This window comes from Anolis sagrei, chromosome 7, assembly GCF_037176765.1.
Source record: "Anolis sagrei isolate rAnoSag1 chromosome 7, rAnoSag1.mat, whole genome shotgun sequence".
In the NCBI taxonomy this organism is placed as follows: Eukaryota; Metazoa; Chordata; class Lepidosauria; order Squamata; family Dactyloidae; genus Anolis; species Anolis sagrei.
This window is the reverse complement of record NC_090027.1, coordinates 43,349,483-43,471,378: the sequence shown is the minus strand read 5'-3', so window position 1 is coordinate 43,471,378 and position 121,896 is coordinate 43,349,483. Positions and strand designations below refer to the sequence as shown.

Below are 121,896 nucleotides of genomic sequence, written 5' to 3'. Positions count from 1 at the left end.
GAGACATCAGACTGGCAACCAAGATCCATTGCCTAGTCAAAGCCATGGTATTCCCTGTAGTCACCTACGGAGGTGAGAGCTGGACCTTCGGGAAGGCTGAGCGAAGGAAGATCGATGCTTTTGAGCTGTGATGTTGGAGGAAAGTGCTGAGAGTGCCTTGGACTGCGAGAAGATCCAACCAGTCCATCCTCCAGGAAATAAAGCCCGGCTGCTCATTGGAGGGAAGGAGACGAGAGGGAAAGCTGAAGTACTTTGGCCACATCATGAGGAGATAGGAAAGCCTAGAGAAAGGGATGATGCTGGGGAAAGTGGAAGGCAAAAGGAAGAGGGGCCGACCAAGGGCAAGGTGGATGGATGGCATCCTTGAAGTAACTGGACTGACCTTGAAGGAGCTGGGGGTGGTGACGGCCGACAGGGAGCTCTGGCGTGGGCTGGTCCATGAGGTCACGAAGAGTCGAGACGACTGAACGAATGAACAACAACAACAACATTCAGGTTGCGGGGGCACCCAGGCACTCGCATATGCCGAGAAACTTCAATAGGAGGCAGGCATAACCAGGAAAGATATTCAGTGCTCGGGGCCATAGCCGCGGAGGCGCCCTGGAACATGCATGTACTAAGCTGTGCCGACTAGAGGCAAATATATCCAGGGAGTGTATTCAGGTTCCGGAGGCACCGGCACTCACATACGCCGAGAAACTTCAATAGGAGGCAGGCATAACTGGGGAACGTATTCAGAGCCCGGGGCCAGCACCGCGGAGGTGCCCCTGCACCAGTATATCCGGAGCAGCGCCAGCAGGAGCCAGGCATAACCAGGGAGCGGATTCAGAGTCCGGGGCCATCCCTTTAGTGTTTTTCAATGAGCATCTCATCCAGTGTCACCCAATTCAAATTCGTTTTGTGGCAGCCACAATAACATAATTTCCAAAGGGAAACAACTATTTTCAAAGTGAGGACTGAACAATTAAAGAGGAAATAACACTTTTGAACCAGGAACATGACATATTTTTTTGTTTACATACTATTAGGTCAAGCCTGGGCAAATTTTGGGCTTCCAGGTGTTTTGGACTCCAACTCCCATCATTCCTAACGGCCTCGGGCCCTTTCCTTTTGCCCCTCAGCCGCTTAAGCGGCTGAGGGGCAAAAGGAAGGGGCCCGAGGCCGTTAGGAATGATGGGAGTTGGAGTCCAAAACACCTGGAAGCCCAAAATTTGCTCATACCTGCATTAGGTGGATGATTCAATAACAAACTCTAAGTCGAAGGTGGCCTATGAAAAGCACAACGGAGACCAACCACATTTCCATCTCAATATAGTATTTAATATTATTAGGACTCCAACGACAAAAGAAACATCCCTTTCAGACATCGTATCCAACCAGTCCGCGCTTGCCGATGATTTCGCCAATGTAGAACCACATCAGGACTTCCGTCGCCACCAAGCCGTTCCTGAGGGCTTCCTAAAAGGAATGGAGGAAAAAGAAAAGAGAAATAATGACTGTCTTCGCTACTACGGGAAGCCCCAAACTGAAAGGCCGTCGTCCCAAAGGGACTGTGGTGGGAAGCCAGGCAAGTGTTGTTATGAGAAATTCGTTTTGCCAGGCAACACTGATCGTATAATACTAATATTATGAATGTATTATATTATTGTCAGGTTTTACAATGTATTGTAATGTAATATAGCTGAGTCATGCACTGCTAATGGGATTCTATTGGGAATGAATAGCTATATTAACTGCCCTAAACAGTTCCGGCCCAAGTTACCTATCTGACCGCATCTCTGCCTATGAACCCACCAGGACTTTGAGATCTTCCGGGGAGACCCTGCTCTCGATCCCGCCTGCTTCTCAAGCTCGGCTGGCGGGGACGAGAGATAGGGCCTTCTCGGTGGTGGCTCCTCGGCTGTGGAACGCCCTTCCTACGGACATTAGACTAGCACCATCTCTAATGGTATTCCGCAAAAAGGTGAAGACCTGGATGTTTGTGCAGGCGTTTGAGTAATTTAGTGCAATCTGGTAATGGAACATAGGAAGGGAACAATGGACGACAAACCTGGACTAGGCTTGGATGATGAGAAGATTGGGTACGGTTGTTTTTTGTAATAATTGTGCATTGTAATTGCTTATTGGTAATTTATGGATAATGTGTTAAGTCAATTGTTATATGTTGTATGGAACCACTGCTGTTTCTACTGTTTTTACTGTTTGTGAACCGCTGTGAGTCGCCTTCGGGCTTGAGATACAGCGGTATATAAGCAAAGTAAATAAATAAATAATAAATAAATAAATGCATTAACTGTATATAGAACTTCATTTGGGGAATGTGTTCTGGCCTAGTCCAGGTGATTATGAATAATGTAATCCTGGGTCTGAGTTAAGTTAATGAGTTGGGAACCAATCAGAGATTGCTATGTGTAAATGAATTGTATATAAGGAAGTCATGTACAGTGTATTCTCTCTCCTTGTGCTGTGATGTTTTCTCTTGGTAATGGGAGTTCTGTGTGCCAAGTTTGGTTCAATTCAATCATTGCTGGAGTTCAGATTGTTGGTGAACTATAAATCCCAACAACTCGAACTCCCAAATAACAAAATCAATCAATTCCCCCTTCTCCCAATCCCACCACTATTCAAATTTGGGCATATCAGGTATTTGTGCCAAATGTGATCCAGTGAAAATATATCCTGCTTATCAGATAATTGCAGTACCATTCATAACAGGAGGAAAATTACAGTTATGAAGTAGCAAAATAATGTGATCGTTGGGGGTCACCACAACATGAGGTCGCAGCATTAGGAAGGTTGAGATACACTATTTATATTATATTATATTATTATATATATTAGTACAATGCTAATAAAATAGTATGTTTTATGTACATATGACTTGTAAGCCTCTCTGAGTCCCCTTCGGGGTGAGAAGGGGCGGCATATAAATGTCATAAATAAACAAATAAAATAGAATCATAGAATTCTAGAGTTGGAAGGTACTTCGTGGGCCATCCAGTCCAACCCCATTCTGCCAAGAAGCAGGAATATTGCATTCAAAGCACCCCTGACAGATGGCCATCCAGCCTTTGCTTAAAAGCCTCCAAAGAAGGAGCCTCTACCACACTCCGGGGCAGAGAGTTCCACTGCTGAACGGCTCTCACAGTCAGGAAGTTCTTCCTAATGTTCAGGTGGAATCTCCTTTCTTGTAGTTTGAAGAAAGCTAAGCTCTATTCCATACAGCCTGAGGATAGGACCCCAGGGCACTGCCTCTGAGAATGTCATAGAATCCTAGAGTTGGAAGAGACCTCGTGGGCCATCCAGTCCAACCCCATTCTGCCAAAAAGCAGGAAAACCACATTCAAAGCACCCCCGGCAGATGGCCATCCAGCCTCTGCTTAAAAGCCTACAAAGAAGGAGCCTTCACCACACTCCGGGGCAGAGAGTTCCACTGCTGAACGGCTCTCACAGTCAGGAAGTTCTTCCTAATATTCAGGTGGAATCTCCTTTCTTGTAGTTTGAAGCCATTGCTCCATTGCGTCCTAATCTCCAGGGAAGCAGTAAACAAGCTTGCTCCCTCCTCCCTAGGACTTCCCCTTACATATTTATACATGGCTGTCATCATGCCTCCTCTCAGCCTCCTCTTCTTCAGGCTAAACATGCCCAGCTCCTTAAGCTGCTCCTCATAGGGTTTGTTCTCCAGACCCTGGATCATTTGAGTCGTCCTCCTCTGGACACATTCCAGCTGAGTCAACATCTCCCTTCAATTGTGGTGCACAGAATTGGACACAATATTCCAGGTGTAGTCTACTCAAGGCAGAATAGAGGGGGCAACATTACTTCCCTAGATCTAGGCACTATTTATTTATTTAAAACTTCTATCTCCCGATCTTCTCTACCTCCGCAGAGGGACTCAGACCAGCTGTCAGCAAAGATTCAATGCTAACACTCAAAATCTAAAACATAATACATTAACATTAAATAACCAAATACTTATAGGATAAATTACATGAAAGCCGTTCGCCAAGACATACTATGGGAGTATAGATATACTATACTCCTATTGATGCAGGTCAAAATCCCATCATGGTTTGAGTCCACAGTGTTCTCTGGATGTATGTGAACAACAACTCCCAAACTCAAGGTCAATGCCCACCCAACCCTTCCAGTATTTTCTGTTGGTCATGGGAGTTCTGTGTGCCAAGTTTGATTCAATTCCATCATTGGTGGAGTTCAGAATGCTCTTTTATTATAGGTGAACTATAAATCCCAGCAATTATAACTCTCACAGGGCAAAATCAATACCCTCCCCCAATCCCACCAGTATTCAAATTTGGGTGTATTGGGTTTTTGTGCCAAATTTGGTCCAGTGTATGAAAATACATTCTGCATATCAGATATTTACATTACTATTCATAAACAGCAGCAAAATGACAGTTATGAAGTAGCAATGAAACTAATGTTATGGTTGGGGGGTCACCATAACATGAGGAAGCGCATGAAGGGGTCACAGCAGGTTGAGAACCACTGATCTAGCAGCTTGTGATCCCTTTATTTTATTAGTTTTAGATAAACTATTTTATGCAATGCTTTGGACATAAAATAAATAAATAAAAAATTCATTTCCCCTTTCCAATATTTTGCTATTATTATTATTATTAATAATAATAATAATAATAATAATAAATAAATACCCCGCCAACATCTCCTCAACGGGGACTCGGGGTGGCTTACATGAGGCCAAGCCCAGACAACAGCGAAATAAAACCAAAAACATAAGCAATAAGCATCAGCATCAAAATTACATTAAAAAAATATGAATACAGTAACACAATAACATTACAATAAACACAATAGTCTAGCTGCTGTTAATTACATACCTATTAATTTTTATCCCTTTTGTCTTTCCCATAATCTCTTTTAATTAATAGCAATATTTCTTATGGATTACTTCTAATTTTTATATTTATAATATTTTCTAGTTAACTTATAACCATTTTCCAAAAACCTTGTACGTGTTTACAATCCCACCACATATGCATAGAGGTTCCGGTTTCCTGGCACCCTCTCCAACATTATTCATTATTGTTCCTATTCATAATGCTTACCCTTCTTGGTGTTAGATACGACTTCCAAATTAATTTAGTATAAATTAATATAATAATTAATTTAGAATTAATTTAGAATATATTAATGTAATATTAATTTAGAATAAATTAATATAATATAATTATATATAATCTATATAAATAAAAATGTAATGTTCGTTTGTGGGATTAACAGAACTCAAAAATCACTGGACGAATTGACATCAAATTTGGGGACAAAACACCTAATAACCCAATGTATGTCCTTCCCTCAAAAAATTGATTTTGTCATTTGGGAGTTGTAGTTGCTGGGATTTATAGTTCACCTACAATCAAAGAGCATTCTGAACCCCACCAACGATGGAATTGAACCAAACTTGGCACACAGGACTCTCTTGACCAACAGAAAACACTGGAAGGGTTTGGTGGGCAGTGTCCTTTGGTTTTGGAGTTGTAGTTCACCTACATCCAAAGATCCCTGTGGACTCAAACAATGATGGATCTGGACCAAACTCTACACGAATACTCAATATGCCCAAATATGAACACTGGTAGAGTTTGGGGGAAATAGAATCTTGACATTTGGGAGTTGTAGTTGCTGGGATTTATAGTTCACTACAATCACAGAGCACTCTGAACCGCATCAATGATAGAATTGGGCCAAACCTCCCACACAGAACCCCCATGTAGGCCACAGCAATGCGTGGTAGGGGATGGCTAGTTTTATATGGGGGGGGGGGGGGGAAGAGAATGATGCTGGGGAAAAAGGAAGGAAAAAGGAAGAGGGGCCGACCAAGGGCAAGATGGATGGATGGCATCCTTGAAGTGACTGGATTGATCTTGAAGGAGCTGGGGGTGGTGATGGCGAATAGGGAGTTCTGATGTGGGCTGGTCCATGAGGTCATGAAGAGTCGGAAACGACTGAATGAATGAACAACAACAATATATAACAATAATAACAATAATACTTTATTTATACCCTACCACCATCTCCCCAAGGGACTCGGAGCGGCTTACATGAGGCCAAGCCCAACAACACATCAATAAAACAAGAAAGCAGCAAACAAAACCCATACCAATAATATAAATCACACATAAACATTAACACATAAGATTTAAAAACCTATGGCCGGGCCAAATGTAATAATTTAAAATTAAAAATAAATGCTGCCAATGTTGGGGCATGCCTGATATCTCTGGGAAGTGAGTTCCAGAGTCGTGGGGGCCACCACCGAGAAGGCCCTCTCCCTCGTCCCCACCAATCGCGCCTGCGAGAGAGGCGGGAGTGAGAGCAGGGCCTCTCCAGATGAACTAAGAGAAGGCACACTGGAATAGCCACGTTTTCAGGCTCCTCTTAAAGACTGCCAATGTTGGGGCATGCCTGATATCTCTGGGAAGTGAATTCCAGAGTTGTGGGGGCCACCACCGAGAAGGCCCTCTCCCTTGTCCCCACCAATCGTGCCTGCGAAGGAGGTGGGAGCGAGAGCAGGGCCTCTCCGGATGAACAAAGAGAAGGCACACTGGAATAGCCACGTTTTCAGGCTCCTCCTAAAGACTGCCAATGTTGGGGCATGCCTGATATCTCTGGGAAGGGAGTTCCAGAGCCAGGGGGTCCACCACCGAGAAGGCCCTCGGTCCCTGCGAGGGAGGTGGGAACGAGAGCAGGGTTTCTCCAGATGAACAAAGAGAAGGCACACTGGAATAGCCACGTTTTCAGGCTCCTCCTAAAGACTGCCAATGTTGGGGCATGCCTGATATCTCTGGGAAGGGAGTTCCAGAGCCAGGGGGTCCACCACCGAGAAGGCCCTCGGTCCCTGCGAGGGAGGTGGGAACGAGAGCAGGGTTTCTCCAGATGAACAAAGAGAAGGCACACTGGAATAGCCACGTTTTCAGGCACCTCCTAAAGACTGCCAATGTTGGGGCATGCCTGATATCTCTGGGAAGGGAGTTCCAGAGCCAGGGGGTCCACCACCGAGAAGGCCCTCGGTCCCTGCGAGGGAGGTGGGAACGAGAGCAGGGTTTCTCCAGATGAACAAAGAGAAGGCACACTGGAATAGCCACGTTTTCAGGCTCCTCCTAAAGACTGCCAATGTTGGGGCATGCCTGATATCTCTGGGAAGGGAGTTCCAGAGCCAGGGGGTCCACCACCGAGAAGGCCCTCGGTCCCTGCGAGGGAGGTGGGAACGAGAGCAGGGTTTCTCCAGATGAACAAAGAGAAGGCACACTGGAATAGCCACGTTTTCAGGCTCCTCCTAAAGACTGCCAATGTTGGGGCATGCCTGATATCTCTGGGAAGGGAGTTCCAGAGCCAGGGGGTCCACCACCGAGAAGGCCCTCGGTCCCTGCGAGGGAGGTGGGAACGAGAGCAGGGTTTCTCCAGATGAACAAAGAGAAGGCACACTGGAATAGCCACGTTTTCAGGTACCTCCTAAAGACTGCCAATGTTGGGGCATGCCTGATATCTCTGGGAAGTGAATTCCAGAGTTGTGGGGGCCACCACCGAGAAGGCCCTCTCCCTTGTCCCCACCAATCGTGCCTGCGAAGGAGGTGGGAGCGAGAGCAGGGCCTCTCCGGATGAACGAAGAGAAGGCACACTGGAATAGCCACATTTTCAGGCTCCTCCTAAAGACTGCCAATGTTGGGGCATGCCTGATATCTCTGGGAAGTGAGTTCCAGAGCCAGGTGGTCCACCACCGAGAAGGCCCTCGGTCCCTGCGAGGGAGGTGGGAACGAGAACAGGGCTTCTCCAGATGAACAAAGAGAAGGCACACTGGAATAGCCACGTTTTCAGGCTCCTCCTAAAGACTGCCAATGTTGGGGCATGCCTGATATCTCTGGGAAGGGAGTTCCAGAGCCAGGGGGTCCACCACCGAGAAGGCCCTCGGTCCCTGCGAGGGAGGTGGGAACGAGAGCAGGGTTTCTCCAGATGAACAAAGAGAAGGCACACTGGAATAGCCACGTTTTCAGGTACCTCCTAAAGACTGCCAATGTTGGGGCATGCCTGATATCTCTGGGAAGTGAATTCCAGAGTTGTGGGGGCCACCACCGAGAAGGCCCTCTCCCTTGTCCCCACCAATCGTGCCTGCGAAGGAGGTGGGAGCGAGAGCAGGGCCTCTCCGGATGAACGAAGAGAAGGCACACTGGAATAGCCACATTTTCAGGCTCCTCCTAAAGACTGCCAATGTTGGGGCATGCCTGATATCTCTGGGAAGTGAGTTCCAGAGCCAGGTGGTCCACCACCGAGAAGGCCCTCGGTCCCTGCGAGGGAGGTGGGAACGAGAACAGGGCTTCTCCAGATGAACAAAGAGAAGGCACACTGGAATAGCCACGTTTTCAGGCTCCTCCTAAAGACTGCCAATGTTGGGGCATGCCTGATATCTCTGGGAAGGGAGTTCCAGAGCCAGGTGGTCCACCACCGAGAAGGCCCTCGGTCCCTGCGAGGGAGGTGGGAACGAGAGCAGGGTTTCTCCAGATGAACAAAGAGAAGGCACACTGGAATAGCCACGTTTTCAGGTACCTCCTAAAGACTGCCAATGTTGGGGCATGCCTGATATCTCTGGGAAGGGAGTTCCAGAGTTGGGGGGGGGGGGGCACCACCAAGAAGGCCCTCTCCTTCATCCCCACCAATCGCGCCTGCGAGGGAGGTGGATATATATGGATATATTTTACAAATATTTAAAAAATGCAGCCATCAAACTGTAGGACATTCACAAAAGAAAGATTATTCCACGAATGATGGCTGCAAGCATAATTTCTGGTCCAGAACAGAGGGGCAAGAAGCCTGGATGAAGGCATGTCTCTGGGAGGGAAGAACCTAAAGAAGTGAAATGTTTGGCTGGGGAAGCTGTTTGTTCTCCTTCTGGAACGGATCTCTCCCGGGGAGCGGCTTCCACCCGGGATGGGGCTTACCTTGACGGTGAGCTGTGCCAGGCGGCCGGACTGGAAGCTCTTCACGAGCCCCTTCATGCTCTCGATGGCCTGCGGGATCTCGGCCGGAGTCGGGGGAACCAGCTCGACCTTGGCGTAGTACCAGAAGGTGGCCAGGCGGGGCCTCGAATAAGCGACAGCGGCTGCAACAACAACAGAAGGGACAGGGTCAAGCTCCGAGCAGGAAGACCAAATAAAATGTTATTTATTTATTTATTTATTTATTTATTTACAGTATTTGTATACCGTTTTTCTCACCCCGAGGGAGACTCAAAGCGGTTTACACACAAGTAATGGCAAAAATTCAATGCCAGCACAAACAATTACAATTATACACTACAATTAGACATAAGTCAAGTTAAAAACAGTACATCCACAAGCAATAAAACAATCATTAAAACTATAAAACAGTCTCGTCTGTTGAGTCGCCGTTCCAGTCATTGTCTTTCTGAAATGCTGCATACATTTACTTCTACTGCCTGAATGCCTGGTCCCAAAACCATGATTTTAATGTTTTTCTAAAAGCCATGTTTTCAAACTGTTAGGTTGGCAGAAGATGGGGCTAACAGCAGGAGCTCACCCCACTCCCAAAGTAATACCTATTAATCTACTCACATTTGCATGTTTTCGAACTGCTAGGTTGGCAGAAGCTGGGGCTAACAGTAGGAGCTCACCCCACTCCCAAAGTAATACCTATTAATCTACTCACATTTGCATGTTTTCGAACTGCTAGGTTGGCAGAAGCTGGGGCTAACAGTAGGAGCTCACCCCACTCCCAAAGTAATACCTATTAATCTACTCACATTTGCATGTTTTCGAACTGCTAGGTTGGCAGAAGCTGGGGCTAACAGTAGGAGCTCATCCCACTCCCAAAGTGATATTTATTATTCTACTCACATTTGCCTGTTTTTGAACTGCTAGGTTGCCAGAAGCTGGGACTAATGGCAGGAGCTCACCCCACTCCCAAAGTGATACCTAATATTCTACTCACATTTGCATGTTTTCGAACTGTTAGGTTGGCAGAAGCTGGGGCTAACAGCAGGAGCTCACCCCACTCCCAAAATGATACCTATTATTCTACTCACATTCACATATTTTCCGACCTTGGGAGCTCTACGGACAACGCCGACTGCTAGGTTGGCAGAAGCTAGGGCTAACACCTGAAACTCACCCCACTCCCAAGGTGGTACCTATTGATCTACTCACATTTGCATGTTTTCAAACTGTTAGGTTGGCAGAAGCTGGGGCCAAGAGCCGGAACTCACCCCACTCCCAAGGTGGTACCTATTGAACTACTCACATTTGCATGTTTTCCGACTGCTAGGTTGGCAAAAGCTGGGGCTAAGAGCCAGAACTCATCTCACTCCCAAAGTGATACCTATTCTACTCACATTTGCATGTTTTCAAACTGTTAGGTTGGCAGAAGCTGGGGCTAACAGTGGGACCTCACCCTGCTCCCTGGATTCAAACCTGCAACCTTTTGGTCAGCAAGTTCAGCAGCTCAGCAGTTTAACCCACTGCGCCGCTGGGGGCTCCTTCAAGTAATGGATTGGGTGTCCTTTAAATAATATATTCTACGAGAGCAAAGGAAAATGATAATATAGAACAATAATATAGGCACCGCAGATTATTTGAGGATGCAGAAATGCTGGCCCACTCTCACAACCACCATGTCAGACTACACAGAAGACACTGAAATACACAAGCAGGTGGACAATCTCAACAGAAAGGAGGAAACCATGAAAATGAACACAACTTGGATACCAGTGTTAAAAAAACTCTAGGATCAGGACTGTTAACGAAGAACAACACGCAAAAACAGGGGAATTCCAGACAGGAAACAATCAGGGCCAACTAACACCTCCCAACCAAGTATTCCCCCAGACAGGAAGCTGCCAAGCTTTGCAGCTGCAAGGCTACTCAATACTAATCAAGGTGGCCAAATGCAGCATTCACACTTGCCTCCAACTGATAAGGCTTCTTTCTCCCACTCTGGACACCATTCCACAGGTATATAAACCCCATTTAATAATAATAATAATAATAATAATAATAATAATAATAATAATAATAATAATAAAAACTTTATTTATACCCCGCCACCATCTCCCCAAGGGGACTCGGGGTGGCTAACATGAGGCCAAGCCCAACAATACATCAATAAAACAACAAAGCAGTAAACAAATAAAACAATACAGGCAATAACACAAAAAAATTAAAAACCTATGGCCAGGCCAGATGTAATAAATTAACATTTTAAAATAAACATTGGGCATGAACAGAGGTCGGCTGTATCTAAGCAAGGTTTCACTAGTTTTCAACAGACCTCTCAAGCTCTGAGGATGCCTGCCAGAGATGGGGGTGAAATGTCAGGAGAGAATGCTTCTGGATCATGGCCAGGTAGCTCAGAAAGCTTACAGGAATCCAAAACAGAAAAATGCCATTATTATTATTATTTGAAACATAAGATGAGTCCACAGCAGACACTCTGCAGGCTGATGTATTGGACCACACGTCAGACACTTACCAATAATAATAATAATAATAATAATAATAATAATAATAAATATTATTATAATTTATTGTATATAATAAATCTATATAAATAAAAATGTAATGTTCGTTTGTGGGATTAACAGAACTCAAAAACCACTGGACGAATTGACACCAAAATTGGACACAAAATACCTAACAACCCAATGTATGTCCTTCACTCAAAAAAAATTTAATTTTGTCATTTGGAAGTTGTAATTGCTGGGATTAATAGTTCAGCTACAATCAAAGAGCCTTCTGAACCCCACCAACAATGGAATTGACCCAAACTTGGCACACAGTTCTCCCATGACCAAAAGAAAATACTGGAAGGGTTTGGTGGGCAGTGTCCTTTGGTTTTGGAGTTGTAGTTCACCTACATCCAGAGATCACTGTGGACTCAAACAATGATGGATCTGGACCAAACTTGGCACCAATACTCAATATGCCCAAATGTGAACACTGGTGGAGTTTGGGGAAAATTGAATCTTGATATTTGGGAGTTGTAGTTGCTGGGATTTGTAGTCCACCTACAATCACAGAGCATTCTGAACCCCACCAACGATAGAACTGGGCCAAACCTCCCACACAGAACTCCCATGTGGGTCACAGCAACGCATGGGAGGGGACGGCTAGTAATAATAATAATAATTATTATTATTATTTAGTATATATAATAAATTCCTAAATAATGTAGAAAACACTAAAATAATTAAAAATCATCCTGTTGGGAAATATATTTAAATATTCGACAATACAAATATTATAAATAAATAAATATTTATGTATGACACACATATATATTATATTACTTTACATTTTATATCTTGTGTGTATATATATTCATTCTTTCACAAAATATTATATTATATTGTGTATACAAAATATATTATAGTACTATATATTTTATGCCTTGTAATATATATATTTGTATTGTCGAATATTTAAATATTTGACAATACAAATATATAAATGACAAGGCATAAAATATATAGTACTATAATATATTTTGTATGCTTTGTAATATATATAATATTTGTATTGTCGAATATTTAAATATTTGACAATACAAATATTATAAATAAATATTTATGTATGACACACACACACACATATATATAACATATTACTTTATATTTTATATCTTGTGTGCATATATATTCATTCATTCACAAAATATTATATTATTACATTGTTTATATAAAATATATTATAGTACTATATATTTTATACCTTGTCATATATATATTTGTATTGTCGAATATTTAAATATTCGAGAATACAAATATTATAAATAAATAAATATTTATGTATAACATATATATATATAACTTATATATATATAATATTCGACAATACATATATTATAAATAACTAAATATTATATTGCCAAACAAGGCATAAAATATATAGTAATATAATGCACACACACACACACATATATATATATAACTTATATATATATAATATTCGACAATACATATATTATAAATAACTAAATATTATATATATATATGTTTGTGTGTGTGTGTGTGCATTATATTACTATATATTTTATTAAAATATAAAATATAATATATTTTATATTTTAATATTCGACAATACATATATTATAAATAACTAAATATTATATATATATATGTGTGTGTGTGTGTGTGCATTATATTACTATATATTTTATGCCTTGTTTGGCAAGGCTCCCCAAGGGTGATCTAGTCCGACCCCTTTCTGCCACAGACCCCATTCGACCCCTCCCGGCAGAGGCCCACCCTGCCTCTGCTGAAGCCTTTGGGGGCGGAAGCGAGCCATTCACCGGAGAGGAGCTGCGGGCCGCGGGTGGTGACGGTCTTGACCAGCTTCTGCGCGGCCTGCGCCATTCTCCGGCCGAAGAAAGAGCGAGGGAGCCGCGAGAACACGGGGAGAAGGCCCTGGCTGAGCGCCGCCGGAAGGAAGTCTCTCCCGCGAGGAGGAAGGGCCCTGAAGGTCACAATGGCTGCGAGGACCCCTCCTCCAGGGCTGCCCGCTGCAGCGCCTGATTCCGCTCTGCACAGGCACTTGTCGGGGCAGCCCCGGCCCCCTTCCTTCCTTCCTTCCTTCCTTCCTTCCTTCCTTCCTTCCTTCCTTCCTTCCTTCCTTCCTTCCTTCCTTCCTTCCTTCCTTCCTTCCTTCAAATATACAATGATAATAAAGCAGTATTTCTATTATATATGATCAGTAGTATTATATTTCATATATTAGTATGATTATATTACAATATTATTATATTATATTGCATTTAATTATTAGGATTATATTGTATTACATTATATATATATATATATATATATATATATATATATATATATGTAATTATATCACAATATTATAAGATATTGCATTTAATTATTAGGATTATATATTATCGGCATTATATTTCATATATTAGTATGATTATATTACAATATTATTATATTATATTGCATTTAATTATTAGGATTATATTGTATTACATTATATATATATATATATATATATATATATATGTAATTATATCACAATATTATAAGATATTGCATTTAATTATTAGGATTATATATTATCGGCATTATATTTCATATATTAGTATGATTATATTACAATATTATTATATTATATTGCATTTAATTATTAGGATTATATTGTATTACATTATATATATATATATGTAATTATATCACAATATTATAAAATATTGCATTTTATTATTAGGATTATATATTATCGGTATTATATTTCATATATTAGTATGATTATATTACAATATTATTATATTATATCGCATTTAATTATTAGGATTATATTGTATTACATTATATATATATATATATATATATATGTAATTATATCACAATATTATAAAATATTGCATTTTATTATTAGGATTATATATTATCGGTATTATATTTCATATATTAGTATGATTATATTACAATATTATTATATTATATTGCATTTAATTATTAGGATTATATTGTATTACATTATATATATATATATATATATATATATATATATGTAATTATATCACAATATTATAAGATATTGCATTTAATTATTAGGATTATATATTATCGGCATTATATTTCATATATTAGTATGATTATATTACAATATTATTATATTATATTGCATTTAATTATTAGGATTATATTGTATTACATTATATATATATATATGTAATTATATCACAATATTATAAAATATTGCATTTTATTATTAGGATTATATATTATCGGTATTATATTTCATATATTAGTATGATTATATTACAATATTATTATATTATATCGCATTTAATTATTAGGATTATATTGTATTACATTATATATATATATATATATATATATGTAATTATATCACAATATTATAAAATATTGCATTTTATTATTAGGATTATATATTATCGGTATTATATTTCATATATTAGTATGATTATATTACAATATTATTATATTATATTGCATTTAATTATTAGGATTATATTGTATTACATTATATATATATATATATATATATATATATGTAATTATATCACAATATTATTAAATATTGCATTTTATTATTAGGATTATATATTATCGGTATTATATTTCATATATTAGTATGATTATATTACAATATTATTATATTATATTGCATTTAATTATTAGGATTATATTGTATTACATTATATATATATATATATATATATATATATGTAATTATATCACAATATTATTAAATATTGCATTTTATTATTAGGATTATATATTATCGGTATTATATTTCATATATTAGTATGATTATATTACAATATTATTATTATATATTGCATTATATTATCAGGATTATATTGTTCTACATTATAATAAATGTATATATATTATTAGAATAGCACAATATTAGGAATATATATTATGAATATTATATTTCATATATTAGTCTGATTATATTACAATATTATTATAATATGTTTTATTATTAGAATTATATTGTATTACATTATAATAAATGTATATATATTATTAGAATAGCACAATATTAGGATTATAAATAAGAGCCTAGTGCAGGGGTCCTCAAACTTTTTCAACCGAGGGCCAGGCCACAGTCTTTCAAAATGTTGGAAGGCTGGATTATAATTTGAAAAAAACATGAATGAATTCCTATGCACTCTGCACATCTCTTATTTGTAGTGCAAAAACCCCATTTTAAAACCATACAATAATTAAAATGAAGAACAATGTTAACAAATATAAATTTATTGGTATTTCAATGGGTATCTCCTGCCATGAACCATCACAAAGTTTAAGATCTTCAGGAGAGGCCCTGCTCTCAATCCCACCACTATCGCAAACACGGTTGATGGGGATGAAAGACAGGGCCTCCTCAGCAGTGGCCCCCCCGCCTATGGAACGCCCTCCCTAGAGATATCAGATTGGCCACCTCCCTCTTGTCTTTTAGAAGGAAAATCAAGACCTGGTTATGGGACCAAGCATTTGATCAGTGAGCAAGTGGAAGAAGATCACACATTTTATGGCAATGATTTGACCTGGACTGGTTTTTGGATTTCGATGGATGTGTCTTAATTAATTGTTTTAATTTTTAATATTTTGATTGCACTGTGGTTGTTTTTATGATGCTAGCATCATATGATGCTTTTGTTAGGCTGCCCTGAGTCCCCCTTCGGGGGGAGAAGGGCGGGGTATAAATACAGTAAATAAATAAATAAAATTTTGGTTGGTGAGATAGGATTGCTATTGTGTACTTTCAAGTCATTTGAGACTTAGGTTTACCTTGAGCGAGGGCTGGGTAAATGACCTTGGAGGGCCGTATCCGGCCCCCGGGTCTTAGTTTGAGGACCCCTGGCCTAGAGCCTTGATCTAGGTAAGTTATGCTCCCCATGCTCTATTCTGTTCTGGCCAGACCACACCTGGAATCCCACTGTGTCCATTTCTGGGACTGCAATTGAAGGGATCTGTTGACTCTAAGCTGGAAGGTGTCCAGAAGAGGGCAACTACAATGATCAAGGGTCTGGAGAACAAGCCCTATGAGGAGCGGCTTAAGGAGCTGGGCATGTTTAGCCTGAAGAAGAGAAAGCGGAGAGGAGACATGATGAGGGCCATGTATAAATATGTGAGACCGGTGTAGTCATAGGGAGGAGGGAGCAAGCTTCCTTTCCGCTGCCCTGGAGACTAGGATGCAATGGAACAATGACCTCAAACTACAGGAAAGGAAGGAGAACTTCCTAACTATGAGAGCTGTTCAGCAGTGGAACTCTCTGCCCTGGAGTGTGGTGGAGGCTCCTTCTTTGGAAGCTTTGAAACAGAGGCTGGATGGCCATCTGCCAGGGGTGCTTTGAATGCAATTTTCCTACTTCTTGGCAGAATGGGGTTGGACTGGAGGATGGCCCACCAGGTCCCTCCCAATTCTAGAGGTGGAAGTAAAGCTTCTCCTCGGCAAAGGAAGACCCAAAGAGAGACGCCGACAGACGAGAGGCCCAAAGAGCCGCTTCCAAAGGAACAGGGCACCTGCCGCTTTTATTGGTCTAAGTGGACGTCGCACTCTGTACACACACGGCACACGGACGGACATGCAACAGGCACGGCGCAAGGGCAGGAGGCAGGCCTGGAAGGCTCCCGTGGCGGCGGCAGTGGCACCCAGGCACAGGCCGGGGCTCTTCCTTGCAACAGCACGTGTCCCCGCGCATGGTATTATGGGACACTTGGCCAAATTCAAGCTCAGGCTTTGGAGCAAAGGGCAAAAGGGGGGAGGGATGTGGTGCCACCCCTCTTTCAGCTGCAGGTGGGGAAGAGGAAGGGGGTGGCAACCCCCTCGCTGCTCCTTCCTTCCTTCTTTCTTTCCTTCCTCTCAGGGATCCATCCATCCATCCATCCGCCACCCAGGGATGGGTTTGCATAGAGACAGGCCGGCCCACAGTTTCTGCGCAGAAGCGGCTGCCTCAAAAAAGGGAAACCAACTGGGGGGGGAAAGTCCCCTGCCACGGAAACAGGGCAGGAGGCGAACCAAGGGGAAACGGTGGCCAAGTCCTCGGGGCAAGGAACCAAAGAGATGGAGGTGCCCAAGCACGAGCCCCCATCCGCCCCCGCCATCCCACCGATCGCACTGACATTCCAGCACAGTCCCCGGAGGGGGGGTCACAAGACCACCCCTCCCGCCTGCTCCTTCTCCTTCTTCCGCTGGGCCAGCCACGTCTGGATGCGCTCCTTCAGCTCCGTGTTGGGCCTGATCTGGTCCATGGTGAGCGGGCTGCGGTTGAAAGGGTCCGTCTGGTCACTGCAAAGAGGGAGGCCAGGAGTGAGGCCGAGGGGCAGATCAAAGGCACACATGCCGCCCCCCACCTCCGGGAGCCAGAGGTCAGGCATACTATTACATACACTTAGTATTTAACAACCTTTGAAACATTTCTGTTCCTGGTTCCAAAGTGTTATTTCCTGTTTAATTCTGCAGTCCTTACTTTGCAAGAAGTTGCTCTACTCCAGGTGGTCAGTTGAAACATTCACACCTAGCTCCAGCAGACAAGAGTCCTTTGTCCCGCCCTGGTCATTCCACAGATAGATAAACCCCTTTTCCCCAGTTCCAACAGACCTCACTACCTCTGAGGATGCAGGTGAAACATCAAGAGAAATGCCTCTAGAACATGGCCATATAGCCCGAAAAAACCTACAACAACTCAATAATAATAATAATAGTAATAATAATAATAATAATAATAATAATAATAATAATGTCTGCTGTGGACTCATCTTGTTGTGTTTCAAATAATAATAATAATAATAATAATAATAATAATAGTGTCTGCTGTGGACTCATCTTGTTGTGTTTCAAATAACAACAATAATAATGATAATAATAATAGTGTCTGCTGTGGACTCATCTTGTTGTGTATATAATAATAATAATAATAATAATAATAATAATAATAATAATAATTTTATTTATATTCTGCCCTATCTCTCTCCCTGGAGGGACTCAGGGCAGATTGCAAACATAAAAGGCCTGAGCATAATAACAATACACCCATAATAACAAAAATCGACAACCCCACATATAAAGCAAATTATAACTTAACAACTAAAATCAAATGAAAAATGCAACCTCTTATATCAAAAGAAAAAACATGAAAAAACAAAATGGAAATGACATTGATAACCTAGGAACAAAAATTATGTTACATATTGTTGTTGTTGTTATTTGGAAGATGTTTACCCATCTCTTCATCCCCAAAGGCCCCTCCCTTACCTAAGGAGGTGCCGGGCAATGGTGGACCTGTCCACGGTCACCCGAGAGGAAGGCAGGAGCACCGGGTCCGTCATGAGGGTGCTCATAATGGGGTCCAGGAACTCGTCACAGGCATCCGCGTAGGTCTCCTCTTCCTGCAGCTGGCGGTCAGCGAGTGACTAGGGAGACAAGCGCCAGCGCCGGTGAGCGCAAGGTGCAAAGAGGAGCCGCAGGGAGGTGGAAAGCGGGCACAATCCTCCCCGCGGCCTCACCTTGATCTGCTCGGCCAGGTTGCTGAAGGCCACAATCATGTTCCCGGGCTTGTTGATCTTCTTGAGGACCCGAACCGTCTGGGCGAAGAGAGTAGGGGAGTAAGAGCGCCCGTCCTTGGGCACCGTGGCACAGAAGTTCTCCTCGTCCCTGGAAGAGAAGAGGCGCATAGGAACTAGGCCAAAGGTACCTCCAAGTGCCCCATCAACCCCGCTCTTCCCTGCCCTGACATACCCCAGATTTAAGTAAATAGTGCAGATATCGGACACCAGCTGCTGTGGCTTGAAGTCGAACTCGCTGAAATCCTTGACTTTCAAGGCCCCCATTTTGGGTCCCACCAGGTGCTGCAGGAAGTAGTTGAGCATGGAGATGATGCGCTCGGCCAGGAAGGGATGCACAAAGAGGGACTTGATCTCTGCAGCAGGAAGCGGGGCTCGGTGAGACAGATGGTTGGGTGGACAGACAGAGGGGCGTCTTCCCCCCCCTCCCCCCCTGTGCCAGATGGGGCAGCGCCTCACCCGAGGTCAGGAAGGCCAGGGTGCCGATGGTCTCGTTGGACATGATGTTGTGGAAGCGGGCCAACTGGCCAAACATCTGCAGGCTGGCCTCCTTCTCCCGCCGCGCTTCGGGGGACAGCCCGTCCCATTCGCCCCGGTCCTTCTCGATCTGCTGGATCTTGATCTTGCTCAGGTACTGCAGAGAGAGTGAGGGCAAGGCCAAGAGGGTGCTCAAATATTTATTTACTATATTTGTATACCACTTTTCTCAGCCCTCGGGCGACTCAAATACACATGGTTTGAATAGGGGTATGTTTTGTATTTTAACTACGTGTTAAGATGTGCTTTTATCTTACTATGTTGTGCCCCACCTCAAGATGAAAGGAGTAGTGGATAAGCAAGTTAAAATGTAGTAGTAGTAGTAGTAAAGCTCACCAGGCCCTCCCTCCACCTCCAAGAGAGGCTCAGTTCCCTGTTGAAAAGGAGAAACTGCAGCCTTCATAGAATCAAAGAGTTGGAAGAGACCTCCTGGGCCATCCAGTCCAACCCCATTCTGCCAAGAAGCAGGAATATTGCATTCAAATCACCCCTGACAGATGGCCATCCAGCCTCTGCTTAAAAGCTTCCAAGGAAGGAGCCTCCACCACACTGCGGGGCAGAGAGTTCCACTGAGGATTTAACATTGTGAGGCATGAGGGAAATAACAACAACAACAACAACAACAACAACAACAACAACAAGTCATTAGAACCAATGCCATCAAAGCCAGAATTGAAAAGTCAATGACTTTTCAATTCAGATCCCAAGTGTAGACTCTGCAAGGAAGCAGATGAAACAATAGATCCCATCCTCAGCTGCTGCAAGAAGATCGCGCAGACAGACTACAAGCAGAGGCACAGCACCGTTGCTCAGATGGTTCATTGGAACTTGTGCCACAAGGACCACCTGCCTGCGACAAAGAACTGGTGGGATCACAAGCTGGAAAAAGTTACAAAGAATGAACACGTCAAGCTATTCTGGGACTTCCGGATTCAGACAGACAGAATTTTGGAGCATAATACTCCTGACCTCACAATAGTGTTAAATAACAAAGTATGGATTGTCGATGTTGCAGCCTATGTACTGTTATTACAGCTGTGATATATATGCGTGTGTGTGTATTGTCCAGATCTATAGTTTTTATTGCTGTATTATGTTGTCCGGGCTTGGCCCCATGTAAGCCGCTCCGAGTCCCCATTGGGGAGATGGTGGCGGGGTAGAAATAAAGATTATTAGCCAATACTCCAGAGGACAGGAGCAGGATTGAAAACGATCTTGACAGATTAGAGAGATGGGCCAAAACTAACAAAATGAAGTTCAACAGTGACAAATGCAAGATACTCCACTTTGGCAGGAAAAACGAAATGCAAAGATACAGAATGAGGGACAATGCCTGGCTCGAGAGCAGGACGTCTGAAAAAGATCTTGGAGTCCTCGTGGACAACAAGTTAAACATGAGCCAACAATGTGATGTGGTGGGGAAAAAAGCCAATGGGATTTTGGCCTGCATCAAGAGGAGCCTAGTGTCTAGATCTAGGGAAGTCATGCTACCCCTCTATTCTGCTTTGGTTAGACCACATCTGGAATATTGTGTCCAATTCTGGGCACCACAATTCAAGAGAGATATTGACTCTAAGCTGGAATGTGTCCAGAGGAGGGCGACTAAAATGATAAAAGGTCTGGAGAACAAGCCCTATGAGGAGCGGCTTAAGGAGCTGGGCATGTTTAGCCTGAAGAAGAGAAGGCTGAGAGGAGACATGATGAGAGCCATGTATAAATATGTGAGAGGAAGCCACAGGGAGGAGGAGGGAGCAAGCTTCCTTTCTGCTTCCCTGCAGACTAGGATGCAATGGAACAATGGCTTCAAACTACAAGAGAGGAGATTCCATCTGAACATGAGGAAGAACTTCCTGACTGTGAGAGCCGTTCAGCAGTGGAACTCTCTGTCCCGGAGTGTGGTGGAGGCTCCTTCTTTGGAAGCTTTTAAACAGAGGCTGGATGGCCATCTGTCAGGGTTGATTTGAATGCAATATTCCTGCTTCTTGGCAGAATGGGGTTGGACTGGATGGCCCAGGAGGTCTCTTCCAACTCTTTGATTCTATGATTCTATTATTATTATTATTATTGCTTGAGCAGGAGCAGTGGCAATTCAGTCAGATCTCGCTTCTGGAGCGAATAAAGTCCATTGCCACTTGAAGCAAGTCTTAGATCTTAGGGGGTCTGGGCTCCCTTTGCACCCCCCGTCCCCCCCCCTCCAATATTTTTACCTGTATGGCCTCGTCCAGCAAGAAAATGGCATCGTTCATGAGCAAGTTAAGGAAGCGCAGGAAGAGCGGGGGGTTCATGGCCTCCAGGTTCTCAGAGGCATAGCCTGCCAGGGCCTGCAAATCGCAGAGGAAACCAGAGGAGGTGGGCATGACCGTTTCCCCCTCCCCTCGCCCAGGTGTCCCCCATGCCCAGGAGCTCCCCCGCCTCACCTTGATACTCTCCCGGTAAGAGTCGGTGCCCCACATGTACCGGAGGATGGGGTACATGGGCCGGCGGTAGTTGAACTTCTGCTCAAACTGGTGGGGGTCCCCTGAGCAAGGAAAGAAGGCAGCCTGAGTCCGGGGGGGGGGGGGGGAGAAGACAGAGGAAAGGGAGCAGGATGCTGTCGCTCCAGCCTGGCCCTCTTACCGGTGAACTCAATGTCCACAAAGACCTTGATGAGGGCCTCGGCGAGGTAGGCAGCGTGCGGGTAGGAACAGAAGACCCTTTTGCGGTGGAAGACGCTGGAGAGGAGCGGGGTCTGCGCCTGGTCCAGGTGGGGCATGACGGCCTCCAGCACCTCGGCCAGCTTGGCCCGCAAGTGGGGGTTCTTCATCCTGGAAAGGGGGAGCGAAGGCCTCAGGGGGGGCCCTTTGCTACAGCTTTGAACTCCTGAAATCCTGCTATTCTGGATTTGCACTTTTAACTAGGTGTTATTAATTACAAATATCTGAGTCAAGCACTGAAAGGGTTAAATGGATGCAATGACTCAGCAAAAGTTGCAGTTTAATATAAACAGGGGTGTCTGTAGATTAGTAGGCCTCAGTGTGAGGTAGGCCTCAGTGTTAGTAGGCCTCAGTGTGAGGTAGGCCTCAGTGAAAGAAGACCCAGGTTAAAGCTCCAGTGTGACGGCCCCTGTGTGTAAAGCTCCAGTGTAAGTTTAGTGTGAGAAGAGGCTCTGTGAGAGCAAAGCTATTAAGCTGCAGTTCTATATAAGCAGGCATGCCTGTAGCTTAGTAGGCCTCAGTGTGAGTTAGGCCTCAGTGTGAGGTAGGTCTCAGTGTTAGTAGGCCTCAGTGTGAGGTAGATCTCAGTGAGAGAAGTTTCGGTGAGAGACGCCCCAGGTCAAAGTTCCAGTGTGACAGCCCCTGTGTAAGTTTAGTGTGAGAAGAGGCTCTGTGAGAGCTAAGCTATTAATCTGCAGTTCTATATAAGCAGGTGTTCCTGTAGCTTAGTAGCCATCAGTCTGAGGTAAACTTCAGTGGGAGAATGGTCTCAGTCTGTGAGAAAAGGCCTCATGGTGTGAGGTCAGCCTTAGTCTCTGAGAGAAGCCTTTGTGTGAGGTGGGCTTATACAGCGTGAGGTAGGCTTTAGTCTATGAGAAGGCTGAGTGTGAGGGGGCCTAGTGTGAGAAGCTTCAGTGAGAGAAGCTCCAGGTTGTAGGCCTCCTGTGTAAAGCTCTAGTATAAAGGCTGCTGTGTGTAAAAAGCTACTGCATGAGGAAGAAGCCCAGCATGGAAGCAAAGAAGGAAGTATTTAGAATTTTATTTGTGTTGTGGAAACTTAGTTCTTGTAAATAGTGCAACCATATTATTTTACTGCAAAGAAAAGCCTCCTATGGAAGAGAGAACATTGGTTTGTGTGTTTTTGTTCTTTTGGTCACTTTGGACTGCTGGTGCTGGGTCATGCTGCTGCTGATTATGGTTACTCTGCTGTACATTACAAGATTCTCCCTGTAAAAAGGCTGGGAGGGAGACACAGTCTCCTGGGAGGACAAGCCACATGCCCCCAGTTTCTTAAGGAACAAGGACGAGAGAACAGCAGCCGTGACAGGCAAAGGTATCAGGCCAATCAGGGATACCTCAAGACCAGCCCATTTTCCCAGGTTTCTCCTCCTCCTTTCTGCAGCAACTTGTAATCCCTGCTAGGAGCTCCATCTCTCTCCATCTCCAGCCCTTCCACACTCAGCTTCGCTAGACCTGGATGGCGAGAGAGGCCTTTACCTGTCTACATCTCCAGTGAAAATGGTCACAAAATGAAGAACTTGTTCCAGGAGGTCAGCTGAGGTCTCTAGAAGGTCGTCAGCGAAGCGGCGCAGGAAGATGAAGAAGTCGCCCAAGTTGTCGGCAAAGAACTCTGCGGACACCAGACCTCAAATGAGCCCCCATGTCTCATAATAATAATAATAATAACAATACTTTATTTATACCCCGCCACCATCTCCCCAAGGGGACTCGGGGCGGCTTACATGAGGTGATTACACACCGGAACGCAAAACGTGGAGGAGGACCATTTGTAGAAACATTTCTGCATTGCTTTTCAATAAAAGTTCCTGTTTATGAACGCCCACCCCTATTTACCGATAACCCCGCCACAGGAGTAAAGTTTTCAACACTTTACTCCTGGCCCTATTAGTCTGTTTTTCACACAAGCCCATGCACAACCCTCTCTAGTTCAATCGTGCCCTTGTCCTGGTTACTGGTTGTTGAGCTTGGTTTTTAATGATGTTTTTATAGCTTGCGGTGTTTTTAATTGTTTTGATTTTATTGTTATAGGCTATTATGTTTTTAATTTTGTTCCCAAGTGTTTAGGACTGTGTGATGTATTAATAATAATAATATTTTACTGATACAAAAACACAGTATGACACAGAAAACAATATATATCTGCTAGAATCGAACACTTCCCAAGTGTTTAGGACTGTGTGATCTATTATTATTATTATTATTATTATTATTATTATTATTATTTTAAGACTGTGTGATGTATTATTGTTGTTGTTATTATTATTATTTTACTGGCACAAAAACACAGTATGACACAGAAAACTATATATATATATATATATATATATATATATATGCTGGAATTGAACACTTCCCAAGCGTTTAGGACTGTGTGATGTATTATTATTATTATTATTATTATTATTATTATTATTACTTTAGGACTGTGTGATGTATTATTATTATTATTATTATTATTATTATTATTATTATACTGGCACAAAAACACAGCATGACACAGAAAATTATGTATGTGTATATATTTGTGTGTGTGTGTGTGTGTGTGTGTGTATATGCTGGATTTCGTATCACAAAACCACAAGTTGAACACATCCCAAGTGTTTAGGACTGTGTGTATTATTATTATTATTATTATTATTATTTATTACTTTACTGAGACAAAAACACAGTATATCACAGAAAATATATACATGCTGGATTTCCTATCACAAAATCACAAGTCGAACCCTTCCCAAGCGCTTAGGACTGTGTGATGTATTATTATTATTATTATTATTATTATTATTATTATTATTATTATTATGGTTGCTCCAAATCAAGCTGATTTCCTTTTTCTTTCTAAAAAGGAGGCCACCCTCTGCTTCAGAGCCACTTTAGCAAGCCACAGCCTGCCCTTGCGTGTTTACAGACATGCCTTTCAGCCCATCCAGACCAAAGATTGGCTAACACCACAATGAGTCATTCAGCCCCAGTCCAGAGAAAGGAATGCTTGGGCCTTTGCTCTATCACCTAGGTGCCATCCAGCCACATTCAACCTTAGAGAGGATCAGAGCAGAGAGCTTCAGTTCTCCTGTGGAGTGGCTTGCCAGCTGTGCTTGGCTCTTGATCAACTGCTAGGCAGAACAGGCCGTCCATAGGGTCAAAGAGGAATAACCTAGTACTCCTAGAGAGCATGCCCTTCTCCCTGTGGCAGCCCACTGGCTACAGGAATAATAATAATAACAATAATAATAACAACTTTATTTTTTACCCCATCTCCCCGAAGGGACTTGAGGCGGCTTATATATGATACAAGGGGCCTAAAAACAACACATAAAATAAACACACAGTACAATACAAAAAAGTAAAAACAACAACACATTTTTTTCACATCAGGAGTGACTTGAGGAACTGCAAGTCGCTTCTGGTGTGAAAGAATTGGCCATCTCCAAAGACGGTGCCCGGATGTTTTACCATCCTTGTGGGAGGCTTCTCTCATGACCCTGCATGGGGAGCTGGAGCTGACAGAGGGAGCTCGTCTGCACTCTCCCTGGATTCAAACACACAGCACAGTACAAAAAAGTAAAACCAACAAAACTTTTTTTTCACATCAGGAGCGACTTGAGGAACTGCAAGTCGCTTCTGGTGTGAAAGAATTGGCCATCTCCAAAGACGGTGCCCGGATGTTTTACCATCCTTGTGGGAGGCTTCTCTCATGACCCTGCACAAGGAGCTGGAGCTGACAGAGGGAGCTCATCCGCACTCTCCCTGGATTCAAGCCTCCAACCTGTTGGTCTTACAGTCCTGCCAGCGCAAGGGTTTAACCGATTGGACCACCAACAGCACATAAAACAACAACTTAAAACCCAGTGCCACTCACCCGGGACGTAGGCCAGGACGCTGTACTTCACGTCCGGCAGGGGGAAGGTCAGGTCCACGAGCTCCGGCCCCCGGTTCCCGATGGCCAGCTGGACCAGGAGGACCGCCATGGAGACCTGCAGGTGGAGGCAGTTCTGCAGCATCTGGGGCTCCGTCATGGCCGCCTTGGTGGAGAGATAGATGGTCATGAGGCGCTCAAACTGCTCCCGAAGGTTGTCCGCCGAGGGGCTGGAGCTCTGCTGGGCCTCCCTCCAGGCCACCTGCAGCCGGTGGAGGCTCTGGTTGAGCTTGATCATCTGGTCGTGCAACCTGGATGGGCGGGAGAGAGGCAGGAGGAAGCAGGCGGGCACTCAGGCCAAGTCCATCACAAGCTCATGAGCCTCGTCCACCCTTCTACGTCACAGGCTTGGCAGAGCAGTGCTATACAGAGTGAAGAGAGGGGCCAGGAAGACAGCTCCATCTTGTCTCCAGTGTCATCAGTTTGTTTATTTATTTATTTACGGCATTTCTATGCCATCCTTCTCAGCCCGAAGAGGACTCAAAGCGGCTTATCTATATAAATAAAAATGTAATGTTCATTTGTGTTACCATCAGAACTCAAAAACCACTGGGGGAATTGACACCAAATTTGGACACAAGACACCTAACAACCCAATGTATGTCCTCCACTAAAAAAAATATGATTTTGTCATTTGGGAATTGTCGTTGCTGGGATTTATAGTTTACCTACAATCAAAGAGCATTCTGAACTCCACCAATGATGGAATTGGGCCAAACTTGGCACGAATATTCCATATGCCCAAATATGAACACAGATGGAGTTTGGAGGAAATAGACATTTGGGATTTCTAGTAATGTAATCAGAGCCATCCAGTCATAAATATAGATAGATATGATTATCTCTCTCACAAACAGATATAGTATCATAGATTTGAAAGAGACCCCTAAAGAAGGACAATGATATGCTGCATGTTCCAGAGTAGGCAAACCAGACACTCTCCACATCAACACTGGCAAAGAAACTGCAAGAAGTGCTGTTTACCCACAAGCATAAAGACATTACATATATTAGAAACCAACACTTTCCCATTACTTTATTTTCCAGATCAACAGACTGGGCCACAGCAACGCGTGGCAGGGAACCGCTAGTAAGATATATATACATACAATATATTATATTGTTAGCATAGTAAAATATCAGTATTATGTATTACTATATTGTACTATACCATTATATTGTAATATTATTAGTAATATTACATGTAATATCAAATATATAACTATAATATCATATTATTAGTAGTATTATATTGTATGCTCTGTGCATAATGAGTACCTTAAAAACAAAAGAACCAATGAACAAAATCACACCAAATTTGGCAACAAAACGTCCCACAACACAAGGTGTGACCACCACTCAAAAATTTATGATTTTGTCATTTGGTTTTTGTAGTGGCTGGGATTTATAGTTCACCTATAATCAAAGAGCATTCTGAACTCCATCAACGATGGAATTGAACCAAACTTGGCACACAGGACTCCCATGTCCAACAGAAAATATTGGAAGGGTTTGGTGGGCATTGACCTTGAGTTTGGGAGTTGTAGTTGATTGTAGGTAAACTATAAATCCCAGCAACTACAACTTCCAAATGACAAAATCAATTTTTTGAGTGATGGTCACTCGTTGGCCTGATAGGTGTCTTGTGTCCGAATTTGGTGTCAGTTCGTCCAGTGGTTTTTGAGTTAAGTTAATCCCACAAACGAACATTACATTTTTATTTATATAGATGTACATTTTGATATTAAAGCATATATTAATCTTGGAAATAAATAAATAAATAAACAAATAGGCCGCTTTGCCTGTCCCAAAGCCAAGAGAACGACACTCTCAGTTGCTGAAGCTGAAAGGAGCCTGCCACGCTTACCGTTCCCACCTACAAGGGACCCTGTACCTGTGAAATCCCAGGTGGAGCGTATACTGCGTCAGGACCAGGTTCTCTGTCACCAGGTTGTAGCTGGGGGCGAACTCGGGCTCCACTGTGGACGGGATCAGGCAGGTTTCCTTCTCCAAACCTTGAGGAAGAGAAACGGAAAGGCTTCTCCACTGACTCTCAGAAGCGGGACACCTTCTCTTGGCTCAGATGGAGAAGAGGGCCACTCACCCCTGATGTGCACGTTCCTGCTCTTCTGCTCCTCCTCGTTCAGCTCCTTCAGGGCGCAGTAGGTGGGGTCAAAGGTCAGCAGCCGGGGAGAGCGGGGCTTGCAGAAGGGCTGGCAGAGGCGGAGGAGGGCGGCCCCCAGGTTCAGGAAGAAGGCGTCCGAGGCGTACATCTGGAAGAAGATCTCCGGCATCTGGTTGGCCCAGATCTTGGTGCGGCCCGCGTTGGCTTGCAGGCAGTTCCCCAGCCAGGACAGGATCCGGTGCTTGGTCTGCGGCGAGAGCTGGAGCAGGTTCTTCAGCACTTGGTAGATCTTCTCATGGAACTGGGCCATGAACTGCGACCAAGAGAGGACAGCCTTGCTGCGTCCCTGTGGGCCTCTTCCTCATGCTTCCTTAGCCCAAAGCTCCCTCCCGCATTCCAACACATTTCCAGTGCCCTTTGGGTCTTACCTGATACGCACCAAGCCAGGGCAGGGTCTGTGAAGCCTCACCTGGTGGATATTGGACTCCTGGACTTTGATCTCCTGGGGGCTGGACCGGGAGGGGTTCAAGAAGTAGCCGTGGTTCTCCACCACCCCAGGGGTCTTCAGCAAGCAGGAGATGCTCAGGAGGGCTCCCAGGAGGGTCTTCTGGTAGAGCTGCCCGTTGGCTGGGTCCTTGGGCTGGATGTATTCCACAAAAATCTGAAGGAAGGAAAGCAAGTGGCAAGGGCCAGTCATCAGAATAATCGATATAAATAAAAATGTAATGTTCGTTTGTGGGATTAACAGAACTCAAAAACCACTGGACGAATTGACACCAAATTTGGACACAAGACACCTAACAACCCAATGTATGTCCTTCCCTCAAAAAAATTGATTTTGTCATTTGGGAGTTGTAGTTGCTGGGATTCATAGTTCACCTACAATCAAAGAGCATTCTGAACTACACCAATGATGGAATTGAACCAAACTTGGCACACAGTTCTCCCATGACCAACAGAATATACTGGAAGGATTCGGTGGGCAGTGTCCTTTGGTTTTGGAGTTATAGTTCACCTACATCCAGAGATCACTGTGGATTCAAACAATGATGGATCTGGACCAAACTCTACGCAAATACTGAATATGCCCAAATGTGAACACTGGCAGAGTTTGAGGAAACTAGAATCTTGACATTTGGGAGTTGTAGTTGCTGGGATTTATAGTTCACCTACAATCAAAGAGCATTATGAACACCACCAATGATGTAATTGAACCAAACTTGGCACACAGTTCTCCCATGATCAATAGAAAATACTGGAAGGGTTTGGTGGGCAGTGTTCTTTAGTTTTGGAGTTGTAGTTCACCTACATCCAGAGAGCCCTGTGGACTCAAACAAGGATGGATCTGGACAAAACTCTACACAAATACTCAATATGCCCAAATATGAACACTGGTGGAGTTTGAGGAAACTAGAATCTTGATATTTGGGAGTTGTAGTTGCTGGGATTTACAGTTCACCTACAATCACAGAGCATTCTGAACCCCACCAATGATATAATTGGGCCAAACCTCTCACACAGAACCCCCATGTGGGCCACAGCAATGTGTGGCAGGGGACGGCTAATAATAATAATAATAATAATAATAATAATAACTTTATTCATACCCCGCTACCATCTCCCCAAGGGACTCGGTGCGGCGTATATGAGGCCAAGCCCACAGCACATCAATAAACAAAAACAATAAACAAAAGTAATCAATACAATACAATTAATATGAATCACACAAACAAAAAATAAGAAATAAACAATAAACAGTAACACACAGCATTTAAAAAACCCATGGCCGGGCCAAATGTAATAATTTAAAATTTAAAAAATAAAAGACACAAAATGTGCAAAACGGGGCCTGGCACACACTTAAGAGGCACTAAACAACTTCTAAAAGGCGCAAAATGTGCAAACTGGGGCCTGGCACACATTCAAGAGGCACTAAACAAATTACACACAAATTCAACTTCAGAACAAACCTACAGACCCTATCTTGTTTATAACTTGGGGACTGCCTGTACTTCCTTTCCCACAGAAAGGAAATCCAGGAAGTAGATAACCATATCATGGTGATGATATTCATGGCGAAAGTGCCTCCTCTGTGACCAGCATCCTAGTGGGAAGGCTGCAGAGAGCTCAAGGGCTTGACCCTCAGCTCAGGGAACAAGGGAATCACCCTCTGAATGGGACCTGGATGGGAAAGGGCTGCCCAGTGCTCACCGCCGCGATCTCCTTCTGCCTGGTGAAGTACAGGATCAGGTCCAGGTAGGAGTACAGCAGGATCTGGCAAAGGTGCAGCTCCCGGATCCGTCCCAAGAGGATGTCAAAGACGGGCACCATCACTTCCTCAAAGGTCCGCACTTCCTCGTCCGCAACGATAACCTCGATCACTTCCTCCAGGAACTCCGTCACCTCTTCGAAGTCTGCAAGGAGAAAGAGGCAGGAGGAGGTCTGTTTGAGAGACGAACCCTCACAGGACGTTTCCCCAAGAGCCTTGGCTCTGCCTTTGCAACTCACAAGCTCCTCTGAGGGACTCCAGCATCAAGTCCAGTAGCTGTTCGTAGACATTCTGGTTGACGTAAATCTCCGGGGTGAGGAAGACGGTGCGGGTGTTGGACACGGTCAGGTTCCGGCAGCGCACTGCGAAGGGCAGCAGGTTCTCTGGCACTTTGGTTATCTAGAACAAGAGAGGAGGGAGGGAGGCACCTATCCCTGGGCTGCTCTGTTTTGCTCAAGCCGGCAAGAAGCCAGATTGGGGAAGGGAAGCTGGACTGACCTCCTCCTTGGCCCTCTGGAAGCAGGCAAAGAGGTAGCGGAGGATGTGCTTCTCGCCTGCATCTCTCTCAGCCGAGAGGTTCTGGATACCGGCCGAGGTCATGTTGATGAGATGGTTTCCAGGTTCCTGAAGCAGCAGTCGGTTGAAGAGGGCCTGGACAGACAGAACAACCTCAAAAATAAAGCCCTGCCATGACAGCTTCCTCACCACTGCCACGTTTCTGACCACTGGATCTGCCTTTTGGCTGCAGCGAGACTCAAAAGTCCTCTGAGAAACTCTGTGGTCAAGGCCGGAGCCTCTGCCCGCTTAACCCACAGCAACCCCAACAAGCCCCACAGGCACCTGCTCCACATTCTCCATGTCCAGCCAGTCCTGGTCCTCCAGGTCATTGGCCATTTCCTCCAAGTACACGCAGCGGGCGGGGATCCCATTGCCGCTTTTCAGGCTGGGGTCACCTACAAGTTGGGAATCACCAAAACAACAATTGTTCTACGTGCCTCAATAAGCACCCCTCATGGGAACCTGCACTCCCTCCCACACATCACAGCTTGGGGGAGACTTAATTTGCATAGAATTATGGAAAAAATAGACCCATTTTATTTACCCCGCCCTTCTCAACCCCCCAGGGAGGGGGACTCAGAGCAGCTAACATAGGCAGCAATTTGATGTCACAAATTAATAACACAGTATAAAACCATAAATACATACAAAGTTAAAAAAATAGCAATTAATTATAACCAAATTATAATAACAGTCATTAATTGAAAACAATACTCAGTCCACAAACCCACTGATAGAACAATAAAACAGTATCCTCATCTTTATCGCCTTGCCAATCCATTTCCAATCAAAGTGCTGCTTTATGTTTACTGTCCGAAAGCCTGGTCCCAAAACCAAGATTTTAATTTCTTCCTGAACGCCAGGAGGGATGGGGTCGATCGTATTTCATTTGGAAGCCATTCCACAGGCGGGGGGCTACAACCGAGAAGGTCCCATCTCTCGTCCCCGTCAGTTGCGTTTGCGATGTTGGCGGGAGCGAGAGCAGGGCCTCCCCGGATGATCTTAAGTTACGAGGTGGGACGCAGATGCAGATGCGTTCGGACAAGTAAGCTGGGCCAGAACCGTATAGAGCTTTATAGGTTAAAACCAGCACCATGTCTGATTCCACAGCAAGCTGGCTTCAGGAAAGGCAAAAGCTGCACATCGCAAGTGTTGAACCTGACTCAACACATAGAAGACGGCTTTGAAAGGCAGCAGATTACAGGGGTGGTCTTCATAGACCTGTCAGCAGCCTATGACACTGTGAACTGGCCTGTTCCCTATTTGGATATCAGCCAGCATACCAATGCCTTAAATCAGTGGTTCTCAACCTGGGGTCCCCAGATGTTTTTGGCCTACAACTCACGGAAATCCTAACAGCAGGCAAACTAGCTGGGATTTCTGGGAGTTGTAGGCCAAAAACATCTGGGGACCCCAGGTTGAGAACCACTGCCTTAAATCCAGAAATAGTTTTCTAAGATCTACAGAGATACTCCCAGGAACACCTCAGCAAGCAAGAGTCCAAAAGTGGCAGGCTAAAACCTGGAACCTCAATCAGTGGTTGATGCCAGATGAGAAACTCCCTCTTGGGCACACAGAAGACTGGACGACTGGGAAGGCACCATGAGAAGCAGAGCTAACCTTAAAAAATATGGCCACAAAGTGCAGTCCACGACATGGAAGTGTGGAGAAGAGCAAACCAGAGACCACCTACTGCAATGCAGCCTGAGCCCTGCTACATGCACAACAGAGGACCTTCTTATAGCAACACTAGAGGCACTCCAAATGGCCAGCTACCGGTCAAAGGGCATTCACTATAATGCCAAGTTTTTTAACTTTGTGTTTTTGAATTCATTACAACTGTATCCTCTGCTTCTGAGATGATAAATAAATAAAGCATGGGCAATTTCAGGAGATACCTTTATGGCAGAGAAGGGAAGGAAACGAGATCTCTGCAGAGTTGTGTTTACTATATTTTCCAAGAGACGAAACCAAACCAGGAAGGGGTGAGAGCACTTTGGAACTTGGGGGTGGGGTGTCCACCTGACGGCACACATCTTGTCTCACTACCTGCTCCTTTTCTCCAACTTCAAAAGTCACTTGGGGAAAGAAATTCCCCTCTCCTAGAACATGTTTTGCCATAATCTTGGCAGCCAAGCTCTTGACCTTCTCTGTAACAGTACCATGAATCTCAAGGGGAGTCTGATCAGAACCTTGCCGGCTTCAGATGTTTTCCCGATCGGCCTCAATACTTACTGTTGTCCAAGGTGATGAGGAAGATCCTCTGGATCATGTGGTTGATGTTGAGCTGCTCGCAGAGCTCCTGCTGGGAGCGGAAGGAGCGGCTGATCTCAGCCACAGAGTAGTCACAATCGTCCAGGCTCTCGGAGACGCTGTTGTCAGAGTCATCCTGGCTGGCTGAGGCCTCCTCCACTGCAGAGGGAGAGCAGTGGGTCACAGTGAGCCGCCCAGCCAAGCCCCCCAGACCCCTGTCTCAAGGAACTGGGGGTGGCACCTTCACTTTCTCCCCCTCCTCTTTTCGGAAGTAAGACCCCAACCGCCACACGGTTTGGGTCCAGATCTCCACCAGAGTAGCCTTCTCCCCTACAATCCACGGCCTCTTCGGACATCATTAAGGTCCCACTGAATACAACCAACCAGAATCTCAGTGCTGACCATCACCCAAAGGACCCCCTTCCCATAGTCCACAAAAGAAGACGCAAAGAACCTGCCAAAGGCAGAGATTCCATAGCACCTAAAGGAACTGTCGGCATATAAGCCCCAGTTGAAGCAGAAGGCAGAAGGCCTCCCCGGTCAACATTCGATCTTGAGTTTTGATTTAGAATCACAGAATCTTACAGTTTGAAGCAACCACATGGGCCATCTAGTCTAACCTCCTGCCTCGCAGGAAGAGCACAATCAAAGCACACCTGACAAATGGCCACCCAGTCTCTGCTTAATGAATAATAATCAAAATAATTGAATTGTAAGAGACTGAATGGGCCACCTAGTCCAACCCTTGCCATGCAAGAAGAGCACAATCAAAGTACCCCCGACAGATGGCCTTCCAGCCTCTGCTTAATGAATAATAGAATTGGAAGAGACCGCGTGGGCCACCTAGTCCAACCCCTTGTCATGCAAGAAGAACACAAGCAAAGCACCACTGACAGATGGCCATCCAGCCTTTGCTTAACAACAACAACAACAATAATAGAACTATATAATAATAATAATTATAATAATAATAATTTAACTATAGAATCCCAGAGTAGGAAGAGATCTTTAAAGGGCATCCAGTCCTAACTGCTGCCATGCAGAAAGAACACAATCAAAGCACCCCTGACAGATGGCCATGCAGCCTTTGCTTAACAACAACAACCATAATAATAGAACTATAGAATAATAATAATAATATTAATAATAATAATAGAACTATAGAATCCTAGAGTAGGAAGAGATCTTTAAAGGGCATCCAGTCCTAACTGCTGCCATGCAGAAAGAACATAATCAAAGCACCCCTGACAGATGGCCATGCAGCCTTTGCTTATCAAAAACAACAACAATAGAACTATAGAATAATAATAATAATAGAACTATAGAATCCTAGAGTAGGAAGAGATCTTTAAAGGGCATCCAGTCCTAACTGCTGCCGTGCAGAAAGAACACAAGCAAAGCACCCTGGACAGATGGCCATATGGGCCACCTAGCCCAACTCTGGCCCTCCAGGTGTTTTGGACTCCAACTCCCACAATTCCTAACAGCCTACCGGCTGTTAGGAATTGTAGTCCAAAGCAGCTGGAGGGTAGGCCCAAGCCTGGGCTCGAGTGCGGTGTCCCTCCCTCTCTCACCGGGGGCGTGCGAGGCCTGCCTCTGCTGCTGGCTCTGGGCGAAGAGCTCGGCGTCGGCCACGGAGCCGAAGAGGGCGGCGAAGGGGTTCCGCGAGATCCCGCCACTGCTGTTGTTGTTCTCCCGGTCGGTCATGGCCACCCGGCCATTGGCATTGGCTCTGCCGCCGCCGCTTCAGGCTCACTTCCCAGTCAGTCCACCGGGCCACGCGTGATGACGTCTTCCAGCCGCGCGTCATCAAAAAGCGGCGGAAGTGAGCGGATTTGCGGAAGTCATCTTTGGGCGCATGCGTGGAACGAGAGACGGGATGGGGAGGAATGGAAGCCGCCTTTGGGCGCATGCGCAGAAGGGGAGACAGGATGGGGAGGAATCTGGCCCTTCTCTCCTGAGTGTTTCTCCTTCTCAGACAGTTTTGAATTAAGGACTGAACTAAATCCCACATTAGATGCTTCGAACTGGGATATATGGCAGTGTGGGCACAGATTATTTATTTACTTCTTTATATCATCATTATTATTATTACTATTATTATTAGGCCTTCTATTTTTATCAGTTTTACTAGCCTTCCCCTGCCATGCGTTGCTGTGGCCCTCATGGGGGTTTTGTGTGAGAAGTTTGGCCCAATTCTATGATTGGTGGGGTTCAGAATGCTTTGTGATGGTAGGTAAACTACAAATCCCAGCAACCACAACTCCCAAATGTCAAGATTCTATTTTCCCCAAACTCCACCAGTGTTCACATTTGGGCATATTGAGTATTCGTGTAGAGTTTGGTCCAGATCCATCATTGTTTGAGTCCACAGTGATCTCTGGATGTAGGAGAACTACAACTCCAAAACCAAAGGGCACTGCCCACCAAACCCTTCCAGTATGTTCTGTTGGTCGTCATGGGAGTTCTGTGTGCCAAGTTTGGTTCAATTCCATTGTTGGTGGAGTTCTGAATGCACTTTGATTGTAGGTGAACTATAAATCTCATCAACCACAACTCCCAAATATCAAGATTTTATTTTCCCCAAACCCCATCAGTGTTCACATTTGGGAATATTGAGTATTCGTGTAGAGTTTGGTCCAGATCCATCATTGTTTGAGTCCACAGTCGTCTTTGGATGTAGGTGAACTACAACTCCAAAACCAACTGCAAAGGACACTGCCCACCAAACCCTTCCAGTGTTTTCTGTTATTATTATTATTATTATTATTAAACTTTATTTGTACCCCGCTAGCATCTCCCGAAGGACTTGATGCGGCTTACAAAGGCCAAGGCCTCAAAACACAACATAACAATACAACACCTAAAGCAAAATTAAAAACAGTTAAAGCAATATTAAACAACAAGCGATAAACAATACATCAAGACACAATAAAACTGGGCCGGGCCAGAGTAATGGGTACAGGATTAAAAGTGCTGATATGACAAGTGGTATATAAGGATTATGGGGTAAGTGCAGTGTGCAGTGTGCAGCAATCTTAGTTCTAATAAAGTGCTTCTGGGACTTGGTATTGGAGATTTCCTATTATGGGAAGGCACATCAGAACAACCAGGTCTTCAAGTTCTTTCTGAAGACAGCCAATGTAGGGGCCTGTCTAAGATCTTTGGGGAGGGTGTTCCAGAGTCGGGGGGCCACCATAGAAAAGGCCCTGTCTTGCGTCCCCACCAAACGCGCCTGCGATGCAGGTGGAATCACGAGCAGGGCCTCTCCGGATGAACAAAGTTAGCGCATGGGTTCATAAACAGAGATGCGGTCACGCAGGTAGGATGGTCCAAACCGTTCAGGGCTTTGTATGTAAGCACCTGCACCTTAAATTGGGCTCAGAAAATAAACGGTAGCCAGTGGAGCCCCTTGAACAGGAGGGTTGACCTCTCTCTGTAATGAGCCCCAGTTAACATCCTGGCCGCTGCCCGTTGGACCAGTTGGAATTTCCGAGCCATTTTCAAGGGCAGCCCCACGTAGAGCGCATTACAGTAGTCCAATCTAGAGGTGACCAAGGCATGGACCACCCCGGCCAGATCAGCCTTTGCGAGGTACGGTCACAGTTGGCGCACAAGTCTCAATTGTGCAAAAGCCCTCCCAGACACCGCCGACGCCTGAGCCTCAAGCGTAAGCGATGAATCCAAGAGGACTCCCAAACTGTGGACCTGTGGCTTCAGGGGAAGTGTAACCCTCCCCCAACCCCACCAATATTCAAATGTGGGCATATTGGGTATTTGTGTCAAATTTGGTCCAGTGTATGAAAATACATCCGGCATATCAGATATTTACATTACTATTCATAACAGCAGCAAAATGACAGTTATGAAGTAGCAATGAAACTAATGTTATGGTTGGGGGTCACCACAACATGAGGAAGCGTATGAAGGGGTCGTGGCATTAGGAAGGTTGAGAAACACTGATGTAATGCAATATACTATTGCCACATTTCCCACCCTCAGTCAAACCATTTCCCCAGTTTTTTGTGGTAAAATTAGGTGCCTCGGCTTATATTCGGGTCGGCTTATACTCGAGTATATACGGTACATTAAAACATTTAAACCATTCATTAAATCGATAGATTAAACACACTAGTTAAAAATGGTTGAAGAAAGCTTGTCAACTAGCGAATGAATACATTCTCGTTGGCCAACATGGCCAAGCTTTGAGTAATGTGGTCATCCTTTGGTCAATCTGGCTGCCCTTTGGTCTGGTTGGCCACATTCTTTCCACGATCCAGCTGTCCTATGGTCTGTAAGACCTCCAGAGCCTGGCCAAATCCGCTGTCTGTTCTCCTCCTTTTTCCCAGGTTGTTTATCAGGAAGGGGAGCCGTCGAAGGTGCGTTTCTCAGAAAAGAGGCTGCATCTGTTGCCTCTCTGACGTCTTCTCGTTTACCTAAGTCTACGCAATGGGGAGAGGCCTCTGCCCACAGACTTCCTTTGCGGAGAGGAGCGTTCTTGATGCTCTTCTGCATCGCAGGCAGCTTAGGCTACACTCAGACCAATACTCATTTGGATCCTGCAACCCGAGTGTGTTCCCTTTGGCACCGAGGGATACAAGGATGGGGAGGGTCTGCCACCCCTGGTCTGTTGCTACCCTTGGATTGCTCTTTGCAGGTAGGGCTCATTGGCCACCCTTCAATGGGTCAAAGGAAGAGGGACATCAAGATCCTGAGTTGCTTTGAGGGGCTTGCTTCTTGGTGTCTCTCCCGTCTTTGTCTTCCGCTCCTCACCATTGATGTGCTCGGACTGTGTTTTGCAAGGTGTCCTTATTGGAATTCAACCCCACACTACCCAAGTCTCAAGTCCTCAATGAGGAACAGTTTCGTTAGCTTAGTATAGACTAAGGCAGTGTTTCTCAACCTGGGCGTCAGGACCTCTGGGGGGGTTGTGAGGGGGTGTCCGAGGGGTCGCCAAAGACCATCAGAAAACACAGTATTTTCTCCTGGTCATCTGGGTTATGTGTGGAAAATTAGGTCCAATTCTATTGTTGGTGGGGTTCAGAATCCTCTTTGATTGTAGGTGAACTATAAATCCCAGCAACTACAACTCCCAAATATTAAAGTCTATTTTCCCCAAACTCCACCAGTGTCCACATTTGGGGATATTGAGCATCTGTGCCAAGTTTGATCCAGATCCATCCTAGCTTGACTCTCTGGATGTAGGTGAACTAAAACTTCCAAACTCAAGGTCAATGCCCACCAAACTCTTCCAGTATTTTCTGTTGGTCACGGGAGTTCTATGTGCCAAATTTGGTTCAATCCCATCACTGGTGGAGTTCATAATGCTCTTTGATTATAGGTGAACTATAAATCCAAGCAGCTACATCTCCCAAATGACAAAATCCACCCCCCCCCAAAAAAAAACCCTCACCAGTATTCAAATGTGGGTATATCGAGTATTTGTGCCAAATTTGGTCCAGTGAATTAAAATGCATCCTGCATATCAGGTATTTATATTACGATTTATAACAGTAGCAAATTTACAGTTATGAAAGTAGTAACGAAAATATTATTGTTGGGGGTCACCACAACATGAGGAACAGCATTAAGGGGTCATGGCATTAAGAAGGTTGAGAACCACTGGTATAGACTAAGGGTTTCCCTTTCCCCATGCATAGAGGTGGCCTGGCTGTTGTTGCCTGTAGGCACCCTCTGTTTGGGATGTGTTGACTGGCACTTGATTGTTTGTTGTCTGGGGTTCCCCTGTTTCTTTATTTACTGTCTTGATTCTCTTGTTTTTAAATACAGGGAACTAGATTGTGCTCATTTTCATGGTTTCCTCCTCTCTGTTGAAATTGTCCACATGCATTACAGTTGGAATGTTATATATCTAATTTCTTCTTTCCTCTCTGTTTCCACTCTCATTCTGATTGGTTTAACATGGATATTGCAAGCCTTTTTGAATCTGACTTCTGCCTTCTTACATTTTTTGGTATGGAGAGTGTGTGGTGTGTGCTTTGAGATCCCTCTCTGCTTGTGTGTCAGGAGAAATGTCGTGACTGAGTTTTCCCCTTTCTTGAAACCTTAGAAGAGATGGGTGTTGGAGTAGCTCAGACCCAGTTCTTGATTACTAAGAAATGCAGTTGTTTCTTATTATTGTAAACTAGCTGTCCCCTGCCACACGTTGCTGTGGCCCACATGGGGGTTCTGTGTGGGAGGTTTGGCCCAATTCTATCGTTGGTGGGGTTCAGAATACTTTTTTACTGTAGGTGAACTATAAATCCCAGCAACTACAACTCCCAAATGTCAAGATTCTATTTTCCCCAAACTCCACCAGTGTTCACATTTGGGCATATTGACTATTCTTGCAGAGTTTGGTCCAGATCCATCATTGTTTGAGTCCACAGTGATCTCTGGATGGAGGTGAACTACAACTCCCAAACCAAAGGACCCACCAAACACTTCCAGTATTTTCTGTTGGTCATGGAAGTTCTGTGTGCCAAGTTTAGTTCTATTCCATTGTTGGTGGGGTTCAGAATGCTCTGTGATTGCAGGTGAACTATAAATCCCAGCAACTGCAACTCCCGAATGTCAAGATCCTATTTTCCCCAAACTCCACCAGTGTTCACATTTGGGCATATTGAGTATTCGTGTAGTTTGGTCCAGATCCATTCTTGTTTGAGTCCGCAGTGATCTCTGGATATGAACTACAACTCCAAAACCAAAGGACACTGCCCACCAAAACCTTCGAGTATTTTCTGTTGCTCATGGGAGTCCTGTGTGCCAAGTTTGGTTCAATTCCATCATTGGTGGGGTTCAGAATGCTCTTTGATTGTAGGTGAACTATAAATCCCAGCAACTACAACTCCCAAATGAAAAAATCAATTTTTTTTGAGTGAAGGGCATACATTGGGTTGTTATGTGTCTTGTGTCCAAATGTGGTGCCAATTCGTCAAGTGGTTTTTGAGTTCTGTTAATCCCACAAACTAACATTACATTTTTATTTATATAGATAATTGTTATTATATTATTGTTATTATTATTATTATTATCATCAGAATAATAGAATCATAGAATCCTAGAGTTGGAAGAGACCTCATGGGCCATCCAGTCCAACCCCATTCTGCCAAAAAGCAGGAATATTGCATTCAAATCACCCCTGACAGAGGGCCATCCAGCCTCTGTTTAAAAGCTTCCAAAGAAGGAGCCTCCGCCACACTCCAGGGCAGAGAGTTCCACTGCTGAACGGCTCTCACAGTCAGGAAATTATTATTATTATTCTTTTGCATTATTACCTACCTGAGATTGGGGCAAATACAACTCTTGGGTATCCCTCTCACTTCCAGTTTAATAGATCATTTTTATTTATATAGATAAACCTTTTGGGATTTTGAAAGGCTGGACTCCGCAATTTCACCTCCTAAGCTCTGAATTCTTTGCAGCCACGTCACACGGCACCTTCACGCTCTGTGAGCAGTTGCTCCACTTTTGTATCCTGTTTGTTTGTGGATGCTCTGCTTTATATTTTAGAGTAGTTTTCCTCTAACTGTCTTCTCTCCATTTCTTTTCAGGGACGGTTGTCATTTTTGCCAAAGAATCTGCTTCGGAAACAGGTAGGGTTTGTCCCAGTTCCTATGGGGAGGGAAAGCTGGACTCTCTAAGCTCCACCGTCCATTAAACTGGACTGAGCAAGACCTCCGTCAGGATGACCGACATCCACCGAGGCTGTTGTGTGGGTGATGCCAGGGGCCAGAATCGAAAGTCTCTTTCCCTCATCCCCAAAATGCACAGATTGGGTCTGATTCAGGAGGCAGGTCCCTGATGAGGCTTTATTTATTTATCGTGTCATCAGCAACCAAACATTTCTATTATATTTTTAACAAAAACAAACAAACAAACAGACAAAACACAGAATTTGCAAGCCTGGTAGTTGATTAAATGTCCTTTGACCAGTATCTGGCCACTTGGAGTGCTTCTGGTGTTTCCGCAAGAAGGTCCTCCCTTGTGCATGTGGCAGGGCTCAGGGTGCATTGCAGCAGGTGGTCTGTGGTTTGCTCCTCTCCGCACTCGCATGTCGCGGACTCCACATTGTGGCCCCATTTATTGAGGTTGGCTCTGCATCTCGTGGTTCTGGGTTTGAGCCTGCCACTTTTGGACTCTCGCTTGCTGAGGTGTTCCAGCGAGTGTCTCTGTAGATCTTAGAAAACTATTTCTTGATTCAGGTTGTTGATGTGCTGGCTGATACCCAAACAGGGGATGGGCTGGAGATGTCTCTGCCTTGGTCCTTTCACTATTGGCTGCTACTTCCCAGCGGATGTCAGGTGGTGCAATACCGGCTAAACAGTGTAATTTCTCCAGTGGTGTAGGGCGCAGACACCCCGTGATAATGCGGCATGTCTCATTAAGAGCCACATCCACTGTGTTAGCGTGGTGAGATGTGTTCCACACTGGGCATGCATACTCAGCAGCAGAGTAGCATAGCGCAAGGGCAGATGTCTTCACTGTGTCTGGTTGTGATCCCCAGGTTGTGCCAGTCAGCTTTCGTATGATATTGTTTCTAGCGCCCACTTTTTGCTTGATGTTCAGGCAGTGCTTCTTGTAGGTCAGAGCACGGTCCAGAGTGACTCCCAGGGATTTGGGTGTGCTGCAAGGCTCCAATGGGATTCCTTCCCAGGTAATCCTCAGAGCCTGATGAGGCTGATTCTGTGTAAATGGAGACACCTGAGGTGGCTTGGTGTTGTGGCTCAGCCTGAGCATGGGCTTTCTGAGCCTGAGTTTCCTCAGGACGAGAATGATGGGTTACATTTTCTGCATATGTCCCTGTTGTTGAGGCAGACAGTGTTGATTTTGAAGCACCTCAGTTTCCCAGGGAAAAAAAACATTGTTTTAGAAGACAGTCATGATTTCGATTCACAGCTGCAGGTGGAGGAGTTGGCTGTACCTTCTGTGAATTCAGGGCATATTGATTCCCAGGCAGGCAAGTCGCAAGATAATGAGGGATCCGGTCTTGAAAGTAATGAGGATCTGCTTAGGGAGGACCGTTTGCAATTAAAGTTATGCCGTAGCACTCGGCTTGCAAACAAGCAGGAAGGTCGAGGGCAACGTAATGCTTTCATGCTAGCAAAGCAAATTTAATGATCTGTTTGAAGGCAACTCCTTGTCAGAGTAACTTTGCTCACACCCTGTGAACTTCCTGGAAATCTCCTCAGCTTTAAGGGGAAAGCTGTCAGCTCTTTGGGACTTTAGTTTTGTATAATAATAATAATAATAATAATAATAATAATAAACCTTTATTTATACCCTGCTACCATCTCCCGGAGGACTCGGTGCGGCTTACAAGAGGCCGAGTCCAAATACATTAATACAGCACAACACAGCAATACAGACAATAAATCAACTCATAACAAAGCAATAAACAATAACAGTAACACCACAACGCATTAAAAACCTATGGCAGGGCCAAATGTAATAATTAAAATTTTAAAATACTGGGCATGACAAGGAGACATATAACTAGGATGGGTATTTGGAGAGAGATGGAGCGAGCAGACAATCCTAGATCATTAGTAAAGTGCGATTAGGGACATGTTGCTTAGGGTTTCCCTATTCTGAGAAGGCACACTGGAACAACCATGTTTTCAAGCTCCTCTTAAAGACTGGTATATTGTGTCCAATTCTGGGCACCACAATTCAAGAGAGATATTGACAAGCTGGAATGTGTCCAGAGGAGGGCGACTAAAATGATCAAGGGTCTGGAGAACAAGCCCTATGAGGAGCAGCTTAAGGAGCTACTGGGCATGTTTAGCCTGAAGAAGAGAAGGCTGAGAGGAGACATGATAACCATGTATAAATATGTGAGAGGAAGCCACAGGGAGGAGGAGGAGGGAGCAAGCTTGTTTTCTGCTTCCTTGGAGACTAGGACGCAATGGAGGAATGGCTTCAAACTACAAGAGAGGAGATTCCATCTGAACATGAGGAAGAACTTCCTGACTGTGAGAGCCGTTCAGCAGTGGAACTCTCTGCCCCGGAGTGTGGTGGAGGCTCCTTCTTTGGAAGCTTTTAAGCAGAGGCTGGATGGCCATCTGTCAGGGGTGATTTGAATGCAATATTCCTGCTTCTTGGCAGGGGGTTGGACTGGATGGCCCATGAGGTCTCTTCCAACTCTTTGATTCTATGATTCTATGATTCTATGATTCTATGACTGCCAAAGTTGGGGCATGCCTAATGTCCTTGGGGAGCGAGTTCCAGAGTCGAGGGGCCACCACCGAGAAGGCCCTGTCCCTCGTCCCCACCAATCGCGCTTGCGATGGAGGTGGGATCGTGAGTAGGGCCTCTCCAGATGAACGAAGAGATCGTGTCGGTTTGTACACAGAGATGCGGTCACGCAGGTAGGCGGGTCCCAAACTTCGTTCCTGGGACTTTGTCATGATGCCATGGATTCTGGTTTGAGCAATGCTTTTGGATTATATTCATGTTATTTGCTTTTGGACCTTGGGAGCTTTGCCTTGCATTTGAGATCCTGTTTTGACTTTTGAACTTCAGCTACCATATTTCTATGTTTTTGATTTTACCTTTCTTCAATAAACTAAAAAACCTACAGCCCTGGTGTGTGGTGTTGTTCTGAGCAAGGTGAATCTATCTTGAGTTGTGACACTTGGCCTCCAGGGCTGCTCCTTCCCTCTCTCCTCCTCTCTCTCACCCCCCTTTTTAGGGCTGTCCATCAAGGTGAAGCAGAATGGAAGGAACGTCACCCTGCGCTGTGTTGGAGGGAGCGAGCCGTTCAAGTGGAAGAAGGACGGGGTCCCCTTGGAGCGCCACAAGGGAGAGGAGCTGCCCTTGGGCTCTGCCATGGACGACCCCAGAGGCTCCTTCTCCTGCGAGTCTGGAGTCCAGACAGCCTCCCTGCAGGTCTTCTTCCGGAGTGAGTGTGCCTGTTGTCTTCCTCCTCTGTCGTCTCCCAAAGAGGCCACAAGAGTGGCGCCCCGGAATATGGGACCCAAGGCCTGTACTCCTTGGCGAGAGGCACTGTTATAGAGCAGGAATTTAGGGGCCTTTGCCAGGAGGCAGAAACCAATTAGACTCATCAAAGAGTTCTTTTTCCCTGGTGAGACAGAGAAGCACCCAATCCCTGATTTTTCAAATAAAAGGTCTCACCAAGTTGAAGGAAGTGCCACCGAGATATTTTATTTGCGATTAAGCTGAAAAGGATGCAGAGCAGCAATCATTCGCCAAGCAGAGCATGTGGTTACAGAAGTAAAGGCCATTTTTTATAGAAAATACAGAGTTGTGAGTTTCAAAATTCCCCCTCCCCCCTCCCGCCCAGCTCGAAGGGGATTGGCTGACGCGCAAACAGCTGGGAGGAGGCTTGGCCGTCCCCCATGCATCAGGACCAATCACAGGGCTTTCGTGGGGTGTCAGAGCCTATCAGGAGGCTCCTGCTGCCTTGATGCTCCAGCAAATCAGAAAGGAGGGAGGCGGGATGAAGGGAGACAATGCATTCTGGAGTGGATTATGACAAGATTGTCCCTGAGGCTTAGCGAGATCCAGGTAGGGGGTCTGCCAGCCAAGCCATTCTATTGTGTTCATGAGTGAAGGCAATAAACATATGTTAAAGAAATCCGAGTTTTCCTGTCGCCATCAGATATGACACAAAGGGGAAGACTTGGGTGGAAGTTTTTTTGTGGAGAAGTTTGAAAGAAAAATGGCTTGGAGGAAAAGAGCACTTTCCTAAGGTCATATTCCCTCCATTGTTATATGATTAAAAAGTCTGCCAAACAGAAATCCTAATGATGGCCCAACTCCGAAGTCAAAAGGATTCCCTTTACTATTGTCCATGCAAAGAATGTCCAAAGAGAAGGGTCTTTTCCTGATCGCTGATGGCCTTTCCAGAGGCAGGGCAGCTTCCTTGTAGAGTTCCCCCAAGGAGAGGGGAAGGGGGCAAAAGGGTCAGGACAAGGTCAAATACATGAAGGGAAATATCGAAATACAGGAGAAAATATGAAAATATAGAAATCATAACACAGAGAGTAAACCCAACTACCGTCCCCCCCAGTGTCCATAGTTCGTATTATTCATAGGAAGGTCCATAAAGGGAAATATATCCCTGAGGGGGAAAGAGAGTCCCTTGTTTGTGAGGTGGGGGACCCTCAGGAGCCCAGGTGTGCCTCACATGGGAAAATTCAATTACTTTTGTGGCATGATTTTCAGTAATAAATGGGTTACTTTCTGCTGTAAACATATGAAAATAGAGCATAAAGCCTTGGTTAAATGATACCCACCAAACTGACCAAGGCTTAACCCTTATTATCCAGCCTGATGTCCTTGCTCTTAGCAAAACTATAAGTTACTATCTCTCATGGGGGGGGGGGGGTCATGTTCGACTTCAATCCCACATCTCCACTCCAGTCACTGGGACTGCAAACTCCCTCCAAATATACACAATATATATGTTTCTCTTTAATGTTGCTTGCAAGGCAAAGTGTCTTAATAAAAATAATTGATTGTAGCCAAATTGTTGTCTTAATGTTAGCAAACAAGGCACTGACAATGATGAGAGGAAGTCATCATTTCCTTGCTTTCTTCTTCCTTTCTTTTGAGTGTAACCTGGGGCTTCTCTCACCAAAACTTCTCTCACTGAGGCCTACCTCACACTGAGGTCTACTAACACTGAGGCTTTCCTCACACAGAAAAGCTTAAGTGGCTGAGGGGGGAAAGGAAAGGGCCTGAGTCATTCTTTCCTTCCTTTCTTCTTTTCTTTTGAGTGTAACCTGGGGCTTCTCTCACCAAAACTTCTCTCACTGAGACCTACCTCACACTGAGGCTTTCCTCACACTGAAAAGCTTAAGTGGCTGAGGGGGGAAAGGAAAGGGCCTGAGTCATTCTTTCCTTCCTTTCTTCTTCTTTTCTTTTGAGTGTAACCTGGGGCTTCTCTCACCAAAACTTCTCTCACTGAGACCTACCTCACACTGAGGCTTTCCTCACACTGAAAAGCTTAAGTGGCTGAGGGGGGAAAGGAAAGGGCCTGAGTCATTCTTTCCTTGCTTTCTTCTTCCTTTCTTTTGAGTGTAACCTGGGGCTTCTCTCACCAAAACTTCTCTCACTGAGGCCTGCCTCACACTGAGGCCTAATAACACTGAGGCTTTCCTCACACTGAAAAGCTTAAGTGGCTGAGGGGAGAAAGGAAAGGGCCTGAGTCATTCTTTCCTTCCTTTCTTCTTCCTTTCTTTTGAGTGTAACCTGGGGCTTCTCTCACCAAAACTTCTCTCACTGAGGCCTGCCTCACACTGAGGTCTACTAACACTGAGGCTTTCCACACACTGAAAAGCTTAAGTGGCTGAGGGGGGAAAGGAAAGGGCCCGAGTCATTCTTTCCTTCCTTTCTTCTTCCTTTCTTTTGAGTGTAACCTGGGGCTTCTCTCACCAAAACTTCTCTCACTGAGGCCTACCTCACACTGAGGTCTACTAACACTGAGGCTTTCCTCACACAGAAAAGCTTAAGTGGCTGAGGGGGGAAAGGAAAGGGCCTGAGTCATTCTTTCCTTCCTTTCTTCTTTTCTTTTGAGTGTAACCTGGGGCTTCTCTCACCAAAACTTCTCTCACTGAGACCTACCTCACACTGAGGCTTTCCTCACACTGAAAAGCTTAAGTGGCTGAGGGGGGAAAGGAAAGGGCCTGAGTCATTCTTTCCTTCCTTTCTTCTTCTTTTCTTTTGAGTGTAACCTGGGGCTTCTCTCACCAAAACTTCTCTCACTGAGACCTACCTCACACTGAGGCTTTCCTCACACTGAAAAGCTTAAGTGGCTGAGGGGGGAAAGGAAAGGGCCTGAGTCATTCTTTCCTTGCTTTCTTCTTCCTTTCTTTTGAGTGTAACCTGGGGCTTCTCTCACCAAAACTTCTCTCACTGAGGCCTGCCTCACACTGAGGCCTAATAACACTGAGGCTTTCCTCACACTGAAAAGCTTAAGTGGCTGAGGGGAGAAAGGAAAGGGCCTGAGTAATTCTTTCCTTCCTTTCTTCTTCCTTTCTTTTGAGTGTAACCTGGGGCTTCTCTCACCAAAACCTCTCTCACTGAGGCCTGCCTCACACTGAGGTCTACTAACACTGAGGCTTTCCACACACTGAAAAGCTTAAGTGGCTGAGGGGGGAAAGGAAAGGGCCTGAGTCACTCTTTCCTTCCTTTCTTCTTCCTTTCTTTTGAGTGTAACCTGGGGCTTCTCTCACCAAAACCTCTCTCACTGAGGCCTGCCTCACACTGAGGTCTACTAACACTGAGGCTTTCCTCACACTGAGGAAAGCTTAAGTGGCTGCAGGGGGGAAAGGAAAGGGCCTGAGGCTGTTGGGAATGATGGGAGTTGGAGTCCAAAACACCTGGAGGACCAAAGTTGGCCCAGGCCTGTATTAGAGCATTTGAGTGTCCCAAATGTAAGGAGAGGAAGTGCTCGCAGCTGCAGAGGGAGGTCGAACGGTGGCCCCACGGAGGAGCCCTACCATGCTTTGCTCCCCACATCTCCCCTGCTTTCTGTTCGTGGGCCATTGGTGTGTGCTGACCCTTGCTCAGCAATGTCCCCTCTCTGCCCCACAGTGTGCCAGAACTGCATCCTCCTCGATGCCCCCACCATCCTGGGGATTGGGATAGCCAGCCTCGTGGCCACCCTGTTCCTGGCCGTTGCCGTCTTCTGCCTGGCTGTGGAGGAGCCCGGCCTCCGATCTCAAGGTGAGAGAGGTGGGCAGCAGAGGCAGGTGGGTGGGCACTGGATGGGATGGGAAGCCTTCACCCTTCTCCTTGGTGGGGTGCCTGGCAACAGAGACACTCCCAGACATCTCCCTGGGCAGCAGAAAGGCTGCTTTGTCTGTCGTAATGGGACTCCCTTCCCTATGGGGCCTCCACAAAGGGGTCAGTGTGGAGGGCACGCTCCTCTTGCCTCTGCCTGGCTCCAGAGAGCTGCCTTCCCCTTGGCTGACCCGGCCTTTCCCAGGGTCTAAGGTTTCCTCTTCTCTCGTTTGTCCTTTCTCTCCTTTTGTCAGCATCCGATAAGCAGAACCTGCTGGCCAACGAGCAGCTCTATCAGGTGAGTGCATCGGTTGCCGCAAGGCTGGCTTCGGCCTCCCTGCCATTGTGGAGCCATTGGCTGGGCTGTTCATCCCATGCTTGGGGAGGCCCCCAGCAACGCCTGCCTTTGCCCCAGACGTTGGTGGCTTGGCTCAGCCTCTGACCTTGCAAGGCTGGCCTTGGCTCCTCCAGCTCTGTCCTGGGCTTGGATCTTGAGTAATGGCTTCGGTCAGTGTTTCTCAACCTTCCTAATACCGCGACCCCTTAATACAGTTCTTCATGTTGTGATGACCCCCAAACATAACATTATTTTATTTATTTATTTATTAATTATTTGAACTTCTATGCCTCCACTCCCCTGGGACTCGGAGCGGCTTACAAGAATGACTGAGATCTAACACAATTTAAAAGCTATTTAAAACTATTTAAAAACAGCAATATCAAACATTAAAAGCCTGTCGAAACAGGCACGGAGTTCAGGTGGCAGAGTATTCCAGAGAGATGGTGCCACTGCTGTGAAGGCTCTGCGTCTGGTCTTGACACTGGGAATTTCCAATAGATCTTGACACTGGGGACTTCCAATAGATCTTGGTCCTCAGAACGGAGGGATCTCTGGGGTTGGTAAGGGGGGAGGCGGTCCCTCAGGTACCTTGGCCCCAGACCATGCAAGACCTTCAAGGTGAGTCCCATCCCTTTGAAAGTGATCCGGTGCTCAATTGGTAACCAATGCAGCTGCACTTTCAAAGGGATGGTACTCACCTGTAAGGTCTTGCATGGTCTGGGGCCGATGTACCTGAGGGACCGCCCCCTCCCAACCCCAGAGATCCCTCCGTTCTGAGGACCAAGATCTATTGGAAGTCCCCAGTGTCAAGATCTATTGGAAATTCCCAGTGTCAAGACCAGACGTGATGTGACCAGGGTGATGTGGCATCTCATCGGAATTCCCGCAAGAAGCCGAGCAGCTGCATTTGGTACCAACTTGAGCTTCCGGATCACCGACAGAGGAAGGCCAATGTAGAGGGCGTTACAGTAGTCCAGTCTGGAGATGACCGTAGCCTGGATCACCGTAGCCAGGTCGTCCCTGGACAGGGAGGGGTCAGCCGTCTAGCCTGCCGCAGGTGAAAGAAAGAAGGCGGTTCTGCTCACGGCGAAGAGAGACCTGGGCCTCCATCCTCAGCAGAGGGTCCAAGAGGATTCCCAGACTATTTTGCTACTTCATAACTGTCATTTTGCTCCTGTTATGAATGGTGCTGCAATTATCTGATAAGCAGGGTGTATTTTCACTGGATCACATTTGGCACAAATACCCAATATGCCCAAATTTGCATAGTGGTGGGATTGGGAGGAGGGGGGTTGATTGATTGATTCTGTTATTTGGGAGTTCGAGTTGTTGGGATTTGTAGTTCACCTACAATCTGAACTCCACCAATGATGAAATTGAATCAAACCTGGCACACAAAACTCCCATGGCCAACAGAAAACACTGGATACGTGTCTTGTGTCCAAACAGACCTTAACATTTGGGAGCTGTAGTTGCTGGGATTTATAGTTCACCTACAATCAAAGATCATTCTGAATTCTACCAACAATGGAATTAAACCAAACTTGGCAGGCAGAACTCCCATGAGTAACGGAAAATACTGGAAGGGTTTGGTGGGCATTGACCTTGAGTTTGGAAGTTGTAGTTCACCTATATCCAGACAGCACTGTGGACTCAAACAATGATGGATTTGGACCAAACTTGGCACAAATACTCAATATGCCCAAATGTGAACACTGGTCGAGTTTGGGGAAAATAGACCTTGACATTTGGGAGTTGTAGTTGCTGGGATTTATATTTCACCTACAATCAAAGAGCATTCTGAACTCCACCAATGATGGAACTGAACCAAACCTGGCACACAAAATTCCCATGGCCAACAGAAAACACTGGAAGGGTTTGGTGGGCATTGACCTTGACTTTGGGAGTTGTAGTTCACCCACATCCAGAGAGCACTGTGGACTCAAACAATGATGGATCTGGACCAAACTTGGCACGAATTCTTAATATGGCCAAATGTGAACACTGATGGAGTTTGGGGAAACTAGACCTTGACATTTGGGAGTTGTAGTTGCTGGGATTTATAGTTCACCTACAATCAAATAGCATTTTGAACTCCACCAAGGATGGAATTGAATCAAACTTGACACACAGAACTCCCATGACTAACAGGAAATACTGGAAGGGTTTGGTGGGTATTGACTTTGAGCTGTGGAGTTGTAGTTCACCTATATCCAGACAGCACTGTGGACTCAAACAATGATGGATTTGGACCAAACTTGGCACAAATACTCAATATGCCCAAATGTGAACACTGGTAGAGTTTGGGGAAAATAGACCTTGACATTTGGGAGTTGTAGTTGCTGGGATTTATAGTTCACCTACAATCAAAGAGCATTCTGAACCCTACCAATGATTGAATTGGGCCAAATTTCCCACACACAACCTCCATGACCAACAGAAAATACTATGTTTTCTGGTGGTCTTTGGTGACCCCTCTGACACCCCCTCGTGACCCCTCCAGGTTGAGAAACCCTGTCATTGGGCTTGTTCTCCAGACCCTTGATCATTTGAGTCACCCTCCTCTGGACACATTCCAGCTTGTCAATATCTCTCTTCAATGGTGGTGCCCAGTGAATGGCACTCCTGACTAAGGAGTTGGTCTCTTCCAACTCTACGATTCTATGATTCTATGATCTTGCTCTTTCGTGGCCTCTTCTGTGGCCCCAATGGCATTCTGTCTTTGGTCCCTAACCATAATCCTTGGGTGCCTCCTGCTCTTCTCGGCCGTTCCTTGAGCATTGCTTAACGCAGGCCTCTCTTCCCCACCAGCCTCTTGGAGAACGCAACAATGGGCAATACAGCCACGTCGGGGTTGCCAAGACGCGCCACCGGTGAAAATGGGACGCAGGAGGAGAACACCCAGTTTGCCCTTGGCGTTCCTGATGATCTCTTCAACTCGTGCGGACCACCGGGCAACAACTATCCTTGCTTCTTTTACCAAGACTCCCAGATGGGAAATGGCTTCAGGCAGTAGAATAGGAAGCCAAACATACCGTATATACTCGAGTATAAGCCTAGTTTTTCAGCCCCCTTTTTTAGGCTGAAAAAGCCCCCCTCGAGTCAAAGTTATTTATTATTTTACTCTGTTATTACTATTATTTTTATTACATTTATTATTTTCCTCTGGTACGGCTGTACCAAAAGCTCCAACTTCCTTTTCTTTCTTTGAGTGTTTGCATGTATTCCAAAGTTCCATGCATTTTGCAATAAGGTGGCTTCCCTTGGTTTGCAATCATAGGGCCTATGACCCATCAATCATTGTTAAGTTTTGGTTCCGCCCCTTTCCCCAGGGCTCTGGGAGGAGAGAGAGCCATTTTAGGTCAGTCTTGCATTGGAAAGCTTATGTTGGGGTTCAACCTCTGTGTGAACCTGATTCTCTGATTGTATTTCCAACTGAGCAAGCCACCGAACATGTATCTCTCCCTGATTGTGTTGAAACTGTTGTTGATGCTGAGGTCAGTGGCGGGGAAAGTGAAACTAAACAGCCTGATGAAAATGTTTTGGAATCCAGCCGCGATAGCTCTCCAGAGGAAATCACACCTGGGTTTTTTAATGAGGATCGGAGGGAACAGATAGCTAGAGACAGGAGTGATTCACAGTTTCTACGAAGGTCAAATAGATTACAGGAGAGACAGGCCCAGGCTTCAAAGTCAAGGGGCGTTTCAAGGAATCGTTTCTTTGGTTTAAGGGGTCTCCCCCCGGTTGTCTCGTTAGATCAAGCAACGTTTTAGACTGCGGCTGTGCCTTGGCAGAATTCCTGTGTTCCATGGCCGGTAATCCCAGAGGCTTCTAGTTTTCAAGTACACGGTTAGTGAGATGCTAACAGGTTCCTGGTTTTTGTATTGTGGTTTTTGGAATTTTGCTCAAGTTCAGAGATTTTCATGACTGCTGTGTTTCTATGGTGGCTTTTTGACTTTGCATTTACCTTTCTTTTGTAACCAATTTTTCATCAATAAAAAAGGATTGTTTTTCCTGCAGTCCAGTGTGGTGGATTTAATCTTATGGTCTCTTTTCCTGATCTGGGATGCAACAGCTTAGCTACAGGACGTGGATTAGCTCCACCTGTAGAGAAGCTTCGTTTCTCACAGCATCCGGGGGACATTCCGGTTCCAAAGGACTCCAGCTGGAGCATCTGCAAAGCCTTGACTGGTCGGTGTGCTCGGGACCCAAGAAGCAGTTTGGAGCTGGGAGTAGAGCCCACACCAGCAAAGTTTAGAAAGTAGATTGCCCAAGGAGGGGTTAAAAAGGGTTTTCCTCTTAAAGAAAAGAAACAGTTCATGAAGCCAGTTGCCTGTCCCTTGTGGACAAGATTAAGAAAGCCACCCGTTGATTCAAAGCCTTGAAGCATTTGTTTAATTTGTTGAAGATCTAAGAAGTATTTGATTGTTTGTTGAAGACTTAATCAATAATAAAGGACTTTGTTACACCTTCCAAGCTTCTAAAGACTTTTGTATTATTGGTATTATTACATTTGCATTATTGTACTCTATTATTTTATCACATTTATTTTACTCTATTAATTATTATTATTATTACATTTATAATTTTTACTTTAGTATTATTGCTAATACTCTATTTATTATTATTATTATTATTGCTTTATTATTGTTGTTATTACATTTATTGTTTTTATTACATATTATTTTTATTACTATTATTTTTATTACATTTATTAAATTTTATTACTATTATTTTTATTACATTTATTATTTTCCTCTATTATTATTTTATTACATTTACTTTACTCTAATTATTATTATTATTATTATTATTATTACATTTAAATTTTTACTTTAGTATTATTGCTATTATATTTATTATTTTACTCTATTATTGGCATTATTACATTTGCATTATTTTACTCTATTATTATTTTATGACATTTATTATTCTATTTTATTATTGTTATTACATTTATCATTTTACTTTCTTTATTATTATTGGAAGGATACGTAAGCATATTGACACTGAAAAAGGTTAGAATAATGGTTTAATCAAAGTGGGTCAGACTTATTTTAAATTACAGTTTTATGTAAACATTGAGAAGCATTTAACCTACTGTCTCCTCAATTAGGGCCAAGGTTGGAGCCATGGCCCTAAAATCAGCAATGGGGAGTCAGCAATCTGCACAAAGTGCTTTCCGAAGTACGATATTGACTCACGCGGCACCCTTTCTGCCTCGGCGGGGGCGTTGTTTGCGCCTCTCTCGAAATGCAGCTGCACTTGCACTCCAACCACATCCTGTGGAACATGCACAGAGAGCAGGGGAGATGTGGGGAGCAAAGCGTGGTAGGGCTCCTCCGTGGGGCTACCGTTCGGCCTCCCTCTGCAGCTGCGTGCGCTTCCTCTCCTTACATTCAGGACATTCAAATGCTCTAATACAGGCCTGGGCCAACTTTGGCCCTCCAGGTGTTTTGGACTCCAACTCCCATCATTCCCAACAGCCTCAGGCCCTTTCCTTTCCCCCCTCAGCTGCTTAAGCTTTCCTCAGTGTGAGGAAAGCCTCAGTGTTAGTAGACCTCAGTGTGAGGAAAGCCTCAGTGTTAGTAGACCTCAGTGTGAGGCAGGCCTCAGTGAGAGAAGTTTTGGTGAGAGAAGCCCCAAAAGAAAGGAAGAAGAAAGCAAGGAAAGAATGACTTCCTCTCATCTTATTCGGCAGTACTGCGTCATTATCGGTGCCTCGTTTGCTAACATTAAGATAACAATTTTAGTAGAGAAGCAGATGGCAGAAACAGAAGAGCTGCCCGCTTCAGGGGAGAGTGCTTGGTCCATCCATGTTCAACATCTACACAAATGACCAGCCACTGCCAGAAGGGACAGAGAGCTTCATCTATGCTAACGATCGTGCCATTACTGCTCAAGCAGGGAGCTTTGAGATGGTAGAACAGAAGCTCTCTGAAGCTCTAGGTGCTCTAACTGCCTATTACAGGGAAAACCAGCTGACTCCTAATCTATCCAAAACACAGACATGTGCCTTTCACCTTAAGAACAGACAAGCATCCCGAGCTCTGAGAATTACCTGGGAAGGAAGGAATCCCACTGGAGCATTGCAGCGCACCCAAATACCTGGGAGTCACTCTGGACCGTGCTCTGACCTACAAGAAGCACTGCCTGAACATCAAGCAAAAAGTGGGCGCTAAAAACAATATCATACGAAAGCTGACTGGCACAACCTGGGGATCACAACCAGACACAGTGAAGACATCTGCCCTAGCGCTATGCTACTCTGCTGCAGAGTATGCATGGCCAGGGCCCCCATCCCGCAGTCAACAAATTTTGAATGCGTCCACTTGAGGTTGGGTGACCGGGACAGAATAATAGGTATTCTGTTAGTGTACCGTCCACCTCGCTGCACTACAGTCTCCTTACCTGAGCTAGCGGGGGTGGTCTCGAGCCTGGCATTGGAGTCTCAGCGGCTCCTTGTGCTGGGGGACTTCAATGTCCATGCCGAGGCGGCCCTTTCAGGAGCGGCTCAGGACTTCATGTCTGCCATGGCAACCATGGGGTTGTCCCAACAAGTATCTGGCCCCACTCACAGTGCAGGACATACATTGAACTTGGTTTTCTGCCAGGGATGGGAGGAAGGTGGCGGTGTCGAGGAGTTGACCATCTCTCCGTTGCCATGGACCGACCACTTCCTGGTCAGATTTAGGCTCACTGCACCCCCTAACCTCTGCAGAGGTGGAGGACCCATTAAATTGGTCCGCCCCAGGAGGCTTATGGATCCAGATGGATTCCTGATGGCTCTTGGGGAGTTTCCCGCCGCCTCGGTAGGTGATCCTGTCGAGGCCCTGGTCGCTCTTTGGAATGGGGAGATGACTAGGGCAATTGACACGATCGCTCCGGAACGTCCCCTCTCAAGTAGCCGAGCTAAACCAGCTCCCTGGTTCACCGAGCAGCTGGTAGTGATGAAGCGAAGGAAGAGGGAACTAGAGAGTGTGTGGCGTTCGGATCCGAGAGAGCCAAATCGAACACGGTTTGTGTCCTTTTTAATGAGAGACTCCCCCCTGGACACATAGAAGACAGGGCAACTTGGAAGGCGTTGAACAGACTGCGCTCTGGCACCACGAGATGCAGAGCCAACCTTCAGAAATGGGGCTACAAAGTTGAATCCACGACATGCGAGTGCAGAGAGGAGCAAACCACTGACCACCTGCTGCAATGCAACCTGAGCCCTGCCACATGCACCAGGGAGGACCTTCTTGCGGCAACACCAGAGGCACTCCAAGGGGCCAAATACTGGTCAAAGGACATTTAATCAACTACCAAGCTTGCAAACTTTGTGTTTTGTCTGTTTGTTAAAAATTTGTTTAAAATGTAATACAATGGTCTGGTTGCTACTGACACGATAAATAAATAAATAAATAAATAAGTAGGCCTCAGTATGAGGTAGGCCTTAGTGAGAGACGTTTTGGTGAGAGAAGCCCCAGATTACACTAAAAAGAAAGGAAGAAGACAGCAAGGAAAGAATGACTTCCTCTCGTCTTATTTGGCAGTACTGTGTCATTATCGGTGTCTCGTTTGCTAACATTAAGACAACATTTTGGCTACAATCAATTCTTTTTATTATGATGCTTTGCCTTGCAAGCAACATTAAAGAGAAACATATATATTGTGTATATTTGGAGGGTGTTCGGAGTCCCAGCGACTGGAGTGGAGATGTGGGGTCTGTCACCAAGGAGGGCACAAGGCCAGCGTGACCAAGGAGGCCTGTGGGCCGCAACACTTGCCTCCCAGGTGGGTCTCTTGACTGGTGTCCATTGCTACTGTCCGATCTCTCTTTCTCTCTTTCTCTCAAAAGGCCCTGCCCCCCAGGCCAGCGTAGACCTCCCGCTGGCCTTTCCGGATGGGCTGCGGGAGCAAAGACAGAGGATGGTGTCAGAAATATTCAAAATTAACTAGGCATTTTTAATTACAAAAATGTGAGTCAAGCCATAAAGGGTTAAATGGATGCAACAACTCAGCAAAAGCTGCAGTTCAGTATAAGCAGGTGTGTCTGTAGCTTAGTAGCACTCAGTGTGAGAGAGGCCTCAGTGTGAGAGAGGCCTCAGTGTGAGGGAGGCCTCAGTGTGAGAGAAGCCTCAGTGTGAGGAAGGCCTAAGTGTGAGAGAGACCTCAGTGTGAGGGAGGCCTCAGTGTGAGGAAGGCCTTTCCAGATGGGCTGGCCTTTCCGGATGGGGTGCGAGAGCAAAGAGGGAAGATGGTGTCAGAAATATTAAAAATTAACTAGGTATTTTTAATTACAAAAATATGAGTCAAGCCCTAAAGGGTTAAATGGATGCAACGACTCAGCAAAAGCTGCAGTTCAGTATAAGCAGGTGTGTCTGTAGTTTAGTAGCAATCAGTGTAAGGGAGGCCTCAGTGTGAGGGAGGCCTCAGTGTGAGGGAAGCTTCAGTGTGAGGGAGGCCTCAGTGTGAGGGAGGCCTCAGTGTGAGAAAAGCCTTTCCAGATGGACTGCGAGAGCAGGTGTGTCTGTAGCTTAGTAGCACTCAGTGTGAGAGAGGCCTCAGTGTGAGGAAGGCCTTTCCAGATGGGCTGGCCTTTCCGGATGGGCTGCGAGAGCAAAGAGGGAAGGTGGTGTCAGAAATATTAAAAATTAACTAGGTATTTTTAATTACAAAAATGTGAGTCAAGCCCTAAAGGGTTAAATGGAAGCAACGACTCAGCAAAAGCTGCAGTTCAGTATAAGCAGGGGTGTCTGTAGCTTAGTAGCACTCAGTGTGAGAGAGGCCTCAGTGTGAAGAAAGCCTCAATGTTAGTAGGCCTCAGTGTGAGGTAGGCCTCAGTGAGAGACGTTTTGGTGAGAGAAGCCCCAGATTAAAGCTCCTGTGTGAAGGCTTCTTTGTGTAAAGCTCCTGTGTAATCGGTGTGAGAAGAAGCTCTGCGAGAGTGAAGCTGTTTATCTCCATGAGAAAGAAGCCCAGTGTGGAAGCAAAGAAGGAAGTATAAAGAACTTTATTTGTGTTAAGGAAATCTTGTTGTTGTAAATAGTGCAACCATATTATTTTGCTGTAAAGGAAAGCCTCCAATGGAAGAGAGAACATTGGTCTGTGTGTTTTCTTTTGTTCTTTGGTGCTGGGTCACACTGTTGCTAATAAGTTACTCTGCTGTATATTTATGGGGAGGGTCTTTTGTGAATAAGCCCACTTGTACAACAGATGGCACCGTCGCTGACATCTTCTTTCAACAGGGAATGCCACCCTCTCTCTCCCCCAAATGGCATTTCCAGAGATCCCCAAGTGGCTGCCTGGGGAGGCTATCATGTCTGGCTTTGCCCCCCAAACCCCTCCAGGCCACAAACTGCATGCCCCCCCCCCCCGGTTGGGACTCATCCTGTGTGTGAACCTGAGCCTGAATCTCTGATTGTATTGCCTAATGCTGATGCTAATGCTGATGCTAATGTTGATGGGCCTAATTAGGATAGTGAGGCTGAAGTGATCAATGAGGACGAGGCTCAAGATGGAGACACTTTGGGCAGTAAAAACCCTACAGGCTTTGTGTTGGAGGCTTCAAGGGAAAAGCCAAGTTCTCATGAGAAAGTTTCTGTCAGACCGAGAGAAGAAGATTAACTCCCTTTTCCTTCTGGCCCGAGCTTGCAAGATAACTTGACACCTGGTCGAGTCAATGATAGCAACCGCAGTTTGGAAATAAGCCAGAACCACAGAGAGGCTCAATGTTTACGTAGGTCTGAGAGAATCCGACAAGTGAAGCCAAAGATTAGAGTTCGTCGGAATCAGTTTTTGGGATTTAAGAGTGGCCGTGAAGGGGATTTCCTCAGACCAAGCATCATTTAGTATCAAGTACAAACCTCCTGGGATTTCCAGTTTCCAGTGGTCTGGTCTCTAAGGGAATTTCTCAAGTGAGATTAGCAGGGGCTAATCTGTTCATGGACTTCTATTGAGAGGTTTCTGGACATTACTTCTTAGAATTTTTTGCAAGCTTTCTGGACATTGCTGTTTGCTGTTTCATTTTGGCTTTTTTAACCTTTGGACTTCAATAAAAAGGATTGTATTTTTCCTAAACCAAGGTGTCTGTAGCTTAGTAGCACTCAGTGTGAGAGAGGCCTCAGTGTGAGGAAGGCCTTTCCAGATGGACTGGCCTTTCCGGATGTGTTAATGGCAAGAGGGCCCTGTCTCCTGCTCTAGGGTGCAACACCCCCTTTCTCCTGGGTGTCCCTCTCTTAGCAGGGGCCTCAGCCCTTGGTGGCCCCCTCATGCCCCCCCCCCCCCCCGTACAAGTCAATCGGATCTTACCTCATAGTCTGGGTTTGGGACGGGTGGGGGGCGGTCCGCTTTTGGTCCTGGAACGGAAATCAAACTGAGTTGGGGGAAGTGGGGCAGTCACTTCCCAGCCCCAATTCTTGAGGAGACCCTCCCTCTAATTGGGCAAAAGGCTTCCTCCTCCTCCCTGCGTGGGCCCCATAGCCCTCCTTGCCCAGCCCTCCTGTTCCCTCTAGAGACCTGGAGATGGAAGGAGAAGTGGCCACTCACCTGAAGGCTTCTCCTGGGTGTCTCCTCCCCGGAAGCGGTTCTTGCGGTCCTTGCAGCAAAAGTAGACCAGGCAGAGGACCCCCAGGGTCAGGAGGAGGTCCGAGACGATGATTCCGGCCAGGAGTCCGAGGCCCAGCTCCACGCAGTCCTCGCAGACTGCAAGAAGGGTCACTCAGTAGGACAACCTGTGGCCCCGCTCTCCCCCGCCCCACCATCACACGCTGTTCCCCCAACATGCCCTTGCCCTCCAGGACTTACCTTTGGCCTGCAGGAAGATCTTGCTGCTTTCACAAGTGAACTCTTCCCCACTCTCAAGGCTCCTCAGGTCACTCTCCTCTGTGAGGGTCAAGGGGTTGGGATGCTCCTGATTCCTACGCCGGAATTTCGCTCCTTCTTTGGGGCAGGTGAGGGTCACGGTGTCCTTCCAGAAATCTACTGTGATCTCTGAAGAGAAGCAGGGGGAAGCAGAGGGAAGAAGGGGAATACTCAATTCTGTCTAAATGAGGCATGGTCCAACTTGGGCCCTCCCTCCAGATGATTTGAACTCCAACTCCCACCATTCTTAACAGCCTCAGCCCCCCCCCCCCCCCCAGCCACTTAAGCTTAACAGAAAAGAGTTAATGGGTCGAAGGCTGTTAGAGTCAGTGAGCAAAAGCTAGTGTCATCCTGGAAAGTGAGAGGTAAACCTCAGTGTGAGAGAAGACGAGTGTGAGAAAGCTCGAGTGTGAAGGCTGCTGTGCGCCTATGCTTGGTCTTCAAATCCATCAATAAACACAAGGCTGGCCCATATGTTTGCAAATTAGAGTCAGTGGGCAACAGCTAGTGTCATCCTGGAAAGTGAGAGGTAAATCTCAGTGTGAGAGAAGACTCGTGTGAGAAAACTCCAGTGTGAAGGCTACTGTGTGCCTATGCTTGGTCTTGAAATCCATCAATAAACATAAGGCTCCCTCGTGTGCTTGCAAATTAGAGTCAGTGGGCAACAGCTAGTGTCATCCTGGAAAGTGAGAGGCAAACCTCAGTGTGAGAGAAGACTTGTGTAAGAAAGCTCCAGTGTGAAGGCTGCTGTGTGCCTATGCTTGGTCTTGAAATCCATCAATAAACCAAGGCTGCCCCATGTGTTTGCAAATTAGAGTCAGTGGGCAACAGCTAGTGTCATCCTGGAAAGTGAGAGGTAAACCTCAGTGTGAGAGAAGACTCATGTGAGAAAGCTCCAGCCTGAAGGCTGCTGTGTGCCCATGCTTGGTCTTGAAATCCATCAATAAACCCAAGGCTTCCCCATGTGTTTGGAAATTAGAGTCAGTGGGCAACAGCTAGTGTCATCCTGGAAAGTGAGAGGTAAACCTCAGTGTGAGAGAAGACTCATGTGAGAAAGCTCCAGTGTGAAGGCTGCGGTGTGCCCATGCTTGGTCTTGAAATCCATCAAGAAACACAAGGCTGCCCCATGTGTTTGGAAATTAGAGTCAGTGGGTAACAGCTAGTGTCATCCTGGAAAGTGAGAGGTAAACCTCAGTGTGAGAGAAGACTCATGTGAGAAAGCTCCAGCGTGAAGGCTGCTGTGTGCCTATGCTTGGTCTTGAAATCCATCAAGAAACCCAAGGCTGCCCCATGTGTTTGGAAATTAGAGTCAGTGGGTAACAGCTAGTGTCATCCTGGAAAGTGAGAGGTAAACCTCAGTGTGAGAGAAGACTCATGTGAGAAAGCTCCAGCGTGAAGGCTGCTGTGTGCCTATGCTTGGTCTTGAAATCCATCAATAAACCCAAGGCTGCCCCATGTGTTTGGAAATTAGAGTCAGTGGGTAACAGCTAGTGTCATCCTGGAAAGTGAGAGGTAAACCTCAGTGTGAGAGAAGACTCATGTGAGAAAGCTCCAGTGTGAAGGCTGCGGTGTGCCCATGCTTGGTCTTGAAATCCATCAAGAAACACAAGTGTTTGCAAACTCTGTGTGTGAAGAGGGCAAGGGGTCACTGGCCTTCCATTGGTCCCCCCAACTCAGCCCCACATTTGCACTGGAAGGGCATCTCCTCCCATAAGCCATGCAGACTGGTCCCAGGACAGAGAAGACTGTGGTGTTTCTTTGCAAAGGAATCGACGAAGGGAGTAGACCATGGATACAGCTCTACGTTGAGACAGATTTGGAAGCATCCCAGTGCTGGAGGAAACCCACCCCAGTTGCCTTTCCCAGTCCACCCAGTGCCCCCTCTTCCCAGAATATGGGCTCTTCAGTCCTCCCAGAATAAGGGCAAGAGGAAGAACCATTCAGAGAAAGCTGCCCAGATCCTTACCGTTGGTGACATCGCCACAAGCAGGGCCAGCTGCAAAGGAAACAGAAAACATCAGTGAGGAGGATGTAGGCATCGCCTGGCAATGGGTCCCGGGAAGAGAACGGAGCTTGCTTCCTCTCGGGGCATTTGGGTCACTGGGATCCTTTGGGGACCTTTATGAACCTGCCACACAAAGAGGGGAGAGCAGGCACATGCACAACACATGGCAGCGTGTTGTGCATGTGCACCCATGGGAGAGCATGTGAGGCTGGAGGGAGGCTCGTACCAGTAAGTGCCTTCTGTGTGGGAAGTTTGGCCCAATTCTATCATTGGTGGGGTTGAGGATGCTCTTTGCTTACGGCTGAACTATAAATCCCTGCAACTACAACTCCCAAATGTCAAGGTCTATTTTCCCCAAACTCCACCACTGTTCACATTTGGGCATATTGACTATTCATGCCAAATTTGCTCCAGATCTATCATTGTTTGACTCCACTGTGCTCTCCGGCTGTAGGTGAACTACAAATCCAAAACTCAAGGTCAATGCCCACCAAACTCTTCTAGTATTTTCTGTTGGTCATGGGAGTTCTGCGTGCCAAGTTTCATTCAATTCCTTTGCTGATGGAGTTCAGAGTTCCCTTTGATTGTAGGTGAACTATAAATCCCAGCAACTACAACTCCCAAATGTCAAGGTCTATTTTCCCCAAACTCCACCACATTTGGGCATATTGAGTATTTATGCCAAGTTTGCTCCAGATCTATCATTGTTTGAATCCACTGTGCACTGTACGTGAACTACAAATCCAAAACTCCAGGTCAATGCCCACCAAACCCTTCCAGTATTTTCTATGGGTCATGGGAGTTCTGGGCACCAAGTTGGGTTCAATTCCATTGTTGGTGGAGTTCAGAATGCTCTTTGATTGTAGGTGAACTATAAATCCCAGCAACCACAACTCCCAAATCACAAAATCAATATCCCATTGTAGTAGACATGTATTTTAATTTTTAAGGTGTTGGAAACTTCATCTCAACATCAAGTAGAACTATAGGTAGGTGAAAGTTTTCCCCTGACGTTAAGTCCAGTCGTGTCCAACTTCTGGGAATTGATCCTCATTTCTAAGCCGAAGAGCCGGCGTTGTCCGTAGACACCTCCAAGGTCATGAGGCCACTAGCATGACCGTATGGAGCGCCATTACCTTCCCACCAGAGCAGTACCCATTGATCTACTCACATTTGCATGTTTTTGAAATGCTAGGTTGGCAGAAGCTGGGGCTGACAGCGGGAGCTCACCCTGCTCTCTGGATTTGAACCAGTTCAACAGCTCAGCGGTTTAACCCGCCGCACCACGGGGAGCTCCAATAACAATGATAGGTTAGGTAGAAGTTTCCCCCTAACACGTCCGACTCTGGGTGTTGGTGCTCATCTCCATTTCTAAGCCGAAGAGCCGGCGTTGTCCGTAGACACCTCCAAGGTCATGTGGCCACTGGCATGACTGCATGGAGCGCCGTTCCCTTCCCGCCAAGACAGTACCTATTGATCTACTCACATGATAATAAAGGGAAAGGTTTCCCCTTGACATTAAGTCTAGTCGGGTCCAACTTTGGAAGGTGGTGCTTATCTCAATTTCTAAGCTGAAGAGCCGGCGTTGTCCGTAGACACCTCCAAGGTCATGTGGCCATCATGACTGCATGGAGCACCGTTCCCTTCCCGCCAAGACAGTACCTATTGATCTACTCACATGATAATAAAGGGAAAGGGTTCCCCTTGACATTAAGTTTAGTTGTGTCCAACTTTGGGAGGTGGTGCTTATCTCAATTTCTAAACCGAAGAGCCAGCGTTGTCCGTAGACACCTCCAAGGTCATGTGGCCAGCATGACTAAACGGAGTGATGCATGGAACTATGAAACCCTAGAAATAGGTACCTTGAGATCCAAAGGTTAGATGGCGAGGCACAGTTAGAATTATTTCATCTCATCACAGAATCATGGATTCACAGATTTGGAAGAGACCACATGGGTCATGTAGTCCAACCCCTATCCAATCCATGCTGTGCTCGAAGGACCCTCATGCCAAGGGGAAGGCGGGCTCAGAGCCGCAATGGCCCTTTCTACAATTACCTTGTTTGGAGTGAGGATCTTGGGGGCACCTCCTTGCCCTTCTGGAAAGGGGTCAACACTTCTGTCCTCCCCCCTAGGACCCCCTCTGCATTGGGGTGCCAACCCCCCCCCCCCCACACACACACACACATTGACTCCCATGGGATGCTCACAGAGTGCGGCGAGAAGGGCCAGCCAGGCTCCGAAAAGGACCCCACAACGACACATCTCCCCTCCGGGCCCTTTTTTTCCGTGGGGTGAAGGGGCCCAAGGACAGAGCCTGTTGTTGGTGATGCGCTCTCTTCTCTCTCTCTTCTCTCTCTCTTCTGCAAGAGCGACAGCCCTGCCAGGAAGTGCAGAAGGAGGGGGCGAAGAGGAGGAGGAAGAGGTAAACATTTGTGTCACCTTCCAACAAGTGGCCCTGATCTCAGCTCTTGAAATGCACACGTTGGAAACAAATGCATTGACGTTCACCCCATGCTCTTCAAAGGATGGCCTTGCAGCTTCATAGCCTGGCTGCTTCCTGCCTGTGGGAATTTGTGTCGCCTTCCAACAAGTGGCCCTGATCTCCGCTCTTGAAATGCATACTTTGGAAACAAATGTGTTGACATTCACCCCATGCTCTTCAAAGGATGGCCTTGCAGCTTCATAGCCTGGCTGCTTCCTGCCTGTGGGAATTTGTGTCGCCTTCCAACAAGTGGCCCTGATCTCAGCTCTTGAAATACACACTTTGGGAACAAATGCATTGACATTCACCCCATGCTCTTCAAAGGATGGCCTTGCAGCTTCATATACTATAATATAGCATTGAGTAGGCTTGAAGCTGCCAAGTCAATCAGTGAGGGGATCTGCATAGAGGTCTGTTGGAAACGAGGCAAGTGGGGTTTGTATATCTGTGGAATGATGTCCAGGGTGGGAGAAAGAACTCTTGTCTGCTGGAGGTCAGTGAGAATGTTTCAATTGGCCAGCTTGATTAGCATTGAGTAACCTTGCAGCTGCAAAGTCAATCAGTGAGGGGATCTGCATAGAGGTCTGTTGGAAACGAGGCAAGTGGGGTTCACACCTTCCTCCAACAGACAAGCGTTCTTTCTCCCCTTTGGAGATAATTCCACACACACACACACAGAGTTCACTTGCCTCGTTTACAACAGACCTCTATGCAGATACCCTCACTGATTGACTTTGAAGCTTCAAGTTTACTCAATGCTATTTGAGCTTGCTCATTGCAACATTCGCACTTGTCTCCAACAGACAAGAATTCTTTCTCCCACCCTGGACATCATTCCACACACACACAGAGTTCATTTGCATCGTTTACAACAGACCTCTATGCAGATACCCTCACTGATGGACTTTGAAGCTGCAAGACCACCTTGATTAGCATTTAATGGCTTTGCAGCTTCAAAGCCTGGCTGTTTCCTGCCTGGGGGAAATCACAATCTGGCTACTAGTATTTAAAAACACTCAAAAATCAGGACACAGTTCACTTGCCTCGTTTACAACAGACCTCTATGCAGATACCCTCACTGATTGACTTTGAAGCTTCAAGCCTACTCAATGCTATTTGAACTTGCTCATTGCAACATTCGTACTTGCCTCCAACAGACAAGAATTCTTTCTCCCACCCTGGACATAATTCCACACACACACACACACAGAGTTCACTTGCCAGACCTCTATGCAGATACCCTCACCGATTGACTTTGAAACTGTAAGGCTACTCAGTGCTAATCAAAGTAGCCAATGGCAACATTTCCACTTGCCTCCAATAGACAAAAGTTCTTTCTCCCACCCTGGACATCATTCCACACACACACACACACACAGAGTTCACTTGCCTCGATTACAACAGACCTCTATGCTGATACCCTCATCGACTGACTTTGAAGTTGCAAGGCCACCTTGATTATCATTGAATGGCCTTGCAGCTTCATAGCCTGGCTGCTTCCTGCCTGTGTTCTTTTTCCCACCCTGAACATCATTCCACAGGTGTGTAAACCTCACTTAATTATGTTCAATGTATTGTCCCTCAACCTCTGAGGATGCCTGCCATAGATGTGGGAGAAACGTCAGGAGAGAATGCTTCTGTAACAGGGCCAGGCAGCCCTGAAAACTCACAGCAACCCAGAGACATAAGTGTGGACATAACTGGAGTGTTTTTAAATTCTGGAAGGGTGGGAGTTGAAGTCCAAAACACCTGGAGGGAGGGCTGAAGTTGGCCCATACCTGAACTACAGTGTCACAGGATGGAATCCTAGCTATGGAGGCGGCAGCCAGAACCTGAGCCAGGTGTAGTTTTGGTGGGGGGAGAGGGAGAGAAGAACGTGAGGAAGAACTTCCTGACTGTGAGAGCCGTTCAGCAGTGGAACTCTCTGCCCCGGAGTGTGGTGGAGGCTCCTTCTGTGGAAGCTTTGAAACAGAGGCTGGATGGCCATCTGCCAAGGTTGCTTTGAATGCAATATTCCTGCTTCTTGGCAGAATGCGGATGGACTGGATGATGGCCCAGGAGGTCTCTTCCAACTCTAGGATTCTACGATTCTATGAGAGCTGTTCAGCAGTGGAACTCTCTGCCCTGGAGTGTGGTGGAGGCTCCTTCTGTGGAAGCTTTTAAGCAGAGGCTGGATGGCCATCTGTCAGGGGTGCTTTGAATGCAATATTCCTGCTTCTTGGCAGAATAGGGTTGGACTGGATGATGGCCCAGGAGGTCTCTTCCAACTCTTGGATTCTATGATTCTATGAGAGCTGTTCAGCAGTGGAACTCTCTGCCCTGGAGTGTGGTGGAGGCTCCTTCTGTGGAAGCTTTTAAGCAGAGGCTGGATGGCCATCTGTCAGGGGTGCTTTGAATGCAATATTCCTGCTTCTTGGCAGAATGGAGTTGGACTGGATGGCCCATGACTGTGAGAGCTGTTCAGCAGTGGAACTCTCTGCCCTGGAGTGTGGTGGAGGCTCCTTCTTTGGAAGCTTTTAAGCAGAGGCTGGATGGCCATCTGTCAGGGGTGCTTTGAATGCAATATTCCTGCTTCTTGGCAGAATGGGGTTGGACTGGATGGCCCAGGAGGTCTCTCCCAACTCTTTGATTCTATGAGAGAGAGAGAGAGACTCGGGGCATGTGCAGAGTGCTTGAGAAACCAAGGGAGACTCTTTCCTGGACTTCCTGGTTTGAGTGTTGGGAGGGGAGGGGCGGAAGAGGAGGAGGAGGAGGAGGAGGAAGGGAAAGGCAGGCAAGGCTCAGGTTTCACCTGGTCGGACCCGGAGGGGCTGCTCTTCCCAGCCTCCGCCATGGGCTGCTCACCTGGACTCACCTGGAGAGGCTGCCTGGCCCTCCTCCTGCTCCTGGGTAAGGCTCCCCAAGAGACCCCACCGCTTGGCTGGCAAAAGAGGGAGGGAAGGAAGGAAGGAAGGAAGGAAGGAAGGAAGGAAGGAAGGAAGGAAGGAAGGAAGGAAGGAAGGAAGGAAAGAAAGAAGGAAGGAGGAAGGGGGGGGGGCAGCTCTGCCGCTGTGGGCCTCCTCCTCCCAGGTATGGCCAGGTATGGCCAGGTAAAGGAGGCGGAAGATCCCGTGACTCTGCCTTCTCTCCCTCGGCTCCAGCCCTTCCAAGAGGAGCCTTTGCCTGGGGTTTTTTCTGTGTACTGGTGGGGGTCCCTGGTTGCTGCGAGTTTTCAGGGCTGCCTGGCCCTGTTACGGAAGCATTCTCTCCTGACGTTTCTCCCACATCCATGGCTAAAGGCATCCTCAGAGGTTGAGGGGTCTGTTGGAAACGAGGCAAGTGGGGTTTGTATATCTGTAGAAGGATGCCCAGGGTGGGAGTAAGAAAGTGTCATCGGTTGGGAGTCCCCTCCCCTCCAGCACCTACGGAAGCATTCTCTCCTGACGTTTCTCCCACATCTATGGCAGGCTTGAGGGGTCTGTTGGAAACGAGGCAAGTGGGGTTTGTATACCTGTAGAAGGATGCCCAGGGTGGGGGAAAGAAAGTGTTATCGGTTGGGAGTCCCCTCCCCTCCAGCACCTACGGAAGCATTCTCTCCTGACGTTTCTCCCACATCTATGGCAGGCTTGAGGGGTCTGTTGGAAACGAGGCAAGTGGGGTTTGTATACCTGTAGAAGGATGCCCAGGGTGGGGGAAAGAAAGTGTTATCGGTTGGGAGTCCCCTCTCCTCCAGCACCTACAGAAGCATTCTCTCCTGACGTTTCTCCCACATCTATGGCAGGCTTGAGGGATCTGTTGGAAACGAGGCAAGTGGGGTTTGTATACCTGTAGAAGGATGCCCAGGGTGGGAGAAAGAAAGTGTCATCGGTTGGGAGTCCCCTCTCCTCCAGCACCTACGGAAGCATTCTCTCCTGACGTTTCTCCCACATCTATGGCTAAAGGCATCCTCAGAGGTTGAGGGGTCTGTTGGAAACGAGGCAAGTGGGGTTTGTATACCTGTGGAAGGATGCCCAGGGTGGGAGAAAGAAAGTGTCATTGGTTGGGAGTCCCCTCCCCTCCAGCACCTACGGAAGCATTCTCTCCTGACGTTTCTCCCACATCTATGGCAGGCATCCTCAGAGGTTGAGGGGGTCTGTTGGAAACTAGGCAAGTGGGGTTTGTATATCTGTGGAATGATGTCCAGTCTCCCCTTCCCTTCCCCTGCTTCACTTCAAGTCGGAGGCTGGGATGGATGGCCTCGGGGTGCCCCCAACTGACGTCAGAGCAGGGAATCCTTCGCTGGGAAACCCCCTCCTCTGCTTATTCTCTTCCTTCCAGCCACAATGGGCACAAGGCATAATAATAATAATAATGGGTTGTTGTAGGTTTTTTCGGGCTATATGGCCATGGTGTAGAGGCATTCTCTCCTGACGTTTCGCCTGCATCTATGGCAAGCATCCTCACTACCTCTGAGGATGCTTGCCATAGATGCAGGCGAAACATCAGGAGAGAATGCCTCTAGAACATGGCCATATAGCCCGTCCGGCCATGAAAGCCTTCGACAATAATAATAATAATAATAAATTCAAAAAATATAAAACAATGTATAATATAACAATTAATAATAAAACAAAGTAATAAAATAATATATAATATAACAACAATAATAATCTAATAATAGCTCTAATAGCCCTTGGGAAGAGCCTGATGTTCAGACACGAATCCCAGACATTTGGTCCTAATGAGTTTGTGTTCTATGTTATGTCCATCTAATCTATAATAATCATAATCACAATCATAATAATATATAATATAATGGTAATATATAATAATAATTATCTAATAATAATCTAATAATACCTCTAATGTCCTCGGCCCTTGAAAAGAGCCTAATATTCAGAGACGAATACAAGACATTTGGTCCTAATGAGTTTGTGTTCTATGTTATGCCCATCTAATCTATAATAATAATAATAATAATAATAATAATAATATATAATATATAATAATTAATAATATAGAATACAATGGTAATATATAATAATAATAATCTAATAATAATCTAATAATATTTTTAATATACTCGGCCCTTGGGAAGAGCCTAATATTCAGAGGCGAATCCCAGACATTTAGTCCTAATGAGCCTGTGTTCTATGTTCTGTGTTCTATGTCCCTCTAATCTATAATAATAAAAACTATTATTATTATATAATATATAATATATAATATATAATATATAATAATAGTAATATATAATAATATATTATTATTGTTATTATTATTAATAATAATATATAATATAATGGTAATATATAATAACAGTGCTCCATGCACTCATGCTGGCCACATGACCTTGGAGATGTCATAGAATGATAGAGTTGGAAGAGACCTGGTGGGCCATCATCCAGTCCAACCCCATTCGGCCAAGAAGCAGGAATATTGCATTCAAAGCACCCCTGACAGATGGCCACCCAGCCTCTGTTTAAAAGCTTCCATAGAAGGAGCCTCTGCCACACTCCGGGGCAGAGAGTTCCACTGCTGAACGGCTCTCACAGTCAGGAAGTTCTTCCTCTTGTTCAGGTGGAATCTCCTCTCTTGTAGTTTGAAGCCATTGTTCCATTGTGTCCTAGTCTCCAGGGAAGCAGAAATGAAGCCTCCTCTCTCCTCCCTGTGGCTTCCTCTCATGTATTTATATATGGCTATCATGTCTCCTCTCAGCCTTCTCTTACCCAGGCTAAACATGCCCAGCTCTTTAAGCCACTCCTCATAGGGCTATGGACAACGATGCCTCTTCGACTTAGAAATTGATATGAGCACCAGCCACCAGAGTCGGACACAACTGGACTTAATGTCAGGGGAAAACCTTGACCTTTATCTAATAATAATAATAATAATCTAACAATAACAATAATATAATAATACCGCTAATATCCTCGGTCCTTGGGAAGAGCCTAATATTCAGAGGCGAATCCAAAACATATGGTCCTAATGAGACAGATTTTGTCATTTGGGTTGATTTTGTCATTTGGGAGTTGTAGTTGCTGGGATTTATAGTTCACCTACAATCAAAGAGCATTCTGAACTCCACCAACGATGGAATTGAACCAAACCTGGCACACAGTTCTCCCATGACCAACAGAAAATACTGGAAGGGTTTGGTGGGCATTGACCTTGAGTTTGGGAGTTGTAGTTCACCTATGTCCAGAGAGCAATGTGGACTCAAACAATGATGAATCTGGACCAAACTTGTCACAAATACTCAATATGCCCAAATGTCAACACTGGTGGGGTTTGGGGAAAATAGACCTTGACATTTGGGAGTTGTAGTTGCTTGGCTTTATAGTTCATCTACAATCAGGAGCCTTCTTAATGAGAGAATTGGGCCAAACTTCCCACACGGAACAGAAAATACTGTGATTTCTGATGGTCTTTGGTGACCCCTCTGACACCCCCTCGCGACCCCCCCCCAGGGGTCCCGACCCCCAGGTTGAGAAACGCTGCTCTAGAACATGGCCATATAGCCCGAAAAACCTAGAACAGCCCAGTGATTCCGGCCATGAAAGCCTTTCATAGAATCATAGAATCAAAGAATCAAAGAGTTGGAAGAGACCTCATAGGCCTTCATCCAGTCCAACCCCATTCTGCCAAGAAGCAGGTATATTGCATTCAAATCACCCCTGACAGATGGCCATCCAGCCTCTGTTTAAAAGCCTCCAAAGAAGGAGGCTCCACCACACTCTGGGGCAGAGAGTTCCACTGCTGAACGGCTCTCACAGTCAGGAAGTTCCTCCTCATGTTCAGGTGGAATCTCCTCTCTTGTAGTTTGAAGCCATTGTCCCATTGCGTCCTAGTCTCCAGGGAAGCAGAAAACAAGCTTGCTCCCTCCTCCTCCCTGTGGCTTCCTCTCACATATTTATCCATGGCTATCATATCCCCTCTCAGCCTTCTCTTCTTCAGGCTAAACATGCCCAGCTCCTTAAGCCGCTCCTCATAGGGCTTCTTCTCCAGACCTTTTATCATTTTAGTAGCTCTCCTCTGGACACATTCCAGCTTGTCAATATCTCTCTTGAATTGTGGTGATATTGACAAGCTGGAATGTGTCCAGAGGAGAGCGACTAAAATGATAAAAGGTCTGGAGAAGAAGCCCTATGAGGAGCGGCTTAAGGAGCTGGGCATGTTTAGCCTGAAGAAGAGAAGGCTGAGAGGGGATATGATAATGGCCATGTATAAATATGTGAGAGGAAGCCACAGGGAGGAGGAGGGAGCAAGCTTGTTTTCTGCTTTGACAATACTCAGGGAACAGCTCATTCTGGGACAATCTCAGATAAGTTTGGCTCAGATATTTCCTTTTCCGCTTGGCCAATACTCTGGGAATAGATCATTCAGGGACAATCCTATCAAAGGCAACCTGAAAGCCTGTCAGCCCCAGCCCTTTCCCCTCAGGGGACAGGAAATCCCATCACTTGAGGATTATTTAACCCAGCTTCCCCCCCCCCCCCCTTAGTCATCAATCATCCCCATCGGCTGACACCTCTTGCCACACTTCCTTGCTCCCATTCTTTTGGCCTGTTTTGCAACTTCTTCACCCGGATGTTGGAGTTCATGGCCTCTCCCGCCTGGGACTCCCCATGAGTCACCGCACAGAGAAGGGGGGGGGGGGGGGCGGACCCCAGGGCTTCCTGCCCAGTCTAGGAGGGGAAAGGGACTGGATTAACTGGTGGGGGGCTCCTTCACCGCTCTGGACAAGGAACCCTCTCCATAATTTCTTTGAAAGTCCCTCCCTACATTCAAGCTAGCCCTTCCCTGTTCCTCTCCCCCATTCTGGACTGTGTGGACACACAATGGACCAAACCAGTCCTGGGGGGCAGTCTGGCCAAGGGTGCCAAACCCAGGGAGATGCCTATTGTTGTTGTTAGTATTATTATTTACATTATGTAACATGATTTCTGTCCTGTGTTTGTATGTATGTGTGTGTGAGAGAGTATATACACACACACACCACACACACACATATACACATAATTACTTACTTAGGCAATCCGTCTTAGCACAAGGATGATTGTCTTCCAGGTGTGGTGTCATGGCAGTGGGTCTGTAGGTGGTTGTGGAGACCTAGTCTTGACTCACATGTTCTCCCGCAGTGAGGACATTGGTTTCCAAAACTGAAGGTGGTCCCAGTCAAGGTTGGCTTGACACTGCTTCTTCCTCTTGGCACGTTTCCACCTCCATTCGTGCCTCTTTGAATTCTGCAGCACTGCTGGTCACAACTGACCTCCAGTTAGAGCACTCAAGAGTCAGCTGCTTCCCAGTTCTCAGTGTCTCTGCCACGGTTTTTTGAGGTTGGCTTTGAGCCCATCTTTCACCCTCCATTCGTACCTCTTCAGATATTACAGCACTGCTGGTCACAGCTGACCTCCAGTTAGAGCACTCAAGAGTCAGGGCTTCCCAGTTCTCAGTGTCTCTGCCACAGTTTTTGAGGTTGGCTTTGAGCCCATCTTCAGTATCTTTTCCTGTCCTCCAACATTTCCTTTTCCGTTCTTGAGTTTGGAGTAGAGCAACTGCTTTGGGAGACGGTGGTCAGGAATCCGGACAACGTGGCCGGTTCAGCGGAGTTGATGGCAGAGGACCATCGCTTCAATGCTGGTGGTCTTGGCTTCTTCCAGCATGCTGAGATTTATCCACCTGTCTTCCCAAGAGATTTGCAAGATTTTCTGGAGGCAGCGCTGATGGAATCGTTCCAGGAGTTGCATGTGACGTCTGTAGACAGTCCATGTCTCGCAGGCATATAACAGGGTTGGGAGGACAGTAGCTTTATAAACAACCCCCTTGATCTCCCTATAAATGTCCCAGTCCTCAAACACTCTCTGCTTCATTTGGGAAAATGCTGCATTCGCAGAGCTCAGGTGATGTTGTATTTCAGTGTCAGTGTTGTCTTTTGTGGAAAGGTGGCTGCCACAGCAGGGTTGGGAGGACAATAGCTTTATAGACAAGCCCCTTGGTCTCCCTACTGATGTCCTGGTCCTTAAACACTCTCTGCTTCATTTGGGAAAATGCTGCACTCGAAGAGCTCAGGCGGTGTTGTATTTCAGTGTCAATGTTGACTTTGGTGGAGAGGTGGCTGCCAAGGGAGCGGAAATGGTCAACATTTTCTAATGTTACACCATTAAGCTGTATCTCTGGCATTGGGGAGGGATTGCCCGGTGACTCCACAAGAAGAAATGGTATTCTGGAAGGAGAATGTAAATTGAAGCGGCTCGGAGGAGGATAGCACGGAGGTGAATGAAACAGCATATAAGGTGTGTATGTGTGTGTGTGTATGTATATGTATGTATACACACATACACACACACACACACACACACACACACACACATACATATAGATGTAATGAAGGTACTCCACGTTTCACAGGCATATAGCAGGGTTGGGAGGAAAATGGCTTTATAGAATCATAGAATCAAAGACTTGGAAGAGACCTCCTGGGCCATCCAGTCCAACCCCATTCTGCCAAGAAGCAGGAATATTGCATTCAAATCACCCCCCGACAGATGGCCATCCAGCCTCTGTTCAAAAACTTCCAAGGAAGGAGCCTCCACCACACTCCGGGGCAGAGAGTTCCACTGCTGAACGGCTCTCACAGTCAGGAAGTTCTTCCTCATGTTCAGATGGAATCTCCTCTCTTGTAGTTTGAAGCCATTGTTCCATTGCGTCCTAGTCTCCAGGGAAGCAGGAAGGAAGCTTGCTCCCTCCTCCCTATAACTTCCTCTCACATATCTATATGTGGCTATGATGTCTCCTCTCATCCTTCTCTTCTTCAGGCTAAGCATGCCCAGCTCCTTAAGCCACTCCTCATAGGGCTTGTTCTCCAGACCCTTGATCGTTTTAGTCGCCCTCCTCTGGACACATATACAAGCCCCTTGGTCTCCGTACAGATACACAATTCAAAACAAAACAAAAAGTAAATATTGGCGCATGAATATAAACTTAAAATACAACTCAAAAAGAATAAATACAATTGCATCCCCGTTCCTTTCCCCAAATCCCACCTACAATCTCCCCATCCTCCTCCCTCCAAGAAATGCCTTGGCCCCATTGGGCCCTTGTGGTCTCTCTATTTTGGGGGGGCCCTTCGTTGCCTGAAGCGTCTCCCTTGCTTTCTCCCAAGGGCTCCGGATGGCGGCATCCATGGAGATCTACACGCCGGGCTCCGTGGAGGCGCTGAACGGGACTGATGTGCGGCTGAAGTGCACCTTCCGAAGCAAGGAGCCCGTTGGGCAGCTGCTGGTCATCTACTGGAACTTCCAATCCCGGGACAAGAGCCCAACGGAGTTTGTAAGTTGCCTTCTGCAGACTACTTTCACACCTAGCTCCAGCAGACAAGAAACATTCACACCTGGCTCCAGCAGACAAGAGTCCTTTGTCCCACCCTGGTCATTCCACAGATATGTAAACCCTTTTTCCTAGTTCCAATAGACCTCACTACCTCTGAGGATGCTTGCCATAGATGCAGGTGAAACGTCAGGAGAGAATGCCTCTAGAGCAGTGGTTCTCAACCTTCCTAATGCCGTGACCCCTTGATACGGTCCCTCGTGTTGTAGTGACCCCCAACCATAGTATTGTTTTTGTTGCTACTTCATAACAGTCATTTTACTACTGCTATAAATCATAATGTAAATATCTGATATGCAGGATGCATTTTCATTCACTGGACCAAACTGGGCACAAATACCCAATACACCCAAATGTGAATGCTAATGGGGTTGGGGGAGGATTGATTTTGTCATTTGGGAGTTGTAGTTGCTGGGATTTATAGTTCACTTATAATCAAAGAACATTCTGAACTCCACCAGCGATGGATTTGAACCAAACTTGGCTCCCATGACCAATGGAAAACACTGGAAGGGTTTGATGGGCATTGACCTTGAGTTTGGGAGTTGTAGTTCACCTATCTCCAGAGAGCACTGTGGACTCATGCAATGGTGGATGTGGACCAAACTTGGCACGAATACTCAATATGCCCAAATGTGAACACTGGTGGAGTCTGGGGAAAATAGATCTTGACATTTGGGAGTTGTAGTTGCTGGGATTTATAGTTCATTACAATCAAAGAATATTCTGAACTCCACCAATGATAGAATTGGCTCAAACTTCCCACATGGAATCCCCATGACCAACAGAAAATACTGTGTTTTCTTATGGTCTTTGGTGACCCCTCTGACACCCCCTTGAGACCCCCTCTGGGGTCCCGACCCCCAGGTTGAGAAACATTGCTCTAGACCATGGCCATACAGCCCGAAAAAACCTACAACCACCCAGTGATTCCGGCCATGAAAGCCTTCAACAATCCATGTTGATATCTGCGCTAAAGATTCGGACAGCGTTAGTCAGAGACTGGATTTCAGTTTCGGGTTTTCCCATACAGCTTCAGATCATCCATGTACAGCAGATGTGAAATTTTGTGAGATTTCTTAGATGTTTGATAGCCCAGGTTTGTTTTTTGTAAGGTTGTTGACAGAGGGATCATGGCAATGATGAAAAGCAGTGGGGACAAGGAGTCTCCTTGGAAAATTCCTCTTCTGATGTTGGCAAGTCCGTAGTTTTCATTTCCAACAAACAGTTCGGTTTTCCAGTGCTCCATCGTATTTTCATGACGGTCTTGCTTTCAAGTGTTCTTAGTTTCATGCACCAAGTTTTTGCCAAGCTCCTGATTTATGTATTGGCTTTTTCATGCTGCCTTGTTTCATGGATTCTTGTGCCTGTTTCATGGATTTTTTATACATATGGATTTTGTTTTGCCTTAAAGCTCATGGACTTACTTTTGCTTTGGAACTTTACCATTTTTGCTAATTTTAATGCTTTGCCAACTTACTGTTGGGGTTCAGCCTGATCTGTGTGAACCTGAGCCCCAGCCCCAATCTCTGTGTGAACCTGATTCTCTGATTGTATTTCCAACTGAACATGTATCTCTCCCTGACAGTGTTGAAACTGTTGTTGATGTTGAGGTCAGTGGCAGGGAAAGTGAAACTGAACAGCCGGATGAAAATGTTTTGGAATCCAGCCGTGATAGGTCTCCGCTTGGTTTTTTTTAATGAGGACCGAAGGGAACAGATAGCTAGAGACAGGAGTGATTCAGTTTCTACGAAGGTCAAATAGATTACAGGAGAGACAGGCCCAGGCTTTTTAATGAGGACCGAAGGGAACAGATAGCTAGAGACAGGAGTGATTCACAGTTTCTACGAAGGTCAAATAGATTACAGGAGAGACAGGCCCAGGCTTCAAAGTCAAGGGGCGTTTCAAGGAATAGTTTCTTTGGTTTAAGGGGCCTCCTTCCAGGTGTCTCGTTAGATCAAGCAACGTTTTGGACTGTGGCTGTGCCTTGGCAGAATTCCTGTGTTCCATGGCCGGTAATCCCAGAGGCTTCTAGTTTTCAAGTACCTGGTTAGCAAGAGGCTAACAGGTTCCTGGTTTTTGTATTGTGGTTTTTGGAATTTTGCTCAAGTTCAGAGATTTTCCTGACTGCTGTGTTTCTATTGTGGCTTTTTGACTTTGCATTTACCTTTCTTTTGTAACCAATTTTTCATCAATAAAAAAGGATTGTTTTTCCTGCAGTCCAGTGTGGTGGATTTAATCTTATGGTCTCGTTTCCTGATCTGGGATGCAACAGCTTAGCTACAGGACGTGGATTAGCTCCACCTGTAGAGAAGCTTCGTTTCTCACAGCATCCGGGGGACATTCCGGTTCCAAAGGACTCCAGCTGGAGAATCTACAAAGCCTTGACTGGTAGGTCTACTCAGGACCCAAGAAGCAGTTTGGAGCCAGGAGTAGAGCCCACACCAGCAAAGTTTAGAAGATAGATTGCACAAGGAGGGGTTAAAAAGGGTTTTCCTCTTAAAGAAAAGAAACAGTTCACGAAGCCAGTTGCCTGTCCCTTGTGGACAAGATTGAGAAAGCCACCAGTTGATTCAAAGCCTTGAAGCATTTGTTTAATTTGTTGAAGATCTAAGAAGTATTTGATTGTTTGTTGAAGACTTAAGCAATAATAAAGGACTTTGTTAAACCTTTCAAGCTTCTAAAGACTTTTGTATAGGAAAATCCTTAGGGCCTCTCACTCAAGGCATCCCGGCTTCCCGCTGGTTAGCTCGAGGCTAACAGGTTCCTGGTTCTTGTATTGTGGTTTTTGGAATTTTGCTCAAGTTCAGAGATTTTCCTGACTGCTGTGTTTCTATTGTGGCTTTTTGACTTTGCATTTACCTTTCTTTTGTAACCAATTTTTCATCAATAAAAAAGGATTGTTTTTCCTGCAGTCCAGTGTGGTGGATTTAATGTTATGGTCTCGTTTCCTGATCTGTGATGCAACAGCTTAGCTACAGGACGTGGATTAGCTCCACCTGTAGAGAAGCTTCGTTTCTCACAGCATCCGGGGGACATTCCGGTTCCAAAGGACTCTAGCTGGAGAATCTATAAAGCCTTGACTGGTAGGTCTACTCAGGACCCAAGAAGCAGTTTGGAGCCGGGAATAGAGCCTACACCAGCAAAGTTTAGAAGATAGATTGCACAAGGAGGAGTTAAAAAGGGTTTTCCTCTTAAAGAAAAGAAACAGTTCACGAAGCCAGTTGCCTGTCCCTTGTGGACAAGATTAAGAAAGCCACCAGTTGATTCAAAGCCTTGAAGCATTTGTTTAATTTGTTGAAGATCTAAGAAGTATTTGATTGTTTGTTGAAGACTTAAGCAATAATAAAGGACTTTGTTAAACCTTTCAAGCTTCTAAAGACTTTTGTATAGGAAAATCCTTAGGGCCTCTCACTCAAGGCATCCCGGCTTCCCGCTGGTTAGCTCGAGGCTAACAGGTTCCTGGTTTTTGTATTGTGGTTTTTGGAATTTTGCTCAAGTTCAGAGATTTTCCTGACGGCTGTGCTTTTATTGTGGCTTTTTGACTTTGCATTTACCTTTCTTTTGTAACCAATTTTTCATCAATAAAAAAGGATTGTTTCTCCTACAGTCCAGTGTGGTGGATTTAATCTTATGGTCTCGTTTCCTGATGGATGCAACACTTACATTCTTCAATAAACTGCTTGATGATTTTACCAAGCTGGTGTGGTGTTTAAGGTCAGAGGTGTTCCTGCTCTGGTGTATGCAGAGGCGGCCCTAGGTAATTTTCAATGGTGAGCAAACAGTATTTCCTCCCTCCCCCCCCCCCCCCCCCCACAACCAATCATTGATATATATTTTCTGTTCATCATGGAAGTTCTGTGTGCCATATTTGGTTCAATTCCATCATTGGTGGAGTTCAGAATGCTCTTTGATTTTAGGTGAACTATACATCCCAGTAACTACAACTTGCATATGTTGAGGTCTATTTTTCCCCCAAGAGCGCCTCAAGAGCGCCCCTGGGCAAAATCAACTATACTGCGAATGCTTACTTTGCGTAATGGTTGAGCCGCCCCTGGGTGTATGAAAGTGAGACCCTGAAAGGGTCCTGGGTGCCAAGCGAGACCTCATGCAGATCTCCCTCCTTCCTTCCTTCCTTCCTTCCTTCCTTCCTTCCTTCCTTCCTTCCTTCCGCACCAGGTGTTCCACTACCAGGATCAGGCCTATCCTCCGCAGACAGGACGCTTCTTGGGCCGAGTCACCTGGGATGGCAATGCGCTCAAGAGCGATGCCTCCATCCTGCTCTGGAACGTCAGTCCCGGGGACAACGGCACCTTCTCCTGCCACATCAAGAACCCTCCAGACGTCGATGGGGTGCCCGGAGAGATCAAGTTGAGCGTCGTGCTGAAAGGTCCGCCTGAGTTGGAGACGGTGGGTGGCTATTTGTGGGGGAGAGTGAGGGGACCAAAGGCATCCGGCCATCTTTTCCTTTCTGTTTCTCCTCCTTTCTCCTCCTCACAGTGAGCTTCTCGGAGATCCACGTTCTGGCCCTGACCATCGGTGGTGCCTGTGCTCTGATGATTGTCATAGTGATCGTGGTGGTAGTCTGCCGGCAGCGACGGAACGCCAGGAAGGACCAGGCGGAGGAGACAGAGATGTAAGTGTGGCGGGGGGGGGGCATAAAGCAGGGAATGCAGTGGGGCAGTGGGCATTGTTGGTGGGGGCTGGGTCTCTCTTTGGTGCAGAGGGGTTCGTTCATCTGGAGAGGCCCTGCTCTCGATCCCACCAGCACCGCAGGCGTGGTTGGTGGGGACGTGTGAAAAAGATCTTGGAGTCCTCGTGGACAACAAGTTAAACATGAGCCAACAATGTGATGTGGCGGCAAAAAAAGCCAATGGGATTTTGGCCTGCATCAAGAGGAGCCTAGTGTCTAGATCTAAGGAAGTAATGCTACCCCTTCTATTCTGCTTTGGTTAGACCACATCTGGAATATTGTGTCCAATTCTGGGCACCACAATTCAAGAGAGATATCGACAAGCTGGAATGTGTCCAGAGGAGGGCGACTAAAATGATCAAGGGTCTGGAGAACAAGCCCTATGAGGAGCGGCTTAAGGAGCCGGGCATGTTTAGCCTGAAGAAGAGAAGGCTGAGAGGAGATATGATAGCCATGTATAAATATGTGAGAGGAAGCCACAGAGAGGAGGAGGGAGCAAGCTTGTTTTCTGCTTCCTTGGAGACTAGGACGCAAGGGAACAATGGCTTCAAACTACAAGAGAGGAGATTCCATCTGAACATTAGGAAGAACTCCCTGACTGTGAGAGCCGTTCAGCAGTGGAACTCTCTGCCCCGGAGTGTGGTGGAGGCTCCTTCTTTGGAAGCTTTTAAGCAGAGGCTGGATGGCCATCTGTCAGGGGTGATTTGAATGCAATATTCCTGCTTCTTGGCAGAATGGGGTTGGACTGGATGGCCCAGGAGGTCTCTTCCAACTCTTTGATTTTATGATTCTATGACGAGAGAGAGGGCCTTTTCGGTGGTGGCCCCTCGACTCTGGAACTCACTCCCTAAAGACATCAGACAGGCCCCAACTCTGGCAATCTTTAGGAGGAGCTTGAAGACGTGGTTGTTCCAGTGTGCCTTCCCGGAATCATTGATTCCATAGCACTTTGTTCTCCGAAGCACTTTACATTTCTTTAGGTCTGCTCGTATGCCCTTCCACAAACACCACTATCACCTTCTCGTCCATGTCCCAGCATTACTTCCAATTTTAATTTTACATTTGGCCTTCCCACTGTTTAATTGTGAGTGGTGTTATTGATAATGTTGTATATTTTATTGTCTATGTTTTATTTTAATTTGCTTAGAATCATAGAATCCTAGAATCAAAGAGTTGGAAGAGACCTCCTGGGCCATCATCCAGTCCAACCCCATTCTGCCAAGAAGCAGGAATATTGCATTCAAATCACCCCTGACAGATGGCCATCCAGCCTCTGTTCAAAAGCTTCCAAAGAAGGAGCCTCCACCACACTCCGGGGCAGAGAGTTCCACTGCTGAACGGCTCTCACAGTCAGGAAGTTCTTCCTCATGTTCAGATGGAATCTCCTCTCTTGTAGTTTGAAGCCATTGTTCCCTTGCGTCCTAGTCTCCAGGGAAGCAGAAAACAAGCTTGCTCCCTCCTCCTCCCTGTGGCTTCCTCTCACAAATTTATACATGGCTATCATGTCTCCTCTCAGCCTTCTCTTCTTCAGGCTAAACATGCCCAGCTCCTTCAGCCGCTCCTCATAGGGCTTGTTCTCCAGACCCTTGATCTGCTCCCTCCTCCCTGTGGCTTCCTCTCACATATTTTTACTTGGCTCTCATATCTCCTCTCATCCTTCTCTTCTTCTGGCTAAACATGCCCAGCTCCTTAAGCCGCTCCTCATAGGGCTTGTTCTCCAGACCCTTGATCATTTGAGTCGCCCTCCTCTGGACACATTCCAGCTTGTCAATATCTCTCTTCAATTGTGGTGCCCAGAATTGGACACAATATTCCAGGTGTGGTCTAACCAAAGCGGAATAGAGCATGGGGAGCATGACTTCCCTAGATCTAGACACTAGGCTCCTCTTGATGCAGGCCAACATCTCATTGGCTTTTTTTGCCGCCACATCACATTTTTGGCTCATGTTTAACTTGTTGTCCACGAGGACTCCAAGGACTTGTACTGTTGTTATTGCTTGTATTGTTGTATTTGGGCTTGGCCTCGTGTAAGCCGCACCGAGTCCCTTGGGGAGATGATAGAGGGGTACAAATAAAGTGTTGTTGTTGTTGTTGTTGTTGTTGTTGTTGTTGTTGTTATTATTATTATTATTATTATTATTATTATTATTATAACCCTTTCATTCCCACAACTCTTCCTTTTCTCTGTGAAAGGAAATATTTGTGCAGGGACCCCTTCCTGGGACCCCCACCCCACCCCTTGGCTACCTTCTCTGCTTCCAATAGGGACTGACCTCTGTCTTTGTCTCCCCAAATACCAGGCCGGAGAAAGAGAAGCTGCGCGGAGTCCCGGAAGAGGAGAGGGAAGCCACACTGCCTGGAGGGGAGGCCTGAGTCCCCCTCACTCACTCACTCACTCTCTCACTCAATCTCTCACTCACTCACTCTGCCTGGAGGAGGTGGATGGATCTGCCTGAGAAGACCTTCGCGGCATGGACAGATTGAGTGGAGAGTGGGAGCGCTTGCTATATGACAGCTCTCTAAAATGGCATGGAAGAAGCCCCCCAGAGACCACCCCCAAAACCTGGAAGGGAGAAACCTCTTTTGAAGCCGGCCTGGACCGTTCAGATTCCTCCTCCAATTCAGACCTCCTCTGCTTCACCTTTCCTGGAGGTTCTCCTGCAGAGACTATTAAGGGAAAGGGCCAATAGCCATGCACACCCCAAAATCCGAGGTCCAAAGATGGGTGCCATGCACAGCTTGGTCATCCCAAACCCTTCAGTATTTGTATTATTGTAGGCTTTTGTGGCCGGAATCACTGGCTTGCTGTGAGTTTTCTGGGCGGTCTGGCCATGTTCCAGTAGCATTCTTTCCTGACGTTTCACCCACATCTATGGCAGGCATCCTCAGAGGTTGTGAGGCTTGTTGGAAACTAGGCAAGTGGTGTGTGTGTGTGGAATAATATATATGTGTGTGTATGTGGAATAATATCCAGGGTGGGAGAAAGAACCCTTGCCTGTTTGAGGCAAATGGGAATGTTGCCATTGCCCAGCTTGAATAGCAATGAGTAGCCTTGCAGCTGCAAAGTCAATCAGTGAGGTTCTGCATAGAGAGGTCTGTTAGAAAAGAGGCAAGTGGAGCATCTATCTATCTATCTATCTATCTATCTATCTATCTATCTATCTGTGGAATGATGTCCAAGGTAGGAGAAAGAACCCATGTCTGCTTGAGGCAAGTGTGAATGTTGCTATTAACAAGATTAGTTAGCATTGAGTAGCCTTGTAGCTGCAAAGTCAATCAGTGAGGGTCTCTGTATAAAGGCCTGTTGAAATCGAGGCAAGCAAACTGTGTGTGTGTGTGTGTGTGTGTGTGTGTGTGTGGAATAATATCCAGGGTGGGAGAAAGAACCTTTGCCTGTTTGAGGCAAGTGGGAATGCTGCCATTGCCCAGCTTGAATAGCATTGAATAGCATTTCCATCTGAAGATGAGGAAGAACTTCCTGACTGTGAGAGCCATTCAGCAGTGGAACTCTCTGCCCCGGAGTGTGGTGGAGGCTCCTTCTTTGGAAGCTTTTGAACAGAGGCTGGATGGCCATCTGTCAGGGGTGATTTGAATGCAATATTCCTGCTTCTTGGCAGAATGGAGTTGGACTGAATGGCCATGAGGTCTCTTCCAACTCTTTGATTCTATGATTCTATGAGTAGCCTTGCAGCTGCAAAGTCAATCAGCGAGGTTCTGCATAGAGAGGTCTGTTAGAAAAGAGGAAAGTGTAGCATCTATCTATCTATCTATCTATCTATCTATCTATCTATCTATCTATCTGTGGAATGATGTCCAAGGTAGGAGAAAGAACCCATGTCTGCTTGAGGCAAGTGTAAATGTTGCTATTAGCAAGATTAGTTAGCATTGAGTAGCCTTGTAGCTGCAAAGTCAATCAGTGAGGGTCTCTGCATACAGTCCTGTTGAAATCGAGGCAAATGAATTGTTTGTGTGTATGGAATGATGTCCAGGGTTGGAGAAAGAACTCTTTGTCTGTTGGAGGCAAGTGTGGATGTTGCAATTGGCAAGCTTGATTAGTACTGAATAGCCTTGCAGCTGCAAAGTCAATCAGTGAGGGTCTCTGCATAAAGGCCTATTGGAAACAAGGCAAGTGGAGTGTATATATTCTTATGGAATGATGTCCAGGGTAGGAGAAAGAACCCTTGTCTGTTTGAGGAAAGTGTGAATGTTGCAATTGGCCAACTTGATTAGCATTGAGTGGCCTCGCAGCTGCAAAGTCAATCAGTGACGGTATCTGCATAGAGGTAGCCTGGCTTCTGTTGCCTGGAGGCACCCTCTGTGGAATGATGTCCAGGGTGGGAGAAAAAACCCTTGTCTGTTTGAGGTCAGCGTGAATGTTGCAGTTGGCCAGCCTGAATAGCACTGAGTGCCCTTGCAGCTGCAAAGTCAATCAGTGAGGGTCACCGCATAGAAGTTTGTTGGAAACATGGCAAGTGGGATCAGTCTATCTATCTATCTATCTATCTATCTATCTATCTATCTATCTATCTATCTATGTCCAGGGTGGGAAAAAAACCCTTGTCTGTGTGAAGCAAGTGTGAGTGTTGCAATGAGCAAGCTTGAATAGCACTGAGTGGCCTTGCAGCTGCAAAGTCAATCAGTGAGGGTCTCTGCATAGAAGTTTGTTGGAAACATGGCAAGTGGGATCGGTCTATCTATCTATCTATCTATCTATCTATCTATCTATCTATCTATCTATCTATCTATGTCCAGGGTGGGAGAAAACCCTTGTCTGTGTGAAGCAAGTGTGAGTGTTGCAATGAGCAAGCTTGAATAGCATTGAGTAGCCTTGCAGCTGCAAAGCCTGGCTGTTGCTGCCTGGGGGTATCCTTTGTTGGGAGGTGTTATCTGACCCTGATGGGAGGTTGTGAGGTCTCTGAAGATGCCTGCCATAGATGTGGGCAAAACATCAGGAGAGAATGCTTCTGGAACATGGCCAGACGGCTTGGAAAACTCACAGCAACCTTCAGTATTTCTTCGCATGTTTTGTTTCCTAAGCTCTCAGTGGTTTGTTGACAGTAAGGGAGGGGAATGTGCCATGGCCCCTGAACTGCATCTCCCATCATCTCTTACTGCTGGGAGCTCCAGACAACCATATCCGGGGCCTGCGTTCTCCCCAAACCCTTCTTCTGTCCAGCCTGCCCTTTGCCCCATGACTGCAGAGGTCATCCGATGTCCGAGCGGTCATTGCCTCCCAGCCCATGGCTCCCTTGCAACAGCCTCGCCTCTGCAAATGCTGCCTTCACTGCCTTTGCTCCTCGCTGCAAACCGTGTAGGGTGTAAAAACAGAACGTGTTACGATAGAGTGACTTATTTTCGTAATGTAATTTATTTTTTAAGACGTATGCAAATAAATGGCTAGACTTTGGTAGTAAAGACGGGAGACGGCTTGGTGATTGATGACACACTTAGGACCCATGGAAATTTGCCAGGAGGGCTCTGTGATTTTCCTGCAGGGCAGAAGGGGGTTGGACTAGATGGCAACATGTGGTCTCTTCCAACTCCAGGAGTCTATGGTTGATTCTACTTCGTGAAGAGCTCAACAGCGAGAAGAGCACATACTATCAGTCAGAACAGGCATGGGCCAACATGGGTCTTCCTTGCAGGTGTTTTGGACTTCAACTCCCACAATTCCTGGCCTCAGGTCCTTTCCCTTTCCCCCTCAGCCGCTTAAGGTTAACTGAAAAGAGTTAGTAGTCCAAAGCCTGTTAGAGTCAATGGACCAAAGCTAGTGACGTCCTGAGGAGTGTGAGGTAAACCTCAGTGTGAGAGAAGCCTCATGTGAGAAAGCTCTAGTGTGAAGGCTGCTGTATGTAAAGCTACTATGTATTTGCTTATTTGTGTTATGGAAAACTTATTTCAGTAGCCTGTTAGATTTAGTGGGCCAAAGCTAGTGTCATCCTGAGGAGAGGTAAACCTCAGTGTGAGAGAAGATCCATGTGAGAAAGCTCCAATGTGAAAGCTACTGTATGTAAAGCTACTATGTATTTGCTTATTTGTGTTATGGAAAACCTATTGGAGTTAGTGGGCCAAAGCTAGTGTCATCCTGAGGAGAGTGAGGTAAACCTCAGTGGGAGAGAAGCCTCGTGTGAGAAAGCTCCAGTGTGAAGGCTGCTGTATGTAAAGCTACTATGTATTTGCTTATTTGTGTTATAGAAAACCTATTTAAGTAGCCTATTGGAGTTAGTGGGCCAAAGCTAGTATCATCCTGAGGAGAGTGAGGTAAACCTCAGTGGGAGAGGAGACCCATGTGAGAAAGCTCCAGTGTGAAGGCTGCTGTATGTAAAGCTACTATGTATTTGCTTATTTGTGTTATGGAAAACTTATTTCAGTAGCCTATTAGAGTTAGTGGGCCAAAGCTAGTGTCATCCTGAGGAGAGTGAGATAAACCTCAGTGTGAGAGAAGACCCATGTGAGAAAACTCCAGTGTGAAGGCTGCTGTATGTAAAGCTACTATGTTTTTGCTTATTTGTGTTATGGAAAACTTATTTCAGTAGCCCATTAGTTAGTGGGCCAAAGCCAGTGTCATCCTGAGGAGAGTGAGGTAAACCTCAGTGTGAGAGAAGCCCCAAGTGAGAAAGCTCCCGTGTGAAGTTGTCCCCTGGCTTGGATAGATGGAGGAGAGAATTGAGGAGACCCATTTCAGTCTTATTATGAGGTTGTTTGGCTTTTGATTGCATCAGGAGATAAGGCACTTCCATCACTACATAGGGACTGACCCCTCCAAGGAAGCCACACAATTGCCTGGAGTTTCCAGGGCCCGACTAGATGGCCTCTGGAGGACTCCTACCAGAGCCGTTGAGGCGGCAAGATGTGCCAATCTGACTCATGCTCCAGGCTTCCCTGACGCGTGGCTTCCTTGAAAGCAAGCGGGTCGGGACAGGCCCGCAGTCGGAAAAAATATTTGGGAGGGGTTAAAGCTTTTGAGGCCAGTGTCTCGTGATCTGGCACGAGTTCTCATCAAGGCCCTGAAATGACCGTCATTACGCAAAGGTTCTTCGCAGGTAACCGGTCCTGAATCCTTGCTCCCTCTTGTGGGACACAAAGGACAATTGTCTCCATACCTGGCAGAAGTTTTTTTTTCTGTTTTCTTCTGCTTTCTTATTATTTCCTTTCTCAGCAAGACGTTTCCCACTGCGAATTAGCAAGGCATTTGATTTTTGGTGTCTATTGACTTCTGTTGCATTTTCCCATTGCACCAATGGTTTTCAGAAGATCTACGAGCCACTCTAAACACCTTCGCAGAAGCATATGAGAAGCTCGGCCTATCATTGAACATCGAGAAAACTAAAGTGCTCTTCCAGCAGTCCCAGCCAACCCCTCTCCAATGTTAGAGATACAACTCAATGGTGTAACATTAGAAAATGTGGACCATTTCCACTCCCTTGGCAGCCACTCTCCACCAAAGTCAACATCGACACCAAAATACAACACTGCCTGAGCTCTGCGAGTGCAGCATTCTTCCGAATGAAGCAGATCTTGGAGTCCTCATGGACAACAAGTTAAACATGAGCCAACAATGTGAGGTGGCGGCAAAAAAAGCCAATGGGATTTTGGCCTGCATCAATAGGAGCATAGTGTCTAGATCTAGGGAAATAATGCTACCCCTCTATTCCACACCTGGAATATTGTGTCCAATTCTGGGCACCACAATTCAAGAGAGATATTGACAAGCTGGAATGTGTCCAGAGGAGGGCGACTAAAATGATCAAGGGTCTGGAGAACAAGCCCTATGAGGAGCGGCTTGGGGAGCTGGGCATGTTTAGCCTGAAGAAGAGAAGGCTGAGAGGAGATATGATAGCCATGTATAATAAATATGTGAGAGGAGGCCACATGGAGGAGGGAGCAAGCTTGTTTTCTGCTTCCTTGGAGACTAGGACGCGGAACAATGGCTTCAAACTACAAGAGAGGAGATTCCATCTGGACGTAAGGAAGAACTTCCTGACTGTGAGAGCCGTTCAGCAGTGGAACTCTCTGCCCCGGAGTGTGGTGGAGGCTCCTTCTCTGGAAGCTTTTAAGCAGAGGCTGGATGGCCATTTGTCAGGGGTGATTTGAATGCAATATTCCTGCTTCTTGGCAGAATGGGGTTGGACTGGATGGCCCATGAGGTCTCTTCCAACTCTTTGATTCTATGATTCTATGAGAGTGTTTGAGGATTTGGACATCCATAGGGATACCAAGGGGCTTGTTTACAAAGCGATTGTCCTCCCAACCCTGCTATATGCCTGCGAAACGTGGACTGTCTACAGACGTCACATGCAACTCCTAGAACGATTCCATTAGCGCTGGCTCTGGAAAATCCTGCAAATCTCTTGGGAAGACAAGCGGGGAAATGTCAGTGTGCTGGAAGAAGCAAAGACCACCAGCATTGAAGCGATGGTCCTCCGCCATCAACTCTGCTGGATGTCCAGATGCCCGACCATCGTCTCCCAAAGCAGTTGCTCTACTCCAAAGTCAAGAACGGAAAATGGAATGTTGGAGGACAGGAAAAGAGATTAAAGATGGGCTCAAAGCCAACCTCATCGGGGTTGGCTTGAGGCACCTTCCTCTTGGAACATTTCTCTCTTTCGCCCTCCATTCGTGCCTCTTCAAGTTCTACAGCATTGCTGGTCACAGCTGACCTCCAGCTGGAGCGCTCAAGGGCCAGGGCTTACCAGTTCTCAGTGTCTATGCCAGAGATTTTAAGGCTGACTTTAATCCCATCTTTAAATCTCTTTTCCAGTCCACCAATATTCTGTTTTCCGTTCTTGAGTTTGGAGTAGAGTAACTGCTTTGAGAGAGGGTGGTCAGGCATCTGGACAGCTTGGCCAGTCCAGCGGGGTTGATGGTGGAGGACCATTGCCTCAGTGCTGGTGGTCTTTGCTTCTTCTTGCGGCACGCTAGCAATTGTCCGCCTGTCTTCCCAAGAGATTTGCAGGATTTTCCGGAGGCAGTGCTGATGGAATCGTTCTAGGAGTTGCATGTGATGTCTGTAGACAGTCCACGTTTCACAGGCATATAGCTGGGTTGGGTTTCACAGGCATATAGCTGGGTTTATCAACAAGCCCCTTGGTCTCCCTATGGATGTCCCAGTCCTCAAACATTCTCTGCTTCATTGGGAAGAATGCTGAACTCGCAGAGCTCAGGCGATGTTGTATTTCAGTCTCAATGTTGATGTCTATAGACAGTTCATGTTTCACAGGCGTATAACAGGGTTGGGAGGGGAATAGCTTTATAAACAAGCCCCTTGGTTTCCCTACGGATGTCCCAGTCCTCAAACACTCTCTCCTTCGTTTGGAAGAATGCTGAACTTGCAGAGCTCAGGCGGTGTTGTATTTCAGTCTTAATGTTGGTGTCTATAGACAGTCCATGTTTCACAGGCATATAACAAGGTTGGGAGGACAATGGCTTTATAAACAAGCCCCTTGGTGCATTGAAAAGTAGGTAATGAGGGTGTGAATAATCCAAATGTGGTTGAGAGAGCATTTGCAGTTCTGGAGGGACTCTAAAGTTTGCTTCTCATAGGCTTGGCAGTGGGATTTCATAGAATCCTAGAATCCTAGAGTTGGAAGAGACCTCCTGGGCCATCCAGTCCAACCCCATTCTGCCAAGAAGCAGGAACATTGCATTCAAATCACCCCTGACAGATGGCCATCTAGCCTCTGTTTCAAAGCTTCCAAAGAAGGAGCCTCCACCACACTCTGGGGCAGAGAGTTCCACTGCTGAACGGCTCTCACAGTCAGGAAGTTCTTCCTCATGTTCAGATGGAATCTCCTCTCTTGTAGTTTGAAGCCATTGTTCCATTGCGTCCTAGTCTCCAAGGAAGCAGAAAACAAGCTTGCTCCCTCCTCCCTGTGGCTTCCTCTCACATAGTTATACATGGCTATCATCTCAGCCTTCTCTTCTTCAGGCTAAACATGCCCAGCTCCTTAAGCTGCTCCTCATAGGGCTTGTTCTTCAGATCCTTGATCTGCTCCTTCCTCCCTAAGACTGGGTGAAGGAACATAGATGCTTTTGAACTGTGGTGCTGGAGGAAAGTGCTGAGAGTGCCTTGGACTGCGAGAAGATCCAACCAGTCCATCTTCCAGGAAAGAAAGCCCGGCTGCTCACTGGAGGGAAGGAGACTAGAGACAAAGTTGAAGTCCTTTGGCCACATCTTGAGGAGACAGCAAAGCCTGGAGAAGGGAATGATGCTGGGGAAAGTGGAAGGAAAAAGGAAGACCAAGGGCAAGGGGGATGGATGGCATCCTTGAAGTGACTGGACTGACCTTGAGGGAGCTGGGGGTGGTGACGGCCGACAGGGAGCTCTGGCGTGGGCTGGTCCAGGAGGTCATGAAGAGTCGGAGACGACTGAACGAATGAACAACAACATCATATCTCCTCTCAGCCTTTTCTTCTTCAGGCTAAACCTGCCCAGCTCCTTAAGCCGGTCCTCATAGGGCTTGTTCTCCAGACCCTTGATCATTTTAGTCGCTTAACCAGGGGAAATTCAGGAGTGTTTGGTTTTTGATCTGACCTATGTCGTTTTGTGTTTGGAAGCCCTGAAGAGGCCCCTTGGGGAGGGACTTGGGGATGGAGCAAACCAGACCCGCCCCCTCCTGCATGTGAGTCCTGCAAGGCCCCGCCCCTTCCTGTTTCACCTGCCCGGCAGGTAGGCGTCCCAGGCGGAAGAGAAGAGGGTTTGCGGAATGGGGGGCGAGCCGTGCCCAGCCCTGAGCCCCCCCTCTGCCGGGGATGCGCCTCCTCCTTCTCGGTGAGGGAGGGGAGGGGGCACATGGGGGTGGGCGCTGGGGGGTGGGGTGGGGCCCCGATCCAGGTGCTCCTAGAAGGCACCTTCCTAATGTCAGCCGCCATCCTTTCCCCTCTCTCTAGGTGTTGTGGACTGCAATTCCCAGTAGCCCCAGAGATGGAAATATGGGGAAAATATGGGGGAGGGAAATATGGGGGAAACCCTTGAAGCCCTTGGAAGAGCCCTGAAAGGAGGGGGAGGGCGTGGGGAGAAAATCCGTGGGGAGAAAATCCGGCCCTCCCACCTTCTCAAACTGGAAAGCAACTCCAGGATTTCCTAAACTGGGGTCCCCCACTAAACCCCAACCTGTAAATAACATGGGGTCAATGTCAGGATCAGGAAACCTTGGGCAACAGGGAGTGTTTCTCCAGCTCCCCCTAGTGGCCGCTTTAGATAGAACACGGATCTCCATTGCTTTGTTTACAATGGGATTCTTGCAAAAGATGCTCAACAGGAAGAGTGGCTTGCTGAGCAAGTATTGCAAATGCTGCTTTGTTGTTTCTCAGTCTGTATTTGATTTGGTTTGACTCAGGCATGGGCAAACTTTGGTCCGAGGGGGAAAAGGAAGGGGCCTGAGGCTGTTAGGAATGCTGGGAGTTGGAGTCCAAAACACCTGGAGGGCCCAAAATGGACTATCCTTCTCAGTCTATTGCCCCCTTGTGGTCTCCGTCTAGATAATGGAACAATACCTTTGATTTTTGTACCTAGGGGTCTGATCGGGAAGGGAGCTGCTGGCTTAGTTTTTTTTTTTTTGGGGGGGGGGTCTTTGTCCCCCTCAGTGGGGTACAAGGTAAGGAGGGGCAATAGGAGGGGAAAACAGTTTCAAGTTCCGTCCCCCCGCATTCCTCTCTTTTAGTTTTTGCAAAGCTACAGAAATATTGCAAACCATTGTTTATATATATATATATATATATATATATATATATATATATATATATAGATTTACACACACACACACACACACATATATATGCGTGTGTGTGTGTGTAGATCTATATAAATAAAAATGCAATGTTTGTTTGTGGGATTAACATATCTCAAAAACCATTGGACGAATTGACACCAAATTTGGACCCAAGACACCTAACAATCCAACGAGTGTCCATCACCCCTAAACACGCACACACACACACACACAAAACACCAGCGGAACAGACTTAACCCCCCCCCCCCAAAATACACAATATATACATATGCACATACAGTCATATGCTTAAACACATGCACACATTCATACATACACACACAAGTACACACACACACATACATATACATATATACATATACACATGCACACACATACATATACACACAAATATGCATAGAAAAGCACACACATATACACAATATGCATGTACACATATAAACACACAATACACAAATATACACACACATATACACCCAGATATATATATATATATATATATATATATATATATATACACACACACATTCATACACACACACAAGTACACACACATACACATACATATATACATATACACATGCACACACATACATATACACACAAATATGCATATAGAAAAGTGCACACATATACACAATATGCATGTACACATATAAACATACAAATATACACACACATATACACCCATATATATATGTATACACACACACAAACACACATATAAATATACAAACACATATATATGCACAAATACACATGCACAAACACATATATACACACACAAAATACATATACACAAACTTGCCCACAGCAACGCATGGCAGGGGTCAGCTAGTATTATATATATATTATTTTATTATAATATTTACATAAGTTCCCATGATATTTACATAAGGTCCCATGACCTAGAGTGTTTCCATGTTCTGGCCTAATTTTGTTGGTGTGTAACATATGAACAGCATTATTCAAACCCAATATATTAAACCTCAGATGCTTTTGTAGTTTTAATAATAATAATAATAATAATAATACTTATTTATATTGTGCTCTCTCTCTATATATATATATATATATAGATTGCGCCTCTGGTGGTGCAGTGGGTTAAGCCACTGAACTTGTTGACCGAATCAACAGTTTGAATCCAGGGAGCTGGGTGAGCTCCCACTGTTAGGCCCAGCTCCTGCCAACCCAGCAGTTCAAAAAGATGCAAATGTGAGTAGATCAATAGGTACCACTTCTATAGGAAGGTAACAGTTCTCCATGCAGTCATGTCAGTGGCCACGTGACCTTGGAGGTGTCTACGGACAAAGCTGGCTCTTCAGCTTAGAAATGGAGGTGAGCACCAGAATCTTAGAGTCTGACTTGACTAGACTTAATGTCAAGGGGAAACCTTTGCCTTTACCTATCTCCCTGAGGGGACTCAGAGCAGATTACAGTATGCACATTCAATGCCTTTTATGCAGTGAACAATGACATACAAGACACAAACAAAGGCAAAGGTTTTCCTGTCCATTTCCAGCGTCTGGAGGCGATGCTCAACTCCGGCCACAAGGAGGTGCTCTTGTTCCATTTCCAAGTTGAGGAGCCTGTTGTCCATAGGCACATCCTGGTCATGTTGCCAGCATAGCTGCATTGGCACCTTTATTACCTTCCCGCTGAAATGGTACCCAATGATCTACTCACATTTGCATGTTTGTGAACTACTAGGTTGGCAGGAGCTAGGGCGAACAGCAGGAGCTCACCCCGACCCACATCTTTGAAATGCCAACCTTCCGGTCAGCAACACAAGGGTTTAACCTATTGTGCTATCCATGATCCCAGTTTTTCTTGTGTTGTTAAACCAGGGCAAACTCTTTGGATTTGCACACCAATTATTGTTTTTCTCTAACTCAGGAAAACTCAGATTTATTTATTTGGACATTTCACTCTTACATACTGATAATCATGATCATATGGTTCACCTTTGTGTCCTTCACCAGCAGCAGCAGCCATGGCTGGAGCCCACTCCCTAGAGATCCAGGCCGACCCCAGGGTCCAGGCCTTTGTGGGGGAGCCTGTGACCCTCAAGTGCTGGTTTAAGTCCTTTGCCCCTCTCACTGAGAAGCTGACCGTCGATTGGACGTACCGGCCACGGGCTGGGGGCAGCCTGGAGCCGGTGAGTATGGACAGAGGGGAGGGGGAGGCCTCCAAGCTCATGGTTGACCCGCATGACACCCCCACCGCTGCCCCCAGGTCTTCCACTACCAGTCCCAGGCCTTCCCAGCGCAAGGGGGCACCTTCCGGGGTCGTGTCCTCTGGGCCGGAGACATCAGCAAGAGTGACGCGTCCATCCGTATCATCAACCCTTCACTGGACGACAACGGGACCTTCACTTGCACCGTCAGGAACCCTCCGGACGTGCAGCACAACATCCCCCAGACCCTGTTGACCGTCACTCACAGAGGTGAGGCCTTTCTTCTGGGAAGGGGGTCATTTGGCCCCTTTAGGTCTCACTTGGAAGGGTTTGGAAGAGCCCTCGTTTATTTATTTAGGAAATTTCTATACATATCTATCAGTGCAATTTGCTGGCCAACTTGTTTCTTATCATCCAATTACCTGACTTCAGACACAGTTGTTTCTACTTCAGTAGCGGCTCTAATCTTTATTTACTTTTCATTCCTTGCAATGACACTTACTCACTGGCACGGTCAGATGCAAGGGAGAAGAGCCAAGAGAAAAAAACAAAATGGCCTCTGCTCTATTTACACCCCACTGTTAACAACCCAAAAGAGTGACATGGATTCTACCTTATAGAAAATTATAATTACTATTAAATAAAATTAAATGCAGTCTAAAATTCCAATATGATAATAAAGGGAAAGGGAAAGGTTTCCCCTTGACGTTAAGTCTAGTTGTGTTCCAACTTTGGGGGGTGGTACTCATCTCCATTTCTAAGTTGAAGAGCTGGGGTTGTCCATAGACACCTCCTAGGTCATGTGGCCAGCATGACTGCATGGAGCGCCATTACCTTCTGTGAGGCGAGGGAGCAGGCATGTAGCCGGGGGGGGGGGGGGGGGGGGGGGGGGGGGGGGCTTGAGGGTCTTCAGCCCCCCCCCCAAATTCTCATGGTGGTTCGCAAAAAGGCCTTACTGGTGCATTATTTAAACTGTTAGGTTTATTCATATCATGATCTGATCACCATACTCAATATATCCCATATGCATGGGGGTATTGGGATAATGATATAAAAGGTTTGCTAGGGTAGACCCTCTTTCACTCAGACTCAGCCCCCCCCGAAACTCAGCCCCCCCGAACCCTCCCCGAAAAAACTCAGCCCCCCCCCCCCCCCAATTGAAATCCTGGCTACGGGCCTGCGAGGGAGAGAGACTATTTCCTCTTTAAAAACCTCTTTGCTGCCTTATACTGATTCAGTTTCTTCTTTTATATTGGCTGGGGCTTTCTGTATGCTGTTAAACCTTTGTACTTTATATCACAGGCAATGAAACACTCTTGTGTATAACAAAGTAACACAGTTTATTTATAACTTCCGGCTCCAACGCTGGTGGTTACATTTGTGTTTTGTTGCAATCTTGAGGCTTACAGTCAGTATCATTTACTACTTAACTTTTCTGAGTAAACTATCAATGTTTCATATTCACAAACATGTTACTAGCTTTACACACTCTTGGCTGAATTATATTCTGAACTAAGGCAACACTAGCCTTCTTTATGTTCCTTAAAACTCGAGCTCTATTTAACTAACTGTTTCTCTATATCAGAAGTCTTTAACACATCTTCATAACTGCTTATTTCTATCAGGCACTCAAAAACCAACTCTCCTCTTCACACACAGATTCCTAACCGTCATTTTCAAACTCCCTCACTCTATCTGCCTCTTTCAGAACCTTGGCTCCGCCCCTTTGGAATGTTCAGCTCTGCTCTCCCCAACTGTCATTTTGGCCCAGCAGCCTTTTCAAATCCTGGGCCTACACTAATCTGCATATGACCAATCGCCTTCACATATGCAAATGAATCCTATCTCTGCTGTTGCTACCCTGTCTGTGCCTATTCTTCCCTATCTGCCATATGTAAACATAGAGCTATACATCAGAAGTTTAACATAGAGTAGCAATTTCGCTACACCTTCCTGTCGAAACGGTACCTACTGATCTACTCACACTTGCATGTTTTCGAACTGTTAGGTTGGCAGAAGCTGAGCCTATTAATTGGAGCTCACCCCACTCACCGGATTTGAACCGTCAACTTTTTGGTCAGCAAGTTCAGCAGCTCAGCGGTTTAACTTGCTGCATCTCCAGGGGGCTGTATGATAATAAAATAATATTGCGCCCTCCCTCCAGGTGTTTTCGACTTCAACCCCCACCAATCCCTACAGCCTTGGGCCCTTTCTTTACACCCTCAGCCGCTTAAGTGCATAAAGTACCTAAATTTCCAATTTGACAGATGCAACTGTCTTTCGGGCTGCATAGGTCAACAGCAAGCTAGACTAATGGCCGGAAGCTCACTCCGACCCAGACTGGCTTCGAATTCATGACTTCTTGGTCAGTAGTGATTTAATGCAGCTGACTATTTTTGGGCTGCATAGGTCGACAGCAAGCTAGACTAATGGCTGGAAGCTCACTCCGACCCAGACTGGCTTTGAACTCATGACCTCTCAGTCAGCAGGGATTTAATGCAGCTGGCTATCAGCTAGCTGCGCCACAGCCTGATCCTTTACCTTTATCTGTGTTATGGTTGTGCCTAGGCATTAAATGTTTGCCTTGTGTTTGCGTATGCTGGAATCCACCCTGAGTCCCTTCGGGGAAATAGGGCGGAATACAATAAAGTATTATTATTATTATTATTATTATTATTATTATTATTATTATTACATTATTAATATTATTATTACATTATTAATATTATTATTACATTATTATTATTATTATTATTGTTGTTGTTGTTGTTGTTGTTGTTGTGGCGATGACCCCCTTCCGCTCTCTCCCCCTGCCCAGGCGCCTCCTTCCAACTGACCTCGGCCGGGCTGCTCTCCCTCCTGGTGTTCCTCCCTTCGGCGGTGGTGGTGGCCCTACTGCTGGTCCGGATGGGCAAGAAGTCCGGGCTTCTGAAAGCCAAGAAAAGGAAGTTTGGCTACAAGAAGTGCTCCATCGAAGTCTCCGATGAGTAAGGACCTCATTCCCTCTTTCCTGGCCAGGGGTTGGTGGAGTTGGCCTTGTTGATTTATTTCCTGGTGGGCTTTATGGACCTGCCCTCAACTCCCTTCCAATCCTCTTGCACTCTCTCTCAGCCCAGAGCCTCCTGGATGCCGGGAAAAGTTGGTCAGATGCTGCCTGCGGTGCCTGGTAAGCGGAAACCCCATTCGTCCATCCCTCGTTGTCTGAGTAAGATTGTCCTCCAAGCTTAAGCGGCTGAGGGGGAAAAGGAAAGGGCCTGAGGCCAGGAATTGTGGGAGTTGAAGCCCAAAACACCTGGAAGGAAGGCCCAAGTTGGCCCATGCCTGTTCTGACCGATGGTATGACTCTTATTGCTGTTGAGCTTTCCATAAAGTAGAGTCAATCATAGACTCCTAGAATTGGAAGAGACCCCATGTGGCCATCTAGTCCAACACCCATTCTGCTCCGCAGGAAAAGTACCTCTAACATATTTCCATGGGCTCGAAGTGTGTCGTCAGACACAATGTTATCTCCTATTTTTACTACCAAAGTCTAGCCATTTATTTGCATACGTCTTCAAAAACGTCTTCAAAAAATAAATTACGTTCTGGAAAAAATTCACTCTATCAGAGGCCACAAGGGGGTGCTAGACAGAGAAGGATAGTCCATTTTGGGCCCTCCAGGTGTTTTGGACTTCAACTCCCAGCATTCCTAACAACCTCAGGCCCTTTTCTACATGGGCCATCTAGTCCAACCCAATTCTGCTAATGTTCTGCTCAACTTATAATAATATATTATAATTATATATTTATATTACATGTAATATTACTAATAGTATTACAATATAATAGTATTACAATATAACGCGTTGCTGTGGCCCACTCTGGTGGTCATGGGGGTTCTGTATGGGAGGTTTGACCCAATTCTATCGTTGGTGGGGTTCAGAATGCTCTGTGGTTGTAGGTTAACTACAAATCCCAGTAAGTACAACTCCCAAATGTCAACATTCGATTTTCCCCAAACTCCACCAGTGTTCACATTTGGGCATCTTGAGTATTCGTGTAGAGTTTGGTCCAGATCCATCATTGTTTGAGTCCACAGTGCTCTCTGGATGGAGGTGAACTAGAACTCCCAAACCAAAGGACGCTGCTCACCAAACTCTTCCAGTATTTTCTGTTGGCCAAGGGAGAAATGTGTGCCAAGTTTGGTTCAATTCCATCGTTGGTGGGGTTCACAATGCTCTGTGGTTGTAGGTGAACTACAAATCCCAGTAAGTACAACTCCCAAATGTCAAGATTCTATTTTCCCCAAACTCCACCAGTGTTCACATTTGGGCATCTTGAGTATTCGTGTAGAGTTTGGTCCAAATCCATCATTGTTTGAGTCCACAGTGATCAGGAACTACAACTCCCAAATGACAAAATCAATTTTTTTGAGTGAAGGGCATACATTGGGTTGTTAGGAGTCTTGTGTCCAAATTTGGTGTCTATTCGTCCAGTGGTTTTGAGTTCTGTTAATCCCACAAACGAACATTACATTTTTATTTATATAGATAATACAATATAGTAATATATAATACTGGTAATTATATATAATACTGATATATAATACTGAGATATATTACACTGATATTGTACTATGCTAATAATATAATGTATCTTGCAATATAATATATCTTGTAAGCTGCTCTGAGTCCCCTTCAGGGTGAGAAGGGCCGCGTATAAATGTCATAAATAAATAAATAAATAAACAAACTTTTCCAAAGTGGATTTGTTTGTCTCTGGTCAAACTGCCTGAGACCTTCCACATATGCAGCATTTACCTATCTCACCATTTCCTCCTCTCTCTTTTCTGCTTCCTGTTCAGGACACGGATGATGAGGATCCCTACTGACCGGACGGGGAGAAGCCTGCCTTTTGGGGGTTCACCAGAGGCCTGCCTTGGGGCGCACTGCTGCATCGCCAGCTCTGGCTGTTGCGTCTCTCATTGTTTGGACTGGGACTGGGACTTGCTGCTGACCCCAACTACCTCTTCCACCCATTGTGAATCCCCTCCCCTTTACGGCATGGGGTCCTGACTGGCTCTTTTAGGGGGGGGGCACCTCTTGTGTTCCTTCAGTCCCTTGGAACGGTCAGTGGCTCCTAGTGGCCCTGCTGGAGGCCCCATTCGGTACAGAGACAATACATAGTGTGCGAAGGGCAATGGGGCCAGGCTCCATCCCAGGAGCGCCTAATAAACCTCTCTCTCCAGCTCCGTCTACCTTCCTTTTGAGTGGTTTGGAAGGAATAATAAAGGGCGGGGGGAGGTCTTGGGAGGCAGCCCCTCACACCCAGAGAACGGGGTATGCGCTGCTGCAAAGGGTGCATGGATCATAGAATCCTAGAGTTGGAAGAGTCCTCATGGGCCATCCAGTCCAACCCCATTCTGCCAAGAAACAGGAAAATTGCATTCAAAGCACCCCTGACAGATGGCCATCCACCCTCTGATCTCCATTGCACTATGTAACTTCAGATTTGAATGACTCTCCTGTGCATGAAGGAGTGTAAGGCGGATGCTGCACTATTACGTTACGTTGCAGAACTGCTCTGTGACGTTTTGCAGTATTTAGCATTGAGTAGTCATGAAGCTGCAAAGTCAATCAGTGAGGGTATCTCCAAAGAGGTAGCCTGGCCTCTGTTGCCTGGAGGCATCCTCATACATGCACAGATCAAGCAAGATCCAGCACATTGGGCAGCTGTGAGGTTTTTGGGCTGTATGGCCATGTTCCAGCAGCATTCTCACCTGACCTTTCACCTCCATCTGTGGCTAATGGCATATTCAGAGGAACTGATTGGGATAAAGGAAGTGGGGTGTGTGTGTGTGTGTGTGTGTGTATCTATCTATTAATCAGTCAGCCAATCAATCAATCAATCAATCAATCATAATGTCCAGGGTGGGAGAAAGAACCCTTGTCTGTTTGAGGCAACTGTGAATGCTGCAATTTGAAAGTTTATTTGCATATTTATTTATTTATTTATTTACAACATTTATATAGATGTAGCCTGGCCTCTGTTGCCTGGAGGCATCCTCGTACATGCACACATCAAGCAAGATCCAGCACATTGGGCAGCTGTGAGTTTTTTGGGCTGTATGGCCATGTTTCAGCAGCATTCTCACCTGACCTTTCACCTCCATCTGTGGCTAATGGCATATTCAGAGGATCTGATTGGAATAAAGCAAGTGGAGTGTGTGTGTGTCTATCTATCTTATTTATTTATTTATTTATTTGATGCATTTATTAACCGCCATTCTCAGCCCTTTAGGGCGACTCATGGCGGTGTACACACATATAAAAGACAATTTACAAAGAGGCAATTACAACAACATATAAACTACATAACAATTACAAAACTGTTAATCAATCAATCAATCATAATGTCCAGGGTGGGAGAAGGAACCCTTGTCTGTTTGAAGCAACTGGGAATGCTGCAATTTGAAAGCTTATCTGCATATTTATTTACAACATTTTTATAGATGTAGCCTGGCCTCTGTTGCCTGGAGGCATCCTCGTACATGCACAGATCAAGCAAGATCCAGCACATTTGGTTGCTGTGAGTGTTTTGAGCTGTATGGTTGTGTTCCAGCAGCATTCTCACCTGACCTTTCACCTGCATCTGTGGCTAATGCTATCTTCAGAGGATCTGATGGGGGTAAAGCAAGTGGAGTGTGTCTGTGTCTACCTATCCGTGGAATAATGTCCAGGGTGGGAGAAATAACCCTTGCCTTTTTGAAGCAAGCGTGAATGTGGCAATTTGCAAACTTGAATAGCATGGAGTAGCCATAAAGCTGCAAAGTCAATCAGTGAGGGTCTCTGCAGAGAGGGAGCCTGTAGGCATCCCTGAACAATGCACAAATCAAGCAAGACCCAGCACATTGTCATGCTCCTCATGCTCTATTCTGCCCTGGTCAGACCACACCTGGAATCACACCGTGTCCAATTCTGGGACTGCAGTTGAACGGAGATGTTGACTCTAAGCTGGAATGGGTCCAGAGGAGGGTGACTCAAATGATCAAGAGTCTGGAGAACAAGCCCTATGAGGACCCGGTTAAAGAACGGGGCATGTGTAGCCTTCAAAAAAGGTGGAGAGGAGACATGATGAGGGCCAGGGATCAAGATGTGAGGGGAACTCATAGGGAGGAGGGAGCAGGCTTCCTTTCCGCTTCCCTGGAGACTAGGGCGCAATGGAACAATGGCTTCAAACTACAAGAAAGGAGATTTCACCTGAACAGGAGGAAACATTTCCTGACTGTGAGAGCTGTTCAGCAGTGGAACTCTCTGCCCCAAAGTGTGGTGGAGACCCTTTCTTTGGAGGCTTTTAAGCACAGGCTGGATGGCTATCTGTTGGGGTTGCTTTGAATGCAATATTCCTGCTTCTTGGCAGAGTGAGGTTGGACTGAATGGCCCACGGGGTCTCTTCCACCTCTAGGATTCTATGATTCTATGACATGCTCAGAGGCACTGCCTTGGGGACCTGCCCCCTTTTACATGGGGTCCTGCCCCCAGACTGTAGGGAATAGAGCTTAGCTTTCTTCCAACTACAAGAATGGAGATTCCACCTGAACATGAGGAAGAACTTCCTGACAGCGAGAGTCGTTCAGCAGTGGAACTCTCTGCCCCAGAGTGTGGTGGAGGTTCCTTCTTTGGAGGCTTTGAAACAGAGGCTGAGCGGCTTCTTGGCAGAATGGGGTTGGACTGGATGGCCCATGAGGTCCCTTCCAGCTATAGGATTCTATGATTCTATGAATGACCTTGTAGCTTCAAAACCTGGCTGGTTGCTGCCCGGGGGAATCCTTTGTTGGGAGGTGTTCGCTGGCCCTGAAGGTTTCCTGTCTGGAAGTACTCTGTGTTTTTGGAGTGGTGGGGGGTTGGACTGGGTGGCCCACCAGGTCTCTTCCAACTCTAGAATTCTTGGATTCTATGCTTCTATGAATGACCTTGTAGCTTCAAAACCTGGCTGGTTGCTGCCTGGGGGAATCCTTTGTTGGGAGGTGTTAGCTGGGCCTGATGGTTTCCTTCCTGGAAGTACTCTTGTGTTTTTGTAGTAGTGGGGGGTTGGACTGGGTGGCCCACCAGGTCTCTTCCAACTCTAGGATTCTATGAATGACTGTAGAGATGTGTTCATTATAAAGTGTTATTTATAATGTGTTTAAACTGTATTTATAATGTTTATTATAGAGTGTTTAATGTACTGTGTTTAAACTGCATTTATGTATTACATTTATTGCCATGGCCTAGCTGTGAGGGATAGGTTGCCATGGTGACAAGACAAAGCCTCAGAGAAGGTGGGCGGAGCTTAAGGAGAAAAAGGTTGGAGTGTGGCAGTTAAGCTCCAGTCCGGTGGAGGAGACCCGGAGAAGAGCAGAGCCAGTTAAGGGCTCTGGGAAATAGCAGAGTCAAGAAAGGACTCTGGGGGAAAGTAGTTTAGTCCGGTGGAAGAGACCCGGAGAAGAGCAGAGCCAGTTAGTTAGGGCTCTGTTGTGAAGCTGTGAGAATTCAGTAGTTCCTAGAATTTGTGAATATTTCTTCAGCAGGAGAGCTGAAGGTGTTACCTTGTTAGATTGCTTAGGTTAAAGGAATCTAACAGAGGGGGTTTTCAGGATTGCCAGTAAGGAAAGACTGGTGATCAGTGGTTTGTTCCGAGCATAGGGCAAACAGTGTGGACATTCACAATAGGGAACTCTGGAATAGTATAAGCACTTCACTAAAGAAGGAGTTTGTAGATTTGTAACATTCAGAAGCCTGAAAGTATCTCAAACCAGCCATTTTGTAACATCAAGCCTTGTGCCAAGTTCAAACTCTCAAAACTGAAACAATTACGTTCTGTTAACAATAAAACTTGTTCTCTTTTTATTTCAAACCTGCCTCCTCCATTGCTGTTATGCTTGGTGCATTCCACACTACCAAAATCACCTCACAACCCAACTAAAGATAAACAGAGACATAAACCAGCGTCTCTAAACATATTGGTGGCAGCTTAATAGATATTTAAAAGAAGGTTCCTCACAGAATATTGGTGGCATTAAAGAAGATTAATGCTTCCTCACATAATTTTTGGTGGCATCTAGTGAGATTAGCGCTGCTTCTTTACATTTTTGGTTGACAAGCGGTGGGATTAACGCTTCGTTACAATGACCTTGTAGCTTTAAAGCCTGGCTGGTTTCTGCCTGGGAGAATCCTTTGTTGGGAGGTGTTAGCTGGCCTTGATGGTTTCCTTTCTGGAAGTACTCTTGTGTTTTTGTAGTGGTGGGGGGGATGGACTGGGCGGCCCACCAGGTCTCTTCCAACTCTAGGATTCTATGAATGACCTTGTAGCTTTAAAGCCTGGCTGGTTGCTGCCTGGGAAGAATCCTTTGTTGGGAGGTGTTAGCTGGCCCTGATGGTTTCCTTCCTGGAAGTACTCTTGTGTTTTTGTAGTAGTGGGGGGTTGGACTGGGTGGCCCACCAGGTCTCTTCCAACTCTAGGATTCTATGAATGACCTTGTAGCTTCAAAACCTGGCTGGTTGCTTCCTGGGGGAATCCTTTGTTGGGAGGTATCAGCTGGCCTTGATGGTTTCCTGTCTGGAAATCCCCTGTGGTGGGGGGTTGGACTGGATGGCCCACCAGGTCTCTTCCAACTCTAGAATTCTTGGATTCTATGCTTCTATGAATGACCTTGTAGCTTCAAAACCTGGCTGGTTGCTGCCTGGGGGAATCCTTTGTTGGGAGGTGTTAGCTGTCCCTTGTTGGGAGATGTTACCTGGTCCTGATGGTTTCCTTTCTGGAAGTACTCTTGTGTTTTTGTAGTGGTGGGGGGTTGGACTGGATGGCCCACCAGGTCTCTTCCAACTCTAGGGTTCTATGAATGACCTTGTAGGTTCAAAACCTGGCTGGTTGCTGCCTGGGAGAATCCTTTGTTGAGAGGTTTTAGCTGGCCCTGATGGTTTCCTTTCTGGAAGTACTCTTGTGTTTTTGTCATGGTAGGGGTTGGACTGGGTGGTTCCAACTCTAGGATTCTATGAATGACCTTGTAGCTTCAAAACCTGGCTGGTTGCTGCCTGGGGGAATCCTTTGTTGGGAGGTATTAGCTGGCCTTGATGGTTTCCTGTCTGGAAGTACTCTGTGGTGGGGGATTGGACTGGGTGGCCCACCAGGTCTCTTCCAACTCTAGGATTCTATGAATGACCTTGTAGCTTCAAAACCTGGTTGGTTTCTGCCTGGGGGAATCCTTTGTTGGGAGATGTTACCTGGCCCTGATGGTTTCCTTTCTGGAAGTACTCTGTGTTTTTGTAGTGGTGGGGGGTTGGACTGGGTGGGCCACCAACTCTCTTTCAACTCTAGGATTCTTTGAATGACCTTGTAGCTTCAAAACCTGGCTGGTTGCTGCCTGGGGGAATCCTTTGTTGGGAGGTGTTCGCTGGCCTTGATGGTTTCCTGTCTGGAAATCCTCTGTGGTGGGGGGTTGGACTGGATGGCCAACCAGGTCTCTTCCAAATCTAGAATTATTGGATTAAATGCTTCTATGAATGACCTTGTAGCTTCAAAACCTGGCTGGTTTCTGCCTGGGAGAATCCTTTGTTGGGAGGTGTTCACTGGCCTTGATGGTTTCCTGTCTGGAAGTCCCCTGTGGTGGGTGGTTGGACTGGATGGCCCACCAGGTCTCTTCCAACTCTAGAATTCTTGGATTCTATGATTCTATGAATGACCTTGTAGCTTCAAAACCTGGCTGGTTGCTGCCTGGGGGAATCCTTTGTTGGGAGGTGTTAGCTGGGCCTGATGGTTTCCTTTCTGGAAGTACTCTTGTGTTTTTGTAGTGGTGGGGGGTTGGACTGGGTGGCCCACCAGGTCTCTTCCAACTCTAGGATTCTATGAATGACCTTGTAGCTTTAAAGCCTGGCTGGTTTCTGCCTGGGATAATCCTTTGTTGGGAGGTGTTAGCTGGCCTTGATGGTTTCCTTTCTGGAAGTACTCTTGTGTTTTTGTAGTGGTGGGGGGGGGGGGGATGGACTGGGTGGCTCACCAGGTCTCTTCCAACTCTATGATTCTATGAATGACCTTGTAGCTTTAAAGCCTGGCTGGTTTCTGCCTGGGAGAATCCTTTGTTGGGAGGTGTTAGCTGGCCTTGATGGTTTCCTTTCTGGAAGTACTCTTGTGTTTTTGTAGTGGTGGTGGGGGGGGGGGGGTGGACTGGGTGGCCCACCAGGTCTCTTCCAACTCTAGGATTCTATGAATGACCTTGTAGCTTCAAAACCTGGCTGGTTGCTGCCTGGGGGAATCTTTTGTTGGGAGGTATTAGCTGGCCTTGATGGTTTCCTGTCTGGAAATCCCCTGTGGTGGGGAGTTGGACTGGATGGCCAACCAGGTCTCTTCCAACTCTAGAATTCTTGGATTCTATGCTTCTATGAATGACCTTGTAGCTTCAAAACCTGGCTGGTTGCTGCCTAGGGGAATCCTTTGTTGGGAGGTGTGTGCTGTCCCTGATGGTTTCCTTTCTGGAAGTATCTTGTGTTTTTGTAGTGGTGGTGGGGGGGGGGGGGTTGGATTGGGTGGCCCACCATGTCTCTCCCAACTCTAGGATCCTATGAATGACCTTGTAGCTTCAAAACCTGGCTGGCTGCTGCCTGGGGGAATCCTTTGTTGGGAGGTGTTAGTTGTCCCTTGTTGGGAGGTGTTAGCTGGCCCTGATGGTTTCCTGCCTGGAATTCCCCTGTTTTGGTTTTTATTTGGAGTGTTGCTCTTTATTTACTGTCCTGATTGTGGAGTTTTGCAACCGGGGTCGTCCTGTGGCCTTCCACCACTGCTTACTGGAGCGATGACTTGGGCCTCGCCCTTGCCCCCTCCCACTTCCGCCGACCAAAGACAGGAGGTCCTCCCCCTCCCCTCCCTCTACCCCTCCCTCTCCCCCCCCCCCCCCGCCCATTGGGTGCGCAGCCCCCCTCCTTAACCGCCCGGCCATCTTGGCGCAGGAGAAAGAGGGAAGGAGAAAGAGACCCAGGAGGAGGAGAAGGAGGAGGAGGAGGAGGAAGAGAACCCGCCCCCTTGGAGGAGAGCCCCCACCCCAAACCCCCAGGATGGCTGCGTGCGCTTGACCTCCTCCCCCCCACCCTTTTCTCCAAGACCCCCCTCTTTTCCCTCCCCCCTCCAATTCCCAAGATGCACCGCGACGCCCCTCCGGCTTTGGCCGCCCTTTTGGGGGGCGTCCTGTGTCGGCTACTCTTTGCCTTCCTTTCCAGCGGTAAGTCCTTGCCATTTTGGGGAGGGGGCGGGGGAGAGAAAGAGAGGAGGGAGGGTCTTGGAGGGAGACCCCTTGGAGTGACCTTCCTCTTTATTGGGGGGGGGGGGTTGTCCCAAAATAATCACTATGGAGCTTTGGAGGGTCTCTCTCTCTCTTGTCTCTCTGGTGAGGGTGAGGAGGGGTCTACCCCAAGGAAGGAGGGAGGGAGAGAGGGAGAAGCCCTCCTTAAAGGGATATCACCCAAGGCAAAAGGGGGGCGGGGCCTGGGACTGGGCCAGCACCACGGCCAGCTCCCCTCTGCAGAGGCTCTGCATTCACCCGGCTGCGCATGCGCAAGACCCTTCCCAGGCCCCTTCCCATTGCGAAACAGCCCTTCCAAGAATGGGATTGGGTTTCTGGGAACTAGGGAAAGATCTGGCTGAGGAGAAGGACATAACCCAGGCCTAGGCAAACTTGGGCCCTCGGTCCAGGTGTTTTGGACTCCAACTCCCACAATTCCTAACAGCCGGTAGGCTGTTAGGAATTGTGGGAGTTGGAGTCCAAAACACCTGGACCGAGGGCCCAAGTTTGCCTAGGCCTGTACTAACTACAAGAGTCCATCTGAACATGAGGAAGAACTTCCTCACTGTGAGAGCTGTTCAGCAGTGGAACTCTCTGCCCTGGAGGCTCCTTCTTTGGAGGCTTTTAAACAAAGGCTGGATGGCCATCTGTCGGGGGTGATTTGAATGCAATATTCCTGCTTCTTGGCAGAATAGGGTTGGACTGGATGAAGGCCCATGAGGTCTCTCCCAACTCTTGGATTCTATGATTCTATGAGTCCACACTGCCATATGTTCCAGTTCAAAGCAGACAATGTGGGATTGTATCCAGCTGTGTGGGAAGGGCTGTGAGAGACATAAAGTCAAGCTCTGGCTTGCATTTGGGGGCAATTGCCACTTTGAGGCCCCTTTCTACGCTGGCGTATCATCCAGAGCATCAAAGGAGATCATCCACCTGATCTGCTTTGAAATGGATTATGAGTCTGCGCTGCTATATAATCCAGTTTAAAAGAGATAATCTGGATTTTGTATGGCAGTGTAGAAAAGCTGTGTGTCTCCTGCAGGAGAGATAAAATGGGTATTTATTTAATGTATCAGGAGCAAAACCAAGGGTTTGTAAGCCGCCCCAAGTCCCCATTGGGGGAGATGTTTGCAGGGTATAAATATTATTAATATTATTATTATTCTGCCAAGATACTCCACTTTGGCAGAAAAAATGAAATGCAAAGATACAGAATGGGGGACAATGCCTGGCTCGAGAGCAGGACGTGTGAAAAAGATCTTGGAGTCCTCGTGGACAACAAGTTAAACATGAGCCAGGAATGTGATGTGGCGGCAAAAAAAGCCAATGGGATTTTGGCCTGCATCAATAGGAGCCTAGTGTCTAGATCTAAGGAAGTAATACTACCCCTCTATTCCGCTTTGGTTAGACCACATCTGGAATATTGTGTCCAATTCTGGGCACCACAATTCAAGAGAGATATTGACAAGCTGGAATGTGTCCAGAGGAGGGCGACTCAAATGATCAAGGGTCTGGAGAACAAGCCCTATGAGGAGCGGCTTAGGGAACTGGGCATGTTTAGCCTGAAGAAGAGAAGGCTGAGAGGAGATATGATAGCCATGTATAAATATGTGAGAGGAAGCCACAGGGAGGAGGAGGGAGCAAGCTTGTTTTCTGCTTCCTTGGAGACTAGGACGCGGAACAATGGCTTCAAACTACAAGAGAGGAGATTCCATCTGAACATTAGGAAGAACTTCCTGACCGTGAGAGCCGTTCAGCAGTGGAACTCTCTGCCCCGGAGTGTGGTGGAGGCTCCTTCTTTGGAAGCTTTTAAGCAGAGGCTGGATGGCCATCTGTCAGGGGTGATTTGAATGCAATATTCCTGCTTCTTGGCAGGGGGTTGGACTGGATGGCCCATGAGGTCTCTTCCAACTCTTTGATTCTATGATTCTATGATTCTATGATTATTATTATTATTATTATTATTATTATTATGTATTTTAAAAACAGAGTTTTAAAAGCTTGGCAATATACTAAATGTCCTTTGACCAGTAGTTGGCCACTTGGAGTGCCTCTGATATGGCTATAAGAAGCTCCTCCATTGTGCATGTGGCATGGTTCAGGCTGCATTGTAGTCAGTGGTCTGTAGTTCGCCCTTTTCCACACTCACATGTCATGGGCTCCACTTTGTGGCCCCATTTCTTAAGGTTGGCTCTGCATCTCATGGTGCCAGAGCACAGCTTGTTCAGTGTCTTCCAGGTTGCCCACTCTTCTGTGTGCCCAGGAGGGAGTCTCTCACTCAGTATCAGCACTGATTGAGGTTCCGGGTTTTTGCCTGCCACTTTTGGACTCTTGCTTGCTGAGGTGTTCCTGCAAGTATCTCTGTAGATCTTAGAAAGCTGTTTCTTGATTGATTTATTTACTTTATTTGTATACCGCTCTCTCTCAGCCCGTAGGTGACTCAGAGCGGTTTACAGCCAAGTCAGTATACAAAGTGGACAACATTAACATTAAAACAGTAATCAGGGCAACTACATCAATATAACAATAAATCAATACATCAATATAACATCAATACATCCATACAACTAATCCATCACGTCTCATCAGCAAAATTTAAGGTGTTGGCTTGCTGGCTGATACCCAAGGGCTGGAGATGTTTCTGCCTTGGAACTTCCATTAATGGCTGCTGCTTCCCGGCAGACGTCAGGTGGTGTGATACCAGCTCAACAGTGGTGTAGGGCATAGACATCCTGAGATTATGCGGCATGTCTCATTAAGAGCCACACCCACTGTTTTAGCATGGTGAGATGTGTTCTGTTCTGGGCACGCATAAAGACTCCACCTGAACATTAGACATGATGAGGCCATGGAGCAAGAGGGGAAGGGAAGTCATAGGAAGGAGGAAGGAGGCTTAAAGAACAAGCCATATGAGGAGCGGCTTAAAGACCTGGGCATGTTTAGCCTGCAGGAGAGAAGGCAGAAGGGAGACATGATGAGGCCATTGATCAAGAGGTGAAGGGAAGTCATAGGAAGAAGGCTTAAAGTACAAGCCCTATGAGGAGTGGCTTAAAGACCTGCGCATGTTTAGCCTGTAGGAGAGAAGGCAGAAATGATGAGGCCATGGATCAAGATTTGAAGTCATAGGAAGGAGGAAGGAGGCTTAAAGAACAAGCCCTATGAGGAGCAGCTTAAAGAGCTGGGCATGTTTAGCCTGCGGGAGGGAAGGCAGAAGGGAGACACAATGAGGCCATGGATCAAGAGGTGAAGGGAAGTCATAGGAAGGAGGAAGGAGGCTTAAAGAACAAGCCCTATGAGGAGCGGCTTAAAGACCTGGGCATGTTTAGCCTGCGGGAGAGAAGGCAGAAGGGAGACATGATGAGGCCATGGATCAAGAGGGGAAGGGAAGTCATAGGAAGGAGGAAAAAGGCTTAAAGAACAAGCCCTATGAGGAGCGACTTAAAGACCTGGGCATGTTTGGCCTGCAGGGCAGAAGGCTGAGGGGAGATATGATAGCCATGTATAAGTATGTGAGAGGAAGTCCTAGGGAGGAGGGAGCAAGCTTCCTTTCTGCTTCCCTGGAGACTAGGACACAATGGAACAATGGCTTCAAACTACAGGAAAGGAGATTTCACCTGAGCATAAGGAAGAACTTCCTGACTTTGAGAGCCGTTCAGCAGTGGAACTCTCTGCCCCGGAGTGTGGTGGAGGCTCCTTCTTTGGAAGCTTTTAAGCAGAGGCTGGATGACCATCTGTCGGGGGTGCTTTGAATGTGATTTTCCTGCTTCTTGGCAGAATGGGGTTGGACTGGATGGTGGCCCATGAGTTCTCTTCCAACTATGATTCTATGATTCTAAGACAAGCTCTGGCTTGCATTTGGGGGCAATCACCACATTGAGGCCCTTTCTAAGCTGACGTATCATCCAGAGTATCAAAGCAGATCATCCGCCTGATCTGCTTTAACTGGATTATCCGTCTACAATGCCCTATAATCAAAGCAGATAATCTGGATTTGGTATGGCAGTTAGAAAGGCCATGAGACTCTTGCAGAAGAGATTGAGTTGGTTATAAATATAATAATAATAATAATAATAATAATAATAATAACAATTAATAATAACAATTAATAATAATAATAATAATAATAATAATAATAATAATAATGAGGCCCACGGAGGGGCTGCTCAGCACTGGGGAGAGCCTTGGAAGAGGAATCTGGGTGCAAAACACACTCCTTGCAGAGCCCATCCATTCCTATTTATTTTTATTTTGTTTACAGTATTTATATACCACTTTACTCACCCTTGGGGGGATTCAAAGCAGTTTACATAGAAATAAGGGCAAAATTCCATGCCTTACATACATAAACCTAATCACAAGTCAACACCATATAACGGAGCATAGAGTTTGAAGAGACCTCTAAAGGCTATCTAATCCAGCTCCCTTCTGGCTTCATGCAGGAAAAACACAATCAAAGCTTCCTGACAGATGGCCACCCAGCCTCTACTAAATAATAATAATAATAATAATGATGATGATGATGATGATGATGATGATGATGAGTTGGAAGAGGAATCAAACACCATCTCGTCCAACCTCCTTCTGGCTTCATGCAGGAAAAGCACAATCAAAGCACCCCCGAAAGATGGCTTTCTAGCTTCTGCATATCAATAATAATAATAGAGTTGGAAGAGGCCCTCAAAGGCCATCTAGTCCAATCTCCTTTTGGCTTCATGCAAGAAAAGCACAATGAAAGCACCCCCGACAGACGGCTATCCAGCCTCTGCTTATTAATCATAGAGTTGGAAGAGCCCCACAGAGGCCATCTAGTCCACCCCCCTTCTGGCATCATGCAGGAAAAGCACAATCAGACCACCCCCGACAGATGGTTATCCAGCCTCTGCTTATTATTATTAATAATAGAGTTGGATGAGGCCCTCAAAGCTCATCTAATCCAATCCCCTTTTGGCTTCATGCAGGAAAAGCACAATCAAAACACCCCTGACAGATGGCCATCCAGCCCCTGCTTTATAGTAGTCATACTAATCATAGAGTTGGAAGAGGCTCTCAAAGGCCATCTAGTCAAACCCCCTTCTGGCTTCATGCAGGAATAGCACAAAGTCCCACCGACAGATGGCCACCCAGCCTCCGTTTGACAGCCTCCACTACTTGGTCACTTGGAGTACCCCTTGGGGGGGGGGGGGGGAGTGAGGCATAAATTAATAATAATAATAATAATAATAATAATAATAATAATATAGCAACAGCCAGCAGAGTGATGTTGTCTGGTGTGGACTCATCTTGTTGTTTTTCAAATAATAATAATAATAATAATAATAATAATAAAATAGCAACAGCCAGCAGAGTGATGTTGTCTGGTGTGGACTCATCTCGTTGTGTTTTTAATAATAATAATAATAATAATAATAATAATAATAATAGCAACAATAATAGCAACAGCCAGCAAAGTGATCTTGTCTGGTGTGGACTCATCTTGTTGTGTTTTAAATAACAATAACAACAACAACAATAATAATAGCAACAGCCAGCAGAGTGATCTTGTGTGCTGTGGACTCATCTTGTTGTGTTTTAAACAACAACAACAAAATAGCAACAGCCAGCAGAGTGATGAGTGCTGTGGACTCATCTTGTTGTGTTTCAAATAATAATAATAATAATAATAATAATAATAATAATAATAAGTTGTCGAAGGCTTTCATGGCCAGAATCACTGGGTTGTTGTTGGTTTTTTCGGGCTATATGGCCATGGTCTAGAGGCATTCTCTCCTGACGTTTCGCCTGCATCTATGGCAAGCATCCTCAGAGGTAGAATCATAGAATCAAAGAATCAAAGAGTTGGAAGAGACCTCCTGGGCCATCATCCAGTCCAACCCCATTCTGCCAAGAAGCAGGAATGTTGCATTCAAAGCACCCCTGACAGATGGCCATCCAGCCTCTGTTTAAAAGCTTCCAAAGAAGGAGCCTCCACCACACTCCCTCCGGGGCAGAGAGTTCCACTGCTGAACAGCTCTCACAGTCAGGAAGTTCTTTCTCATGTTCAGATGGTAGTGAGGATGCTTGCCATAGATGCAGGCGAAACATCAAGGGAGAATGCCTCTACACCATGGCCATATAGCCCGAAAAAACCTACAACAACCCACAATAATAATAATAATAATAAGAAGAAGAAGAAGAAGAAGAAGAAGAAGAAAATAGCAACAGCCAGCAGAGTGATCTTGTCTACTGTGGACTCATCTTGTTGTGTTTCTAATTAATAATAATAATAATAGTAATAATAATAATAATAATAATAATAATAATAATAATATAGCAACAGCCAGCAGAGTGATCTTGTCTGGTGTGGACTCATCTTGTTGTGTTTCTAATCAATAATAATAATAATAATAATAATAATAGCAGCAACAGCTAGCTGTCTGGTGTGGACTCATCTTGTTGTGTTTCTAATTAATAATAATAATAATAATAATAATAATATAGCAACAGCCAGCCGAGTCATCTTGTCTGGTGTGGACTCATCTTGTTGTGTTTCTAATTAATAATAATAATAATAATAATAATATAGCAACAGCCAGCCGAGTCATCTTGTCTGGTGTGGACTCATCTTGTTGTGTTTCTAATTAATAATAATAATAATAATAATATAGCAACGGCCAGCCGAGTCATCTTGTCTGGTGTGGACTCATCTTGTTGTGTTTCTAATTAATAATAATAATAATAATAATAATAATAACATAGCAACAGCCAGCAGAGTGATCTTGTCTACTGTGGACTCATCTTGTTGTGTTTCTAATTAATAATAATAATAATAATAGTAATAGTAATAGTAATAATAATAATAATAATAATAATAATAATAATAATAATATAGCAACAGCCAGCAGAGTGATCTTGTCTGGTGTGGACTCATCTTGTTGTGTTTCTAATCAATAATAATAATAATAATAATAGCAGCAACAGCTAGCTGTCTGGTGTGGACTCATCTTGTTGTGTTTCTAATTAATAATAATAATAATAATAATAATAATAATAATAACATAGCAACAGCCAGCAGAGTGATCTTGTCTGCTGTGGACTCATCTTGTTGTGTTTCTAATTAATAATAATAATAATAATAATAATAATAATAACATAGCAACAGCCAGCAGAGTGATCTTGTCTACTGTGGACTCATCTTGTTGTGTTTCTAATTAATAATAATAATAATAATAATAATAATAATAACAACAACATAGCAACAGCCAGCAGAGTGATCTTGTCTGCTGTGGATTCATCTTGTTGTGTTTCGAATAATAATAATAATAATAATAATAATAATAATAATAATATAGCAACAGCCAGCCGAGTGACCTTGTCTGGTGTGGACTCATCTTGTTGTGTTTCTAATTAATAATAATAATATAATAATAATATAGCAATGGCCAGCAGAGTGATCTTGTCTGGTGTGGACTCATCTTGCTATGTTTCAAATAATAATAATAATAATAATAATAACAATAAGAACAACAACAACAACAACAATAAAAATATAGCAACAGCCAGCAGAGTGATCTTGTCTGCTGTGGACTCATCTTGTTGTGCTTTTAATAATAATAGTAATAATAATAATAGTAATAATAATAATAATATGTTGTCGAAGGCTTTCATGTCCAGAATCACTGGGTTGTTGTAGGTTTAATCGGGCTATATGGCCATGGTCTAGATGCATTCTCTCCTGACGTTTCGCCTGCATCTATGGCAAGCATCCTCAGAGGTAGTGAGGATGCTTGCCATAGATGCAGGCGAAACGTCAGGAGAGAATGCCTCTAGACCATGGCCATAATAAAGGTTGGTAAAGATCGTCCCCTGACATTAAGTCCAGTCATGTCTGACTCTGGGGTGTGGTGCTCATCTCCACGTCTAAGCCGAAGAGCCAGCGTTGTCCATAGACACTTCCAAGGTCATGTGGCCGGCATGACTGCATGGAGCGCCGTTACCTTCCCGCCGGAGCGGTACCTATTGATCTACTCACATTTGCATGTTTTCGAACTGCTAGGTTGGCAGAAGCTAGGCGTGAAAGCGGAAGCTCACGCTGCTCCCTGGAATCGAACCTGCGACCTTTTGGCCGCTTGCTAAACCCCAGCCATGTCTTCTTCTTCCCTCGCAGTGCCCAGCATCCAGGCTATGGAGGTGATGGCCCCGCCAACCATCTACGCCCTCAACGGCTCCTCCATCCGCCTCACCTGCACCTTCAACTCCTGCTACCAGGTGGAGAAGAAGCAGTTCTCCCTCAACTGGACCTACCAGGGTTGCAGCAACTGCACGGAAGAGCTGGTGAGTTTGGGGGGCAGGCCCTTCCTTGGGTGGGCTTTCCTCCCCTGCCCCCCCCCCCCAAGGCGTGACCCTGGCCTCCTTCCCTGCCCAGTTCCTGCAGTTCAAGCTGAAGGTGATGCCCATGGAGGAGAACCGCTTTGGGGACCGCATCGAGTTCACGGGGAACCCCAGCAAGAACGACGTCTCCTTCACGCTCCGCAACGTGCAGCTGGAGGACGAGGGCACCTACCACTGCTACGTCATGAACCCCCCTGACCGGCACAAGGGACACGGCAAGATCCAGCTCAGAGTCATCACCGAAGGTCAGGGACTGGTCTGAGCCCCGATCCAAGTGGGGAGCGGGCAAAGCAGGGGGAGAACCCCAAGGAACTAGAGCCAGCCTGGGCCAACTTGGGCCCTCCCTCCAGGTGTTTTGGACTCCAACTCCCACAATTCCTAACAGCCGGTAGGCTGTTAGGAATTGTGGGAGTTGGAGTCCAAAACACCTGGAGGGAGGGCCCAAGTTGGCCCATGACTGAACTAGAGGAAAGTCCCCAAGGAACCCTGGAACGAGAAGCATCCCCCGGCTATTTTTATTTGCACTCTGCATCTGCTCCGGAGCTGTCAATACCCCGGCTTTGAATGACTTTGAATGCCTGCACTATTTTGTTTTGTTGCAGAAACGCTCTTGTGACTTTTTTTTGCGGTGTTTTGTGTTACGTTTTGTTTGCCTGCGTCTTGCTCTGTGCCTTGATTCAGGGGGTCACCTCGACAGGGGAAGCCCCCTCCCCACCCAAATTGCAATCCTTCCAAAGGCTGAGACAGTGTGACCTGCACAAGGCAGCGAAATTTTGGACCCTTATCCCATCTGGCACTCAAAGTATTCCACCAGCTCAGTCTAAAGCAAGCATTGGCAAACTTCAGGTGTTTTGGACTTCAACTCCCACAATTCCTAACAGCCCAGAGCAGGTATGGGCAAAGAGGCCCTCAAAGAGTTTTGGACTCCAACTCCCACAATTCCTAACAGCCTCAGGCCCCTTCCTTTCCCCCCTCAGCCACTTAAGCTTAACTGAAAAGAGTTAGTATTCCAAAGCCTGTTAGAGTCAGTGTCATCCTGAGGAGAGTGAGATAAACCTCAGTGTGAGAGAAGACCCATGTGAGAAAGCTCCAGCGTGAAGGCTGCTGTGTTTAAAGCTACTATGTATTTGCTCATTTGTGTTACGGAAACCTTATTTCAGTAACTTGTTAGATTTAGTGGGCCAAAGATAGTGTCATCCTGAGGAGAGTGAGGTAAACCTCAGTGTGAGAGAAGCCTTGTGTGAGGTAGCTCCATTGTGAAGGCTGCTGTGTTTAAAGCTACTATGTATTTGCTTATTTGTGTTATGGAAACCTTATTTTAGTAGCCAGTTAAAGTTAGTGGGCCAAAGCTAGTGTCATCCTGAGGAGAGTGAGGTAAACCTCCGTGTGAGAGATGCCTCATGTGAGAAAGCTCCAGTGTGAACGCTGCTGTGTTTAAAGCTATTACGTATTTGCTTATTTGTGTTATGGAAACCTTATTTTACTAGCCTGTTAGATTTAGTGTGTCAAAGTTAGTGTCATCCTGAGGAGAGTGAGGAAAACCTCAGTGTGAGAGAAGCCCCATGTGAGAAAGCTCCAGTGTGAAGGCTGCTGTGTTTAAAGCTACTATGTATTGGCTTATTTGTGTTATGGAAACCTTATTTCAGTAGCCAGTTAAAGTTAGTGGGCCAAAGCTAGTGTCATCCTGAGGAGAGTGAGGTAAACCTCAGTGTGAGAGAAGCCTTGTGTGTGAACGCTGCTGTGTTTAAAGCTACTATGTATTTGCTTATTTGTGTTATGGAAACCTTATTTTAGTAGTCCGTTAGATGTAGTGCGCCAAAGCTAGTGTCATCCTGAGGAGTGAGGTAAACCTTAGTGTGAGAGAAGCCTTGTGTGAGAAAGCTCCAATGTGAAGGCTGCTGTGTTTAAAGCTATTATGTATTTGCTTATTTGTGTTATGGAAAACTTATTTCAGTAGCCAGTTAGATTTAGTGGGCCAAAGCTAGTGTCATCCTGAGGTGAGCGAGATAAACCTCAGTGTGAGAGAAGCCTCATGTGAGAAAGCTCCATTATGAAGGCTGCTGTGTTTAAAGTTACTATGTATTTGCTTACTTGTGTTATGGAAACCTTATTTCAGTAGCCAGTTAGATTTAGTGGGCCAAAGCTAGTGTCATCCTGAGGAGAGTGAGGTAAACCTCAGTGTGAGAGAAGCCTTGTGTAAGAAAGCTCCAGTGTGAAGGCTGCTGTGTTTAAAGCTACTATGTATTTGCTTATTTGTGTTATGGAAACCTTATTTCAGTAGCTTGTTAGATTTAGTGGGCCAAAGATAGTGTCATCCTGAGGAGAGTGAGGTAAACCTCAGCATGAGAGAAGCCTTGTGTGTGAACACTGCTGTGTTTAAAGCTACTATGTATTTGCTTATTCATGTTATGGAAACCTTATTTCAGTAGCCCGTTAGATTTAGTGGGTCAAAGCTAGTGTCATCCTGAGCAGAGTGAGGTAAACCTCAGTGTGAGAGAAGCCTTGTGTGAGAAAGCTCCAATGTGAAAGCTACTATGTAGTTGCTTATTCGTGTTATGGAAACCTTATTTTTGTAAATAGTGCAACCGTATTATGGTAAGGGCCTGAGGCTGTTAGGAATTGTGGGCCAAAGTTTGCCCATACCTGATCTAAAGGGTCAAATCCTCTTTTATTTTGTTAGTGGGGTGTTATGTGGTTTCCGGCCTGTGCGGCAAATGCATTTGAGCAGCACTTTCTCCTGATGTTTCGCCTGCACCTGTGGCTGCGATCACTGCTGAGTTTGCACCAACTTCTTTCTTCGCCGTGTGCTCCGTGTATTGCCATTCGATGTTTACAGCTCAAATCGCTTTGGTAATCGCTCATTTCCTCATGGCTTCCATGCTGCTTTCTTGTATTTTGCCATGGTTATTATATCTATTATTGTTTTGGAGGCAATGTCTGTGTTTCTCGATGGCGCTGTCCCGCATTAGCTGTCCTGAATGAAACCCCCCACCCTGACCCCCCCAAATACATTCTGGGAGTTGACCCCATTGCGGGGGTCCCGTGTGTGTGTGTGTCTCTCCACAGAGCCCCCGGAGCGCGACTCCACGGTGGCGGTGATTGTGGGGGCCACGGTGGGGGGCTTCCTGGCCGTGGTCATCCTGGCGCTGGTGGCCGTCAAGTGCGTCCGGCGGAAGAAGCAGCAGCGGCTCAACACCGATGACCAGAAGACAGAAGAGGAGGGCAAGACCGACGGAGAAGGGAACCCCGAGGAGGGGGCCAAGTAGACTGATTGTGGGAGGGAAGCCCCCGCCTCTACGACGCCCATACACACCTCCCAACTCCCCTCCTTCGTGTGTCTCCTGGGCCAAAAAAAAACAGAGAAGCCCCTTCCCCTTTGACTGCCTTCCCCTCTGTCTATTTCCCCTTCCAGAGGGGTCTCTGCCGAGAGTGGGGAGGGGTCCCCACATTCTGAATCGCCCCTTCTCCCTTCCCTTCCCTCAGAAGCACAACCCACGACTGCCAAGAGAACTCACTGCCAGGGGGGCAAGGCCAAAAGCCTCCTCCGATGATCCCCCTCCCCATAAAAAGCCTCCCCAAAATGGGGGAGGATGTCTTTCTATTTCTCCCAATTCTTGCCCCCAACTCATAACCGCGCACTCTTGCTCTGACCCCAACTCATAAGCCCCCTCCCCTGCACTCACCTGCCAAAACCCGGCCTCAAACTGGCCTTGTACGCCTTCCTCCCACGATGATGGTGATGGTGATGATGATAGTGATGATGGTGATAATGGTGACGATGCTCTCTGCGTCCCTCCGCCTCCGCAGCGCCCCTTCCTTGCCTGCGCTGAAGACCCTCTCCGTGTTTCGGGATTTTCGCCACTGTTGTCTGTCCATCTGTTCATCCGTCTGGGAATGAATAAAGCAGGGCGCGCCTCTCTTTCTCTCTGCCGGGTCTGTGCCTCCATTGATTTACACCAGGAATGGGCAAACTTTGGCCCTCCAAGTGTTTTGGACTTCGACTCCCACCATCCCCAACAGCCTCAGGACCCTTCCTTTTCCCCCTCAGCCACTTGCCTCCAACAGACAAGAGTTCTTTCTTTCTCCCAGCCTGGACATCATTCCAGGGCATCTTGCTGGGATCCCAGGGAAACAACAACAACAACAAAAATAATATAATTTATTACCCAACTTTCCACCCAAATAATAATAATATTATTTGCCTCTCCCCTCTAATAATAATAATAATAATAATAATAATAATAATAATAGTTTATTACTAGCCTCTTCCATTCTAATAATAATAATAATAATAATAATGTATTACTTGCCTCTCCCTCTAATAATAATAATAATAATAATAATAATAATAAAATTTATTAGCCAACTTTCCCCTCTAACAACACCACCAATAATAATAATGTATTATCCCTCTCCTTCTAGTAATCATAATATTTTTGCCTCTCCGCTCTAATAATAATAATAATAATAATAATAATAATGCATTACTCGCCTCTCCCAGTCTAATAATAATAATAATAATAATAATAATAATAATAATAATAAAGTTTATTAGGCAACTTTCCCCTCTAACAGCAACAACAATACCAATAATAATGTATTATCCCTCCCTTTCTAGTAATCATAATAGTTTTGCCTCTCCCCTCTAATAATAATAATAATAATAATAATTTATTACTAGCCTCTTCCATTCTAATAATAATAATAATATAGTTGGTTGCCTGTCTCTCTCTAAAAAAATGACAATTATATAAGGTATTATTTGCCTCTCCCCTTGAATAATAATAACAATAATAATATAATTTATTACCTGCCTCCACTCAATGATAATAGTAATAATAATAATAATAATAATAATTTATTACACCCTCCAATAATGATCATATAATGTATTACTTGTCTCTCCCAGTCTAATAATAATAATAATAATAATAATAATAATAAAGTTCATTAGCCAATTTTCCCCTCTAACAACAACACCAATAATAATGTATTATCCCTCTCCTTCTAGTAATCATAATATTTTTGCCTCTCCCCTCTAATAATAATAATAATAATAATAATAATAATAATATAGTTGGTTGCCTGTCTCACCCTCTAAAAATGACAATTATATAAGGTATTATTCGCCTCTCCCCTTTAATAATAATAACAGCAATAATATCGTTTATTACCTGCCTCCCCTCAATGATAATAGTAATAATAATAATAATAATAATAATAATGTATCACTCACCTTTCCCCTTCTAATAATAATAATAATAATAATAATAATATAGTTTATTACCCATCTTTCCCATCTAATAATAATAATAATAATAATGTATTATTCCTCTCCTTCTAGTAATCATAATATTATTCACCTCTCCCCTCTAATAATAATAATAATAATAATAATAATGTATTATTCCTCTCCCTTTAGTAATCACAATATTATTCGCCTCTCCCCTCTAATAATAATAATAATAATAATAATAATAATAATAATAATAATGTATTATTCCTCTCCTAGTAATCACAATATTATTCACCTCTCCCCTTTAATAATAATAATAATAGTTTATTACTTGCCTCTCCCAGTCTAATACTAATAATAATATAGTTTATTAGTTAACTTTCCCCTCTAATAATAAGCAGCTGAAGGGGAAAAGGAAAGGGCCTGAGGCTGTTGGGAATGGTGGGAGTTGTAGTCCAAAACACTTGGGAGGGATGGCCAAAGTTGGCCCACACTTGAGTGAGAACATCTACTGTTGACCTTTCTCCTAAGCTTAGATTGCTGTAAAGCAAACCCATATCTGTTATGGAAGGCTTTCATGTCCGGAATCACTGGGTTGTTATGAGTTTTCTGTGCTGTCTGGCCATGTTACAGCAGCATTCTCTCCTGATGTTTCACCCACATCTATGGCAGGCATCCTCAGAGGTTGTGAGGTCTGTTGGAAACTAGGCAAGTGGGGTTTATAATATACTTGTGGAATAATGTCCAGGGTGGGAGAAAGAACTCTTGTCCGTTGGAGGCGAGTGTGAATGTTGCAACGAGTAATAGCATTGAGTGGGCTTGCAGCTGCAAAGTCAGTGAGTGAGGGGATCTACATAGAGGTCTGTTGGAAATGAGGCAAGTGGGGTTCACACCTCCCTCCAACAGACAAAAGTTCTTTCTTTGGCATGGGCAATCCATGATTCTAAATGGTTCTGAAGTAGTTACAAAACTAGGGGGCGCTGTTGCTTTGCTTCAAAAGTATTACTAAAGTTCTGGTGGTGAAAATTTCAGAACTCTAACAAAACTTTCAAAATTTATTATTTTATTATTGGCAATTTTTATGACAGAACCAATTAGGAACTGCCATTTATAACGAAATTTTGAAAGTTATAGTTTTGTAAGTACTTTAGAAACATGGATTGCCCATACCTATTCTTTCTCCCACCCTGGACATTACTCCACAGATATGTAAACCTCACTTGCTTAGTTTCCAACAGAATTCACAGCCTATGAGGATGCCTGCAATAGATGTGGGCGAAATGTCAGAAGAGAATGCTTCTGGAACATAGCCAGGTAGTGTGTGTGTGTGTGTGTGTGTGTGTGTGTGTATGTATATATATATATATATACACATACATACACACACACACACACGCATACACACATATATACATACACACACACATACCACTTGCCTCATTTCCAACAGACCTCTTGTTGGGTTTCATCCCTCACTGCACAAGTCTCCAGCCCTCAATGAGTAGGTAGCCTCGATAGATTAGAATAAGGGATTCATTCCCCAATTTCCCTGTGCATGTCTGTCTCAAGAAGGGGCTTTGAAGGGTGAGGGGTTTCTTACTCATCTGGCATGCCACTATCTCTTCCCCCTTTGAATACTTAGCAGTGTGATCTCTTTAGGGAAGACATAATTTTCTCTTTCAAGGTATTTTGATTGCCCTGGGCTGGACATGCGGCCTGTCTCCATTTTTCTGGGTCTCTCTCCCTTTGTTCTCCTAGAGAAGTGTTTCTCAACCTGGAGGTCGGGACCCCTGTGAGGGGTCGCCAAAGACCCCCTTTGGCGAGGGGTCGCCAAAGACCCCCTTTGGCGAGGGGTCACCAAAGACCATCAGAAAACATAGTATTTTCTGTTGGTCATGGGGGTTCTGTGTGGAAATTTTGGTCCAATTCCATCATTGGTGAAGTTCAGAATGCTATTTCATTGTGGGTGAACTATAAATCCCAGCAACTACAACTCCCAAATGCTGAGGTCTATTTTCCCCAAACTCCACCAGTGTTCACATTTGGGGATATTGAGTATTTGTGCCAAGTTTAGTCCAGATCCATCATTGTTTGAGTCCACAGTGCTCTCTGGATGTAGGTGAACTACAACTCCAAAAATTCAAGGTCAATGTCCACCAGACCCTTCCAGTATTTCCTCTTGGTCATGGGAGTTCTGTGTGTGAAGTTTGGTTCAATTCCATCATTGGTGAACTTCAGAATACTCTTTGATTTTAGGTGAACTATAAATCTCAATAACTACAACTCCCAAATGACAAAATCAACCCACCATCCCACCAGTACTCAAATTTGGGCGTATCAAGTATTTGTGCCAAATTTGGTCCAGTGAATGAAAATACATCCTGAATATCAGATATTTACACGACAATTCATAACTGTAGCAAACTTACAGTTATGGAGTAGCAACGAAAATAATGTGATGGTTGTGGGTCACCACAACATGAGGAACTGTAATAAGGGGTTGCGGCATTAGGAAGGTTGAGAAACACTGTCCTAGAGTGAGGATGCATCTGGCCATTCTCCAGCCAAGATGCAGTAGATATGGCTGTTTAGTTATTTGTTCCTTTCCTTCTTTTGACTTTAATAAACATATTATTTTTGGAACCTATGGAGTTGTGCCTCTGCAAGCCTGTTCTAATCCTTGCTCTCGACACATAAGCTCCTGCTAGTTATGAATTGTGCTTTTGGCACTCTGCTATATTTTTTTTTGTGGAGTCACACCCACAAGAGCCTAACCGCTCTTGAATCTTCTATGCAGATACCCTCACGGATTGACTTTGCGGCTATGAGGCTACTCAATGCTAACTAAGCTTGCTAATAGCAATATTCACTTCAAACAGACATGGGTTCTTCCTTCCACCCTGGACATCCTTCCACAGATAGATAGATAGATAGATAGATAGATAGATAGATAGATAGATAGATAGATAGATAGATAGATAGATACACACACACAAAGACACACTAGCTGTACCCGCCACACATTGCTGTGGCCAACTTCCTTTCCCTCCTTCTTTCCCTCCTTCCTTCGCTCCCTCTTTCCTTCCTTCCCTTTTCTTCTTTCCTTCTCTACTTCCTTCCTTCTCTACCTCTTTCTTTCCTTCCTTCGCTTTTTGCTTCCATC

The 121,896-nt window shown here is 45.8% G+C and overlaps 7 protein-coding genes across 9 annotated transcripts; 4 read left to right on the top strand and 3 right to left on the bottom strand.

Moving 5' to 3' along the window:
* Nucleotides 1-1,298: 1,298 nt before the first annotated feature.
* Nucleotides 1,299-13,506, bottom strand: ATP5MG (ATP synthase membrane subunit g). Its single transcript, XM_060787158.2, has 3 exons — nucleotides 13,342-13,506; nucleotides 8,979-9,139; nucleotides 1,299-1,458 (listed from the first exon to the last, which is right to left on the bottom strand). Exons 1-3 carry the CDS (start codon nucleotides 13,403-13,405, stop codon nucleotides 1,360-1,362), a joined length of 324 nt encoding a protein of 107 aa, XP_060643141.2. The 5' UTR covers nucleotides 13,406-13,506; the 3' UTR covers nucleotides 1,299-1,359.
* Nucleotides 13,507-17,034: 3,528 nt separating this feature from the next.
* UBE4A (ubiquitination factor E4A) lies at nucleotides 17,035-35,274 on the bottom strand. Its single transcript, XM_060787029.2, has 19 exons — nucleotides 35,040-35,274; nucleotides 33,448-33,624; nucleotides 31,495-31,607; nucleotides 31,153-31,305; nucleotides 30,894-31,053; nucleotides 30,597-30,799; nucleotides 28,855-29,046; nucleotides 28,365-28,698; nucleotides 28,155-28,275; nucleotides 26,204-26,511; nucleotides 23,821-23,953; nucleotides 22,247-22,434; nucleotides 22,048-22,148; nucleotides 21,838-21,951; nucleotides 19,553-19,727; nucleotides 19,269-19,449; nucleotides 19,037-19,184; nucleotides 18,786-18,943; nucleotides 17,035-17,819 (listed from the first exon to the last, which is right to left on the bottom strand). The coding sequence occupies exons 1-19, from the start codon at nucleotides 35,170-35,172 to the stop codon at nucleotides 17,681-17,683; spliced, it is 3,231 nt and encodes a 1,076-aa protein (XP_060643012.2). The 5' UTR covers nucleotides 35,173-35,274; the 3' UTR covers nucleotides 17,035-17,680.
* Nucleotides 35,275-40,941: 5,667 nt separating this feature from the next.
* Nucleotides 40,942-51,650, top strand: CD3D (CD3 delta subunit of T-cell receptor complex). Its single transcript, XM_060787297.2, has 5 exons — nucleotides 40,942-41,060; nucleotides 44,159-44,368; nucleotides 48,028-48,159; nucleotides 48,471-48,514; nucleotides 51,368-51,650. The coding sequence occupies exons 2-5, from the start codon at nucleotides 44,296-44,298 to the stop codon at nucleotides 51,431-51,433; spliced, it is 315 nt and encodes a 104-aa protein (XP_060643280.2). The 5' UTR covers nucleotides 40,942-41,060; nucleotides 44,159-44,295; the 3' UTR covers nucleotides 51,434-51,650.
* Nucleotides 51,651-56,146: 4,496 nt separating this feature from the next.
* Nucleotides 56,147-60,326, bottom strand: CD3E (CD3 epsilon subunit of T-cell receptor complex). The gene is made up of 5 exons (XM_067470873.1): nucleotides 60,305-60,326; nucleotides 59,348-59,581; nucleotides 59,090-59,245; nucleotides 58,853-58,899; nucleotides 56,147-56,449 (listed from the first exon to the last, which is right to left on the bottom strand). The coding sequence occupies exons 1-5, from the start codon at nucleotides 60,324-60,326 to the stop codon at nucleotides 56,393-56,395; spliced, it is 516 nt and encodes a 171-aa protein (XP_067326974.1). The 3' UTR covers nucleotides 56,147-56,392.
* A 6,311-nt stretch (nucleotides 60,327-66,637) lies between these two features.
* On the top strand, nucleotides 66,638-84,348 carry MPZL2 (myelin protein zero like 2). The gene is made up of 5 exons (XM_060787559.2): nucleotides 66,638-66,782; nucleotides 74,017-74,183; nucleotides 78,420-78,630; nucleotides 78,741-78,876; nucleotides 81,234-84,348. The coding sequence occupies exons 1-5, from the start codon at nucleotides 66,725-66,727 to the stop codon at nucleotides 81,304-81,306; spliced, it is 645 nt and encodes a 214-aa protein (XP_060643542.2). The 5' UTR covers nucleotides 66,638-66,724; the 3' UTR covers nucleotides 81,307-84,348.
* Nucleotides 84,349-89,570: 5,222 nt separating this feature from the next.
* Nucleotides 89,571-98,080, top strand: MPZL3 (myelin protein zero like 3). Of its 3 annotated transcripts, none has more exons than XM_060787613.2 (6): nucleotides 89,571-89,704; nucleotides 92,654-92,823; nucleotides 92,901-93,111; nucleotides 95,660-95,828; nucleotides 95,953-96,007; nucleotides 97,685-98,080. In XM_060787613.2, the coding sequence occupies exons 1-6, from the start codon at nucleotides 89,686-89,688 to the stop codon at nucleotides 97,709-97,711; spliced, it is 651 nt and encodes a 216-aa protein (XP_060643596.2). In that variant the 5' UTR covers nucleotides 89,571-89,685; the 3' UTR covers nucleotides 97,712-98,080. The 3 variants fall into 3 exon arrangements, with proteins under 3 accessions (XP_060643596.2, XP_060643595.2, XP_067326926.1); XM_060787612.2 differs by having other exon boundaries at nucleotides 92,651-92,823; XM_067470825.1 differs by having other exon boundaries at nucleotides 92,648-92,823.
* Nucleotides 98,081-104,756: 6,676 nt separating this feature from the next.
* SCN2B (sodium voltage-gated channel beta subunit 2) lies at nucleotides 104,757-117,426 on the top strand. Its single transcript, XM_060787068.2, has 4 exons — nucleotides 104,757-105,070; nucleotides 113,274-113,440; nucleotides 113,532-113,742; nucleotides 116,564-117,426. The coding sequence occupies exons 1-4, from the start codon at nucleotides 104,989-104,991 to the stop codon at nucleotides 116,761-116,763; spliced, it is 660 nt and encodes a 219-aa protein (XP_060643051.1). The 5' UTR covers nucleotides 104,757-104,988; the 3' UTR covers nucleotides 116,764-117,426.
* Nucleotides 117,427-121,896: the final 4,470 nt, after the last annotated feature.

Bases quoted from the DNA above. Each gene is read 5' to 3' on its own strand.
- ATP5MG (XM_060787158.2), bottom strand. From the start codon at position 13,405: ATGGCGCAGGCCGCGCAGAAGCTGGTCAAGACCGTCACCACCCGCGGC. The intron at 9,140-13,341 runs GTGAATGGCTCG...TTGTTGTTGCAG, and splicing joins CGGCCCGCAGCTCCTCTCCG to CCGCTGTCGCTTATTCGAGG. The intron at 1,459-8,978 runs GTAAGCCCCATC...CATTCCTTTTAG, and splicing joins TGGCACAGCTCACCGTCAAG to GAAGCCCTCAGGAACGGCTT.
- CD3E (XM_067470873.1), bottom strand. From the start codon at position 60,326: ATGGGCACACAGCAGCCTTCAG. The intron at 59,582-60,304 runs GCTGGAGCTTTC...TCATTTAGACAG, and splicing joins GGGCACACAGCAGCCTTCAG to AATTGAGTATTCCCCTTCTT. The intron at 58,900-59,089 runs GTGAGTGGCCAC...TTTCCGTTCCAG, and splicing joins CACCCAGGAGAAGCCTTCAG to GACCAAAAGCGGACCGCCCC.
- CD3D (XM_060787297.2), top strand. From the start codon at position 44,296: ATGGACGACCCCAGAGGCTCCTTCTCCTGCGAGTCTGGAGTCCAGACA. The intron at 48,160-48,470 runs GTGAGAGAGGTG...TCCTTTTGTCAG, and splicing joins GCCCGGCCTCCGATCTCAAG to CATCCGATAAGCAGAACCTG. The intron at 48,515-51,367 runs GTGAGTGCATCG...CTTCCCCACCAG, and splicing joins CCAACGAGCAGCTCTATCAG to CCTCTTGGAGAACGCAACAA.
- UBE4A (XM_060787029.2), bottom strand. From the start codon at position 35,172: ATGACCGACCGGGAGAACAACAACAGCAGTGGCGGGATCTCGCGGAAC. The intron at 31,608-33,447 runs GTAAGTATTGAG...CCCAACTTGTAG, and splicing joins CCTCATCACCTTGGACAACA to GTGACCCCAGCCTGAAAAGC. The intron at 19,450-19,552 runs GTGAGGCGCTGC...TTCCTGCTGCAG, and splicing joins CCTGGCCTTCCTGACCTCGG to AGATCAAGTCCCTCTTTGTG.
- SCN2B (XM_060787068.2), top strand. From the start codon at position 104,989: ATGCACCGCGACGCCCCTCCGGCTTTGGCCGCCCTTTTGGGGGGCGTC. The intron at 105,071-113,273 runs GTAAGTCCTTGC...CTTCCCTCGCAG, and splicing joins CTTTGCCTTCCTTTCCAGCG to TGCCCAGCATCCAGGCTATG. The intron at 113,743-116,563 runs GTCAGGGACTGG...GTCTCTCCACAG, and splicing joins GCTCAGAGTCATCACCGAAG to AGCCCCCGGAGCGCGACTCC.
- MPZL3 (XM_067470825.1), top strand. The intron at 92,824-92,900 runs GTGAGTATGGAC...CGCTGCCCCCAG, and splicing joins CTGGGGGCAGCCTGGAGCCG to GTCTTCCACTACCAGTCCCA. The intron at 93,112-95,659 runs GTGAGGCCTTTC...CCCCCTGCCCAG, and splicing joins GTTGACCGTCACTCACAGAG to GCGCCTCCTTCCAACTGACC.
- MPZL2 (XM_060787559.2), top strand. From the start codon at position 66,725: ATGGGCTGCTCACCTGGACTCACCTGGAGAGGCTGCCTGGCCCTCCTC. The intron at 74,184-78,419 runs GTAAGTTGCCTT...CTTCCGCACCAG, and splicing joins ACAAGAGCCCAACGGAGTTT to GTGTTCCACTACCAGGATCA. The intron at 78,631-78,740 runs GTCCGCCTGAGT...TCCTCCTCACAG, and splicing joins GTTGAGCGTCGTGCTGAAAG to TGAGCTTCTCGGAGATCCAC.